Raw genomic sequence first — 130048 nt, forward strand, 5'->3', positions numbered from 1 at the left:
ATTGCTAGCATCCATAGGTGGTTGAGCGTTAAGTTTTGGCATGCGATTTCATTCTCTTCCTTCTAGAAGTTTTCTTATTCTATTTTTTTTTTTTTTTTTTTTTTTTTTTTTTTTTTTTTGTCCCTAAAAATATAAAATAAGATTATAGTATTATGTATACTATGCCATTGAAAAAAATAAAGATGTTTGTGTTATAATCAAAATTGTGAAAAAGGAGGAAAAAAAATTAAGTGAATTATTGAATGTGATCATGAGATGCATTGAAGATTTTAGTTGGAAGGTGTATTGATTTGATGAGTAGTACTATGTAGCAAGTTACATGTGTATGGTGTTTGGGATTTTGTATGCTACTCTCGATCCCTATTCTATAATACAGGAATGGGTCATAGCAATTAAACAGAGGAGTATATATAAATGTAAACTTACAAAAACGGAGGGAGTATAAGAGTAATAATAATAATAATAATAATAATAATAATAACATACTAGCTTAGCTTTATGCTTATAAATAAATAGATAGTTTTCTCCCTCAATATAATGGTCAACTAATAATAAATTATCATATGCGTTCATAATCCTAGTAGGGCTAGTACCATTGACTGGTATTTTGGAGCTTCATCATGTTACATTTGGCTTACACTAATTTCTTTGTTACTCAATAAAAATCTCTCTAAACGATTTTAGAGTCATAGTTAGTTGAGGGTTATGTAGACATGTAATACCCTATCTTATATCTCTCTTCTTCTTTGGAAATTTAGCCGGTTCATATTAATTTATTTTAAAACACTAATTTAATCAGCTATGTACCCATAAAAAATATTAATCTAATCTCAAACTGGGTTACTTATATTATAGATCTATCTCATACTGAAAACTAATTAATACATACTTTTATGTTTACTCGTCTCACACAGTCCTTAGTATATATGATCGATTTCATAATAGTAGTATAAAAACTTAAACTAACTTCCCTAAGAAATGATTATTATTGGTGAATAATGTATGCATACATCTAACATATCCTATAAAAAGGGGGAGCAATAATTTTTATTAGATGTAACATTATCTAAATGCTTTAATTGTGATGTGCAATGTTTGTAGTTAGTTTGTGTCCCTAATGTCATCATTTCAAAATTGGCTTTGGTGTTTTTTGTCAAAGAAATTTGGCTTGGTGTTGAGGTGAAATCTTAATCGATAGATGTCATTTTCTGTATTATTTGTACATATTTGATGATGCTTAGGCTAAGCAATACCCTTACGTATGCCTGCCATTTAAGGAATTTTGGAATGTTTTTTCACATGAAACCTCGTATGCGGCTTCCTTTCTAGACCCCAGTAAGCTACATTGCCTATACAAGTAGTTACACACTTACACTATGGAGTACTCCATAATTATTATCGTCGGCAACTAACTCTTTAATTACAACTAGTTATAAAAACATCAACCGAGTTAGAGCTCCTCAACTACAACTAGTTATAAAAACAGCAACCGAGTTAAAGCTCCTCTTTTACTTTTAAAATATTACAAAGTATATATTTCATAGTTTTTTATCAACCGAACAATTAGATTTTAAAACAGTTATAAGAAAATCCAACAAGGGTTAGAAGGTGCTATGGAAATTTATAATTTTACTCCATAGTTTTTTATAGGCACAAAGTAAGTAAGTAACCTATTACACACTTTTATTCACCCGATTGTTACTATTACTCATTAAAGTTGACTTTTATTGATTTGTTATTGTTTTATTTTAGCAGTATAAAATTACAATTCGTATCATAATTAATAATTTAAATAAATTTTTACTAATCATTTTAAGCAATAGATTGTTACTATTACCAATATAGATTCATAGCAGGGAGATGAAAAAAAAAAAAAACCCAATATAGATTCATAGTTGAGCTCTTTCCACATGGAACTTGCTAATGTAACCCTTTAACAAGAAGTTAACACATAAATAATATTCCAATTTCATTGACTATGAATAGTTTGTCCATTATTTCATTCAATAACTAAACAAGACCATGCTACAAGGTCCCATTAGAAAAAGACACAAATAAATCCAAACTTTATATTATAATTTAATATTATAAATAAATATTAAGAAGATAAATGACATCACCTTGAATGCTATCCTACCTTGACCACGCCGCCGGGGCAACCATTGACCCACGTGCTTAAAAAAATTCACCTTAAAATCCATTCAAAATTTGGTCTCTTGTCAAGTCTCACAAAACATCAACTACACATACCAAAAGCAAAAATAAAAAAGCATCAAACATTAAAAAATTATTTTATATTCCTATAAAATCTATCCAAAATATTGTTAATAATTCTAGGACATCCTCCTTTGCCCATAATTCAGAATGTGTCACACTCACATTATTTTACATCAATAAAATCTAGTAAACCCTTGTTTTGACATTATTATACAGTTATACTAGCATTACCTTACTTTTCCTTATACTATATGGATATGTCATAATATTTTGGTCCACTATTTTAAGGGGTATAAATAAGGTGGGAACGTGAATCAAAATTTTCCAATTGGTGAGTGTTCATAAAACTCTTTTAAGCCTTAAACTTTCAACTTCAAGATGGATAATTCTTTTTTTAATTCATCTTTCTCTACACACCAAACTCAAAACTATTACCACCACCACCACCACCCTCAATCAACTCCGTCGGAGTCGGATTCATCCGGCTCCGTCGGATCATCAGACTCCTTCCCTTGGGACGAGTTTTGGTCTACTTACAATTCCGTTACACTTCCTCAGCTCCCATTTAATATAAACGACTCTGATGAGATCGCCTTATTTAACATGTTATCAGAGCAAGGCACACAGCAGGGGAATCGGGCTGAAACAAATCCCGCTTCCCCTGCTTCAACCAACTCCGCCACGTCATCATTCTCTCAAGGTGACGTGGGGCCCACGGAGGTGGAAAAGAGGTCCTATAGAGGGGTGAGGAGGCGGCCGTGGGGGAAGTATGCGGCGGAGATTAGGGACTCGACACGAAACGGTGTTCGAGTCTGGCTAGGCACGTTTGACAATGCGGAGGCAGCCGCCTTGGCCTATGATCAAGCGGCATTCGCGATGAGGGGGCCGATGGCGGTGCTCAACTTTCCGGTGGAGATAGTTAGAGAATCATTGAAGGAAATGAAAAGAGAGAATGGTGAATTTGATGAGGACAACAAAGATTACTCTACTTCCCCTGTTATTGCATTGAAAAGAAAACACTTGATGAATAGAAAATCAATGGGAAATAATAGTAGGAAAAGAGAAAGAAAAGTGAAGAATCAAACTAATACTTATTCTTCTAATCATGGTTATACAAATATGGTGGTTTTTGAAGATTTAGGAGCTGATTATTTGGAACAATTATTGAGTTGTTCTTAAGTGAAAAAGAACAAAAGCAGTGTTACAGTTTTGGGTGCTCTGTTTCTTGTCCCCTAAAAACAGGGGAAAAAACAGGGGAAAAAACAAGGGAGTTGTAAAAGTATAAATTATTATTAACTTCTCCCACTTTTTCCTTAATTTTTTAAGAGGTTTTCTAAGAAAAAAAAGAATGTGCTTGTTATTAGTTTATCACTTTATCCCCTTGGTTTCTTTTGTAAATATGGAGAATGGAGGTTCATGTAGTAGTAGTTGTTGTATTATCCATAGAACTATTTCTAATTGGTTTTAATAAATCTAAGAATTTTATTTTATTGAAAGGTATAATTAACTATTTACGTATGATTCCTTTGATACAACTGGATTTTTTGTACGAGTAATATTTATAATTGATACGTAATAAACAAAAAAGAATTTAATAACTTTGAGCATGTATTTTGGATTTTGTGGATAAATATGTGCCAATAGCATGTAAGAGTTCTAAAACACATGGTAATTGCTAAAATTGGTTGAAGCATGCATGTTCATTATGTCTCGTGATTTCATGAACACATGTGCCTAAAAGTAAGACCAATGTGTTAATCATAATATTTACTTTATAATAATCACGTGTTTAAGATGTTGTTAGCTGTCTCTAAATAATAGGTCGTGTACAGTGTTTAGTGAGCTAAAGTTATGATTACATGTTATGAATTTGTTAGTCTATACACATGTCTTCAATTGACAAGCAATATTTACTCATACGGCATTTTAATCCATTCCTTCTTCTTCTTCTTATTTGGATTTGTACATTGTTTTCTTTTGCTCCTTGGACATTTACTTTTTACTAACAAAATTTATACATGTAACTCCACTGGAACCACCATCAACACTAGTTAATGAAATGGACCCCTATGTTCCTCATTGTTTGCACCATTTGACCCAAAAAACTCTTACGGCCCATGATGCAAACAAAAGGGAACTGAGTGAGCAGGAAATATAAATTGAAGGGAATATTAAAATTTATATTTTTTAATTGAAAACAACTTTTGTGCCATGATGTACATAAATGGTCTAAATTAATTCTTAGGAATGTTCATGTGATGCAATATTTACAATGAATATATGTGCAATCTCTAAATTCTCAGCTAATTTTTCATAACGCTGTTGAAAAGTAGAAAAGTATTTTAGATAAAATTCTATCACAAAAACTAAAACAAGCATCAAATTTAGGCTCTAAATCTTGAAAAAAAGACTAAGGGCCTGTTCTCTTACGTTGAATTCAGTTCAGTTCAGTTCAGTTCAGCTCAGTTCAGTCCAGTTCAGCTCAGTTCAGCTCAATTCAATTCAATTTAGTTCAGTTCAGCTCCTAATTTCCTAATCTTATAAAATATTTAGTTTAGTTCAGTTCAGCTGAGTTCAGTCAATGAGAACAGACCCTAACGCTTTAATTTGTTGTGTATCTTTCATTTTCAAAAAAGAAAAGGAAAAAAAAAAAAAAAAAAAACCTCAAAGTAAATATGTCAAATCTTTGGGCCAATATTCACAAGACTTTCCGAGTTGGTTCATAATTGTAGGGCCCAATTTTACAATTGTTATGGCCCGGTCAGTTATCCTTGTCCACTCAATTACTTGCATTTGCATAAGAAGTGATCTCACTTATCAAAGAAAAACTTGGACGGTACTCAATTGACCAAAGAAAGACTTATGCATGGTGAGACTAGAGAACGACTAGAGACTGCTGATGCAATTACATAGATATTGAAATTGAAAGATGGTAACGTTTTGCCGATTAATTAAATGCCAACTAGTTTAGTTAGTTATAATTTTGGGTGGTAGACTGGTAGTTAATATATGTGATTGAATTTTATTATTATTATATCTATATCATTCGTATTTATGATTTATTGTTATTAGATGTTATCCTGTAAAGTTTTTTTTTTCTTTTTTTTTTTTTAAAAAAAAATGGGCTTAGGTTAGATCCTATTGCAAGGAATCCTAGACTGATCGAAGTCTTAGAGCTCAAACTCCGTGTGTATCGTAAGCTTTGAAGCAAGACAATGGGAAGGATAATAGTCTAATAGAGCTGCAAACTTGTAAACCATCTTGAATTCAATGCCTAAAATTATACGTCATATCATCTTTCTTTCATTAATTATATATTTATATATATTCTTTTTTTTTTTTGGTGCAAATCATTATATATGTTATGATAATCAATTAATAAGTTCTAATATAACAATGGCTATATATTCAAATATTCAAGCAAATAAAATTGTAACATGATTTTGAAGTCAAAATGTCAAGGAGGATTAAGATTGTACAGACAAATTAACACTGCATGCTTAAAGTGTTCATTCTTCAAACATTGAAGACAAATTTAGTAGAATTTGGCTAGAAAAGTCTACAAAATAAAATAAAATAATGTATTGTGCATAGTAAACGTACAACAAATAATCTCAAAATAATCAATATTCAATTTTATCATACTTTAACTTATTTTTGTACTGGATTATCATACTTTAATTTAACTTATTTTAGCTGTAAACTAAAATTATACGGAGTATAAGGGTCTGTTCACATTTACTTAATTTCAGTTCAGTTCAGTTCAGCTTCAATCAGTTCAGTTCAGTTCAGTTCAGCTCTAATCAGTTCAGTTCAGTTCAGCTCTTAATTTCCCTCTCTCATAAAATATTCATTTCAGCTCAATTCAGTTCAGTTCAGTTCAGCTCCAATCAATTTTGTTCAGTTCAGTTCAGTTCAACTCCAATTAATTTAGTTCAGTTCAGTTCAGCTCACTTCAGTAAATGTGAATAGGTCCTAAAACTTTTTTTTTTTTTTTTTTTGGAACTTAAATTTCTAATTCTATGGCAAAAATTGAATAATACGGAGTGTATTAATTGGGCCATCAAAATGGACCGCACCAAAAAGAAAGCACTATCCTTAGCAAAATCATTAAAATATATGTTGGTCCAACTACAAACATGAAAAATGGTGAAGAATGGCCTTTTGAAGGAGCTTCCTCGAACTCCCACTATCTAATAATTGTTGTTGAAAAGTATAAAATTCCCTCAAAAAAAAAAAAAAAAAAACGTTTAACAAAAGATTAATGTACGCACTATATCAATGGCCAAATACTTATATTAGTGTTTTGAAAGTTCAAAGAAATCATAATGATATGTATATGATTACTTAAAGTATTGATTGGTTAAAAAATAAGAGAAAATTATTTTCTCTTTTATTTTACATTTAGATTGATCTAGGAAGCTCAACTTTTGATTTTGGCCTTTGAGTTTGGGGCTAATGATATACAGTATTGAAATAGTCCACAAAACTTATGGGAGTCACATGGATTCAAATTGATTTTTTCTAAATGGAGAGAGATACATATACGTAGTAATACGAAGACATGAAATAAAGTATGCAATGCAACAATAACGTTCCGATTATTTGTTCAAGGTTAATTACATATTGTATACATACTATCTATAATATGTATTACTCGTAGAACTACATTACTGTAAATACATTAGAAGTTTGTAAGTAGAGCCAAAAATAAAAATGTGTCAACTAAAAAGAACAGAAAAAGCATATACAAAGTATATATATATTATTGTATACTTGCATTAGCTAAGAAGAATGATACTGCAGAAAATAGATTAATTGAGGCGAGACCAATTGGATTTAATGGTACATGAAATGCACACAACTACGGGACACAAGATTTGAAACACTTGTCATATGAAGGTTGAAAGCCTAAAATGTTCGAAAAAATGATTTAAAATAAATTTTGATAAGAGTTTATAAGGTATCAAAGGTCAATTTTTTTTTTGAAACAATTAAAGTAACAATTTTAATTACTAATTACTTGTACTAATAAAAATTTTGGCAAAATTTAGAAAATTAAGTGATATTTTTGCTACTTAACGTGACATGGCATTTATTTTTCTTTTGTTCAGATCCCTTTATAATATTTTAGTGTGACATGTCACGTTGTTAGCCTCTCTTTTACCCTCTCAATCTCCCCCTCACATTATGAACGCAATTAAAGAAATTACAGCAATAACCAAACTGGAAGAGTTTATTCCTTTCAGATGCTCCAGCATTCATTATTTTATCCCTATTTCCTAACTTTGCAACAAACTTCACATTATCTACCAAAACAAACAATCTCTTTTCTGCCACTAAAGACGGTACAAAATCACCATAATAATAAAAGTAATAATTTCACTTACAAACACATCAAGATTTTTGACCGTATTCATCGACCTATATGTATCTATTAGGTCTTATACGTACGTCTGGTCTAATTCTTAAGACAACATATGTGATACACATGAACATAAGACCGTGTACTAAATAATAGACCCTCCAAAATTAAACCTTTTTTATTTTTACTGAATAAAACTTATGACTTTATGAGTACGAATGTACGATATAAACAATATTTCACTTGTTCAATTGATCATAAGATGTGACGAAAAAGTGGAAAAATACATGAGTGAAAAGGAAAGAAAGAGAGACAGCGTAGCATTAGGAAGTAACTTAATTAGGTTGACTAATAAGAACGAGAAAGAAGGGAATATCCTTTAAACTCTAAGTGGAAGATCCCATTTGAAGTTGTTAATTAAGCCCTGAAATTTGGCAACTATTATCTCTTATATAAATATACATCTTTGTGTTGTTCTTTTCTCCCATCTTTTTTCCCCATCACATAAATCAAACAAATTGGTTTTAAACTAAACCCAAAGAAAAACAACACATTATTTTAAGGATCTAACCCCTTCTTTTGTTATTTTTCTTCACTTAATTATTTTTGTCAGACTATTTGGAAACTGTACGTCAGCAACCTTAAACTGACAAATTTAATTCAGGTATGTATGTTTATTTATTAATTTTGTCATTTTTATACTCTAAATGATTTGTAGAATTACTCGTTGATTTATTATTATATTGTATTATACTGAATTGTTTAATATATATGATGATATGTTAATTTTTTTTGTTAAAATATGAGATCTTTGATTTGTCGCTACATGAAATATTGTGATGTGACAAATGAATAATGTGTTTATATAAGTACAAGTATATGAAGTTTCCAATTATTTGGGAGAATGAAGATTGAGATATTTCATTGTGCATTTTAAGGATCAAATAATACTTATTGTTTTTTTTTTTTTAAATAATTGTTTTGATTTGATTCACAAGTGTTTTTTCAAAATTATGATCTGCATGATCAATCTTAATTAGGTATTACTAACGTTGGTTATATGAAGGTGTTTTGAGTTTCGAGCCTTTTAACTGAAGTATTAAACATGCATGTACAATCTCACCTATTGATCATGAAATCACAATAATATTAAAAATTTATACTTCATCCATAATCTCACCTATTGATCATGAAATCAAGATAATAACAATGAATTTTAGTGTCGTACTCGTATAATGTTATGAAAAATCATCACTATCATAAGATAGGTTAGATTTATATTCTATACGTAACAAATCATCAAATTTATGCCTAGCTAACAGAATTTGTTCGTATTTGGCTTATTTTGTTCCATGTGGGAGCACACGAATAAGAAAAGTAGTAGGCCATGTTTTGATATTCTCACGAGTACTTACTTACACTTTATGAAAAATTAAGCTTCTGATACATGAAAAGTATATATCCAACCTTTTCTAGAACACTGATAACAAAACTTTTTATCAATTAATCTATACTCCACTTTTTCAAAGTCATGAATTAACGGTTTTCATGTTACATTTGAGTGTATAGTGTGTATTATGTCGTATGAAATGAATTTAACTATTCGTCTGTGTACAATGTATGTTATGTATTATATATACACATGCGTGTTTGTGTTCTATAACTAAAAATTAATCATTGGATTTTTTTTTTCAGGTGAAAACTTGTTTTAAGTGTCATGGCTAAGGATCAGTTACATGTCCTAAATGCCTTAGACGTAGCCAAGACACAATGGTACCATTTTACGGCGATTGTCATAGCAGGGATGGGCTTCTTTACGGACGCCTACGACTTGTTCTGTATATCCCTAGTGACAAAGCTCCTAGGACGGGTTTATTTTCACGTGCCCGGCTCAGAGAAGCCGGGCACGTTACCTCCTAGATACTCCTCGGCAATCAATGGGGTGGCCTTAGTGGGGACTCTAGCCGGGCAACTCTTCTTTGGCTGGCTCGGTGACAAGCTGGGCCGAAAAAAGGTCTATGGACTAACACTAATGCTCATGTGTCTTTGCTCTGTGGCCTCGGGTCTCTCCTTTGGGAGTAACCCGAATTCTGTGATGGCCACACTTTGCTTCTTTCGGTTTTGGCTTGGGTTTGGGATTGGTGGGGATTACCCCTTGTCCGCCACCATCATGTCCGAGTATGCTAATAAGAAGACTCGTGGGGCGTTCATTGCAGCCGTGTTTGCTATGCAGGGGTTCGGGATCCTTTCTGGTGGTGTGTTCGCAATTTTAATCTCTGCTGCATTCGATGCTAGGTACGTATACTTGTACACATTTACATCAGTCTGCTGATAAACAAAAATTTTCGTAAAAAGATTGCTGATAAACTTGTAAGAAAGTATATTATAGTACATAAGAAAGTATCTAATCAATCTGACTTGAAAATGGTTGTTATATATGTCATAGGTTTCCAGCTCCATCGTATGAAGACGATCCAATTAAGTCCACAATCCCACAAGCAGACTTCGTCTGGAGGATCATACTAATGGTTGGAGCACTACCAGCACTTATGACATACTACTGGCGAATGAAGATGCCTGAGACTGCAAGGTATACCGCGCTGGTTGCAAAGAATACTAAGCAGGCGGCTGCTGATATGGGGAAGGTATTGAATCAGGAGATCGAAGAGGAGCAGCCTCAAGGGGTGGAGAAGTTGGGGACAAAGACCGCTTGGGGTTTGTTCTCCAAGGAATTTGCTCGACGTCATGGTTTGCACTTACTAGGAACTGCTAGTACCTGGTTCTTACTTGACATTGCGTTTTACAGTCAGAATCTTTTTCAGAAGGATATCTTTAGTGCTGTGGGGTGGATCCCTGCTGCTAAATCAATGAACGCGATCCAAGAGGTGTATAAGATTGCTCGAGCTCAGACTTTGATCGCGTTATGTAGTACTGTTCCTGGATACTGGTTCACTGTCTTCCTCATTGATAGGATTGGGCGGTTTGTTATCCAAATTTTGGGGTTTGCTATGATGACAGTGTTCATGTTTGCACTCGCGATTCCTTACGACCATTGGACTCACCCGGAGAACAGGATTGGGTTCGTTGTGATGTATGCCTTAACCTTCTTCTTTGCCAACTTTGGTCCCAATGCTACCACATTTGTGGTCCCTGCAGAGATCTTCCCTGCGCGGCTAAGATCCACTTGTCATGGGATATCAGCTGCCGCTGGGAAGGCAGGTGCCATAGTTGGCGCATTTGGGTTCTTATACTTGGCTCAGAATACTGACCCAAAGAAGACAGACCAAGGCTACCCTCCAGGTATTGGTGTGAAAAACTCGCTCATTGTTCTAGGTGTGATCAACTTACTAGGGCTGTTCTTTACCTTCTTGGTGCCTGAGGCGAAGGGGAAATCTTTAGAAGAAATTTCGCGGGAAAATGAAGATGATCAGGAAGAAGAACCATCCATAGTTTGAGTTTGTTTGGAATTTCTAGTGTAGTTTAAGAACAGTTTTCCAATGTCTGCTGTAGTGTGATCAGTGTTTCTTTCTTATTTCTCAGGTACTAGTTTCTCTAAGACATTAGTTGTGTTGAGTGTGCTACATTGTTGCATAAATTGTGATAAGTGTTTAAGTAGGTTGTGAAGGAATCTATCGTGTTTGGTTTGTTGGAACAGGGGCTGCAAATCATTGCCTTGTTTGTTTTATAACATCAGCCATTGCAACTTACAGATACTGGTTCAATGTGCTGATCTTGAAATAGTGATGAGTTTCGCTATCAGGTTTGCTGTTTTTTTCAGTTCAGAACTTCCAAGGTTTAAATGGCTATTTGTAAAGAAGAGCCAAGGAAATCTCTTACTGCCTTAAAAATTATATTAACAAGAAGAATGAAAAACAAAATCAAGTGATAGAACATTTGTTACCTAGCTGGTTTCAATTAGCAGTGACAAAGGCAGGAGTATCTGATATGCGGCTATGTTCTTGCTAAAAATCAAGTTTATTCATCAGCAATTAATTGCTTATGGGTTAGAAGCATTTCGAGCACCATAGAAAATAAAAATTACTTCACATTTATTACCAATTGTAAACCGAGAAAACAATCTTAACAACCTCATAAGATGATTCAGAGACATTACTACTAGGTTTACTCTGTTATAATGAAGAACTGCAGCAATTCTTGTACTGCTCAAGAAAGAAGCATTTGAAGCTCTAAGTTTGCCAAAAGGGTGGTGTCGAATTGTGGATATAGAACCTAAAGCATCATCAATCACCCTTGATTCGAGACACAAAGAGTTGGCCAGTTTCATACCGAGGATGGAGGGATAAGACTGAAAGCTGTCAGTCCAATACCAGGAAAATCTTACCTGACCAAAACAGTCCTGATGAGATAGTAAAATAAGAAGTCTACCCAAGGCCAACCACCACCTCATAATTAGTCTGATACTCTGATCTGACTCGAGTTGGGTTGAGCTGATGAGGTTGAGCTGATAATCAGCTCTTCCCGCGGTGAAGAGTTATAAACTACGGAGTACTTAAAATTTTGCTACTGTGAATAGTTGATGACCCAATCAATGCATAACAAACTGGATTACTGGAGTAACAACATTTATAACTTCCAAGAGTTAGATCATCAATTGTTTACAAGTCAGTAAACTTGCCCTTGTCTGACAAGCAATACAGGCTAACAACAGTATATATGTCACAACAGCAACAGCCTATAAGCATCAAGGGTCAGACCTTCTGTTTTCGAGTTTTTCCTTCATCAGAAAGAATTATCTCTTTAAAAATATTAAATGATTAATGTGCACGATCTTTGAGCACTTCAAGATCCATCTCCGAAGGGTCAGTAGCCTGAATTTCATAATGTACACCATCAAGCTCATGCTTAAAGTTCTCCTTTGATGTGGCGTACAGCATCTTGGCGCGTATACGAGAGGTTGAAGGAGCCCTACAAATGAGACAAAAAATGTAAATGATCATGCTACAAAATATCTTCTGAAAAGTCAAAATCAGAAGATCTGCACTTCTGCTTCTCGACAATCAATGAATCAATAAAAAGAATAACCTGAACTAATTGTCTGATAGTAGTTGGCTAACTGGTTTGGCAAATAGACAATTTCTAGAAGAAATGGCAATGTATGTCAAAGCTTGAGCATAAAACTTCAAAATCAGTAGATTAGAGGTCATGATTCTGATGAATCTGTTGGGTACAAAAACAGTTTATCCGGGCCAAATCAATCATACGTAATAAATCAACTTAAACAAACTATGCAGTATCTGATAGAATTATAGCTTAACAGTACTTTTCCAGGACAGGTGCATAATTACCCCCTCAACGAACCCCTATCTCAAGGTGGCCTGTGGAAGGTGGCTAGTGAGGAAAAATTGTCAGGGGAAGGGGGAAAGGAGCCTTGAACCCAAGGCGGCTTAAGTTATGAACTGATGGAAGCCAGGGGGTTCAACCACTGATCTCTACACATTTCTTGTTTAAGGCTTAACACTACACTCCAGAAAATTGCTAGCACTAATAAACCAGACATTCACAAATCAATCCAGATCCAGAGTTCATGTGTATACATATAATAGCAGCAACATATATACTTGACATCCGAAGTATGAAATAGAATCAGCATCACCAGGGCAACAATCTTGTATCATCACAATTTGACTGATCAAAAGTCTATATATATTTCGTAAAATTGATTCAAATGATGCAGTTTCAATAATTGAATAATTGGAGGATATATGCAACTTGAAAAAAACCAGGCAAAGAGCTAACCATGCAAAGAAGAAAATCTTGCTCTTTTGGCAATTGTCAGATGTCACAAAATCATAGTCAAAGACTGCATATCGACAGTCATTTTCTGGTAAGGAAGCCAAAAAATCATCATAGCTTTCGGCTGGATTGCCAGTCTTCTCAACTACAACCTCTTTCTTCTTCTCATCAATCTTGAATACAACATAGCGATGATCCTTCTTCCTCTTTAGTTCCAGGAATGCATCTTTGCTATTGTCCGCGATAGACAATCCAGACAGAGAGTTAGACTGTTACAAAACAAAACTATGATCAGACTTTCTCAACCTTAGGTAATTCCATAAGAACAATAGACTAATTGCTATCAAATCCAACAGCAGCGAAACCAAACAATAAGCTAGACTTGATTCCTCAAGAGCATGCTAACCAATTCAGCCGCGGGTGACAATAAACACGTAAACACTGAAAACAATTAATTTAGCAAAACCGCCTTCGAAAATCACCAGTTTGCAACATCAATAATCACCCATAGCTAATCAAGTCAACTTTTTCATAAGCCAGCAGATTTAAAACCTCATGATGAACCCTAAACAAAGCACATACCCCATCAAAATACAAACTTGACAACACAAATTGTAAGAATTCTCATTAAAACTTGAAAGTCCCAATTTCAGCTTTCAAAATCAACTCGAATATCATTGTTCTGTGATGTAAAAGATAGATGACACTTTGAATTATTTTTTTTGAGGCGAAATTGGAGAACACTTTGATATTCTAATCACAAATTAAACTGTGTAATTAACTACCAAAGAAAAACTTGTCAATTTCAATCACTCAAAATTCACAGGAATTAACAAAGATCTCAAATTTCAATCAAAAACAAATAAATTGGTAATCTGGGCGAAAAAATTCAACTGAATGGTAAAAAAAGTCAAACCAAATTCGCTTTTTAATTTTTACACAAATTACTCACATAACAAACATCGATAGCAAAAAAAAAAAAAAAAAAAAAAAATCATCTTTCTGCAAAATTGACAACACAAGAAATTGGAGTACTTGCAAAATGGTCAATGGTTGAAATTGAAGTATTTCAATTAAATTTTGGCATTAAAATAAAAAAAATTACGATGAATCAAAGCCTAAAATTTTTTCGCATAAAATTATCAAAATCATGATTAATCAGACCAAAAATCAAATAAAATTGAGAAATATCAACTCCAAATCATGAGAATAATACTTAATCGGAGGCAAAATCAAAGATTACCCATGAAAGTAAAAGCAAAAAATTGAAGATTTAGCACAAAAAAGTAAATACCCTTTTGAAAGACATGGTTGATGAAGTTGCTTAGATTGAAGAGAAACACCAAAATCGCACGAAAGATCGAATTTTTAGAGAGAAAAATTGATTGAGAGAGAAATGGGTTTATAGGATTGGTGATAAACTGGAGGGAAATTGGTTGTTGAAAGAAAACAAAATAAATTGAGAATTTTATGGTGTCGTGGAGTGACCAAAAATTGACTGAAAAAAGGTTCTTTCTTTTTGTTCTCTTCTTTCTGGTGAAGAATTATTAACAACGAAATGTCTTATTATAGACTTATAGGGTTATCAACTTACCCCATTAACGCTTTAACGGTATCTATAATTACGTAGGTCTTGTTTAATTTACCTTAAGAATAAATTAGACAAGTTACTGTTAAAAATTGGCTCTTTAATGAATACTTCTTCCGTTTTCTTTTACTTGCAACACTTTCTTAAAAAGGAAATGTCACAATATGTGCAACACACTATGAAAGGAAAGTTACTTTAGGGAAAAATTATACTATAACCTTTATTTAAAACACATGGCCAACTAAATTACACTCTTAAGAACCACTCATCCTATTTTAAAGTTTATTACTTCGTATATTATGTAAACCCCACATTTCTTTATTACCGAGCTAAAGGGTGTGTTGCATCTAAAAAAACGGATGAAGTATATAATAGTAAATTAATAAAATAAATTTTGATCTGAAAAATTAATTTTAATTTAAGTACAAACAAAATAAGTTTAGCAAAAATAGCTCAAGTTTAGAAGATATTATATGAAGAGAATATGGTCATAGACATGTAGATTAGGGTTGGCAAAGGGGAGAGGAAAAGAACAATTATATTGCTTGTTTATGTTGAACTCATCTAGGATAATATGATGACTTGACCAATTAATTCACAATGAAAGTTGGTAAGAAGTATTATTCATTTATTCATTATTTTTTTCCATAATAATTTTACAAATAAATCTACTCATCTTATACAAAGGTCACCCCGTTTGAATATTTAATACGATGAAAGAAGTATCACGTATATTTTTAAATTTCATTTGTAAAATAGATAACCACATCAAATAATAAGGGTCTGTTCTCATACGATTATTTTCAGTTCAGTTCATTTCAGCTCAGCTCTAATAAGTTCAGTTCAGATCCTAATTTCCTTCTCTTATAAAATATTCATTTCAATTCAGTTCAGTTCAGCTCAACTCTAATAAGTTCAACTCAGTTCCGTCAATGAGAATAGGCCCTAAGCCTAATTTTCAATCTTCATTGGCGAACTTTTCTAATTTAACTAAATAATGTGGTATATCACATATGCTTACTAATTCTAAAAATTACTATGTACAATCTAATCTTTCTCCAAGTGTATTTTGTTTAACCTACAATAAGAAAATAAAGCTATACAGTCTAATAGACACTCTGTTCTACAGTTGTCGAGGAATTAAAAAAAGTTAAATTCTTAATTTGTGGTCCTCCTTTCTTATAACTAATATCAAATTTTATACGTTTTGTGTTGGAACCACATATATATACACAATACATAACTTGCCAAAAACTCCTAATAAGATAAACTTAACATAAATACAATATTAACAAATATACCAAACCAAACTCTAATATTTTGATAGGATTATGTTAATTACTAGAATATAGGTGTGATTAATCGGGGTAAGGGTAATTCGTAATTGCTGATGTAATTCTTATAAGATGCTGCCAAGCTATATTTGACCTTAGTGGGTGATTGAAATATAAAAATGTTATTATGAAATTTAGGATTGACTTGAAAAAAAATAGGGCGGTGCGTTGGAATAACGCTATAGTATGAGGTATACGAGTAGGTAACATGGGCATAGGACCAGAAAATAATGATCTAGTTTTGCAATTTGCAAATGGATGCTTGCTACCCAACAAATGATTATTGCTCAAGTTCCCCCACCGTCCTTTACCCTTTAATTATAAACTAAATTCTAGATTTTTAATTATTGTTTGTTAAAAGATTTTTTATTTTTTATTTTTAAGTTTTGTAATTCTATTTTACGAAATATTTGTAATTATGTATTTTGTCTTTCTTGATATTCATCAAATATTTAGATTTTTATAAAGAGTAATTATTGCGTGATCTAGAACAATTAAATCGGAATTTTTTTTTCTTATACAAAAAGAATGATGATTTATTATGGTATAAATCGTTATGAGTGAGGTAGTAGTGGTTCTATACAACACCATACTCCATACAAATATACAATTGTATTTTAGCTAATAATGAGTCAATTTGAAGGTGTCACTAATTAAGTGAAGGTAAAGCTATTCCAATTTCATGGTGTGAATCTCAATAGATTAAAAGAAATTTAGCAACTAACATCCTCTTTAATTAATCCTCTAAAGGTTACAAAATAACTCCTTAACTATATTTTGTATCATCAATGTGAGAAGGAAACTCAACTACGCTATCAACACAATTAACATTGTGTCTCTTGGAATAAATTTACATTCTCTCCGTACACATTAGGTCATTAGCTCTCTTGCAACAAAAATCTGACTAATTTTTTCATATGTTTGATGTCAATAACCCATTTACTTTATAAATGTTATGTCAAACTTCATTGTTTATTGAATGACACCAAACAACCACGTTTTAAATACCGTGGCTAAGACGGCCAACATACCACACCCACACACCACGAGTCACGACCATCAAGTTGAGTTGGGTTATAGAGTTGGGCTATAGTCTATAACCCAAGAAATTAGGGGTAATTCAACTCCTTGAAAGGCGTTTCGAAACCGGTATAGAGTGCCCTAGCAAGTTGATATCGATCATAAATTTACATGGTACTACGAAACAAAAAACAACCTTTGAGAAAGCTCTGATCTTCTACCTGTTTTTCAAATTTTCCCCGCTAAAAAGTACCCCTTATGGAATCAGAGGGTAAGATCAAACTCGATGAACCCTATTTCTCTATTCTTTTATTTTCTTAATTTTGCTGTAATTCTAGATTTAAATGGGTGTTCTTGGTTTTTTAGGGCACCGAAATCCTTCAAACCCATCTGCAGTTTTGGCTTCTCTTTTGACTAAAAGAGCTAAGATTCATGAAGAACTCAGAAACATTGAGAAACAGGTGATTTCCCCAAATCCCACATTGTATGATTCATGGGGTTTGTGTTGATTGATTTATTGTTTGTTCATGTTGATTGAATCAGTGAAATTATGGGTTTTTTTTGGGATTTTTTGAGATGATTTTAGTCAAATTGCCAGGATCAATTGTCTGACATGAACTATTCCAATAGGTTTGATTTACATTTTATTGATCAGCAAGTGAATGGGTGTATTTGATTAAGAATTTGTATTTGTTGTATGTTTTGTGCTTTATACTCTTTGCTGTTTGAAGATTCTGTATTGAAAAAAACGTTGTCCCTAGATTCTGCTGTATGTAATTTTGTCTATTCGGGTTATCGAATGACTCGGGTTTTGTTATGATCAATGAGGTAATTCATTGTCATTGAAGGTGCTTTGTGCCTTCAAATTTGTGGGATTGTTGTGTCCACTGTCAAGACTTAATAGTGTATCCTTGGAATTTAAATCCCATCTTTCTATATTGGGTTTATTGGCTATGTAATCGCGGTGTAGGAACCAGGAAGTGCTTTTGTAAGAGCTCTTACATTGTGGAATACTGTAACTGTTTATGCATTTGCCAACTTTGAATTTTTAGTAGATGGCATTGGATTTTATAAAAAGAAAAGGATTTAAATCCTCACCCACCCAAAGTGTGACCTTGCCAACACTTTCAATAGATTAAACCTCAAGAAAATTTTAAACCATGTCATCATAGATTGGAATGCTTAAGTTAAGCTGCTTTGATTGGTATATGATAATATAATCATACCCGAGTAAGTTTCTCATGACATGACAACAATGTGGAAAGGATGTTTTACAAAAGAAAGCAATCTAATATTGTCAACACAACTATTATTTATAACTTTCATGTTGGGACTATAACCTCTTTCTTTTGTTCTCATCATCCATTAAGATTCAAACTGTGACAAGTGTATTGTTGCAAGTGCAGGTCTTTGACATGGAGACGACTTATTTACAAGACCCTAGCCAATGTGGAAATGTATTGAAAGGTTATGATGGGTTCTTATCTACATCAAAGAGCACCACACTGTACATCCCTAAACTCTTTCCCAATATCTTTCATCTTTAGTTCCTTATTTACTTATGTATTCATAAATCTTAATGACTGATGTTATTACAATATGCTTATGCGAATGACAATTTAATTCTGTTGCATATAACAAAAGAGTTAGAAATCTGATCTGTTATCATTAATGATTGAATGATTGCTTTAAGTCAAATTTCTTGACTCTTCAAAGAGTGAAGTTTTAAGAATATTCTGAACTATCAGCATAGGTTTAACCGTTTAAATATGGATATTTTTGTGGCAGTATGTGGGTTTGTCCCAAGCACTTGTAGATGTATATTTCTTATAGTTCCTTTTGCTCTTTATAATTATTCATGTTGAAATCAATATTTAGGTAACTTCACTTAATTTGGTTGTTGATTGAGATCTTCTCACTAATAGTAGGTCTGTATCATTGTATGTAATGTTCTCCTGGTTCTATGTTTAGGCTGAAGAGGTCCAGGAAGTTTCAGCCAGAAGACAGGCTATTTTCTCTATCTTCAATTACCTCACCAGCAGTATGTATATTGCATCTTACATATGGTAGCATGCTCTTTTTCTTTTTGTTTTGAATGTCTCGTGTTGATGAAGTGCTGAGATTAGTATATTAATACAAGTGGGAACAGCAACAATGACTAGAGACCTTGCTATTTCTCATCTGTTTGGCTGGACCTTGATATAAGACATCTTGTGTAGTTGTGTGTGAAATAATTTCCTCCAGGATTCTGATGAAATTCTGAATGGAATCACTAGATCTAGTGCATTAGCCAACCACTTGTGAGATTGACCTAGGTGAATACAAATCCCACTTATTCTCAGTTTCGCTTTGTTTTTAGCATATATTCATTTGGGAACGATGACGGACGTATTGTTAGCATTTAAGAAGTATATTAAAATTCAATAAGTTTTTTGTTTGAGTAGTACAGATTATTGGTTTTTTTAAATGTTAGCATGAGCTAAAAATGATATGGAGTAGGTTTTACCATGTAACTCTGATGGTGATCTTGTGAAGGCATGCAGAAGAATATTATGATTCCAGATTGTCTGTTACATTTGTATATCATAATGTCAGATGGAGTGACTATTTCTCCTTCATGCAGCTTTTGTTCAGGAATTAGATTCGTCTCTCAGACCGATATATAGGATTTTTTAATATATGTTCTATTTTGATGGTCACACTAATCATCTTGTTGTGTTTGTTGGCTGGTTCCACTGTAGGCGGAAGAGCAAGCATATGGAAGAGAAGGTGTGCTTTTCATCTGTCATATGAGCAATTTTCTTCCCATCAGAATTTCTTAAATCATATTCTGATGCTTGCTGCGTATATTGGTAGATGGAAGATTGGAATCTGGTCCAGGTCGATATAGAATTGGTGTGGCCGGAAATGGACAGTAAGTGCTACTTTCATCATAAATAGGAAAAGGTGGTTTGAATTTATGTGGTATATTTTTGGGTTGTACTGCTATTCACAAATTACATCTACTTATTGTGTTTTGTTTGTACAATGTTCGTGTCATCTGTCTTTTAAGTTAGAACTAGTTGATTTACTTTTCATCACAACTTCATGATCTTTACTATACTGCAACTTACATTCATACAGTCAATATCTGCTACATTTTTTTTAATCACACTGAGGTTTATCTGTTCAAATTACAGGGGCAAACCGAAGAAGGGCAGAGGAGCTAGAGAAGGGAAAAGAATCAAACATAACGATCAGGATTTCGATTATGATGATGATGCTGAAATGTAGCAGTTAACTACTAGTCTACTACCAGAAAGATCTACTAGCTGATGTTTTCAGACACTTTCTAGCGTAATGCTATAGCAGATGATATGATAGAGGATCGTATACCATCAAACAAGGACCTATGTGTCACTGATCCATCTGAATACAGCAGCCAATGTATACTGCATTTCTTTTTTTTCCTTTTTCTTTCTGGGGGTTTGGTGCCATTTGTGGAGGGTTGGGGTTGGGGAGTACAGTCTCTGATGTACATGTAAATCAGAGGAATTGAAGTAATTTTCTTGATAATGAAAGTTCAGATTTCTTAGTTTTTGGGCCTGTATAGGGAGCAGTGTGGCCAAACAAACTAAACCAGATTCCCTGTGTTGTTGGCTTGTTGCTCAATAGCAATGGATCATATATACTTTCCTAAATGTATCTAATATCAGCCAAACTTGGATTTATTGATGAATTGACAAACTCCCTTGAAAGTTATTGAAACTTAAGGTTAAGGGTGTTTAAACAACAAATAGAGGGTCCATAAATATTGTTGTATTATATGGGAATCTATGCTATTAAATACATGTAAGATCTAATAGTAGCTCATCTCAAATAATTCATGACTTCGATCTTTAACACTAATCTTTTGAAATTCTTCTAAACTTTTAAAATGTGCATTTCTTTTAAACTTGTACTTTGTTTTAACCTCGAACTATAACAGTAACCTTGTGAAATTCTAATATACCCTTTTGAGTGTGGATTGATATGACTTGTGGTGAATCAATGATTAAAAAATTTATTGTATTTGGCTAATAGTGATTATTTTTTTTCAAATTCAACTAACAACTCACTAATTAATTAATCATGTTATATATGTGAACTTCTATTTCTCTCCTTTTTTCATAATTATCTTCCCATTTGAAATCTTGACACTAATTAAAAGATTCTTCTTAATTACTCTTAATATATAAAACATAATTTAGTCATATTGGCTCTTATTTGATCCGTCTTAATAATTAGTTTATTAATATTCAACTGTTATACAGTATACATTTTTACTATTATGCAATTAAAGATATCTATACTCAAAGAGTATAAAATTTAGCTCTGAACAATGATAATTGTATCTCCTAGCATAATTTATGTATTTTTTAGATTTTATGTATATAAATAGCCAAATAGGGGTAGTGGAGAATTTTCTTAACTTAAAAGGGGCAAATTAGTGACAAAACACATCAAATTGTATACTTCACAATAGTACTTGTAAAATATTTCAATTTTTAGGGCCCGTTCTCTTTAGCTTATTTATTTTAAATTCAGTTCAATTCCTAATTTTCTCCTCTCATTAAATATTCAGTTTTATACTTCAGTTCCTAATTTTCTCCTTTCGTAAAATATTTAGTTTAATTCAGCTCACTTCAGTGTTAGTTAGTAAAATTTCATATGGTTTGGGTTTCTCCAATTAGTTATTAGACCAAATCATCAAATCGGTCCAAATCCAAATTAAAGAGTTCCCCCATAACAATACAGAGTCCACCTCTATCTACTGTACCTTTCTCTCACTTCTCTTTGGAACTTTTAGCTGTTGAAAATGAACTTGCTGGTATGAGTTATGCATTCATCAATGGAAGTTTTCAATTCTATTCAATTCCTCGTTAATTTTAAGCTTTATTTTTATTGTTTAATTCTTAACATTTTGATTATGGGGTTTAGGAAAAATTACCAACAATGCAGAGGAAAGAACCCCAGAAATTGCAGAAGGTTGAAGAAGTGGGCCCTATTTGGTGGGTTGAAACCTCCGAGAACATCTCCCGCCATTTTCAATTCGACCCAGATGGTCGTTTCTCTGTTAGTCTCTCTCTTTTCTTGCTTTTCTAATTCAAAATTTGCACTTTCTAAATTGCTGGTGATAAAAAGTACTATTTTAGAGTCAAATTTCTGCTAATATTGATTCTATGGTTTGATTTATTCATGAAGTATAGTGGGTGTGTTGGAAATTTGAAGAATTTAGTTTTGGGGGATTTAGAATTTTGAAGATATGGGTAATTTAGAATTATGGTTTCTGTTAATTTGAGCTGAAATTTGGGAAATTTGATTCAATTTGTGAAGGTAGGGCTTGGAAAATGTGTAATTTGATTTCAGCCTCTTGATTTTCAGAATTAGGGTTCTTTATTGCTTTGTTTCTTTTGTATTTAATGCTAAGTTGTGATTATATTGGGGTTTTTTAAGGTTAAAATGCTTGAGGATTCAAGACCTGTTGTTAAAAGGGTGACTGAATCCTTTCTCAATACATTCTTTCCCTCTGGATATCCATATAGGTGGGATGAAATTGATTTGGTTTTTAATTTGTTTCACTAAAAAAGGCAAGCATTATTGACTTGAAAATGTGGTTGATGTTTTTGATGGTGCAGTGTGAATGAGGGTTATGGTAGATATACGCAATTTCGAGCTCTACAACATTTTACCAGTGCAGCATTGTCTGTTCTCTCGACTCAGGTCATCTCTTTTTAATCCTTGACAAACATCTCACTGTTTTCTCTGTTAAGCCTATTGTATCCGTAAATGTCAAAATAGGTTGGTTTTCAGTGGAATTGCAATGTGTACAAGGAAAACCTGTTATTGTACTACTATGATTATGGCTTGAAACTGATAGATAGACCATGATATGTTAACTGAACTAAATGGGGCATGTATTTCATCAAATGTGAGGCTCTCTGATTTCCATTAGTTTGTCAAGGAATTTTCATACCTTATTTTGGGATTTGGAAAAAGTTTATATCCCTTGATGTTTGGTTAAAAGTAAATATTTCTTTTTCTATAAGCCTGACTGTTGCAATGAAGTAAACCCTGTCACTCCCCTTAGCTTTTAGATCCCCTTCCTGAGAGAGAACAGAATTTTGGTAGAAATCAAAGCAACTGTCAAAGATTAAAGATAAGATAGAAAATGAGGTTTCTTCTTCTGCAGAAATTTAATGTTTGATAGAAAATAAAACAACAGTAGATTAGGAGAGAAAGATGAACTATGTGTGTATGAGTGAGAGTGAGAGGTGAGACACAGCGAGAGAGAAAAAAGAATGTTTGAAAAAGTAAGCAAGATCATATATCATAGTGGACAAAAAAGTGAACCAAACAATGGTGAATATTAAGAATGGCTTAAAATTCATTCCACTTCTCTTAAAATTTTTAATGTCATTTTAAGCTTTATATGTAAACTGGAATTTTCTGAACCAAACTCACTCTTGCATGTTTTTTGTCTTGAAGCCTATAATTGTAGTGTTTATTTATTTTATTTGGGGTTGACCTTTGCCACATCTATGTATAGTTTATTTGAAAAACCTTATTTCTGGTTGGGAATCGAGGCAATTGTGTTTCAGTGTACTGTAATGTGCTTAATATTAGATGAGCACCCTGATGCATGTTTCTATCATCAAATTCTTACTCTTCTGCAGTCCCTGCTATTTGCTGCAGGATTACGGCCAACACCTGCACAAGCAACTGTAGTTAGCTGGGTGAGCTACTATCTATAGAATCCCTGTTTAATTGTAGAAGCAATTTAATTTCTATTTGTTTTAACTTTGATAATGTAAATTGCCTATAGGTACTGAAAGATGGTATGGAGCACGTTGGGAAGCTAATTTGCAGCAATCTTGGTGCTAGGATGGATTCAGAACCAAAGCGGTGGAGAATATTTGGTTAGCTCACATCCTCACAACAAGTCGCTACATCTTTTAAATGAATTGATATAGTTTTGCACCTTAGTTTAAAGCATATCTGGTACTTTTAATTTTATTATTCTATGCTTTCTGTTTGATGCATATTTTTTTGGCTCCACATCTTTCAGCTGATGTTCTGTATGACTTCGGCACTGGCTTGGAAGTTTTGTCTCCAATATGCCCACATCTTTTTCTTGAAATGGCTGGCCTTGGAAATTTTGCAAAGGTATTTTATTTATTTATTCTATTTCCACGTATGAATGAACTTCAACTATCCGGTATAGTAAAGCTAATTTGAAACAGAATTTGTTTAACGAGCGCATCTCTGGGTATTATCTCTTTTTTCAGTTGTAACTTGTAAGTGTGCTTATATCTTCTATGTAAAAGCATGCAAGCCAGTCGAGTTGTTGAGGTTTTCTTTTTCTTACTGTATTTGTTTGCTGCTGGGGTATATTTTATATAATGTCAAAAGTTCGTTTTGAGCCATTTGGATCTTCTTCTCACATTACATACTAACAGTGAAATTTTATCTCATTTTGCATGATAGGGAATGGCTACTGTTGCTGCTAGAGCCACGAGATTGCCACTATATTCTTCATTTGCTAAAGAAGGAAACCTTAGTGATCTCGTTGCTAAAGGGGAGGCCTTATCGACGCTCTTCAATGTAATTGGAATGGGGGCAGGAATCACTCTAGCATCCACTGTGTGCTCATCCATTCAAGGAAAGGTAAAGTTCACCATGTTTATTGCTTGTTAGATTCTAAAAACTTTTGTAACTCAAAACTCATTCCATTAGATCAAAATATGATACATTTATGACTTGATATATGAAAATCATTTTGTGAGGGTACAAAGAAAAATGTGGGGAGAGAAAAAAAAAAAAAAAGTGTCATTTCAATTTTCAAATTTGCTATCCAAGTATCAGTAAATGGGAAAAAATATTCAAAATATGTGAGAAGTATATCTCTTGGTCACATTTGACTTCAATCCAGCCTTCCCACAGATTAATGATGTGGAATTGTGGAAGTCAGAGGCACCTTGTGCCAAAAATGGTTTTTGTAGGAATTATATGCTCATATTATAAACTATATAGTCTAGCCAAAATTTAGTTGGAACTTTGTGATTGTGTTAATTCTTCATCATGAAATGATATTCTGAATCTCTAGGTAAATAATTGATTTCTAATGTGTGAACCTATAGCATATGATTGTTCATATACAAGTGTGGTTTGGTTACTTAAATTAAAAAAATAAGCTTAATTTTGTACAAGGGAGAAGTCTCTAATTATTAATTATTAACAAAGCCTTCTTTCGTTACATTCACCTGTGATATTCAGTGGTCTTATCATATAAGATTGTTGTACAGGTTATTGCTGCACCCCTTCTTTCAGTTTTGCATGTATTTAGTGTTGTAGAGGAAATGAAAGCTGTTCCTGTCAACACATTAAATCCTCAAAGAACCGCTTTGCTAGTGGCTGATTTCCTAAAGGTTGGTTTTATGCTCATGAAATCTCATCATTCATAAACTTCCAAGTGACATTTAAGTTGGTTTTACGTCATTTGAATTATTTCATTTTTGTTTTCAGATGGGTAAGATATCAACTCCTGCTAACCTCAGATACAAGGAAGACCTAATATTTCCAGGGCGTCTCATAGAAGATGCCGGAAATGTTTTAGTTGGAAGAGCTCTGCACAAGGCTACCAAACCATCAACATTCTTAAAATGGAAAGAAATATTTCCGGAAGAAAAGTTTGTTTTAAGCCAAGGAAACAACTGTACCAACATGGTGCTAGAGCAAAATGCGACTGGAGAAGATGCTATAAGAGGGTGGTTAGTTGCTGCATATGCATCAAATATCGAGCAATCTTATTACGATGGTCTTAGCCCCAGTGTATTACTTGAGGCTTACGAGAAAATGGAGAGTGTGTTCCCCCAATTTCTATCTGAACTGCAGGGTAAAGGATGGCATACAGATCGTTTTCTTGATGGAACTGGGAGCCGTTTTAAATCTCAGTGATCTCCAATAACCCTTTGATAAGGGATAAAATTTGGCTTATTATGTACGAAGTGCTCTCTCATCCCTTTTGATCTTTACATTTTGTTGGAATTATTGGTTAGGGTGCTATTAATACTCGTACAAGAAAATTTGTCAAAATTAAAAATTGCAACATTTACCCTTTTGTTACGTTTAATATTAACAATTTGATTCCTGCTGGATTCGTAAGGTTCCTCGTCTCTAGATTGCTCCAGCTCATTGGTTGGCTGTTCGTGCTCGTCGACGCCATTTTTTTTTCTGGTCTTTTTGATTGTTGTTTTCTTTCCTTTGTTATTTTGTGTTTCTTGTTTTTTTTTCTATTTCTCATTTTGTACTTCTGCTTCGTTGTATGAAATCTTTGTCAAAAAAAAAAAAATATTAACATTTTTCTTACAATTCATACAGCATATAGCCGGTTGTACCAACTGATATGATTAGGTACAATTGATTGTAAAATTTGGTCATTTGTAGTTAAAGTTTGATTCTGAATTTAATATCAAAAGGAGTATGAATATACTACTGTACGTATTAAAACTCACGGGACCCTTACCGTTGAGTTAGTCCGTATTTAAAAATGAGCGGAGACATTGAGACAAACATAGCAGTCACTTGCACTGTACTACTGTATAAACAATTACTAGAAACCTCCTTTTCAAAATTCTATTCAAATAGTACAAAATTTGAGGATAATATCTCACTATTTTCTACAAATTACCGATGAAAAGCTAGTCCTTAAAAAAGAAAAGACTACAAAAAAATGGTGAACTCTTCTCATTCACTGAGTCAACTCGCTCTGTTCTTGGTGCTACTACTGCTTTACTGCTGCTTATCGTCTTCTTCAGTGGCTGCTGCTAGGCCTGGCTTCCTCTTCACTAGACACAGAGGAAGATGCACTCCTCAGTAAGTCCTCTCTCTTTCTGCATTTCAGCATTTTTTTTAACTGAGTCAACTCGGTTTGAATCGTCCGAGTTTGTATGTTGGTTTGAATAATACCTTTGGATGAATTTATTCTGATTTCAAATTCTGGTGTTTGAGTCGGATTCGGTGAGATCATGTTAGATCAAGTCTCTTTCAAATTTAAATCATGTTAAATTAATTTCGGGTTAGGTCGGTTCGGGTCAGGTTAACACCGTTTGCTAGGAGTGTCAATTCGGATGATCGAATCGGGTCTGATATGGTCGGGTCAGGTCGGGTAAATTTTTAAAGTTAAGTCATACTGTACTAAATTGTCATGCCCGATATTTTCGGATCGGGTCGGATGTGCTTTTGATGCCTATCTGCCTGTCTCTGTCTAGTATGTATGGGTACGATAGAAAAATTAGTCAAAGCGTAAAGATTAAAAAGAGACGAAGAGAGTACTACAGTTGACTCGAGTCGACCTTAGTTACCTAGGACAAAATTATCCCGAGTTAACTCGGTAACTCGTTAATGTTGGGGGTGGTGTAGGTACTGGAGCACAAGGAGGGAAGAATGGCCAAAGATGGTCCCACAAAGATCAACGGTGTCAAAGGTGTTTGGATCAAGGGCAATCGAACGGTTCAGATCTGATATGACAATGTTGGAAGCAGCAACACGAAACGACGACGTTGAGAATGCCTTTGCAAGACTATTGAAGGAGTCAAGTGCTGCCTTGTTGAACTCCTATGCTAGATTGGGCTACCCTTACAAGGCTTGGGAGGTTAAATCTCTTCTTTTACAGGGCCTATTCTCTGAGAATGATGCAGCCCAACAGGCCCAATTACTTAAGAAGGCTAATCAAGCTTGTAATTGAAGCTTTACATTTGTCATACTAATTATACTACTTCGCGTAGTTTTGTAATAGTCGTAGTAGACAAGTAGTAGTAGTAGCAGTGGATACTAGATAGTACTCCTTTCGTTTCAAAATTAAAAATGTATGTCTTGTACGCAAGGGCTAAACTTTTTGAATGACACTTTCTAACTTGTAAACTATAGCTTAGTACAAAAATGAATGAAGAGAATGTCATGTTATAAGGTCAGGCTAGGCAATGAGGTAATTTGGGAGCCTAAAAGTATGATGCATATACTAAAATGATGAGACCCTAAAGTTCACATGTTTCTTTATTCACACATTAAAGATAAGGTCATATGGACACTTTCTAAAACTTGACTTTTTTAATAACTAAGGATGAAAGTTGACTATTATTTTATACTACGAATTAGCAACAATTTATGGTCAATTTTATATATTTGGATGAAAAAGGTAGTATAATCAAAATAAAATTTTGAGAAATAATGTAAAGAGGAAACCATCCAATTAGGTGGGTGGAACCATTCAATTTGCCTTTAAACGGTCAATTTACATGCTTACAAGTTACAACTTGCATCAATTTCGTTAATTCAAGCCTACCACTGACGTTTATGACAACATATAATGGTTATATATACTTCCAAAGGACAATATGTGACCCCGAGATGTATCCTCTAGGATCACAAGACTTTTCGACACTAGGCCCCAAAACCTCCAAAATTCCAAAAAAAAGGTGGATAATAGCCTCAATTTTAGAATTTTTTGACCTTTTTTCGCCCGAAAATAAAAATTGATGATATGTTTAACATGGTCCCTAATTCCCTCTAGGATCCCGTTTGGGTGGGTAAAACCAACCAATATGCCTTTAAACAGTCAATTTACTAGTTCGCAACTTGTACCGATTTCGTGAACTCAAGCCTACAACGGACATTATATAATGGTCATATATGGTTCCAAACGACAGTATATGACCCTGAGATGTATCCCCTAAGATCTTAAGACTTTTTTTTTTACCGGGCCCCGTAACCTCCAAAATTCCTCAAAAAGCGTGGATAATAACCTTCAATTTTGGATTTTTTTTTTACCTTTTTTTGCTCGGAAATAAAAATTGCCGAGATGTTTACCATGGTCCCTAATACCCTCTGGGAGCCCGTTTAGGTGGGTAAAACCATCCTATATGCCTTTAAACAATCAATTTACAAATTCACAACTTGCATAGATTTCGTGAACTCAAGCCTACGACGGACAGTTATGACAACATATAATGGTCATATATGGTTGCAAACTACATTATATGACCTTGAGATGTATCCCCTAGGATCTTAAGACTTTTATTCACCGAGCACCTATAACCTCAAAAATTTCTCAAAAACGTGGATAATAGCCTTTAATTTTGGATTTTTTTGACCTTTTTTCGCCCGAAAATAAAAATTGCGGAGATGTTTTTCATGGTCCGTAATACCCTCCGGGAGCCCGTTTGGGTGGGTAAAGCCATCCAATATGTCTTTAAACAGTTAATTTATAATTCGCAACTTGCACCGATTTCGTGAACTTAAGCCTATCACGGACATTTATGACAACATATAATGGTCATATATGGTTCCAAACGGCATTATATGACCCTGAAATGTATCCCCTAGGGTTTCAAGACTTTTTTTCACCGGGCACCATAATCTCCAAAATTCCTCAAAAAGCGTGGATAATAGCCTTCAATTTTGGATTTTTTTGACCTTTTTAAGCCCTGATATAAAAATAGCCGAGACGTTTTTTCCATGGTCCGTAATACCCTCCAAGGGCCCGTTTCGGTGGGTAAAACCATATAATATGCCATTAAACAGTCAATTTACTAGTTCGCAACTTGCACTAATTTCGTGAACTCAAGCCTACCACGAAATTTATGACCACATATAATGGTCATACATGGTTCCAAACGGCATTATAAGACCCTGAGATGTATCCCCTATGATCTTAAAACTTTTTTCTACCGGGCCCCGTAACCTCCAAAATTCCTAAAAAAGCGTGGTTAATAGCCTTCAATTTTGATTTTTTTGACCTTTTTCGCCCTGATATAATAATTGCCAAGATTTTTTTTCCATGGTCCGTAATACCCTGCAGGGGCCCGTTTCGGTGGGTAAAGCCATATAATATAATATGCCTTTAAACAGTCAATTTACCAGTTTGCAACTTGCACTGTTTTCGTGAACTTAAGATTACCACGGACATTAATGACAACATATAATGGTCATATATGGTTCCAAACGGCATTATATGACCTTGAGATGTATCCCCTAGGATCATAAGACTTTTTTCCACCGGGCCCCGTAACCTCCAAAATTCCTCAAAAACGTGGATAATAGCCTTCAATTTTGGATTTTTTCTGACCTTTTTTCGCCCCAAAATAAAAATTGCCGAGATGTTTACCATGGTCCCTAATACCCTCCGGGAGCCCGTTTGGGTAGGTAAAACAATCCAATATGCCTTTAAACGAACAATTTACTAGTTCGCAACTTGTACCGATTTCGTGAACTCAAGCCTACAACGGACATTTATGACAACATTTAATGGACATATATGGTTCCAGACATCATTATATGACCCTGAGATGTATCCCCTATGATCTCAAGACTTTTTTTCACCAGGCCTTGTAACCTCTAAAATTCCTCAAAAAACGTGGATAACAACCTTCAATTTTGGATTTTTTTGACCTTTTTTCGCCCGGAAATAAAAATTGCCGATATGTTTACCATGGTCCCTAATATCTTTTGGGAGCCCGTTTGGGTGGGTAACACCATCTTATATGCCTTTAAATAGTCAATTTACCAGTTCGCAATTTGCATCGATTTCGTGAACTCAAGCCTACCACGGACATTTATGACAACATATTATGGTCTTATATGGTTCCAAACGGCATTATACGACCCTGAGATGTATCCCCTAGGATCTTAATACATTTTTTCACCGGGTCCCGTAACCTCCAAAAATAAAGGCTATTGCCTTTATTTTTGGATTTTTTTGACCTTTTTTCGCCCCAAAATAAAAATTGTCAAGATGTCTATCATGGTCCGTAATACCCTCCGGGATCCCATTTGGGTGGGTATAGTAAAGCCATCTAATATGCCTTTAAACAGTTAATTTACTAGTTTGCAACTTGCACGATTTTGTGAACTCAAGCCTATAACGAACATTTATGACAAGATATAATGGTCATATATGGTTTCAAACGGCATTATATAACCCTGAGATGTATCCCCTAGGATATTAAGACTTTTTTTCACCGGGCCCCGTAACCTCCAAAATTTCTCAAAAAGCGTGGATAATAGCCTTCAATTTTGGATTTTTTTGACTTTTTTTTCGCCCGAAAATAAAAATTGCCGATATGCTTACCATGGTCCCTAATATCCTTCGGGAGCCCGTTTGGGTGGGTAACACAATTCAATATGCCTTAGAACAGTCAATTTACCAGTTCGCAACTTGCATCGATTTCGTGAACTCAAGCTTACCACGGACATTTTTGACAACATATTATGTTCATGTATGGTTCCTAACGACATTATATGACCCTGAGATTTATCCCAAGGCTCTCAAGATTTTTTTTCACCAGGCCCCGTAACCTCCAAAATTTCTCAAAAAGCGTGTATAATAGCCTTCAATTTTGGATTTTTTTGACCCTTTTTCGCCCGAAAATAAAGTTGCCAGGATATCAATTCCATTGCTAATTTAGCGACGTAATTTTCAATTCCGTCTCTAAATTAGAAACGGATTTTTTAATTCCGTCTCTAAATAATTTAGAGACAAATTTTTTTAATTCCGTCTCTAAATTAATTTACAGACGGATTTTTAGTTCCGTCTCGATCTAATTTAAAAATGGATTGAATTCCGTAGGTAGAATTCCGTTTCTATATGGACATTTTTTTGTAGTGTCTTGTGATCCTTGTGGATAAATCTCGGGGTCACATAATATTGTTTGGAAGCATATATGACCATTATATGTTTTCATAAACGTCCGTGGTAAGTTTGAGTTAACGAAATCGGTGCAAGTTGTAAACATGTAAATTGACCGTTTAAAAGCAAATTGGATGGTTACACCCACCTAAACGAATGGTTTCCTTTTGTTTATGTGTGATTTTGGTTATAACAACACTATTTTTTGGTTCGTTGTGTTGGTTATTATGAATCACTAGCACATCTTTGTGTAACCCAATAACCTAAAGTTCACAAGTTTCATTATTCACACATTAAGGATAAGGTCGTATGGACACTTTCTAAAACTTGACTTTTTTTGTCACTAAGGATGAAAGTTGACTATTATTTTATACTACGAAGTAGCAACAATTTATGGTCAATTTTATACATTTGGAGAAGAGGTAGTATACTCAAAATATAATTTTGAGAAATAATGTAAAGAGGAAACCAAAAACCAAAGTTTACATTATTAACTTTGCATTAAAAAAGTGAGAAACCTCATTTTTATTACAAACCATTATTCTAAAGCATGTCATTGCCATTGTACAAGAAGCCTCTTTTCACACAACAAAAAGAAGCTCTCTTTGTCTCTCTACTCTTCCATTATCCTTTCCTCTAAGCACATTGAACCAAAGGTAGTAGTACTACACTAAGAACTAACATGAAAATGCTACCATACATCATCGAGCTCGAAAGTAGCATACATAACCTAGCCATTCTTTGGCTTAAAACCTCCTGCTCCTTCCTCCTCTTGAAGGGAGAAAGAAAGTCTGATGTTCGCGGTTGTGCTTAAGTTGGTGTGCTTCCGAAGGTGAGATTTGGTACGCGTTTGTCAAAACTTGGACTGGCATTGCCCTTAAGACTGAGGTGTATCCTACCATAGGACTCTTCATTGGGCTGCTTGTTGTCTTAAAGGACACGTACTCGAACCCGTTGCTTCCTGCCTTAACTGATACTGTGAAGTATTGTGGGATCACAAACATCTCCCCTTCGTTTACTCTGTCGTCCATCACGCTCTCCCCGTTGTTTCCGACTACCTGGATGTGTGCCTCGCCTCGTGTCACGTATACCACGCTGTGGCTGTTAACTGCCCAGTGTGGGGAGTAGATTGTGTTCTGCATCACATATGTAATAAGTATAGTTAGACCAAAACTCGACCTCTACCCAAAATTACATAACCTTAAGTGTAGGTAGCCCCAGTATTAATTTGTTGATTTATTTACGAAAAATGCATGTCAATCATGTCATGTTATGGATAGGGTTTTTTTGGTTGATTTATTTACAAAATTGCCACCTGATAAACTTTTTTCAGCTAGTTGCATGTAATTAAATTTGAATGTAATTTTAGCAATTAAATAAGCAATTTTACCGGGAACATGTTTCCTTTCTCTACACTCATGTCCAAGTGTCGGAGGATGGGGAGCTTGTGCTCGTTGACGATGTTGAGTCTTCCACCGTGGCGGGAGTAAACGTCGGCCTCCCTACGGTTGTCAAGGTTGTGGCGCAACCTCATGGTGCAAATAGTCTCTTCCAAACCATTAACATCAAGTCCTAAGTACTTCCTTCGCCTTTCATCATCGTAATCCTGCTCGCTTCCGGGGCTGAGGATTCTCATCTCACCTTTGTCCACCCTTACGATAAGGCCTCGGTTTTCGGTCTGCTGCATCTTCCTTACCAAGTCCTCTGACACCTCGAATGCCTCGGACAGTAGCTCAGGGGCGAAGGCCCTAAAGATGTTGTTGAACTGTTGTTGAGTATGTTTGCCTCTTTGCTCGGATGACCTCTCTACTCCGCCTGCCAAGTAGAATGACTATACACAACAACATTTTTTATTAATAATAATAAAAAAAAAATACAAAAAAAAATAGCTATACTCGCACTATAATAAATACTACCTTCGTTATTCGTTAACTATTTAGTATGTGCAACTTTTGAAAAATTAATGTATGTCGCATAAATAATATCAAAAGATTGTACATAATAATTAACAAAAATAGTATTTAATATCTTCTTGTCCCGCCCTCCACCCCTATAAAATAGGGAGGGTCGAACAATTTATATAGTGAATGTGAGAGTAAAGTGACAGAGAGTAATTCTAGTAAAAGTTAATATAGAGTTATAGTAGTGTACCCTGAAGGTTTGGTCAAGTTGGTTGGATGGGTTGTTGAGATCATTGACAATGACGGTAACGACCTCTTCGTTTCCGTCATTGTAACACCAGTGAACAGCACCAGGAGGGATCGCAATGATGTCACCACGTGTGAAGCGATGAACCTTCTGGTGGAGGTCTTTCTGCTGCCCAAATTCTCTTTGTTCATCACCTCGGATCCTTTCTTCTTGTCTTCCTGATGAGTCGTACGTCTCTGGGCATCCAGGGAAGGTCACTCCCAAGATTCCTTCACCTGCATTTCATGATAAACACACGTAAATGTGTTATAAATGTTAAAAGATCAACTCAACCAAAAGATTAAGCTGATAAATACACTCTCTGTCTCGAAAATAATGAAGGTAAAAGTGGAAAATTAAATACCTCGTTCGATGTAGACGAGGCGAGGGAAAGGGTGGAAGTTAGGGAGGGCAAGGGAATTTTGTTGGACAGTGACCCTCATAGCATGAATACCACTACATTGGAATTGCTCCTCAGTCTCATCCCACAACTCAATCAACCCTCCTTCACTCTCAATCCTTTGGTTCGGCTCACTCGAGGTCAACCGGTTAATCCGGCATTGCTGAGCTTGGTAGCTCAGCCTCTTCTGAGAGCGGCCTTGCCCCAAGGCGGAAGACACCATGAGGCAAAGAGAAAGTGCTACAAGTATCTTAGTGCCACCCATAGTTAAAAACACTACTTAGAAATAATTTGAAGAGTAGAGAGGAAATTATATGTTATGTTATAAAAGAGTGAGTGTAAAAGTTGCTTTTATAAGCATGAAAAACGGTTCATTTTTGCCACATAGTATTTGGGTGTGCAGAAATTATGTAGTTGTGTTAGTAAGGTGGTGCATCAACGTGGGTGTTGCATGAAAATATGGGGCCAAAGAGGTGTCAAAAACTCAAAATGCATGGTTATGTTTGTTATCGTACATTTGGCTTAAGGTTTGATTGAAGCTAGCATAAGTTTAACACAACATTCCAAATGAAACATGCAAGGTGCCTTAAGTTTAATGTAGAGTTGTTTTGAAATGTGTTTATTATTATGTTTTTGTCCTAGGTTTGGTAAATGGTAATGAATGAAGTGCCACACGTTAATAGGAAAATTGTACTTTGTTGTTTTATTATTGTAACATGGATTTTGTTATTTGACATAAGAGTTCGACCGTATATAATGATATACTTGAAGGAGCTAGTTTTACTACGTTGTTAAGCAAGGACAATTTAGACTTCACCAATCGATACAGGCAAATTAGATGGTCACCCTATTTACCTGGTCAAATACGATTGAAATTGAATTATATACTTGGTCTCATAATTATCAATTTAGCTGATTATAGACATGTATCCTATTATTCACTTAGGCCACCATGTGCCTCTATGTTGCTGACTAAGGGACATATACATTTACATTTTCAATTAACTATTTTGGTGCTTTCTATTGACCCAAAACACCTCGATAGACCATTTGGGTGGTTGGAACTGTTTACTTTGTCTTAAGCTGACAATATACCCATTTACAACCTATGCCTGCCTTCGTTATTAACTCCAGGCCACCACGAGGTTTTTTTTTTTTCCTCTCCATACAGTGTGGTGGTACGTGCTTCCAGACAATATTTGTAATCTTGAGATATATATGCTACAATCACGAGCCTTTATATGATCAATTAATGGTACGGTCATATATACTATGTGGCCGGAACCATCTCATTCATGCCTTGACCCTATTATAGCCATGTCAAATGTTGCCTTTAGGTGCCTTTTGATGCTTTGGCTTGGCCTTGTGATCGATCCCAGGCCATGGATTGGCCTTGCATTGCCTTGCCTTCCTACCTAAGCCATGCTTTCCAAGAGTTCCTAGAAGACTGATCTTATGGTTGGAACCATCTTACTAACCCTTGAATTTCCACCCCTCATCATCATGTGTTTGCTACCTTGACCATGCATTGCTTCATCTACCAAAACTATTGGCTCACTACTGCATCATATATGATGTCATAAGTTCGTATAAAACTATATCAATATTGTTTATAGCCAGTTGCCCACTATGGCACTTTTGAGTCTCACATTGTTTTTTATTTCAACCATAAGAAGAATATGATGAATTTGGTAAGTGATGCAACTTGCTGCTTCATTTTCAAGCTATTAAAGAATATTTTGATACACAATTTGTGTCCACTTGGAACATTCTAGTAATGTTATTAAAAAAAAATAAAAAAATAAAAAAACTCCCTTTTGAAAATTTTATTCCTAGTTACGTAGACATCAACCTCACATATAGCGTTAGAATTAGGCAATAGTCTCCCGCATTAGCCTACTTAAATTACTTATCCATTTATACTCCTAGGAATGTCTCACTCTTTATCTCTATATCTACAAGCACAAAAACTTAATCTAACATCTCTATCTCTCCTTGTCACGAGCGAGATTACATACATCTGAACCTCTTCAAATTTCGACCTTAAATATTACCTAGTATATTCCATACTAAATTGTCGTCGTTACATAGTTGATCTCTCTCGATCATGTCTTGCTCTAGACTAAAAAGAGGGCGGATTCAACTCCAAGCAATGAGCAAGGTGGTGTGGAAAAAGCTCACAAAGACCACCAAACTATTGCACAAGTTAATCACTAATGGATCAAAGAAGCTTATAGTGATAAATAAGCCTAGGAAGACAAATATCAAAACTCGTCTATATTTGTCTCCTAGGCGTACTGCCCTCAAAAGAAAGAAGTTGTACAAAAAATACAAGTTTCCTCCTGTAGAGTCTCCTATATACATAGATAATCTCTTCAAAACTTCTTATCCTTCCTCTTCATCATCAAAATTAACCATGCAAGTTCGTGACAAGATTGACAACGTTCATGGGAACAGTCATGTTGGTGCTACATCTCTTGGATCGACGACATCAGTGTTGGGGATCGATGCGAGAGCTGAAGAATTCATTGCTAGTTTTCGAGCTGAGTTAAATAAGAGTTTTAGGAACATGTAACTTAGCTTCATGGTGTGTAATTTATTCAATCTGTACTGCTGCTAGTTTAAGTATATGACTGATTATTATAACTATATTCAAATGTCCCAAAGTAATCTCAGCAAGCTCTCGTAGCTCAGTTGGTTAGAGCACCCGTTTAGTAAGCGGGAGGTCTTGAGTTCGACTCTCAACGAGAGCATTATAACTTTTTTGGTCTTATTTTTTTTTTTTTTTTTTTTTTTTTTTAAACTAGAGAAAAGGAAAGCAAAATATGTAGTGATAGAATATAGCAGATTATGAAGTTACAAGCCTTATGATACTTACCCCATAAGAAGAAAATGAACAATATTATTTGCTCATCACACAAAAGAAAAGAGAACATAAGCACATAGCAACCAGCCAACCAACACAGCAGCCAAAGCGAAATTTGTAGGCCAGAGGTAATATGAATTATACTACATGATGTCATGAGATAGTGTACAAACAACAGAGGGAACAATAATACACATAATTTTGCAAATTTTATTGCAACAACAAAAATCTCCCAAATGACATTGACAAGCGACGTCAAATACTTTGTTTAGTATATACAAACAGCGTGAGTACTAGAAAGGAAGCTCTTAATTCTACGGGTACAAATGTCATCTATATTCTATAGGGCTATAAGAGTACAGCCTCACAGGAAATCCTTCATAGGATCATCGTGGTGGATCCTCTTCATTCTGAAAGCTTCCATCTCTTCTGGTGTCACATCATTGTCATATTTAATGTTGTATTTTCGTTTCCGCTCATCTTTCTCTTCCTTCTTCTTTGCATTTTCCTGTGCAAGACATAAAGGACAAGTGAGAACATATACACATTACATTACATCACGAAATCTAGACTCTTGAGAATGCTAAACAAGACTGAGAAAGTCTTTGCCAGTCAAGTGTTCTTATCCTATACGACTATAACAAATCCTCATTGGGTACTTTATAAACCTCCTGTTAAAAAATATTGTACCAAAATGAGATTTAAAAGAAGAACCAACATGAATTCATTATTGCTCTATTAGACAGGAACAATTATTGCTTAGAAGCCCTCCCCAACTATGGGAGTGGATTTTAAGTTTACTCTTTGTATGTAGGCTGATTTAGGTCCTTTCAAAACGAAAAAACTAAAGCATGTTGGGTAGATCAGAGATTGAGACAGGACTCATAAATTCAATGTAATCAAAAGGCACAAAAATTCTGCCAAGGACACAGCTGCATGTGATTTAAGTGTCTAATTCTCTATCATTCCCAAATCCAATTGAGAAAATCATAAAATTTCAGAAATTATCAAAAAAGCACCTTTTTAATAGCTTCAGCAAGTTTCTTCTCATCCAGAACCAAATCTTCAGGCACCTCTGTACCCCAAGTAGCCAGCCTTTTCTCTTCAGTAGACTCCGGTTTTTCTGTTTTCATGGCCAAATACACAAATCAGCATATAATAGAGAAGGATAAGTCAACTAGTGCAACAATATGGCATCATCAATCTTTATGTGAAAAGACATTACTATTTTCATGGCCAGATACTTTACAAGGAACAAATCAGCAAAGAGATAGAGGGAAAGGGGAGATCCAGAGTACTAGACACTTCCTGAGGAACCGATTAAAAAAGATGAAATATGGCCACATATATTAAACCTTCAGAAGTTTCTTTGCGAGCAATGTTAGCTTTCATCAGCTCTCCTGATGCTTCTGCAGCCTCAATCCCTGCAGCACCTGTACAATAGCTGTTTCGAATTGTCTGCTTGCAGCATTTGTAGCCCCATTGGAAATCACTCCACCATGACCCCCAAACAGCTGTGTGATTATTAGCATACACGTCTTCTTCATATTTACTCTTGGGAACTGCCATCTCCTATCAATGGCACAACAAAATTAAGACATGTAATAAGCTAACAGACAACTAAGCGAGTACGATTTAAATTAGCTTCACCCATCAGCAATGTAGAATATAATACCTGCCCCTTGATTATCCGGCCAGCACGATCGTATTCAACTTGTCTATCACTCTGACCAAGTAGAAGTTCCCTCGGAATCTCCTCTTCTGTTGCAGCATTGCCATACTTCTCCATTATAGTATCCTTCACCTGGGTTTTCAACTTCTCTTTATTGACCTTAAAGTTCTTGTAAAGTAACTCAGCCTGGGAAGGAGCTGCTTGCATATGCACATCCTGTCCCTTGTCAAATGCCTCAAAAGCATGTAAATTGAGCTGCTTGAACTCCAAAGCTTGGCCACTGAGGCGATTTTGATTATCACCCTACACAAATATTACAATTATAAAATTAAACCAGTGCAAAGGATATGATTAGAAATGGCTAAACATGAGAGGATTTGACAAGTTTAAACAAAATTCTTTAAAGCACTTACAGCATAAAACTTCTCATTTGGATCAGCATCAGGAAGAGGATCCTCACGCATGGACCGGGTTTTAGGATCATAGTAGGCCGAATCGACATCAAGATTCAATAAATATTTGGCTGTATCTTCTCGGATACGCAAATTTCTAAATCATAGAAAAAAAATCCCAAGTTAGCATCAAGTTATAAGCAACGACTGCAGAAAGCAAGTGTAATTACAGACTACAAAGGTAGGGCTTCTAATTTATCTTCAGGTCAGTGGCTATGCAGACCAACAACATTTCAAGCTAGTGGATGATTATAAGTGAGACCACCTAATTTTGAGCAGTAGAGAAGCCCCTAACAGAGCTATATGAGCACATGCCAAAGGCTAAATGGCAGACAGGTACTACACACTTACATGTCTTGGTGGTTAAAATTTATAAACTTGGAACATTTAATTAGTCACTTTCATATGATTTGCCATTTTAATTACTCTCCATCTGGAAATATTAGCTACATATCCAAATTTAATATGTTTGGGAAAAGTTACATCAATATCTATCCAATATAACTTAACCTGGGTTATGTACTCCTCAACTGAATAAGGAGATCACAAATCTTACCTTACAGTTCCAGTACTTCCTCCACCAGTGGTACGTACACGTTTTTCAACCTTTGCAAAATCCATTTGTTTACTCTCATCAACCTTGGCCTCATCAACCTTCAAAGCATCTTCATCATCTTCTTCATCATCTTCATCTTCATCAGCCTCACCCTCTTCACCAGTTTTATTTTTCTCCTCAAGCTTTTTCAATTGCTGTTCCTTCAGGTATTTTTTTCTTGCTTCCTCCTTTGCCTCATATCTATGAACAACATAGGCATAACTCGCAGGATCAAAACCATTCCATCTGTCACGTTTCCCGTCAAAATCCAGCTCAAACTCCTCTATTATTTCATCAGGTGCAATGTGTTTCCCTGTCCACTTTGCACCAACTCTTCGAGGTCTGTCCATGCAAGACTTTGCATCATGGGTCATGGCACCACAACTGCAGAGAACACGGTAAACTTTAATCGCATGGAAAAAGATTCATATTTTTTCAACGATTAAGACACCAATAGAGGTAGTTACACCAAGGAAAAACTCTTATAAGAAATAAAATAGATACTACATACTCAGCATAAAAGGAACTTATACAGAAAAGTCCTCAGCATAATATGAACTAATCCCAGGTTTTGGAAAACATGTTGGATAGATCTCTAGATGAGTTAGAAATAAAGAAATTCCGCATAGAATGTGCATAGTTTTCTCGAGAAATTCTAACAAATTTACTCTGCCGACTCTGGATTATTTGAGATGGTTACCAAAAATTAAGATTGTATAGAACATTGAAAAATCCATTCAATTCCACACTTCCCACTTAATTGTACTCATTAATTCCAAGTTCCAAACTAACTTCTGATTTTAAAACTTTCGCTTATTTTGTCATCAATGGCAAGTTTCAAAACACACTAGAATAGTAGAAATCCTCAGGTTCAAGTACATATGATTAGTTAAAAAAAAATATATAACAGATAAGCAAACGCGTTCGCACACACACATTTAGAAAATTATGTATTCGCAGGCTCAACTTACTTAGCACAAGAACCCTTCCGAAACTTATTAGCCTGGAAGCCCTTTTCACCTCTGTTATACCACGATTTCGTGTAATTCGGATCCGATTTCCACTTCCTTTGATGCTTCAAACTCTGAAAACCCACCAAAATTATAAAATGTTAGTCCCTGAATCTTCTATACAACACCACCCATTGCAATCAACAAAAGAAACCCTAATTATAAAAGTATCAAAACGTACCGGCTTATTCGAATTGAGATACCAAGGAGCAGAAGACATATACTGCGGAATATGAGGATTAATTTCTTTTCCATCTTCATCAACCTCTGCTGGTGCAAGCCCAGCTTTACGAGCTTCCTCTAACTCTAGCTGCTTCCTATGATCTTCCCTAGACTTAAACGCCACTGCAAAAATTTCCCCAAATTCAATTCACAAACAACTCCAGTTTAATCAATTAAAAATTTCCCCAAATTCAATTCACAGACAACTCCAGTTCAATCAATTAAAAATTTCCCCAAATTTAATTCACAAACAGCTCCAGTTTACTCAATTAAAAATTTCCCCAAATTCAATTCACAAACCCCCAAACAATCACTCAATTTCTCAATAAATCAACATTAACAAATCATATAACCTCAACAATCATTAATTAACGGTTTAAAATAATTTAAATTAGAAAAAAAAAATTAAATCATCGAATCTAACCTAAAGCATGAGAAATCAAACCCTAGAATAAAATTGAATTCGATAATTTTGTCGAAATCATACCTGAAGCAGTCGCCATTGTTGGCTAATTGGATGAAACAATGAATCGTTAAATTTTCCGGCAAAAGTGGAGAATTGAGGAGAGAAAAAGCGAGGAGAAGGTTGAGGTTGCGGTTGTGGTTATGGTTTCCGATCAATGACGCGGCGGCTTTCTCTTTTTATTTTTCTTAACCGACTTTGATTTTCCTTATCTAAAAAAATTTCAATTAGTTGAAATGGGCTTGGGCCTTTAAAGGCTATAATAGAAGTCTTGAAATATGTATGTATTTTAAGAGAAGGGTATATTCTCTTACGTCGAAATTCAGTTCAATTCAGCTCAGTTCAGCTCAATTCAGTTCAATTCAGTTCAGCTCAATTCATTTCAGTTCAGTTCAGTTCAGCTCATAATTTCCTTCTCTTATAAAATATTCATTTCAGTTTAGTTCAGTCAATTCAGCTGAGTTCAGTCAATGAGAATAGGCCCGAACTACAAGTACTACTAGGTGTTTGTTTGGAGGGATAAGAACTAAGAAGAGGAGAATAAGGATAAAAAGAAGGAAATGTGCTACCACCTAAATCAGAGTTTGTTAACAATCACTACCACTTAACGGAATTCGTTAGGATTTTCGTAAAATTTATTTTAAAAGAAAAAAACCCAGCCACCCTACTGCCACCCCCTCCCCTCAACTGCCACCCCTCCCCCTTGTCAGCGACCTCACCCCCCTCCCTTTTCCCCACCCACGAAGTCAACCCCCCCCCCTTTCCCCCACCCACGAAACCAACCCCACCACCCACGAAGCCAATTCCCACCAAAATCAACCCCATGGCCTCCCCGTTACCCCCCATCGGAAGCGACCCCCCTCCCCTTCCCCCACCCAAAAACCGACACCCCCAACCCTAAACCACCACCCTAAAACCACCCTTAACGGGTTTTTAAGTTTCGCTCGTGATAGTTTTGGGGTGGTGGTTTAGGGTCAGCGGTGGCCGAAAAGGGTAGGAGAAGGCCAAGGGATCGATTCCGGTGGAGGGAACGGGGAGGGGGTTTAAATTCGGTGGAGATTGGCTTCGGTGGGTGGGGGAAAGGGAGGTGGGGGTTGGCTTCGTGGTGGGGAAAAGGAAGGGGGGTTAATTAGCTTCATAGGTGGGGGAAAGGGAGGGGGTGGGGTCGCCGGAGCCCAACACCGGCGCCGACCGTAGTTTTGGCCGCTGGCAAGGGGGAGGGGTGGTAGTTGAGGAGAGGGTGGCTGGACGGTGGTTTGGCCCCACTGACGGAAATTGTTACGGTGTAAGGCATGGGTAGTGATTTTTAACAAACTCCCATTTAGGAGGTAGCAAATTTTTTTTAAAAAATAAATAAATAAATAAATAAATAAAACGGTAGCAAAAGTGAATCAAGGCGTTTTTCCCGATAGAAAATGTCAAAAAATTTCCTTATATGAAGGGGATTTAAACATTCTTTTGTTTGTTTAAGGGGGATGGGGATAACTAAGGAGGTGAGAATAAGGATAAAAATGCAAGTTATCCCTCCAAAATAATAACTAAGGGGAGGTGGTATAAGGGATAGGGATAAAATTAATAAGACAAAATACATTTTTACCCTTAATGAAGAAAAAGAGGATGAAAGAGGAGAAATACGAGTAAGGGTACTAAAGTAAATTTCTTGCTTATCCCCGTATAGTTCTCAATTCGTACCAAACAAAGGACAACATCACTTTTATCCTTATCCCACCTATTAATCCTCCATCCTTGTTCTTTTATCCTCCTTATCCCTATCACTCGTGCCAAACTCCCCCTACAACTCTACAAGTACTTTTCTTCAAATGAAATTATATTTATTAACTGAACTAAAATATTTTTGTTGACTTTAATTATTTTTATTAAATTAAATAATTATTTTTTAAAGAAAAATCTAAATTAAAATTAGTTTTACCAAATTTAAATTTATAATTACAAGAAAAATTATCGAGAATAAACGAAGAATGACTTTTAATCGGTAAATGACTTTTTTATTATCGCATAATAAGATAATCTTTTGTGGGGCTATTAAATATAAAGCTGGTTACCCGTTTCCTTCGAAAGACAAAGGTTTTTTCGATCTCATTCGAAAGACGAGATTTTTATAACTCATTCGAAAGATAAGGTTTTATTTGCGCTTAATATGGTCCCTAGTTTTTGTGGATTGATTATGACTCGGATTCGGGTGAAATCAGCACAAGAATTTTCAATCTCATAAAATTATGAAGCTGCGACGGATCCATTCAAAAAGTTGTATAAGACACGAATTGAGAATGTGCCAAATTGTTATATCAATATATTTATATTCTTAGCTTTCCTCGACTAAGGGCCTATTCACATTTACTGAACAGAGCTGAACTGAACTGAATTAATTGGATTTGAAATGAACTGAACTAAACTAAACTGAGCTGAAATGAATATTTAATGAGAGAAGATAATTAGGAGATAAACTGAACTGAATTGATTGGAACTGAATTGAACTGAACTAAAATTAAGCTAAAGTGAACGGGCCCTAATTCTTGTTTTGGTAATTCCAAGTCAATGATTGAAAGTATTAGATGCAAATGAATCCAATCCCAAAGCCAAAATAAGCAAAACCCCCAATTCATCTCCACCCCTAAACCCTAGAAATCAAAATTGTCCAACCCTGAATTGAATATCTAATTAAGTTAATTGCTATAAATTAAAACCTTAAAATGAATTCAACATATCATGAACTAAAAATTAAGTTAAGACATTACTTGAATTAGTGAGTAGTTGCGTTGAATTGCTTGATTTTTCTTCTCACTGATAAATGGATGAGTTTGGCGGGAAAATAAATGAGGGAGGAGAGTTAATTGGGTGAGAAACCGAAGAATTGGGTATCACTAATGCCAAAACTGAATAAAAATGTTTTTGGTTAGTGCTACACAAACGTTTATCCAACATTAACCTAATGTAGCACATATGTATGTTGTACTATACTATCTCCGTTTTTATTTAATTGGCACGTTTTGACTTTAGCACTATTCACACACCTCTCTTTGACCATGTTTTGTGCTTTATACGTAATGAAAAATATAGTCATGGACCTTATTAGATTCGTCACTTTATATACTTTTAAAATATCAACTTTTCATAATTTTTGCTTATCAATAATTAAAGATATTAATGATTTAATAAGTGCATTGACAAACGTGACTAAAGAAACATGTCAACTAAAAAGTAACGGAGGAAGTATTAATTTAATTATTTACTTTTTCGATTATTGTCATGAGTCTCCAATTATATAGATGTTTGCATTACCCAGAATAGCAAGTAGAAACTACCGATGTTTTATATTAAGTGACTATTATCTATTTGGTTCTAGTAATATAGATTGGACCGTTAGACATGGATGTTTGGTTGAGTCATGTTTAGACTTTGCATTTATATGGTTTTATGATATGTCTTGCAAGTTTGCCATAATCTGAGATTTTTGTGTCAAATATTTTATTATAATATAGATTTACTTTATTCTAGCAAAATTTAAAAATGGTCTTTATACTATCAAGACATATCAGTGTGTAAACTTTTGTTGGTACGCACTTATTTTTCATTTGCGTTTAATAGAGTCTCTAATTGTGCGAGATTACGATTGATTATTACTTGGAATAAAGTTATAAAATCAACACATGAATTTTTAATCTCATAAAATTATGTAGCGGTGACGGATCTACTCGAAAAGTAATATAAAACAACGAATCAAGAATGTAACGAAGTGTTATATCTATGAATTTTGATTCTTAACCCTTCTAAGATTAATTCTGGTTTGATATTGTTAAATCTGTTGTCTTTACAGTTAATTGTCAATTGTAAATGTCGTATGACTTTATTTTTTGAAATTTAATGTACTGTGTAAATTCTTTTAAAAACAAATTATTACGTGAAATCATTTATAAAATACTAACAAATTACATGAAACCATTTTGAGTAATTTGTATAAGGATTCTCGTTAAAAAAACGTTACAGTAATTTCAGGTAAGATGCTGGCCACTAAGACTATTTGTACTTCCTCTGGTAATTGGAACAAGAGTGTTCCCAATGAACTACTTGCTACTTTTTTGAAAAAGTGGCCGCGTCATCCCTGGGACTTCTTGGTTGTAGGATGTGGTGTCTACTCCACTGTCTTATGGTATATTATTTTTATTTATTTATTTATTTTTATATATTTTAAATATTTTTGTTTTGTATGTTAAAATATACACTGAAATCTTGCTTGACTTCAGTGACTCTATCATTTCAACCATTTCAAGAAGTTTTGTAAACTTCTCAGCAGCAAGTTCAGAGTTTGTCTGTCTTGTACAACTTCTGGGTTGTAGGTATAGTATGAAATTCTATTTAAATATTTACTGAATTACATTAAGGTTAAATTTTTTGTTAATTTTTTTGTTTTTATAACAGTGTATCTGCTGTGGTGAAGACATCAGCTTTGCTGTATTTGTTTAGGTGTTATAAAATTACGCCCAAACAGGTCAGTAAGAAAAAAAATATAAAATTTTCTTACAAATATATTGATAATAATTTTATAAATGAATTTTTTAATGTGATTTACTGCATTGCATGTCGATTCAAGTCTTTTGACTTGCTGATAATTTTAGGTGTTACTGCCTTTTTTGTTCCATTGCTGACATCACTAGCCATGATGGTTAGTATACCTTGTCATTTTATATCCTATTGTTTAAGTAGCTAGCATGAATAAATTAGTCAGAGTTAACCTATTGTATTTATCTGTTTTTTTCAAAACAAGTCAGTAGCTGACCAGAGAGTTGTCTCTAATTTGAGGTATCTTACTAGTATGTGCCTTATTTAACTGGTCTTATTATGAATTTTGTTGTTAAATAGAATAAAATAATAACAAAAAAAAAAACAAAAACAGCTTTTGGCTCAGCATTGTGCAGACTAATATTAGCTCATTAGTCGAAGAAGTGATCTACAGGGGAATTCTTCTTTCTTCATTGACTTCGTAGTAAGTTTCAAATTCAATAAAATTTTATGTTTTTAGAGTGTATTATACAAATTATCAAGCTTTAAAACACGTTTGTACCTTGAAATAAAATTGTACATCCACGTCAGAGCAAATTGTGTAATGGACTGAGGTAACTCACACTAACAACCGCAAATTATAGAGAAAAGATTGGCTCTTTGATTAACTAAATAATCTGATTTTCGTTGATGTAGGAGGGAAAAATATAAAGGAATTTTGACCTAAACAATTGGGTTTACAGCAAATCATGAAATCTCATCATTTTAAAGTGTCATATTGTTTGTTTAGAAAACAAGTTCTTTGGTAAATGAAGAGTGATGAGCTCTTGTAACTTGGATAATTTTGTTGCTGAAGTAGCTGATTTTGCTTTGTATAATACTTTGACTTTACAATGATGAGATTTCTATCCTTTTTCCCCATGCTGTGTACTATCCTTTTTCAATCTGCAGTCACATCCTAAATTTGTTCTGCTTTTGATATTGAAGTGATTGTACTATTAATTTAGAAATCTAAGTATTAGTTACTTCGCTCTAATAGCCAGTTTGCCGGCTTCTGGATTATCAATGCTGTTTGCTGAAACATAAGTATGTTAAAGTGAGGTGAGGTGAAGGGGTAAGTGTTGAAGGTAAAAAAATTCTTGTAGCTGTAACATACTCAGTGGTTGATTAGCTAACATAGAGGAATAGAAGGGAATTTAGGTAAATTCAGGGAAACAAAGGGGATTTCATTGTTATGTTGGAATTTTATTATGTTCAACTTTTTATTTCATCCTTTCCATGTCGTAGTCTCTATTAGAATATCTCTGATACTTAATACCTATCATTACTTTATATTTCACTTGGGCATTCAATTCCCATGAACCACATATTCTAGAGAAATGAATATGGAGAACTACAAAGTATAGAATTGTGTTAGAAGTCAAACTGGAATGTGTATGTATGTTTTTGCATCATGAAAAGCACTTCTAAACGTCTTTCAACTGTCAATAATCGTATCATGAACCACTCATGTCTAATTTTATTATAGTGTTCCCATGGAACATATTTTGAATCTGCATGTTTTTCACTCGAATTTGTGACTGTATCCAACTTTGTACTTTTGTCAAGGTAACATATATAGGTTTGAAATGTGACAAAGTCACAAAACTATGTTCAATGCAAAGTGTCTAGACTCTAGAGGATGTAATTTGTCATCATGGTATGATATTTGCTATCAGTATACTGTCCTAAATTGCTGGTGATACTGAAACTTTAGGATGGCTCGTTTTCATCAATGATTCTTAAGCTTAATTCTGAACGATCTCTATTGTTCATGTTGTTTTTTCGCTTCTCACTTTGATGGCTAGTAAGTGGTAATACAGTAATACCTACTTTTTTTTGTCTTCTTAATTTGTTCTTGCTGTTGTTTTTTTTGCTCATGTCCTAGACGCGTACACTTTTTCCTCAAATACAAGAGATTTATATGTACACTTTTTCCTCAAGTACAAGAGATTTATATATAATGCATATTGTTTATGTTGTTCTCTTTGTTAGAACTGCTGATAGCTGCTAAATGTTTGCCCTGCGCTTCGTATTTCATGATTTGCTGTGCTAACTTGGGTTTTTTTTTTTACTTGGTAGTCTGAATATTCCTTGGAGTATACTGGTTTCTTCCGGTATTTTTGCTGCCTTTCATTTTGAAGGGAATTTTCTGCAACACCTTTTCTTTGGTAAAGATTGTATATTACTAATTGGAGTTTTTATAATTTTATATTGGATTTTTAACATTTAGACTTATGAATTATATTTTTTTCGTAGGTCTCTGTGTGGGTTCAGCATACTGTCTTAGTCGGAATGTTTGGGTCCCCGTGGCAATACATATTTGCTACAACTCTGTGGGCTTAATTGCACTTAGAGTACACATTCGAATTCGTTTAATTAAATCTATATAATTATTGATAATTTTAAATTTAATATTATATTTTGTTCAATGATTTAATTATAATTATTCGTTTTCTTTTGTAGGTTGTATATATCCTTGGTTGATTGGTTGTGAGGTCTTTTTGCCGCCACCTACGTGAATCAATTTATGTTACACCTTTGGCCATCTTATGTTCGTACTCATTTTATTTGTTGCTTATGTCTTTTGAGTTCTAGTTATTGACTTATTGTATACCAATAACAGAGAGTTATTTACTCTTTCGTTCTTTTCCCAAACTCAACGGGAATAGGGATCTGCATCTAATAAGGTATATACTTGGTTTTTCAATTTGACATTATAGCGTGGAATGTTGTTTCTTAAGGTTTTTTGTGTATTTGTTGAGTAGCTTAACAAACTTATCTAGTTTGTACTCCTTTATTCTGCTTATTAACCTCATGTTTAAAAAAAAACAAAAAAAAAAAAAAAAAAAAAACAGAAAGTTAGTGAAGTAAAATTATGCAATTTTGTATTCAACGCATTTAGCATCCACAAAGTGCAGTACAGAATGATGGCAAAACGTCGTGTTGTGTGCATATTTGGTTTTGTGTCAATATTGTACTTTTCTCTAATCTATCAAAAACTACGTAAAATGTGGGATGATTGCTTATTTTGACTATTATATTAAAATGAGTTTTTGTTTTCCTGATTTTCTGTTAACAACTACGTATTTATGTTGATTTTAATTGTGTTAACATGTCGAGTAAATATTGCCATTAATTTTTGGCCAAAAGTCGCAATTATGAGATTTACATTATTTTCTCACAAACACATGTGAATGTAATCTCACACGGTCACACCTCTCATTATTTAATCAATCAAAAATCCTATAATTTACACATCTATATCTATATATATATCTATTTAAAAAACACAAACCAAAGTTGTCACATGTCCTCCTCCCCCTTAACCTTTCTCTAGAATCATTCTATTTTCTTAGGTTTACAAAAAAACTTTTCCATCTCCCCCACTTTTTCTCAATAGCTCTTTATATTCTATAACTTCCACTAATTCAACAATTGATTTTATTAACCTTCTCCTCTTCTCCTTCCATCTTTCAATTTAATCACATTAGTCATTTAATTCATTAACCCTTTATGTTCTTAAAATTTACTCCTTCCGTCCTTAAATTACATTCCTACTTTCCTCTATTATGTAAGAAATAAATGCTAAAATAGGAATGTAATTTAGTGACGGAGGGAGTAATTCATTAACCCTGTAATATAAATACAAAATTTCCACTATAGAATTTTTTTTCCCATCAGTACCTAAGTTCCTATAAAAAAAAAAAAAAGTTAAAAAAATAGAGACGTATATAATTCTCAAAATAGCGAGGATGATGATTGAAAAGAAAAAAAAGTTGAAGTTACAAAAATAAGAGACTTGAAATAAATCAAGAAAAATAAAGAGTTTTCTGTAACTAAAAACATGTAAAAAGTAATGTGTCAATTATAAAAATTTATCCCAAATAGTTTACCAACTTTAATTTATATGAAAGGCCATCCTCTCTGTCAAAAGACGTATGTCTTCCTTTTTTTTTTTTTTTTTTTTTTTTTTTTTTTTTTTTTGTGCTTGTGAAGTTTATAGATCTATAACTATGATGAATTATATGAGGTCGGTCATTCACTCATACTCATACATACGAAGTAACTAATTTAGATTGTTAGTTTAATAATCTTATGTTAAAGCGAAATACATTTCAATTGTCAATTCAAATTTGGTTTATTTTCATTTCTTAAATTAGTGAAGTCCTAGACCATGAATACAAATTATTTCATTTGATTATTATATTGTCTAAATCCAATTCGTTATCAAAAAATTCATACATCAAGCTAAGTTTGCCTTAGTGGTAAAGATGTTAGTATCACACCTTCTTACATTGTGATTATGATATTAACTCTTCAAGTGAGGATACTTTAACTTTTTTGTAACTCTCAAAATGTCTAGTTTGCGGATTAAGATAATCTGTACAAAAGACAACTCTCCTTACTATAAATAAGTTTAAATAAAATTCCTTTTTTTTTTGGACAAGAAATAGAATTCATCAGACATTTATACTCCGTAATAAAAATGCAAAATAAAATAAATATCATTATTCTTTAATCTGAATTTTCAAATACCGCAGTATATTTTTTCCTCGGAGAAGATTTATTAATGAACCTATAACAATTCCCAATTTTCCTACCCTTTATCATTAACAATAAAGAAAGGAAAAGAAAGGGAAATTTTACAATAATTGGCAGGCTGCTATGCGAGTATGATCAGGGTGGGCATGTCTTGCATGGTGGCCCCTCTATAAAGACGCAAAAGAACAGATTAATTTTGCAATTAAAGACTCAATTGGCTACTTAAATCACAGCTAAATTAATTCATCTTAATAATTAAATCTGCTTTAATCAGGAATCTTATGAACAAAATCCGCCAATTATCGTATAAATAATTGTTTGGCTTTTTAGCTTACATATAATATAATATAATAAGGCCAAATTGTTGATGGCTTCTAATCTTTTATTGCTCGTGATAATTATTTGTTAATGTAGAAAAGAGATTATGCAAATCCAAGTGATTAAGAGCATTCACCTAGACAGCTGAACTTTCTTTCAAACAGTATTGGTTACAAATAACCTCGCTCATTAATTAGTTGTATAATCGACAATTCAAACTAAAATATTTCTGTATGTTGAATTGTAGTTTGTGGGCGCATGTTATAATTATACAACTAGTGTGTGTCCCGGGCGATGCCCCGGAGTGCTATTTTGTACTTTGAACTTTTTTAATTTGATAATTATGTTCATCTGAGTGTGATTCGGGCGTTACCTCGAATATTATGGTTTTTTACCTAATATGTATTTATTTTCTAATCTTGTGAAAAATAAATAAATTAAATAACCTCTAATTTGAAAGGAATATATAATGTTAATTATGTGAAATTTAAAACACTAATAAAAGTTGGTTGAGATGGTAAGTGTAAAACCTTTATTTGTTGGAGGTTGCGGGTTCGAATCTAGATCAAACCTTAATTTATTTATTTTGTTAAATGAACTTAAAATTGAATAATGACGTGGCATTGTGACATGGTTTCATCTACGTTGAAAAGTGCCACGTGGCACCGTTCCTTTAAAAGGAACGCCTTTTAATATATAGTATAGATATAATAGACGGTCTATAGACGCATTATTATAATTATATAATAAAGGATGTATGCTATGTTAGATTAATTGGCGAAGTTTTAAGGTTGTTATTTATAGTAACATGCATTGAGAGATTAAGATCCTTTTGCCTTCATTCCAACGTTTTGGATGATTGATTTGCTTTGAAAGGCTAAGCTTAAAGCATATTGAGTGTCAAAACAATCAATATATAAAGTGTGAAAATCATTTCTCGTAATTAAATAATGTCTTATAACTATACATACATATTATATTGTAGAATTAAAATTAAAATAATTGTGTGTTTAATAATTAATATTGTCGAAATAACTAATTTTGTCGATCTTGCAAATGTTGTACTCTTGTTAAGCTAATTTAAGACCCAACCAAGAATATAATAAGAGCATAAACAAATTTGGACTCTAGTTTTAATAAGGTGTCTCAAATTCTCAATTCTCAAGTCACAAACATACCAAATTGTTATGTCAAATGGACAATTTCCAACCATATTACATGTGAATTATCAAGGGAAAACCCCCCTAAAACTACCAAAAACCAAAATAAAAAAACCCTAACTAGTACCTAATTTTGAACACCTAAGTATCACAACATCTCTGAAAATTCAGGTAAATGATCATCAGGTCTTGTCAACAGATTATACCAAAAAAAATCCATATCATCACTATGAGCAGCGACGGCCTTAGAGTCCGTTAAACACGCTGCTGCTGCTGGCTCCGTCACCGGTGAATTGTTTAGGTAGCATTGCGAGACACTAGGAAGATCTTCCGTCGACATGGCGGTGTCCTCAACGGACAACACTTCCATCCAGAAATCGTCGTTGAATTCAGGAAATTCGCCGATATATCCCTCCTTTTTCACCACATTTTCCTTGTTACAATTGTCATTTTCACTAGTACTAGTACTAGTAGTGATTGTAGACACTTCACTTGTACATGGTTGTGGGGAAATTGGGTCACGTTCACGTATGTTCGAACTTGTAGGCCTTACTTTGTCGCCCTCGATATTATTATTACTATTACTATTACTATTATTATTGCTACTATCGTTGTTGTAGCAATCCTTCTCCAAGGCATGATCCATGCATTTCACGTGCTTTCGTGGCGGGCCCTCGGAGACTCTATCCTTTAATGAGGACTTCGGTCTCCGAGCCCGCTTCTTGGTAGGCCCGGAGGTGGTGTCGACGGTGGTGATCATGGCCGTGGCGGAGTCAATTTCTGGCTTAGGAAGCCTCTTCTTTAAGTGAGTGTGCCATACATTCTTAATCTCATTGTCGGTTCTTCCAGGCAATTTTGCTGCTATTGCGGACCACCTAAAGATTTTGATGATAATCAGAATCATTACAAACTAATTAAATAAAATTAATCCTAACATAACCAAATTAATTTACATTTCAGTGCCTTAATATTATATACTATATGAAATTATAATATTGATCAAGTTGCACCCTCGCAATTTGTTGTGTATTAAAGTACACTTATTGTATAGGGGTCAGAGTAGTCCTTGAATTGTACCAATGAAATTCGTACTGTATGACAAAATCATTGATCCCTACCAATTTTTAATTCAATCGATCAAATCTTGCACATTTGAAAATTATCCCATCCTTTTCAATTTAGTTGTCGTTTGTTTTCAAAATATCAATGCATTATTACCACGACTTTTGAAACGTAAGCACGTAAGCATATTATTATTCGTTAACTTAGACTATTGACTATTGAAACACAAATATACAGTCAATGTCGGTCATCTAGATAGTTCGAATTAAGGTACTGTAGATTATAACGCCGTCTTAATTGTATAACTGTTAAGCAATTAACATCGCAAGTCTAGTAAATTAAAATTTTTGTGCTCCGTAAAGAAATTTCTAATTTACAAAATAAGTATATAGGGGTCAGAGCCTGATCAGGAATCTTGTAAGCAGCCCACATGATTTTACTAATTTAGGTGTAAATTGGTATGCGACAAATTTTTGGGTTTGGCCCACTGCTTCGTGAATCATGAGGAATACTTATAAAATTAATTACGTAACATAAAAAGCTTACAGAATTTTTATTTTTATAATCAATATATTAACTCGTGAATTATGATGCAACCGTGACATACTGACAACAATCTCTTGAATAAATAAGCATACAAGTAACTAATTAATTTAGTTAATTTTACTATAATTTGAGTTGTTTTAGATTAAGTTAAATCAATTGAAACATCAATACATCATTTTAATTTTAATAAAATCTGAAATTGATGAGGTTAAAAATTGAGAAAATTAATTAAGTTTGATTAACATTGTTTTAGTGTTTTTTTTTTAGTGCAAGTCAATTTGTTTCAAGTTTCAACAGTAAAAAGTAGACTTTTATTACATTGACTAAATTACGCATACCTATTTTGACAAGGGTTCAAAAATTTAGACTAAACATAATTTAATCATATCATACTTTTTTTTGAAGAAAATCATACCATACTTTTATTAAGAGAAATGATAGCGAAGTTTACTTTGCATTTCAATTTAATTAAAATTATTTGTTTCTTTGTGTTCTTATTGTTTCGATTTTTTTGTGAGACCAAATAAGATTATTTAGTGATAAAGAGAGTACGATTATTATGGATGATTTTTTTTTATACAGCAATATTTTTAGGAATTCATCAAAATCATGAACTAACCAATTCAGTTTTAATTAAAAAAAGTAGCCTTTAATATGGCAAAAAATAAGCAAGAAAATCATGAAAAGACGTACCTATTTCCAAGCATTTGATGCAAATTGATTATAGTATCTTCTTCCTCTTGAGTAAAATTGCCTCTCTTAATATCAGGCCTCAAGTAATTTGTCCATCTAAGCCTGCAACTCTTCCCACACCTTAACAAACCTACAAGCATCAAACGTCGCGTATTTTTAGTTATACGACAATTACCATCCAAACAGGAAGAACTTTTATAGACAGAAATGAACGAGTAAATGATTAAAATTAAAGATCGAGTTTTAAGTAGAATAATTAAATTACCAGCATGTTTAGGGAGAGCACGCCAATTACTATGACCATGAAGATGAATGTAATTAACCAAGAGTTGATCTTCTTCAGGAGTCCATGGACCTTTCTTCAACCCCATTTTCTCACAACATGGAGCTCTTCCCATTTTCTCTCTCCTCCCCTGTTTTTATTTTTTTTGGTTTCTCTCTCTAAAAAGTGAGTATAAAGATTACAGAGTATTTTCTCTTTCTCTCTCTAAAAAGTGAATGCTCTTGCTAGTTTCCAAATGCTCAAAGAGTTTAGTTTTTGGTCCAATATATACCAATATACCATTGATTGTTTGAAAGTATTGGTTGTTTTTTGTAATTTTATTTTATTGGTAAATGCATATAATGAGGACTATTATATTGACCCACATAGTCTGACTTTGTAAATATAAAATCTATTACTCACTCAATTAAATTAAAAAAATTATTTCGCTTGGTTAGAGTCGATTTTTATATTTAATTTTAGTTGATAAAACACATTTGACCCTATAATTATTTATCTCATTTAGGGTCTGTTAACTTCAGCTTAATTTCAGTTCAGTTTCAATCAGTTCAGTTCAACTCCAATCAGTTTTAGCTAAATCATTAACATTAGCTAAATCATATAAAACAAAAAATTAAGAGCTAAACTGAACTAAACTAAAATTAAGATAAAGTGAACATGCCCATAATACCTACTATTAAATTTGTAAATACTTTTGATATTGTGTGAAAAAGTATCAAGCTAGAATCAATCCATTGTGATTGTCAATGATATATTTCCATATATAAGGATTTTGAAATCATATACTTTGTATCTACAATTAATTTAGGATTTTCTTTTGTTAGTGTGATTTTCAGCCTAATAAGTCAAATTAAGGATTATAAAATTATTTAAAGAGGGTACAAGAATTACAAAATATCTTCTTACATAGTTACACACTTACACTACACTTTCTTCTATGATAAATTGATAAGATGACCATTTTAAAATTATCAATGTCGTAAAAATATTTTAAGTTCAATAAGTATAACTACAACCACGAGAAGAAGTAAATAAGAGCTCAATTATCATTAATGAAGATAATCCAGCTATAATTGATAAGCACCATGAAATTAAAATAATATAATAAAAAAAATAAAGAAAAGAAAAGTAAAAAAATAAAAATAAAGCTTTAAAGAAAAGAAGCAAAAAATAATTAAAGAGAAAAGACCAAAAAGTAAAACATGTAAAATTCATACTTGGTATGTAAAATAATTTCTTAATGAAAAGGCATATTCCGTATTTTCTAGGAAAGATCTCAAAGTGTTTTGTAAATTGTCCTATATTTTTCAATTAACACTACTCACTCTAAAAGTGGGGTTGCATTATTAGTGACGCACGATAAAGCCAAGAATGTAACAGTTCATTTGATTAGAGATTAATCCTTATATTATAGTCAAATAAAACGTGCCACATGCCAAATTACGTAACATTCATTTAAAAAATTAAAAAAATAAAAATTGATTCAAAGTTGGCGAAGAGGACAAATCAAAGAGATTTGTGTAGTTGACAGCCTCCACGAAGGTCACGAGTTATATAAGTTTGTACCTAGTAACTTGAAAGCAAGGATATCATGGCTCATCCCCGACCCCAATTTGGCGGTTTTTATTACTCCGTACTTCATATAAATAAATAATTAAATCATATGTACTCCGGATGAATTTATACGTTGTTTGTCAAGAATATTGTTCGATATAAATTTGTAAAAATACCAATTAATTTAAGTTTCTGATGATTTTAAAGGTAAGATAAATTAAGAAATAAATTAAAGGTTAAAAAACATTGGGTTACGATAGCAATAAGATATTAACTACGGAGCATAGTTTGTGGTTGCACTAGGCTCACATTAAATTAGTAATGTGTGCACATCATGCACTGCAGCATAATCTAGCTATTAAGAAGTTACTTTGTCCGTAGTATTTTAGTAAGGAAAAGGTCCACACATGGATATAGAGGGGAGAGGTAAAGTTTCTATTTCTAAGCATATGAAGCTCAAGCTTGTGATCTAAAAGTCACAAAATGAATTCTCCGCTATATAATTTCCACCAACAAGCTTGGTTGATGAAAAGGGTATTGATTTGAAAGCAAGTCTGTTTGATTACGAGTAATAATTAAAGTATAGCATTTCCCTTAATAACCCAACTATACAATAGGGGTTAAGAGTTCAAACAACATTATATAACCCCGAGATGTATCCCTTAGGGTTTCAAGGTTTTTCACCACCGGGACCCGAAACCTCAAATTTTCCTCAAAAAGCGTGGATTATAGCCTTCAATTTTGTAATTTTTTGACCTTTTTTCGACCGGATATAAAAATTGACGAGATGTTTCCCATGGTCCCTAATATCCTTCGGGAGTCAAATTGGGTCGGTGGAACCATCGATCCAATATTCCCTTAAACAATCATTTTACCCGTTCACAAATTGAAGTAATTTCGTAAACTCAAGCCTACCACGAACGTTTATGACAGCAAATAATGATCATATATGGTTTCAAACGTCATTATATAACCCCGAGATGCATCCCTTAGGGTTTTAAGGTTTTTCGCCACCGGGCCCCGAAACCTCAAATTTTCCTTAAAAAGCGTGGATTATAGCCTTCAATTTTGTAATTTTTTGACTTATTTTCGAGCGGATATAAAAATTGCCGAGATATTTACCATGATCCCTAATATCCTCCGAGAGTCAAATTGGGTCAGTGGAATCATCTAACATGCCCTTAAACAGTCATTTTACCTGTTCACAATTTGTAGTAATTTCTAAACTCAAGCCTACCACGGACGTTTATGACAACATATAATGATCATAAATGGTTTCAAACGTCGTTATATAACCCCGAGATGTATCCCTTAGGGTTTCAAGGCCGGGTTTTCGCCACCGGGCCCTGGCCGAAATCTCAAATTTTCCTCAAAAAGCGAGGATTATAGCCTTCAATTTTGTAATTTTTTGACCTTTTTCGACCAAATATAAAAATTGCCGAGATGTTTACCATGGTCCTTAATATCCCCTGGGAGTCAAATTGGGTCGGTGGAACCATCCAATATACCCTTAAACAGTCGTTTTACCCGTTCACAACTTGAAATAATTTCGTAAACTCAAGCCTACCATGAACGTTTATGACAACATATAATGACCATAAATGGTTTCAAACGTCATTATATAACCCCGAGATGTATCCCTTAGGGTTTCAAGGCTTTTCTCTACCGGGCCATGAAACCTCAAAATTTCCTAAAAAAGCGTGGATTATAGCCTTCAATTTTGTAATTTTTTGGCCTTTTTTCGCCCAGAAATAAAAATTGCCGAGATGTTTACCACGGTCCCTAATATCCTCCGAGAGTCAAATTGGGTCAGTGGAACCGTCCAATATGCCCTTAAACGATCATTTTACCCGTTCACAACTTGAAATGATTTCGTAAAATCAAGCGTGATACGTACGTTTATGACAACATATAGTGATCATATATGGTTTCAAACGACATTATATGACACTGAGATATATTCCCTAGGTCTCAACACTTTTCGCCACCGGACCCCAAAACCTCAAATTGTCCTTTTAAAATGTGGATTATAGCCTTCATTATGTAATTTTTTGACCTTTTTTCGCCTAAAAATAAAAATTGTTGAGATGTTTACCATGGCCCCTAATACCCTCCTAGATTCCAATTAGGTCGGTGGAACCACCTAATATGCCCTTAAACGGCCATTTTACGCGTTCGTAACTTACACTGATTTTGTAAACTCAAGCATACCATGGACGTTTATGACAACATATAATGATCATATATGGTTTTAATCGGCATTATATACTTAAGACAATATATATGTAACAAATGATTTCAAACTAATACATGTATAATTGTTGAAGAATAAACCTCTCAAGTGTCACCACATGTAAGTGTCCCACATTGGTTGAATAAGAGAGAATTAAACACTTTATAAGGCTAATGGGCTACTCCTCCTATTGCCATATGGTTTTGGGATGGAACCTCTTTGGACTTGTGAAGTGGACTCTCTCTCTTGGTTTGCGGGTGTGGCCTAGGCCCGCGTTTATCATGGTATCAGAGCGAGGCCCACGGTATGGGACCTCTAATGGTTTGAGTATATTGCCAGGCCCAAAATTTGGGACCTTTAATGGCATTAAGTATTCTGGGCCAAATAGAATTGGATCAAGTGATCCTCGAGTTAAAGGGACCTTACATGTGAGGGGGAGTGTTGAAGAATAAACCTCTCAAGTGTCACCACATGTAAGTGTCCCACATTGGTTGAATAAGAGAGAATTAAACACTTTATAAGGCTAATGGGCTACTCCTCCTATTGTCATATGGTTTTGGGATGGAACCTCCTTGGACTTGTGAAGTGGACTCTCTCTCTTGGTTTGCGGGTGTGGCCTAGGCCCGCGTTTATCAATAATAAATAATACTCCGACAGAGTACTGCGTATATACTTTAATATAGTCATGGTTTTCAATTATTAATCCATTTCCTTTTTTTTTTTTTACTTCTTTTTCCAATGTATTTTGTTAAGGAAAAGGACTAAAAATATGAATATTATATGTATCCACATATGTGCAATGTACTATGCCGTCTATATATATTGGTTTTGTGTGGAGAAACCAAATAGTTTTCTAGTACTATAAGAAAATACTTTTATTAGTCAATGCATTAAATTAAAGTGACGTACCTTTAAAGTAACCCATCTTTGTGGACTATAAGTTGTTTTAATTATCTTCTACTTTACCACGTAGTACTTAGTACTCTATATTACATTACTTTGAAAGAGGATTATTATTAGTTGTGAGTGACAGTGATAAGTTTGTGAATTAAACACTGGAAAGTATGAACGTATATTATAGACTTTATGGTCAATTAGCTAGTCAAATGAAAGCTGCTTATAATTATTCTTCTGTTTTATGAGCATCATTGTGATGAAAGCATTTTGTAATTTGACATCTTATTGTATAGTAACAAACCATGAAGTTTCACAAGTAAACGTTTATTAGAATTAATCTTGACTTAAAAAGTAAACATATATATAGAGAAATTAAGTTAAGGGGAATTTTCTCAATCACGAAAACTTCCCTGGAAATTTCATCTTGTAGATTTATGAGTTTAATCTACTACCTCCGTGTTATAATTAAAATTAACACTTTGATAGAAATTTTGCATGCTACACATATAAAATTTCCATCCAAAATTTGTAAGTAAGAGATCCAAATCAAATCAACAATAATAACGATGAAAAACACATAAAGCATGAGATTATAGAAAACTAATAATAAGAAGGCAACAACTAGCAATCTAGCTCCATGTAAATTAAACCCTTGGAAGTGCACATACTCCGTAAATTAAACCCTTGGAAGTGCACATACTCCGTAAAATTCTATTTAAAAAAATTAAAATTTCTTAATATGATCTTTTTTTTTTTGTTGTTGTTACACTACTTATTGTTATTGTTATTTTTATTAGTTAAAAGCATAACACTTAGAATAAAAAACGAAGAAAGTAGTGGCTAGTCGTAGTGCTTGGGCCGGAGTGATATAATTTCTCATAATGACAGTGGCGTATCCAGGAATTCCGAACTGTGGGTTCGGAATTTTAAAAAAAAAATGATGATCATATATTAACTAAATATTCAATACATAAGTTCATTTTTTTTTAATTACAAATGGATGGATTTTACAAAAAAAAAAAAAAAAAAAAAAAAAAAAAAAAAAAAAACCTACAAAAGCATTTTTCGAGTTTTCATAGTTTGAAAGCGTGCTAATACATTACTACTTCTATAAATCTATATGTCTATTGCAAAAAATCAATATTACACATAAAAATAAAAAATCTCAAACCCCCAATAAACACAAATTTAACAATGTAAACTTCTTCTAATTATCAATTAAAAGACCAAGTAAAAATTTTAAATTCTAAGTTTCTACAATTCAATTTGTCAACAATTCAAGTATTCAACAATATATCAAAACCAATTAAAAAATAAGTATGTAATTAACTAATTATCACTAATTTTAATAAAATCAACCATTAAATAAAGATTTAAGAATTAAGAGGAGTAGAGGAATAAGAGGTCTCACAAACTCACGAAGAACGGAAGAACTCGAAAAAAAATTACAAAAAAAAATAAAAACATAAAATGAGATTAACCATTAAATAAAGATTTAAGAATTAAGAGGAGTAGAGGAATAAGAGGTCTCACAAACTCACAAAGAACGGAAGAACTCGGAAAAAAATATCAAAAAAAAAAAAAACATAAAATGAGGGCAGCAGGAATCGAACCAAAGACCTAAGGAGGAGGGTTCAATGCTCTAACAATCACTCCCTTACCAATGTGCCAAGCTTTAACATTTGATAATTTAACTCACATAAATTAGTTTTAACCCTTTTTTTCTTTTTTTTTTTAAAAAAAAAAAAAAATTAAAACTTATAATTTTTTTCCGAAAAATCTGTGGGTTCAATGAACCCCCTTGAACCCCCCCTAGATCCGCCCCTGCATAATGATAAACCTAGGCATAGCTCGATTACAATTTGGTAACATTTTCCTAGAGAAGTATATCAATCGATTGTTTAAAGTGAAAAGTCTTAAAAGGTGAAAATGTGAAATGTTTTGACCCTATTTATATATATGCTTAGCTTAACTCCAAAAATATTTATTGTTTATGTTTATTCAATTCGTATGTATGTTACTGGAAAAATGTTAATTGTTTGCGGAGAAGTAAATTAAAAGTCGTTAATAGAAGCGATTTTAGTGTTGTTGGAACTTTGCATTTGATCATTGACAAGTTTATACATAACAGCTCCAATCCTCTCAACAAAACACCTTAGCTTCAAAACAAGGGACCTTCTAAAGGACTACCTTTTATTTTGTGATCCATCCTAATTATTTAAAAAAAACAACCTAAAACTCCTTCACATTACATGATATATAACGTGACCATTATGCCATGCATACTACATTGTTGTTTTTTCCAACTTAAGCAGCCAAATCCCTCCTTTGGCGCCCTTGGTTCTCGGGGCGGAAGAGGGTGGTTTCGGACCGGCTAAACTTGAGGCGGTATGCCTGCTCCCGGGAGATCTGGTAGATGTTTGAGATAACCTCTAAGGGCATGGCACGGATGGCGGATGTTCGGCCAGCTAGGGTTTGGAACAAAGCGTTCTCACATGTCTTGAAGGCGATCCACTCGAATCCTTCCTCACCGGCTTGCTTCACCACTGCGAAGTTCTGTGGGACTACCACTAGTTGTCCTTGTCTTAGCTCGTCGTCGAACACCGAGTTTCCTTGTGCGTTCACGATTTGGATACGTCCTCGTCCTCGTACACCGTAGATTATGCTGTGGGCGTTTAGGTTGTAGTGTGGGGCCATGATCGCGTTCTGCATCAAAAAGAAAATTTAGTAAGAACTAACCCTGCATAGTCCTGACACCTGAATACTATTTTAGGATGTACGAAAAAAAAATTTATTTAATGGTTATATGTAGCCCTGATTGATTAATTACCCTGTAGAGGACACCCTTCTCAGCACTCAAGCGGAGGTGATTGAGGATGGGGAGGTTGAAGCTGTTAAGGGTGGTAAGTCTACCAGCCTCCGGGGAGTAAACATCGGCTTTAGAGGGTTCGTCGATGTTCTCACTAAGACGAGCCGAGCATATGGTCTCTTCCAAGCCGTTAGACCTTCGGCTACGGTGGCGTTGTTCCCTCTCATCTTCATATGATCTGCTGCTTGGGGGCTTGATCACATGAAGACCCTCTTGCACTAAGACTATGTTGCCTCTCTCGTCTTGCTCGGCTTGGAGCTTCTCGGCTATCTCCTCACCAACTCCGAAGGATTGAGCTACGGTCTTGGTGTCTAGCCCACTGAATACGTTGCCGCCGCTGCCGTGTTCACCCCTCTGGGATTCTCCACCTCTGTGCTGGTGGCGACTGTGCTCTTGTTGGGGTTTACCAGCTAGGTAGAATCTCTGCATATATATAAGTCAATGATTAAATTAAATGCACTAGAAGAAATCGTTACATTTGGGCACGTAAATATATATTGTGCAACATTATACTTTCACTTAGCTAAAAAGACTATTGTATATACTAATTATATAAGAAATAATGTATCAATTAAAAAAGACGAATAATAATTATATTGGACTGTATTAATTACCTTGGGGTAATCCTTGTCAAGTTGGTTAATATGGTTAGAGGTGTCAATGAGGATAACAGCAACTAGAGGCTCATTTCCGGTGTTGTAAGCCCAGTGAGCAACTCCGGCCGGCATTGCGAAAATGTGGCCTTGACGGAGGTGCCTAATCTTCTGGTGCTGGTCTTGGAAGCGACCGCCCCTCATTCCTCGCTCCATACCCTCTCTCCATGATTCTTGTGACATTGATTCAAATGTCTCGGGGCATCCCGGGATCATCAACCCGCTTATTCCATTCCCTATAACATAATATACACACGAGTTATTTTTTTTGGTAGGTAAGATGAAAAATCTTATCAAGCCGAAATCCCTCACGTAGTTACAAAGGCAGTCAATTATGAAATATTACCTCAGCTTCTTATTATTATATGTAACAAAAGGATATTATTTATAAGACATAAAATATTATTTTGTTACACGTGATAAGAAACAAAAGTATTAATATGAATAGTATATAACTTTATTAATTGTTACCTTGCTCAATGTAAATGAGCTCAGGGCCACTAGTGAAAGAAGGCAAAAGAAGACCATTAGGCTCAATGGTACGTCTAATAACAGACACACCGGAGCATTGGAACTGCTGGTCCTGGGTGTCCCACACCTCAGTCAACCCACCCTCAGCCTGAATCCGATTAGTCGGTTCGAGGGCGGTAAGCCGGTCGATTTGGCACTCATTGCCTTGCATCTCTCGCATCCTTCCTTGGCCCATGCACCCATTCAACAACACTAGTGCTATTGAACAACTAAGAAGAAACAATGTAGTAGTAGACTTAGCCATTTTTTACTCTTTTTTTTTTTTGCTTGTTTTTTTAGGAGGGAGGATATTGAATTTGTGGCGAATGGAGAATGTATGTGTTGAAGAGGTGAATTTATAGGAAAAATGAGAAAGATGAAAGAGTGACACATAATTTTTGTAATTTGGCCATTCTTCAAAATGCATGGCAATGAGGGCTTACCTTTGTTACACCTAAATTCTGATAATTTTAGCAAGTGGCTGATATATGCATGCCCACAATACTATTATTGTATTTGTATATGGACATGTAACGGGAAGATTGAGACATTAAAAAAAAAAAGTTTTAACTTTTTGTTTCCTTGTAGCTAGCTACTCAAATAATATTATATATTGTATTATTGTTCATGATCAACACCTGTTTTTGATTTTTGTTTTTTCCCAATTTATTTAGATTTATGCAATATAGTTGATGAAAATCTATAATATATGAGAAGGTTATAGTGTGTGTATATATATATGAGAAGGTTATATATATATATATATATATATATATATATATATATATATATATATATATATATATATATATATATATATATATATATATATATATATATATTCACCTGATTTTTGTTGAACTGAAAGATTTTTAATTTACTTGGAGAAAATCTATTATTAATTATTGATCATAATTTGTTTTTAGACTTATTAGTGTTTTGCATTGATTTAATAAAACTTCTTTTCATTGATTAAAAGATTTAGAACCGATCAAATTAAAGAAAAAATTTTACCAAAAACAAACTTATTTTCATTGATTATGGGTTGAATGGAACATGCATGCCCTCAATCAATTAGCTCAATTTATTATAGATAACACTATATAAAAAACTATAATTATAACAAAGTTATAATTTTGTATTTGAAGTTGATGTACCATATACATGAATGAAAGAACTATAGATTGTAATTATAACTTCTTGTACAAAAAACTCGAGTCATGCTATCTTCATTATTTACAAACTAGCCTTATCACGGTCTACAAATCTAACAACATTACATATCTTGCATTACATATTGATAAATATCAAAATTTTATAGTACATCAAAAAATACGTACTCCGTATTATACTGGCCCAGCCATGAAGTACGTGTTGCTTAATCAATCAATAAAATGTTAGTTATATTTGTACTGTTGTACAAGTACACAATCAGTAAAATGTTAGTTTTATTTGTACAAGTACACAGGCAAAGTAGCTTTGCTTTTAAGTCTGATGAAAACCCTTTTCTTGACGTAGGTAGCATTTTTAATAGAAATCGTGATCTTCCCTGGTTCATTTATGTAAAATGAATTTCTTACACAACTTTCAACTTTCTCCTCTGTATGTAACAAGATCTTGTATGAACCTTCATCGTCGGGGATGAATTCGTCTTTGTAACTCACATCCCATCCTACAACTATTACTTCCCATACAACCGTTACATTTACCTGAAAAAGATCAAGGACGACCCATTATGTAATTTAACCAGTACTTAATTAAAAAAAATGTACAAGAATGGTACGTAGAGCACAATATTCTATACGACCTAGTATAATAAAATACAAATCCTAAACTAAAATTAAGAAAAGACGATGTGATGAAAATCAATAACGTATGTATGTGAGAAATTAGCTTGTAGTCAAATATTGATTTATTCTCAAGTACCTAAAGCGATAGTAATTATGGAATCGAGGGAGTACTATATATAATTCGTTAATTTGTACCTCAGAGATTGGAAGTCTGAAAACTGATACTGCACCACCACGGATAACAAACGCTAGGACAGGGTCATCAGATGTGAACTCATCATCATTATCACGTCTAAACCCACCATATTGGAGTGGAATGTTTTGAGGGGGTATATACCTGTTCATATATTAACACACACAATTATATTACATATAAATTCTTATGTTTAATTCCAAATACTAGTAATAAATAAAGTTAACTATATTAGCAGAGTACAGTATTTTAATGTTGGAGATTAATCTATGACATTTTAGGTTCATTCAATATATTCTCCAAACATTAGTCATATATTTTGTGTGTAAATTGGGTTACATGTAAACCCTAAGCCCTATTTGGATAACATGCATAATATATTAATATGTTTGATTGTATACCGCTTTTTGCTTAGATGATTAAATAGTCATATGTGTTATATGATGTTGAGGGTTCGAACCCCCTTATCCTTATGTTTTACCTTTGTAATATTTTTGAACTCTGTATACCGTCTTTTGCATGCACTTTAATGATTTTTTTTTTTTTTTGACAGGTGACTTATTAGACAGTTAGACTTAATGGACAATATCTTTGGGGAGATGATAAGGAATCCCAGCCTCCAAAAGGCCCTTAATATAAGAGAAATGAGATAAATTAATTTTTATCAGCAGGAATATTTTTGTAAAAAATGAAGGTTGATGTATTATAGCCTTACTTCAACAATGTTTCAGTGACTTTGTGAGGCCTTGCAAATATGAACTTTTCTCTGGTTCCAGGAGTACAATATTGTGCAACTACACCATGGTACAAATAGTACCAGAAGGGAGCATTTAATATAATCTGCAAGGGCAAACAAAATAATAAGATTATAAAGACAATTCTAAAAATGAATACAAAATAAACTAACTTTAAACACTTATTCTTTAAAAAAAAAAAAAGATAAAAAAATTCTTTTATTTACATATTGCACTTTTTAACCGTAGTTGTTAACGTGAATTTGGACCATACTGATTTAATTTCACAAGGTCTCCACGACTATTTACATACTGCACTTTTTAAACAGTAGTTCTTTTATATTGTTCCAATTTTATCATGATAATATATACGTACTACAAGTCGGCTTACATGCTTATAAATGAGCTCGGGATAATAACGTTGAAAGACAGAGATAACATCTTTGCTCATAGGGCCAAGCTCCTTCATACGACTCCCAGGACCTGGAATATTTTTCATGTCACTAATCAAAAGAAAAGAGTCCACCCCACCACACTTAAAACTTAATTTTTTGATGCTTTGCTCCATAAACTGAACTCTCCATCTAAGAAAGTCTCTCCTATTTTGTTCTGTCCCAAATGTTTTGGTATACAATTCTTTGTCCTTAAAAGCCCCATAAGAATTAAAACACAAAGGATGCCCTTCATTATCAACACTATCTATAAACACCATTTTGTTAAGCTCCTTTTTATCCCCTAAATTTTCATTAGTAATATCATCAATTCTTTGTTCTGCCCTCCAAATTAAGGTATGCTTAAGGTTTTCTAATGCCTCATTAACCCTATAATTTTGGGCTTTAAGGAATTTCAACAAGATTATATCTGTCCCTTCATGTCCTTTGCTTGGCAATAAGGGCACACCCCAAAGGGTAATGTCCCTAAAGTTTTGTGACATCCCATTTCTTTCTTCTTTAAGGAAGTAGTTCCCATTTAGGGCATCCTCTAATCTCGACTTCAATTCGATTAATGCTTTCTTTGTCTTCATTCTTCTCCAACGCCGTCTGAATAGTTTCCTCCTCCTACTTGGTACCTTCCCCTTTGTTGAGGAATCATAATCGAAATTATTACTATGGTTTATCCCTTTTCCTTCAATAACAAAGTCCTCGTGATCTGATTCTTCTTCACTAAGGCTTGACCCCTCATCATCGTCGTCAAACAATCCTCCCACCTTGGATGGTTGTCTTGCTTCCCCAACAACAGCACCAGTGGCCGGAGTTTCCGTTGGCTGGGTTGCTATGCCTCTGATGAGGTCATGAGATGATATGGTGATCATTGATATTAATGATTTCTTTAAGCTGTTCTTATGATCCCTTAAGCCTAGGTCATTAATCAGAAGCTATAATCAATTCTTAATTTAACCAATGTAACGAATCATTTGAAGGATTTTTAAGGTTCTCAAAAATTGCAACTATATAATGTCAGAAAAATCTTATCTTTTCCAAAGGTGAAAAACATGGATGTCGTGAATCTAGTACTATAACCAAGACGTCTATACTTAAACATGCTTGTTTATTCGCCAAAATTTACTCCCAACTTAACGGATAGAAAGATTTTGATATAAGACAAGGCAATACTATATCTAGGCAATCCTATTTTAAAATTTTAATCCTATTAATAATGACATGGAAGAGGATTTAAGCCTAATACCCCAAAAATCGTTCATTGAAACGTGAAATGTTGCAAGTAATTAATACTCCTAAGAGGCTGAGAATCTGAGATGATTCCATCATCTAAAATTAGGTTCTGGATAGGGAGATTCAGCCCGAGTTCAATTATAACACAAAGCAAATCGCCCTATCTGAACCCATTTGCCAATTGCCACCAAAAACTCCAGCTAAACTTATTCCTATAAACTATGACATTATAAACATTGAGCAACTCTTTAAGCAAGGTTAAGGTTAAAAGAGGAGAAAAACAAAAAACAAACAACCATCTCTGTAGAACCTTAATTCATGAGTCATGACTAAATGAGGAGCACATACCCGTAGCCCAGTAGGCTGCAGGAGGTAAATACAGCGAAACAGAGAGAACATAAACTGTCAGTAACTCTATTAAACGATTTAATTCTGTAAGTGTGGAAGCTTCAATTGATAAAATTTAACAAAATAAAGGTTATAAAGGACAACATAGTGAGAGAGAAGAGACTAAGGAACTGCAATGTAAGTATTTGAACTACATACATGATTTTCTGGGCGGTTAGCAAAAACCAGCCACTTACAAGACCTAGAATGAAAACGGACAGGAAAGGTGAACCATGCTAATGTTATGTACACCAACCTTCAGCAGAGACAAATAGTGAGCATAAAGCATGAAGCTATGTACAGGGCTTCTTGTATTCTCAAGATTCTCGATATTTTGTCAGGTCAAACGTCAAAGTGCTAGAGCAGCTGCAAACAACAGATTAGCCAAAATTAAATACAATTTCTGGGAAACTCAGAAACCAAAATGTACTGTAAGTCTGTAAAAAGGGAGCTCCAACAATCACAAACCATATCAAAGCATAATAATTTTTTAAAAAATTGGAGAAAGAAGGCACTCACCTTCGCTCAGAATCCCTGTAAACCCCAACTAAAGCCTCGGCTTTGTCATAAAAGCTGTCCTTGAGTGATATCACAATACTTTGGAAACCACAGCCCCCATCAGCATCCTGGTCAAGTCGAGCACCTCCACAGGATTTTGACCGGATGAATCCAGCAACCTTGGCAACGTTTAGATTATCTAAAGCAGCATCAACTTCATCTAAAATGAAGAACGGTGATGGCTTGAAGCTGCACAAATATATAATAGGTCAGTACAAAACAGGCTGATTAATAAATTATAAGAAACCATTTATAGAAGGCATTGTTAGACATTTTGATGGCTTGAATATGCACTGCCACAAGTCAAGGGTTGAAAAGGAAATTGATAGCATAAAAAGTTCACTCCTACACCACCAGCCCTCAGAATCAATATTCACTTTTGCCAAAGGAGCACACTGCAGTACTGCACACCTCAGAAGATTATAAATCAATGTCTCCACTATCTCCCCAATTCTCTCCTCAGCCCTCAAGTTAATCTCCCAAAACATAAATTAACTATGAAATCAAATAGATAAAACATGGAAGCATGGAACAGTCCAATGACAAAATGTATCACACCTGTGTATAGAGAAGAGCAACGCCAGAGCAGCAACAGTCTTTTCACCACCAGAGAGTTGTTCCATATCACGGAACCGTTTTGTTGGCGGCATAGCAGTGTACTTAATACCATATAAAAATGGCTCATCCTCATTTTCCAAATTCAGATATGCTGTCCCGCCAAGTGGATGTGTCTGGCTCCTAGTTAGTTGTTTGTATATCTTGTCGATATTACTTGAGATATGGTTAAATGCATCCATGAACTTCTTGTATCTGCACAAGAAAATTAATGGTAATCTAGTCATATTCTTCTGAAGCAAAATCAAAATACGGTATGACATACAGATCTGCAAACACAGGAAAAAATTTGCAAATAAATTGAGACTGTCAGCAACTGCCCAAAGGCCCTAATAAAATGAAGAGATGACTTGCTCGATCACATTACAGAGCTGAAACCACATCTCATTCATCTTGATTTCAAATAAGTTAACACTACTTGTAGGTACCTTAGCTCCCTAACGGCATTAAATCTGTCACTTATTTCTTTATCTTCTTTTCTAGCAGCATCAAACTCCTTACTTACAAGATCTTCCTTTTGTTTTAAAGCCTCATACTGGTCAAGAGCCTTGAGATTAGGAGCTGATCTTTCAATATCTGAAATGAGTGCATCCATCTTGTGTTTGAAATCAGCCTCCTGCTTATCCCGTTCAGATGGCCTCATATCCTTTTGTAATGATCTGTCCAACTCACTAAAATCAAACACTGGACCTTGGCTGGAATCGGTATCCATTGGGTCTGAGACTGTAGGCAGGCTTATTTGCTCTAATTCACACTTCTCCAATATCTCCTGCTTTCTTGATGAGAGATTATCGATTTGTGTTCTCTAGTAAAGATTGAAGGGATTTACGGGGTGTCAGAAAATCTTGTCAGAAAAACCAACTAACAATAGAAGAAAGAAGCTTGAAGACAACTAACCTTAACATTAATTTGACGGTTCAGTTTATCTAAATTTGTCATACCACGGGAGATCTTCTTCACTATTTCCTGCTTTCCACGTTCACATTCGTCTAACTTGGACTTCCACCCTAGCAACAGAACCCAAAAAAAAAAAGGAAAGAAAATACATAAAAGATTCAAACAGTCACAGAGATAAGACATTATAAATTTCAGATGAAGAGCACAGACACACAGTTTGTTAGCCAGCACAGCAAGAATCTAAAATAGCCAAATTTTCCCCCTATTTCGGGACGGAAGAGAGTATTTGAAGCTTCCACTTACAAATTTAATGCAGACTTTAAAGACTCTCTAATTTCAATTTATATATTGGATTTGGAACCAAAGAGGAAGACAAAGAACACCTTGTAATTCATCCTTCATTTGATTGATCTCAGTGGTAATACTCTCCATTTCTAACTTAGATTCAACATCTTTGTCCTGAAGTCTTTTGAGTTCATCTTTCAAAGCACTAAGAGATGACTGAATCTGCATAATTTGCGATTCAAAATCCTGGTTCTGTTCATACTCCATCCTGAAAATTCAAGGAGATTTACAGAAATTGTTAGTCCAATGTTGAACTATAATAGACAAGGAAAAGTTCAAAATTCACTAAAGACTAAACTGGTGGATACACATCATAGCATTAAAGACACAAGATATCAAATGAAGTCATTTGCTTTCAAGGAAAGTCATTCAGAAAGTTACAATGTGGAGTTCAAATACCAATTTCAGTGATTTGCAAGATATGTGAAAAGAAACATCAAAATACACCACATAGAATTTTCCAGAAGATTCATAGATGAAGCAACAACTTGCACATTTGCTTTATCACATATGTAGGCAACAAAAGCTTTAGCTTCAAAGACTGACAGATATCTCAATATTTCAGTCTATAGAACACTCTCTACCAGATTATGCGTATCCTAGTGACCTAAAATATTCACCCTCCGCCTTTTCTGTTCTACTCACTTATTGCAGACTCTTGCTTCTAGAAAAGTTCAAAAAAGGTGACTGGTGGAAAAATGTAGATAGAGTGAGAGAGTGAGAGAAAGGTGTAAATAGAGTGAGAGAGTGAGAGAAAGGTGTAGATAGAGTGAGAGAGTGAGGGATAAGATGTAAATAGATGTTTGCAAATGTTAGATAAGGTAGAAGTGGGTAAGGCCAAAAAAGACCTCAACACTAGTAGACGGTTAAAAAAAAACATGAGCAGATTTGCAAGTTGCCATCATTGTACGCTGCTACACAAAGGACTAGATATGAGTCATATGACATATACTTGACTAGATTTTCCTCTCTGTATCAAATTCCCAGAACTCAAATGCTTTGCCTATCTGAGTTCAAATTACTGTTAGAAAACACTGAATCCACAATTATAGTTCCAGGATATTTAGTGCCTCCTAACTAACCCCCCCCCCCCCCCCCTCCCAACAGGTAATAAAATAATAACCTAAGTCAGAAAATTATGCAATCATATGACAAGATATTTCAAATAAAAGGACTAACTATTACAAAAAAAAAAAAAAAAAAAACATTAAACAAGCCAGCCTATAACTTTACAAATGAAATCTAACAAAGATGAGCAGAATTGCTGAAATACGAAACACCTTTGCCTAAAGGCTTTTATAGTCACTGTGACACTGTCAAGGCTATGTATCAAATGGACAGACATTGGTAGTACGAGTGTGTGACATAAAAAACAAGCAGTATGAATGAAAATGAATAAAGCAAGAAACTTACTGATACTTCAGCTTTGAAATTTGGTTACGCAAGGTAACCTTTTCCTCAAAGGTTTCTGCATCAGCAGTGAGTTGTGTCTCCTCATATGCCCGGATGTCAACACCAACAGCTTCCTTAAAATCTTTGTAGATGTGATCAACGATATCATTTATCCTCGTCTCCAGCTTCTGTATTTCTCCCTTTCTCTTCTTGATAGTAGCATTTAGCTGCAACAGAGCACGTCATGAGATTAGCACAAGCACAGTTTATGCAAAGTCCAAACAATGTTTAGAAATTTGCATACATTTGCATGATCAGGCTCAATCCTGTGGATTTCTTCTTCAATATTCCTCTTTTCATTTGCCAATTTCTTTAGCTTGTCCCGAATACTTTTCTGCAAATAAATATATAATAATTATACTGCATCAAAGGGGGTGTCAAAACTATACGTAAATGATAGCCAAAATGAAACCTTATGCTCAAAAGGAGTTTAGATAATGTCTAAACTTTTGGGAGGGCAGGGCCGTGGGCAGTAACTCCTAAGTCCTAACTAAGTGTGAGAGCTAAGTATCCTAACCATCTAAACAACAAAGGAATTGCTATACTTGATTCAATATGCAATTACCTCTTCTATTTCTGCATACTTCATCTTCTTTTCCAAGCCACTAATCTTTACAGAAACCTCTGTCTCTTTCAGATGCATCTCCCTGGGTGACTCAGTAGCCTCCAGCTCAGATTCATATTGTTCTTTCTTTTTCTTAAGCCCTGAAGAAAGCTGTAAAAACTTAGATCTAGTAAAAGAGAAATTACATCAAAATGAAGCACAGAACACAAACCTTCAATTTTCTTGTCATCCCATTTGTTTGACCTAGCCTCCATTCCGCCAGTAGTACCACCAGTCATAGTACCAGCTTTGGTGAGGAGAATTCCATCAATAGTTACAACTAAGAAAAAAAAAGTATAATCAGACCCAAATTCCCTAATATTGCTTGCATATAGAACTGCAAGAAATGATGGAAAACCAACAAAGAGTACACCTTTATGCCTTTCTCCTGTCCAGCTTAGACGCTTGGCTTCATCAAGATTGTCACAAACTAATGTATTCCCAACAGCAAACAGAACTGCCTTCTCCAAAGCTGGGTCAAACTTGTCATAATTAAGGAAATATATACTCGTTAATCATTCCCAAAAAGAAGAAGAAATCATGAGTTGAACGGTCTGACAAGCGCTAAGGGGGCATATTTAAAATGCCCCCAATGATCAGAAAATACCTAGGCAGCTATGCTTATTATGGTTTAAAAACTTAAAACATATGAACAGAACCAGCACTAGGCCTTAGCAAGATCTAGTCCAAACAGTTCAAAAGAAATATGTTAAGAGCAATCTGACTATCCCATAAAAGACCCGTGACTAAAACCCAAGGGCATCAAAACTGTTTCGAACTTACTCTCATTTCTCGTCAAACAAAAAACCTAGTTTCAAGAGCTCTATGAAATCATTAATCAGTTGAAAACAATGTAACATGTACAATGAATTGCAACACCAAAGAAAAAATGTTAGTATATGTAAAGCTAAATTTGTGAAGGATATTGTATCACATCATAGACCAACTTTGCAGTACCACCTAATGTCCGCAACCTTTCAATGATTGGCTTCACACGGACCGATTGAAGAGGTATGAAAGTCTGAGGAGGGAGCCTTTGCTCTTTCAAGTACTGAAACAATCAACAGAATTTTGCATAAATACCAACGAAATTACCATACCCTCCACCAACTAAATCAAATCTCACTATTAAAAAAAAAAAAATTGAATCATAAGATAGACGGATGGAAAGGCAAAATTACAACTAGACGTCCAGACACACCAGAAAATCAAGTACACATGACAACTCCCTTACAGACGTTACAGTACAAATGAGAATTAATTTGATTCTAAATACTCATAGACATCTCATTATGTCAGTAAGGAATTTGGTGCTATTTTGATTGTAGCCAGAAATGTGAATAAGTGTGGTGAATAAAGCAAAATATTGAGGGGTTAATGGTCTTGAATACATCTTATGTATCTGACTGATCAAAGATAGCCTCTTCTTAGAATGACACCGATAAATGCAACAGCTTAAGTTTGGTAATGACCTCCCTTTAACATATTTTACACCTAGCTGATGATGGTCTATGTCGATATGACTACATTTTTTAATTTTAAGTACCCATCTCAGACTCTTGATGCTTCAAAATGAGTATGATCCATAGACACCTCAATTTCCCCGAAACAATAAAAGGGGAAGAGAAAAATAATAATCTAACAAAAGGGAAAAAAAAAAAAGATTTAGTAATGAGAGAAAAAATATATATATATATATATATAGAACATGAGGGGCAAAGAAGAAAAAGGCTATGTGACATATGGTTATTTGCTCACAAAATAGCCAAAATAAGTATTATATTAACATATATTTTTATTTATAGAGTTGCGGAAAAAACTACTAAAAAGTCAACTTGAAATGTGTGTGTATGCTTTTGAAACGTGAAAAGTAATAAAAAAAATATTTCAGTCAACAATATGTTATAAACTGTGTTCCAACACTCAGAACCTTGGCTACTGAGTGTGTCTAACAGACAGATAAATGTACCCACATATCCAACATTGGTGCTTGTGTCATGTTAGAATAGGTGTATAATAGAAATTTTCAAACATGCATTAATTGAAATTGCAATTACAAACATACTTCATCAAGGGTGAGAATTATTATCATAAGAAATGTAGAAGTGACAAGGGCCCAGGAGCTATAAAACAATATTTAATGTCCACATAATCACGCATATTATTCAGAAAAGGCCTCACATAACCTTTACCTTTATGCACTCCTTTCCAGTATGTTCATCCTGAACTACCACAGCATCCATGAATTTCCCCATTGCAACAGTTACAGCCAAGTTATATTTCTTTTGTGTAGGACGACAAAGCTCCGTCATTCGACCATGTACACCAGAAAAAAGGCGCTTGAGGGTATCTACAGTTTGTGACAATCTTATATCCCTCTCATTTTCATGTCTGTCAGCCTTCAATTCACGCAGCTGATTTTCTACTTCACTTAATAGTGTTTTCAGACGGTCATACTCAGCTCTGCATCAAAAAAAGATAAACATGAAATTGTCAAGCTTATGCAACAAAACGTAGACAGATTAACAATCGAACTCCAACAGCTAAAAGCACAAATAACCCAAAGGATCAACTCTGGATGATACTAAAGCAAAATATGTAATTGAAAATTATGATCTCCAAAAGCATAAGAATTTTTTAGAAATTAAAAGCAATAAGAAAAGATACTTTGATTTTTGACTTTTGTTGCGCATCTCCTCGCGTTCCTTTTTCAAGCGTTTCATCTCTTTCTCATGATCTCTTGATGCCAGTTGATCTCTATTTAGGCGCTCTTTCATTTCCTCCTCTTGTGATTTCAGCTCCTCGTACCGGCTTTTAAGCTGCTGAAGATTCTCATCCAAGTTCTTTTGAGCCTCAATATCTGTCCTTTGTTGCCTATCTAGAACCTCTTTTTCATCTTTCAACTTTACAGTTTTCCTCCCGGCTTCCTCCTTACTGCAACATCATTAAAGCATTACAAAACTGAGTCGAAAAGGTCACAAAATTTATGGTCTCTGAATATAAACAAACTTCCCATCATCCTTTGTAGCAACGATACTACTGGATGCATACCTTAATTAGAGAAACACTAACTCTAGCTAGATATTAAGGGGTGTAAACAGGCTTAAATAGGCGACTTTCAAAGGTTGAGATTCAAATGAATTCAAAATATTTATAAAAGTAAACAGCCAGATTTTCTACATTGTAAACATGCATGAGACTGTTGAGAGTATATAATGAGAACTGCTGAAGACTCATCACCCTTTTTTACTATATTAAAATCAGATTAATAAAACAGATTCACAGTTTAAAAAAAAAAACTCAGACACAAAACAGTTAGTAAGACTTATAAGTGACAAGCTGCCAACTACTTGCTCATCATATCAGATTATAGAAACTTTAGTAAAAAATATTGGGAAGCAGAGAAATGAATTTTCCAAGCTAGCACCATTCTTTAGAATCTTAGGCAATTATCCCCTTGCCTTGTCAACGTAATAACGTCACAAACTCACAAACAACATATACATTCCCCATAGAAGCAATGGCCAACCAAGGACAGATCCATTGAAAGATAGGCAAACGATTGACAGATATCCAGCTATGTGAGACGCAGATTACAACTAAATCATTATCTCACATTCCATCTCATAATATCAAGCCACCATCATCACATCCCGCCCCATCCACGCACAAACAAAGATAGGAGAAAAGGGAGCTCCATTATAGCATGTAAGTCCCAACCCCATTGTATGGAAGTTCAAAGACAGAACCATGATGACTAAGAACAGAGCTCACTGGAAAATCTCTCATCATATTGACCAAAACTTTGGAATCTATAATTCTACCATTGCAACTCTTATTCTATCCCGACACAATTCACCAGATCATAGCCCATGCCCTAATATTAGTCATCTATTACACTACTCAATCAAGTTCAGTAACTAAACATTAGTATAAAATAAAAATAAAAATAAAAAACAACTAAGCACTAGGCTTTCTGCAACCTTGACCCCACCGACGGCCCAAGACAACTGCAATGTTTACTTAGTTTCTCTGACCTGGACAATTTCTTTATCTCAATAATAATACAATAAGGTCAATAACCTTCTGCACAGTTTTTTTTCCCCCATAATCCCAGAGCAAACATATATTATGTCAAGAGACAAAAATGTTTAAACAAACTCAAGCAGGAATACATCCGCAGTACATAATTAACCAAAGGAAAATATGATACAAATAATTAGTAAAGTAAAAAACTTACATCCGGTAGTATTCTTGCAACTCAACTTCTGTTAATTGGATTTTACCCCCAACATCAGGTGCACTTTCCTCCATGTTTTTTAATCTTTGAGTTACAACTGACAAGTCTGCCTGGAGCTTTTCTACTTTTCCAGCATGTTTGTTCTTTTCTTCTCTCTTTTTGTCCAGCTCCTTTTGAGTACTCTTTATTTTTGATTTTATGCGTTTCATTTCCTGCTCCAACTTCAGGAGCTCATGCTGCCCAATTCAAAACAGTAAAAAAAAAAAGGAAAATAGAAAAAGAAAAGAAAAGTTAGCTTCTGTAATCAAAGTATAATTCAACAGAAGAGAAAGTTTTTTAAATGAGAAAACATACATTCCTATCAAGTTTATTGTTCTTCTCTACAATCTTTCTTTCAAGTTTATTTATCTCTTTCTGGTATTTAGCCAGCTCTTTCTCCTTTTCACGCTTTTCCTGCTCAAAATTGTTTTGTTCTTGAACAAGCTCTTGCTGGCTTTCTTTCTCAGCTTCAATTTCTTCACTTATCTTGTTAATATCTTTTTCTATGTTGTAAATCTGCCAGAGAAAGTGTTCCTTCTTCAAGGCTTTCTGCAAAAAGAGAGGGAAGAACCAAAGTGAGAAATTTCTATGAGCTTGATGGAAAAAGAAACATCCATGTAGCCAACCAAAAAATGACCCAACAATCTTCCAATTACTGTTCTCCAGTAAACAATGAAGTCAGTAATTTATTCACAATATCTTGAAGAAAATGATTTTATAATCTCTCCAGCATAGGGATTAGGGAGTGAGAAGTTCAAGGAATTGAACTTAGAGCCATGAATGTGAGTGAAAGTGTACCAAGTCCCACATATCAGAAATTTAAAAACATACAATACACCCTTTCAAAGTTTCAATTTCTAAGAGCTCCAAACAATTAACATGGTACATAAAAGACAAAAGGAGTAATATAAGATCTAAAATATCAAACATAAATTCAAAACAAGCACCAAATAAACCCCAAAACCTGATATATATTACTCACAACACGTGGAAACTATAGTCACAATCACCCACTTCCACAGACTTATGAAATGATTTCAAAATATCATCCTATATAATAGTTAAAGACATCCCTATCCTTTTCTTAACTTAACCATTCATATAAACTGAATTGTGGAAGCTTGAAATCTAATCAAAATTACTACTACCACCATACCCTAATCACTTTAGTCGTTTTAAGAAGCAGAGTTATACAATCATTAACAAAGTTCGAAATTTAAGTTACAAAAATATTAAAAATGGACAGCCGCACAAATGTAAATAGAAATATTGGTCTATTATCTAGGGACGGAAGAATGCTATTTATAGAATAGTGACAATAGTTTCAAATTTCCCAACTTAATATAATGAGAAAATGACTATTATTTCCAGGGAGTGAAGGTACCAATTTTTCTTGTAACCGAAGATGTCTTTCTGCTTCTTCCTTTTGCTCCTTTTTCTGTTTTCTCTCCCCAACTATTGTTTTCTTACGTTGATAAACAAGAGCTGATTTCTCTTCTGCTTTGGCTTTCTGTTCTTCTAACTCCTCATAGTCCTTTTTGTGCTCCTCAGAACCAGAAATCTGCTCAAGAAGTGCTGTCAGTTCCTTGGGATTCTTGGATGCGATAGACTCCACATCTCCCTGCATAACCAACATTTCAGCAATTAAACTTGTATGCAAAGATAGGAAAAAATAATTTAAAAAAAAAAAACACATATACAATACAGCTTTCCCACCTTCATTCATCTGAAAGCAAAATTAAGGATTTTCTTCTGTATGCTATTCAGGGCATAAGGCTTAAGATTGACTGTGACCTCACCGTATCCTTTTTAAAAAAATAAAAACAGTCTCGATAGGCCAAACAACATAAGTGCATTCATCAAAAATTACTTTCCTTAAGTGATTATTTTACTCTCTACCAAAAAAAGGAAAATTACAAACAATCAACATAAAGCTGTGAATAACTTTTGTATACATCCGGTGTACAGTAATTTACTATACATCGGGGGTCACTTTTTATTAAGTTTATGGTCACTTTTACAATTTTTTGGGTAACTTTTATCAGTAAAGTATAAATACTTCGTAACTTTTATTTATATCAGGGTAACTTTTGTTCATTTTAGGGGTAACATTATAACGGATGTTCAATATTTATTGTACATCGGATTTATTTAAAAGTTTGTCTAAAGCTGTTGGTGGGGCTGTCTGTCAATTAATGGAAAACAAAATTCAAAAAAATCTGCCAATCAGTTCAAAACAATAGGGAAAAAAAAGGTAGGAAAAAAGACAATAAGTTTCAAAGAACAGCTGATTTTAACAACTATAAGTATCTACAGCTGCAATATGGAAATATTGAGATCTCTAGCACATATTTCCATATACATTCTTGTCCTACTACAAGCACAAGAGAATTATAGGTCAGGCAACTGTCCCATGATCATATAAACTAACAATATAAGTAAAACCTATCCAATAATTATATAGTAAGCTTCTATGTCAAGTAAAACAGATGAACAGATTTACCATATTTGCATGTTTTTGTTATTAGCTTTAGATGCTCAAAGAATAATGTGACGTTGTCAGCAACTCAACTTATGCAACAAAAGTGTGAAGGACAAATAATCATCCTTTAAACTCAAAAATCAAGAAAACTGTGACATTTACCCCCCTTTCTCTCAACAAGTAGCCACATGACTACAAATTGGACTTGGGATAAATAGGAAACTCCTGGATATAATATCCTCCAAAAACTTCTTTAGAGCCAAGATCTTGTATTCATGCTATTATGAAATTGTATATTCCCACCTTCCACTTTTTCCCTCCCCAAGACTCAACCCCTATAACTTGAGTCACTCCATTCGCAAGAAGTATCACTCACAAAAAAGCCTTTCACTTCCTAGACGGTAAATTGAAGCACCAAATAAATTACCACGAGTTTTTACTACTAGACAAGTCTTAGTCTATTATTTAAATTGTACAATAAACAAACCAAACCTATATGAGTACCTACTAATAATTATTTTAAGCAAATTACCACAGCTCACGTAGCTTCTATTCCCCTTACAGAAGATGCATTACACACTTTGGTTCTTTTACATACCACGATCCATAACGAAACAATTGTTCAAAACTACAATTCAAGTGCAGTTCATCATTCGACCTCCTCGATATATAATCCTTAATCTAATCTAATCCTGAATTATAATGCCGCAACATAAAAGGACAAACACAGGGAGAGTAAGAACCAACCAAAAATCAAAGTCAATTTTTTCTACATTACAATTCATAAAACAATATTAGTAATACTTCCTCCAATCCAAAATATATATGTATCTTTAGCCAATTTCTCTCAATCTGAGTGAATTCACAATAACATCATATGTCATTAACAACATAATTCATACTTTACAATCCAGAAAACACCTAAAATCAACTTCAATTATAGCCAAAAAAATTACAAGAAATAGAAAATTACCTGAAACACAAGGAAATTCCGAGCTTTGACTAGAATTCCAAGTTCCCTCAATCTCTCATTATACTGATCCCAAGTAACAACCCTACCATCAATCCGATACTCACTACCACCGGAACTCGTAATCGTACGAGTAAAATCAATCTCACCGCCAGATGACAGCGCGTAAACCAACTTCACGTAAGCACGACGACCGCGCTGTTCACGCTCGCGGTCGTCGTAGGCGTAGATAAGATCCTTAAGCTGAGCGCCGCGAAGATGACCAGAGCGAACGCCGAGAACGAAGCTAATAGCATCCATGAGATTGGATTTTCCGGCGCCATTAGGGCCAATTATGGCGGTGAAATCGTAGAATGGTCCGATTACTTGATGACCTTTGTAAGATTTGAAGTTTTCGAGCTCTAATCGGTGGATTTTTCCCGGCGATGTTAAGGCCGGCATGATTTCTAGGGTTTTGGAATTGCAGAGGGATTGGAGAGGAGAGAGAAATTGGGGGAAAATGGCGGTTTGATTTTGAAATTAGGGATTTTTTTGGGGGGAATTGAAAGATTTTGGGGAAAATGGCGGGCCAAGGAGAGAGAGTGAGAGAAGAAGGGAAGTGTTTTTCGGTCACGCTCTACTTCTCGTCGTAGTTATGAAAATTGGAGGCTGTTTCATTATTTATCAGGCGCCGTTTTTTTACTTTTTCTTCAAAAAAAAAAAAATATATTACCTCCGGTCCAATTTACTTGCAACAAATGAATATTTTATGTCTCGCAAACAATCTTCCTTTGTTGCGAGTAAATTGGACCGGAGATAATATTCAAAATGACAAATAAACAATATTTAATGATCAATCTTGTAAAATATTGTCATAATTTCCCAAACAGCTTGTTTGGATAGACAGATCTGGTGGAAAAGGAAGAGAAAGGAAAGAGAGATATGCAATTTCCTTTATTTGGATAGTAAATTATGGAGAGAAAGGAAATGGAAGGAAAGGATTTGGGGAGATAATATTTCAATAATTACTTAGGAATAAAATCTTTCCAAAATAGTAAAGATTTTGAAGGAAAATACAATTATACAAAGATTTAAAAGGAAAATAAAATATACGAACCGAATACAGCTTAAACTTTCTCTCTCCTTGAATTAGGGGAAACTAGTAATATCCCCCAATTTCGTAACCCTAATTTCACTATTCTACCACCACCAATTCACAATTGATAATGTAATCGTAATCAATGGCTTCCACATTCGAGTAAGCTCTTTCTCCGTCTCTTTCGCTAGCCTGACTCTCATTCAATTATTGTTCCAAAGTAGAAAATTTGCTAGAGTTTACAAACTGCATTATTTGCCATGATTGAATCGAAGATGAAGGAATCATGCATTGATCAAGGAAGATAATTCAGAAGAACAAGAAAATCAGGGGAGTTTATTTTGATTGTGAATTGAAATTTGATTGTTGAGTATACAGAAGGAATACAATGTTACTAGAGATTGAGTTCCCTCCCATCCCTTTCTTTTCTCCTCTATCAAAACAAGGGAGGTGAATTTGTTCCTCCCTCCCCTTCTCTTCCCTCCCCTCACCCCTTCCCTCCTAAAACTGTGTCCAAACAAGCTGCCAATGATCTTGGAAATGTTGGAACCAACAATATGGAGAACTTGATACTCTTGTTGTATTGTATTATGTTAGATTCAAGTGTTAGCTTAAGAACTAAATCCATAATAAATAAATTAGCATGACATAATGGTAAGTGGCATGTAATGCTATAAGATTTTATAGAGATTAAACTCAAGTCTACCACGGGCATTTATGACAACATATAATGATCACATATGGTTTCAAACAACATTATATAAACCCGGAACGATGTATCCTCTAGTTTCTCAAAACTTTTCAACACCGGGTCCTGAAACCTCCAAAATTGCTCAAATGGATATTGACCTTTAGTTTTGGAATTTTTTGACTTTTTTTAGCCCAGAAATAAAATTGTCGAGATGTTTATAATGGAACCGAACATCCTTCGGGACTCCGTGGGTGGAACCTTCCAATTTTCCTTTAAGCATCCAATTTACTCGTTCACAATTTGCACCGATTTCATAAACTCAAGCCTACCATGGACATTTTATGGCGACATATAATGATCAATTGATCATATATGATCCAAACAACATTATATTACCTCCAGATGTATCCCCTAATATCTAAAAACTTTTTGACACAGGTCCCGAAACCTCAAAAATTGCTCAAAAAGCGTGGATAATAGCCTTAAACTTTGGAAATTTTTGACTTTTTTTTATCTAGAAATAAAAATTTTAAGATGTTTACCATGGAACCTAATACCCTCCGAGAGTCCAATAGGGTGGGTGGAACCATCCAATTTGCCCTTAAACATCCAATTTACCCGTCTACAATTTGCACCGATTTCATAAACTCAAGCCTACCACGATCATTTATGACAACATAAAATGATCATATATGGTTCCAAACGACATTATATGACCTCGGGATGTATCCCCTAGTATCTCAAGACTTTTCAACACCAGGTCCTGAAAGCTCCAAAATTGCTCAAAAAGCGTGAATAATAGCCTTCAATTTTGGAAATATTTTACTTTTTTTTGTCTGAAAATAAAAATTGCCGAGATGTTTACCAAGGAACCTAATACCCTCCAGGAGTCCAATTGGGTGGAACCGTCCAATTTGTCTTTAAGCATCCAATTTACCTGTTTACAATTTGCACCGATTTCATAAACTCAAACCTACCACAGACATTTATGACGACATACAATGATCATATAGGGTTCCAAAGGACATTTTATGACCTCGGGATGTATCACCTAGTATCTCAATACTTTTCGACACCGGGTCCCGAAACCTCCCAAATTGCTCAAAAAGCGTGGATAATAGCCTTCAATTTTGAAAATTTTTGACTTTTTTTGATCCGGAAATAAAAATTACCGAGATGTTTACCATGGAACTTAATACCCTACGGGAGCCCAATTGGGTGGGTGGAACTATACGAATTGCCTTTAAGCATCCAATTTACCCGTTTACAATTTGCATATATTTCATAAACTCAAGCCTACCACGGACATTTATGACGACATTTAATGATCATATAGGGTTCCAAACGACATTTTATGACCTCGGGATGTATCCCCTAGTTACTCAAGACTTTTCGACACCGCTTCCCGAAACCTCCAAAATTGCTCAAAAAGCGTGGATAATAGGCTTCAATTTTGGAAATTTTTGACTTTTATTGGTTCGTAAATAAAAATTGCCGAGATATTTACCATGGAACCTAATACCCTCCGGGAGTCCAATTGGGTGGGTGGAACCATCCAATTTGCCTTTAAACATCCAATTTACCCCGTTTATAATTTGCACCGATTTTATAAACTCAAGCATACCACGGACATTTATGACGACATATAATGATCATATATGGTTCCAAACGACATTATATGACCTCGAGATGTATCCCCTAGTATCTCAAGACTTTTCGACACCGGGTCCCGAAACCTCCAAATTTGCTTAAAAAGCGTGGATAATAGCCCTTCAATTTTTGACTTTTTTTTGTCCGGAAATAAAAATTGCCGAGATGTTTGCCGTGGAACCTAATACTCTCCGGGAGTCCAATTGGGTGGGTGGAACCATCCGAATTGCCTTTAAGTATCCAATTTACTCGTTTACAATTTGCACTGATTTCATAAACTCAAGCCTACCACGGACACTTATGACGACATTTAATGATCACATAGGGTTCCATACGACATTTTATGACTTCGGGATGTATCCCCTTGTATCTCATGACTTTTCGACACCGGGTCCCGAAACCTCCAAAATTGCTCAAAAAGCGTGGATAATAGCCTTTAATTTTGAAAATTTTTGATTTTTTGGTCCGGAAATATAAATTGTCGAGATGTTTACCATGGAAGCTAATACTCTCCGGGAGTCCAATTGGGTGAGTGGAACCATCCGAATTGCCATTAAGCTACCAATTTACCCGTTTATAATTTGCACAGATTTCATAAACGCAAGCCTACCACGGACATTTATGACGACATATAATGATCATATATGGTTCCAAACGACATTCTATGACCTCAGGATGTATCCCCTAGTATCTCATGACTTTTCGACACCGGGTCTCGAAACCTCCGAAATTGCTTAAAAAGCGTGGATAATAGCCCTTCAATTTTGGAAATTTTTTGACTTTTTTTAGTCCGTAAATAAAAATTGCCGATATGTTTTCCATGGAACCTTATACCCTCCGGAAGTCCAATTGAGTGGGTGGAATCATCCTATTTACCTTTAAACTTCCAATTTGTCATAATTTCTATCTAAATGTTTTGAGATTAATTTTGTAATTTCTACTTGTATCAAAATTTTTAGAGAATTGGACAATGTAGAATTTGTCTATTCGCAATATTTACCATAGATAAATATTATACCCGTAAGAAAATAGATACATAGTAAATATAACTATGAACTTATTGGTGTTATGTTAATAAGGGTTTATTTTGTGTATTCGATAGCTTACCATTCAACATGTATAGTTAGGAGGAAGCCCAGTTAGTAACTTTAGTTTCCCTTTCCTTTGAGAAAATAAGAAAGACTAAAAAAAAAACGGAGTACGAAACTTTTGTACTTGTAAAATTGCTAAGATAGAAGTGCAAAACCTATTATCAATCATCTTTGTCATAGGCTCATAATAACGTTAATAATAATGATTACTCGATCTCAGGCGTCAAATTCTGCCAATCATGTAAAATTATATACTAAATACTCCGTAAAAAATTACCAATAATCATTCAGATGTCTCAAAATTTTGCTCCAGGATCAAAATCCATCAAGATAATAACTGTATTAAAGTGCAAAGGGTACAACTAAAGATGATAGTGTATTCCACTACAATGTGACAATTTCTCAGTTAAGATAAAAATCAAGACGACAAATCCAACAAAAACTATGAGCAACAGCAAAATCAAGACGTCGTATACCTCGTTGAATCTTTGTGCAAGTTGCAGAGCATTTCAACCTACTTTTAAAAATCTGCTAGTTTTAACGTTTACAGTTTCTCTACTGGTAAGACTTACATTAAGGCTTAAGCTTTAGACTTCTTTCCCTTCGCTTCTGGGGCGGGTTTGGTCTGGAAAGGCAAGAAGGTCTTTCCATACATGAATGGTCTTAAAACTTCGGGTATTTCGACTCCATCTTCCTTCTGGTAGTTCTCCAGAATGCAGCACAAGGTTCTTTCAGTTGCTGTCAGAGTTGAATTCAACAGATGGACATATTGCTTTGTTTGTTCATTGCTCTGTGACCAAGCAAAAGATATAAAACTTCAAATTCGTGCACTACTAAATCATTAAAATGGCCAATTCTAGATGAAACAATAGGAGTTGCAAATACATGCTAAATTAGGTTAATTAGGTATAGGAGATCCACCAAAATTTAGAAGATGATTCACTAAGTACCTTTTTCTGGCCATATCGAATCTCCAATCTTCTTGACTGGAAGTCTGTACAGTTTGAACATGACACCAACTCTCTATATTGATTAGATGACGGAAACCAAGCTTCCAAATCGAGCTTCTTTGCTGCTGCATCATTCAGGGCACCAGAAACGATAGCCACAATCTGATAAGGAAGTCCCAGCTGCAATGGCAATAGAAACCAACTTTAAAGGCTGAACTAGACTCAGAGCACCGCGGACCAGAATAAAGAAAGGGCAGCAATTGCAAATCAAGCATACTAAAATAAAGAAACACGCCAAAACATGCCAGAGAGTTTATTCATAAACAAAATGAAGGATGCTACGAAATGAGTTTAGTCAGATATCCTAAACAGTTATTGTGATAAATTTAAAGTTGGAAACGACACACGTAGTACACACTACACAGAATACTGCAGACAGGAGATAACAATATACCTGCTGATAAAATTCTTCAGAGTTTTTTAACATTTCCTCGTGCATATCCCATGAATCATTTCCATTCGGGCTAGTGATGCAAAATTGTTCAATTTTTTCAAACTGATGAACTCGGAAAATTCCAAGAGTATCACGCCCATGTGAACCCGCTTCTTTCCGGAAGCACGATGAGTATCCAGCATATCTAACAAGGATAACTCAAATATAAGGACACAATCATTGAATCAAATAATTACAATTGTACAAAAGAACAAAGATTGCACCTTATTGGGAGTTGGGAGGGATGAATCCAATCATCCAAGTGGAAAGCACAAAGCGGCTGCTCGGCAGTGGCTATCAAATATTTGTCATCTCCCTCACCAGTTACCTATTGGAATGAATCAACAACTTAACCTTCAACAATTTACTTACTGAAAAGCCAGACAACTAAGCAAGAATGCATCCATGCTCATCAGAAACCAAAGCAACAGCAACCAGCAACAGCCAGTAAGCATTAGTAATCGGGTTTTATTTTTAATGTAAGATAAACAATATGCTCTTAAGACTAAATCTGATCAGTAACACATAGACATCAAAGGAATATGATGGAAAATGTCTACATAGTTCAACCCAGTACATAATATAATGAGTTTAATGACAGAAAGATCAACAGTGATGACAGCACATAGATGCACCTCATAAGATTCATACACAAACAGTTATCTGCACAGTGAAAATTTTACCTTGTAAAGTTCTTCGTCGAATTGGGCTAATTGAGCACATTTTGCCATGATATCTTTCCGCATGAAGAATGGAGTCATTAACGGTGTGTGTCCCTTTGATGACAGAAAACCGAGACCAAAATTTATCAGAGCTTGATTCAGAAGGACTCCATCACCTTTCAAATAAAAACCTCTAGCACCAGCAACGTTGGAGCCTGTACATATCATATATAGCACAATTAGCCATTAGATAGGAAATGAAACATCTATGCATACTATCTAAGCGACATGCTATGACAGTGGTGTGAAGGACTGGACATTATGGTTGCATAAATATGAGTTGCAGGACACTATCTCACTAAATGCATACTACCTTCACCCAAGAGTAACGAGAGTTGGCCTTAAATCACATTAGAATAGAGTGACAAAATGATCAGCTAAAACAAAGCTAATTCAAATTCCAAGCAATAGAAACTGAATTCATATTCAAAATCATCTGTCAAGCAACCACATAAAGAGAGACATGAAACAATCAATGAATCTGTTCCTATTTTTAGCAGTAGTGAAGAGCATTCAATTTGCAGAAATGAGAAAAAATGAAGTGAGGGATTAAACACATGAGTATCTGCAAAACGAGGTGAGAAATTAAACAAGGAAGAATTAAAAATAACGCTTGAGTTAAAAATACAAAGCTTTCAAAAACAAGAAATACAGCACCTTTCTTCGTATCTACTATCCCAAGAAGCTCAACAAGGTCAACATGATTTTTCAACTTTGGTTCCACTCGCCTTTCACCCCATGTTCGGATCACAGCATTGTTCGCCTACATCATCATACAAACAAGTTTGTGAGCATCAAGTCTGATTGAATTGCATTTTTTTCCTGATTTCTTATGTTTCTTAAGCACTATATCTAACCACCAAAAAATGTAAACGAAGTAATTTCTTATAATTCTTGTGCACTATATCCAATCACCAAGAAATGTAGAAGATACTTTGTTTTTTATCTACATCCATATACATTCATACCTCATCGTTGCTAACTGGGACTGAATCGTGAATCAGATTCCCAATCAATTCCAATTTAGCATACAATGCAGCCTTAACTTCCTGAACTTCAGCATCTTTCTCTGCAGTTGATTTCTTATTCTCGTCTGTGCTTTTGATCATTTCAGATGCATCCTCACCTTTCTGCACAGAATTGCCTTAGTAAGATTCGGAAGACAAAATAACATTCTTAAATACATGCAAATCATGAGTACAATCAGCAACTCACAATTTTCAGGCGTGCCACCTCTTTGTTGATCCTATTGAAGTCCTTGCGCAAGCTCTCTAGCTCAAATTGACCTAACAAACAATCATTTATCAAATTGACCGCTGAGGTAATGAAAATCTATTTGAACCACTGAGTTAATTATTAAACTTCCACGCCATACTGTAATAACTAATGAGTAATGAGTCCTAATGACCAATTAAACAACATTGTGAATTGTGACCAAATCTATCTCCTTTGTCCAGTTGAGCTTTTCGATCAAAATATACTTCAAAACCTGAATACTTACAGACACAACACTAAATTACTGCAAACGAAACACAATATTGTTTCTAATGCAACACTTAACCCTCAAGTCAAAAGTTTAATTCAAATTTATATTTAATGGACTTAAGTGAGAACTTTATACAGTTTATCTTTAACTAACTGTCGATCATTATCACTGATTATATCACTAATACTACAAAAAGGAATCAAATTCTCTTTATTCAAGGATTTAAGCAACTAAATGAAGTGGGTTTCGACCAAAAGTCCCAAACACCTAAACAATGTAGTAGAATTATCTCGTTGGTGATCTTTTGAAGCTACTAACTATTCGTCTATTCATCACAAAAACCTCCATAAAATAATCCTGAAATTCGATCCTCGAAATGAAAAATAAGTTAGCAAATTTAATCATGAAATTAGGTTAATCAATTTATAAATTGTACTAAATTTTCCCAACCAAAATTTTCAATTTCTACATGTAAAACAACTTCAATCCAACATTCCAACATTCTCCCACAATTTTACACACAGAAAAATCAAAACTTTCCTAGAAATTCAAGCTTATTAACCACGCAACTTCATCATCACAAAAATAACAGAGATCCATTACTAAAGCAACCCAAAAACATCAAAATCAAAAACCCAGAAATACAAATTTGAAGAATTCATCCCAATAAACTAGAAAATGAAAAAGAGAAGAGAGAAAGTACGTCGGCGCCATTCTTGGTCGAGGGCGATAATTTCGTCAACAATGGCTACATCTGCGAAACGACGACGTTGAGATTCGCGGATGATTTCAGGATTTCCTCCTTTATCTACTCGAAATAGATTGATGTCCAACATTCTTAATTTCTCAGATTAAACTTCGAGAAAACGATAATGGAGGCGGCTAAAGAGAGAGAAAGTGAGAGGAAGAGCAATTGAGTAAAGAAGGCTTGTTAATGGAGTTAGTAGTACTGGGGTTAAAAGAAAACCCTATCGTTTACCGTGAGAGGAAATGTCAAGGTTTTGACTTTTGAGTAATGTTTATACAATTGACTACGGGCCTGTTCTCATACGTTGAAATTCAGTTTACCTCAGCTCAATTCAATTCAGTTCCTGATTTTCTTCTCGTTTAGTTTAGCTGAGTTCAGTCGATGAGAATAGGCCCTACCTCCGTTCCAAAATAAATGCTTGAGACGTAGAAATTTGATTAATTATACGGAGGCTAAACTATACGAAGCACATTGAGATGTTTCTAAGTTACAAGTAGATCTTTAAATGTGGGTTTGTATCTCGTAAATCATTTTTTTTTTCATTTTGACGGAAAGTCATTCCAAAAGTTATGGTTTAAAGGGACGATATATTATTGTGCTTTATAAATCTCATATCAGCCCCCATATGGCCATACCTTGCAATTGACCGTAATATATCATCCCTGTTTGCAGCCTAGAATAAGGGAGAAGGTATAAAAGAGAAAAGGTTCCTATCGATCATATGAAGGCGCAAAGGAGTGCTGCTCAACTTTAATACCATCGATACAAGTCAATATAAGAGTCATCTCCAAAAGCTAGCTCAAAGGGATGAGATCTCATTGTCCTATATAAGCATTTGATTTTGTTTTAACGAGAAGGAAAACAGTTTATTACAACTTTCAAAACCACTCTTTACCATGAACCTCCTACCCAAAATATAATCCATCATCAAGAATAATACATCATGTGAGTAAAAGGTAGAAATTATCAATCACAAATTCACAACTCAAATCCCCAGCCAAATTTTGATATTCTGTATACACCTTGATGTATTCGCAATCAAAGGTAGAAATTATTATTATTTTATATATATATATACTTTTTGATCCATTTCCCCTCTTATCTAAATAATAAAAACAAGTCCTTATTTTACATTCCCTATCCCAAGCTTCACTTTTACTCAAGCAGTTCAAATCATAAGCATTGTTTTGTGCAATCACAAAGCTCACATAGTGAATTACTTAAAACAGATGTAAATTAGAGTACAGCAGATAAGAAATCAGTGAATCTGGTACTGCTATTATTACTCGAATAAACAGTCCGAGAAACATAGCATGGCCGCCAAGATCATTATATACAGAGGCCTGCAGCATTAGATACTGAAGGATAGAGAAAAATTTCTATCGGCTCTGCGGGAAGATTAATGCATAACTGAAACCTTAAAATAACTGCAACCATGGTCATTTGGAAGAAGATAGACCATAAGCATACACACATCACTCACTGAATGAAAAAGAAAGTGGGAAGGAAGGGAAAAAAAAAAATCCATCCCCTTCATCAAGCCTACTTCTTATCGTTGCTGGATTCTTCGCCCTCATTGAGAAGATCTGCAGCAGCAGGTTTGGCAGTCTCTACTTCAGGGGATTCCTTTGGTTTGTTCACGTCTTTGGCTTCTACCAGTGGAGGGGGCTGGGCTTCTACCAGTGGAGGGGGCTGGGCTTCTACCAATGGAGGGGGCTGGGCATCAACAGAATGAGATTCCTTCGGCTCTTCAGAATTTTGCATGTCAGGATTTCTGGAAACTTGCATTTCCTCAAATTTTGAAATGATTTTCTGGAGTTCATCATTAAGATTCAGAGCCTCAAACAGCAAGCTTTCATCATCATTGGTGCTTTGAACTATCCTCTGAAGAACAGGCTGTGAATCCTTGCACTTCTCTAACATGTTCATTGTCAAGTCATCCTGCAATATCACAAATGAGCTCCACTTTCAATTTTTCAATAAACCAATCAATAGTCAAATACTCAGAACTGTCTGCCAGATTGACACACTTATATTAGTTATATATGTAAACTACTGAGCTGCAAAGATAGAAAACAAAGTGAGGGACACATTAATTTGGAACTGGCTAAAGATAAGAAAGCTCTTTATATACAGCAAATTATCATAACCTATTTGCACCAAACTGAGGCAAACAAACCGATTTGAACTTTCTATTCTAAGATATGTTTCTTGGACTCAATTTCAAGCCTTGTGTCAACTTCTCAACACTCAGACCTGAGTACAGAAGTTTGACTTGTTAGTAAGGGCATTGAGGACCACGTGCGAGATAAAATATCATAAAAGGGACAAACTCTAGCACCTGAGGTATTGAACATGCATGAGATGTACCTGTGTCCAGAACTAGAGGCAAAGTCTAAAATAACATATATCTTAAGTATTAGGCACACCCTTCAAATAAAATTGGTTAAGATACATAAAAGGGGTTAATTCAATTCATCATTTATGGTCACAGAAATAATAATAGACAGCTAAAAATCAGCATAGGTATTAGGTAGACCGCAGACTAATGACAAGTAATACCTCTGTTGTTTTGTTATATATAATTATATAGTCCTTTCTCTACTTCCCACACCCTTTAGAGTGAAGGCCTTGCAAAGCTATTATTGGGATTTAATTATTGGCATCATATGAATATATGGGCGACAAAGCTATACCTAATCATCAATTACCATGTAAAACTGAAGGGCTCGCCTTAGTTGTTTAAAAGTTTGCAAGTCAATACATCACAATAGCACCTAACATCATCCGAGCTAAAGATGCATCCTGTGACAATATGCATATATGTAGAGGTGCAGCAAGCTATAATTACATGCTTTGGAACAGTTAAAAAAAATATGAAAAAACTATCAGTATGTAGGTAAGATACTTTTTTTTGACTGAATTCAGTTATAGATCCACAGAGGTTAACAATCAAACACTTCAAAACTTAAACCTGCAGCTGAGTCCTAATCTATAGAAAAAACATTACCTCAATGACTTTGGGATCTGCTTCAGAGCTCAACAAACTGGAAAGCACTTCAAGGCTATTCTTGGTAATTTCTAGAAACTCCTTCTTTTGTTCTGAGCTGAGATTGCCATAGTTGTAAGGCAGCATAGCATCAGCTGCACCATTTGACTCTGAGCCAGGAATTGGATAGCTTTCAGGTGGTGAGACTTCATGCTCGTCAGAGTATGACTCCAGAGAATACTGCACAGGCGGAAATGATCCGTCTTCCATCTGAGAAGACATGCTCCTCCTTTTCAAGTTCTGTCAATTTGATTTGATGAAGCAACAAAAAGAACCACCACAGATATTAGAACATAATGGCAATTACGACCAATATAAATTTCGAAATAAGCTAACAATGCTACATCTTCTTCACTAGAGATTTGACAAAGAGTTATTTTATTAGTGACTTGACACAGCCAGCATTATTATATTTAACTACCTAAATAGATGTTCCAGTATAGATCCAAGGATAGTTGTATGGCACATTGAAGAGTGACAAATGTGACGATGCTCATGTAAGCTACCAATATGGCATCACAGCAATCAGCACTGTGTGATTTCAATTTCATTGCTGATCCACTCAACTTTACAATCTCCATCCAGACAATATCATCAATTGAAACCTTAATCTATTTCAGACGTCAAAATTTGTAGTATATTACTAGACTTCCAAGATGTTCTTGCATAAATTGGATGATTCAAAGCGTTAAGATGGATTAACTCGTGAACCAAAATAACGCGCCTATAACAATACCGACTCGGAACTACAGTACCAAATTGTCATATTGTTAGATAGCATGAAAATGAATTAGGCAGCTAGGCTACCCAAAAATTAGAAGATGAAAGTTCAAACAATGAAGAAGTTTATCCCAAAACCAATTGGTAATGGGAGGAATAGCTCCTTAAGCTTCCTCGAGCCAATAAGGTGGTTCGTATCCCTCCTTATCTCCAATGTCCGAAGACTAACATGTGCACAACATGTAATTTCAACAAGAATCAAATAAATTTACGCAAAACTAAGGAAGTTAATCTAACAATATAATTTAAGTTACAAATCCGCCAAAAATCAAAATAATGCAGGCAAAATATGATTAAATGAACAAATCATCGCCTATATTTACGCATTTCACTCGAATGTTCACCGTATATCAAACATGAATAAACAAATTAATCAAAAAAACAAAAAAAAAAAGGAAAAAATTGTTCAAATCACCTCATAAGTTTGGCGAAAAACAGGCAAATAGCTCAACTCTTCAGTCTCACCCCAAGCCCTAATCAACTCCATTGCTCTAACTTGACATTCTCGATCAGCTTGAGGATTCTCAATCAGCTTAAACACCATATCTTCCACAACTTTCTCCGACGCAATCTCCGAGAAAACCTTCTCACAGTTCATCGCACAAGCTTCTAGAAGCTCCAACGCCAACCTCAACCCCTTAGCATCACCATTTCCGCCATTGCTGATCTTCTTCTTAATCGCCTTCACAATTTCAGCGCCGCTCAATTCTTCGGCATTGATTTGCGAGCAAATTCGCAGATTAAGGCCCCAATCAGGGGATTCGAGCGTCGGAGAAGTGGATTGATCGACGATTCGTGATTCTGGAGTTGGAGTTTGAAGAAGGTCCTTCATTTCCTTCACTTTTAGGGAAATCGTTCTTCCCATTTGAGTTCCTCCAGCTTTCAGACGTTCTCCAATGGAGGCTAGCGTTGATTTGTCCATTGATTTTAGGGTTTGTTGTGGAGGTTTTAGGGTTTGAAATTGGGGATTTTGATTGATGGTGTTATTTAAATTTGAAAAGGTTGTGGATGATTTAAATGGGGGAATGTTTAGATTTTGTTCGTGTCAAATGAGAAAGTTAAACGTGGAAGGTGATAATCAATTGGTCCTATGATCCTATTTGGTAGTAGTATAATTTAGCTATCCATATACCATAGACGACAAAAACTACTCGTATTTTCTTACATGTGATAATTTACAACTATAATCTCGTACCTATATTTTTTATTTTTAAGACCGACAATCATTGATAATGTTTGCGGTGTTTACTAATGAATCATGAACTAAAACAATTAGCAAATTAAACTTTAAAAGCACTAACCCGTACTCAAATACATAAATTTTTTGCTACTCCGTATCATAGAAACTTTTCATCGACTATGACACGTGCGAAAAAATATTTTTCATATCGAGCCAAACTAAATGAAAAAATAATTTTTTTAACAATGTGTATGAAAATTGCTAAGTAAAATTATCGTTATATGTTTGCTTGTACTTCATACACCATATGATCTTTTGTTCAAACAAATGATCAAAATTAGAATCCATGCACCTTATAGGGATCTTACAAACATGAACCATTGTAATAGTATTCTTTCAATGTGCCCATATTTCATAGGATGGGATGCGAATTAGGCTATATATCACATCTTTTATTAAGCCCTTGTTTCTCTTTGTCAATCTCCTTTCCATGTATAGGAAGAGTGTTACCATCTAGGCATATGAGTCCATGTGTTCTAAAATTTAAACTAATTGAATGTAGGTAGCATAGGCTATTGCCCACTATAAGAGAGCATGTCGAATTACGAGAATAACAAGAGGTACACCATGATCAAGTTAAGTCGATTACAATTAACTTAGTCTTGTTCATATATAGCATGTTATCAACATTCAACAAAAACACCTCGATTGAAGGCAATCGCATCATAAGTTGTTAAGCAAAAGCATTATTTGACCTGTTTAGTCAACTAAGTGAATTACTTTTTTTTTTTTTTTTTTTTTATTTTTTAAAGTGAAATACTTGATATCCTATTATTTGTACTGTTGTACATGATACCAAATCGATGACTATTCATTTATTCAAATTAGCCAATCTTTAAACTAAATTTATTTAATAAAATGGACTCATTAAACACCTTAATAATTAAAATAAAATCCGAATATAAAAAAGCCGTATACACACATAATTATATCGAAACTCCACAAATCATCTTTGGAAAAGGATTTTTATTTCCATTCTTGTCTTTATTACAAGCCAAAAAGAAAAAAATGAAGATGGAAATAGAGCCACGCAATTCCATAACAGATTTTTACATTACGGCCCAACAAACCGCCAAATACGTGAACTCAAAACAACAACCGCCTCATCGTTTTTATTTTCCCTTATTTTATTTTATTTTAATTTTATTACCAAAAAATCTCTTTCTATTAATTTCCATTTTCTTTCATTAAAAAAGTAATTTGTTTGGTGCGAAAATATTATTCTTTCCACAACAACTTACTCAAACTCTCTCTCCCAGTCTTCAACGTCTTCTTCTCCTTCACCATTATCTCCTTTCTCTCTCCTCCGGTACTTCTCTTTCTCTCTCTAGTTCTTCATTTTTCAAGAATTGATTCAATTGATTTTCTTGAATTAATTCGATTGAATTCCTAATTTTGCAGGTCTTAAGGAGGAGATTTTGATGAGATAGTGTTGAATTTCGAGTAATTTTGGTGGAAATTAGTGAAAATTAATAAGGTGATTTTGTATTGGAGGTTTAACAATGGCGGCTTCAGCTTCTGCTGTTCTTGGCGGCGTTTCAAAACTTCAAATTCGTAGTAATTTTGGGGATGATTTTAATAGTAGTTCGAAAAATGTTGTTTCTGTTGGAATTTCTAGGTCTTCTTCTTCAATTAACCCTAGTTGTTCTCGGTTGAGCCTTCGTCGTCCCGCTCTTCGCCTTTCTAAGTGCAGGTATACCTGTTTTTAGATTTCTTGAAGTATTATCGTTCATTTTACTACTATTAGGTTGTTGCACTTGCATTTTTGAATACTTATGCAAATTGAACTATGAGTATAATCTTGTGTTATGTGACATTTACTGAAATGAATTGTTGTCGTCGGAAAATCAATGCGTCGTTACCTGTTAGTTTTGATATGAAAGCAGTAATGCTACGGGGTATGTACTTCTTGTAAAGAAACCTGTAAATTCTTGTGTATGCGTGGATAAATTCGAAGATATAACTTATATACTCGTAGTAACGAGGTTTGAAGGCAGTAAAATGTGCAGTGTAATTTATTTCGGTTTGGAGAACTCAGTATCAATTTCGGTTTGGAGAACTCAGTATCAATCAAATGTATAAGTGTATATACAGACTATACACAGCTGAAGAGTGAAGTTAGGGCACTGTGATTCAGAATCTGTTGTTCCTTTTTTCTATTGCATATCTATGATCTGTAAATTAGAGTTGGAATAGAATAATATTGATCTCTAAGCAAGTGAAGCTCCAAATTCCACCGATTAGATATAATATAAAACCAGGTAACAAAGTGGATGACAATCAAAGGTTCTTGTTGCTGGCTTAAACCCAAGATGTAGTAATGTAATATACGAGGCTTGTGAGTTGAGAGTAAGACAACAATTTTGTATTAGAAACAACTTTTGCAAGAGTTGAGCAAACATGAGTGCTTGTTGTGACAATTTTTATTTTCAGATGGGCTAGGTGAATAATCCATGTCAATGTCAAATAATGCCCTCTCTTCTTTTTCTAAATCTGCTTCTATCTCTCCTTGTCTCTTTCTCCTTCCTTTTTTTATTTTTTGTGTGAGCTGGGGATTTGGGGGGGGGGGGGGGGGTGGTGTTTAAATTTCTTACATAGCTTTCTTATTCTGATGTTATTAATTGTTTCATTTTGAATATTGTGAACTCTTGACATTATAACATGCTGGAGTCCTTTGCACTGTGTAAGTTACTAAGGCTGTGTATTAGTTCATTATTTCTGACATTATACCTCTTTCTTTACTATCATATGGATGTAAGGTGGTCCAATGATGGTCGAACTGTTGTATCTAGATCAGTTAAGATGAGTAATAATATGTTGAGGCAGAAAGGTTTCATCCTTATGGAGCCGAGGCCTTTGGCAACTTCAACCAGAGATCAAGTGTACCTATGCTGCAACCACACCCGTCGCAGAAGGGGGTCATTTGTGAAGAGCTTTAGTTCAAGGTTTTCAACAGACGAATCAACGTTTCCATTGTCAAAGAATGTGCCTGACGTTGCATGTGTAAGTAAGCTTCTTTTAACTACTTTTTTTTGATTAGTTGCTTGGGAAGCCTGTCATCTAAAGCAATACTTGAGGCTGTTGAGTATATTTAATACATATTGCATATATGTGGAGTTGTGGTGGTATGTAATACGCACTATTTTGGTGCTGCACTTGTTTGGAACTGGTTATTAATATAATCACTGAATAAATTACTCGAGGGGATTTCAAATTGTTAATCAGAAATTTGCACAAGGACTGTGGTTTCTGTATGAATTTTTTCATACCAATAGATGCTATGTTGTAAATGCTGGAACTTCAGCTTGGATTTTAGGTTCAATCGGAAACTTGCACAAAGATTGTGCTTTCCGTAATTATGAACAGATTTTATTTTGCAACCTTGGATTTTGGGTCCCGTTGAGTGCTCATTGCAAGACATCAACTCCAACTAACCATAACTCACACTAGTGGGATTCCATGTTTGACTTCATATGCTTTAATGATTTTTATTTTTTATTATTCAAATATTAAATACGCAAAACAAAAGATACCTGTATCCATGGACCATAAACTATCATCTCATTTTGAGGTCTTAAAATGTTGTCAGAAAATGCTATTTGAATGGACCATAAACCAAATCCAATTCCATCTTGGCTTGTACGAACTTCAGGTTTCTTGGCTTCTCATCTGAATTTACTGTCTTTCTCCCTCCGAAAGTTTTCCTGTTTTTGACCAAGTGTATAGAGTTTCCTCTTGAAAGCACTACTTATGCTGTGGTAGCAGAATTTTATTGATTGCTGACCTGAATAATTTCTAGTTGAATCTTTAGCTGCATCAATTTTATCATGGTTATAATTATTTGGCAAGTTTCTTTTGTTGATTTCAACTTGTGTTAAATCGTATGTCACCGAACGCTTGTCCAACTACAAGATTTACAAGGGATCCAATCCTCAAGTTTGATTTGAGAAATAAGCTCTATTTGCTGGCTTAATACTGTGCCATGGAGGCAATTCCTGAAATGTGGCTTAATTTAAGGATATAGTAACCAATGTGTGAAACTGTTCCTCATCGCATGTAAAATTTGTGTGTTTTTAGTTGAAGCAACATCATGTTCGATGCTCAGCTGTTGGTCCAGATGAACCACACGCAGTTAGCACAAATTGTTCAGAGGGAACACTGGAGAAACCAGGTTTGGAATTTCTGGATCCTGAAGTAAGAAGAGCGGAGGTAGAGGAAGCTTTGAATTCTGAACTTCCATCTCACCCCAAGCTATACCGAGGACAATTGAAAAATGGACTTCGCTACATAATTTTGCCCAATAAAGTTCCACCAAACAGGTACCTGTCACCTATATCATAGATTTCCCTTCCCCAATTTATGTTTTTAGAATGCATGTCTTGCTATGGGTTCTGGATAATCTTCAAAGTTACAATTTTGGATTGTTTTTAAATAGATGGTGTGGTTGCTATTGTATTCTAAGTGATTCGAATGGGGATTTGGAAGAGGTGGCTAAGGCCTTCACATAGAGTGGAGACCACATTTAAGTGCTTGATTTGAAGATGTTTTGACTTTAAACTATCGTGTTCACCAATGAACACTCTGCGTGCGTTTATAAACCTTTGCTTTGCTCAATTATGGTAGGAGGTGGCATAGCAATAGGCAGCTTACGACTTAAAATTTAAAAAGGCTCCCTTATTGTTCCTTTTTCTGTTTTTTGGGCAAGTTGCTTCCATAACAGTGATTACGGAAGCTGTTATTCTTTGTGTGGCCTGAACAAACCTGATATGGGTTGTAGATGGAGTCCTGTCAATATTACAATTTGCAAGTCATCTATTTCCACATACTCCGTCTTTTTCCCTTTAATGGTGGTTGTTCTAAGTTTGATGCTGGTGTAATGGGTTCCATCTTTTAGACCAAGAACACACCAGTGTTCAATGTAGAATCATGACAACACAATAAGCCTTAGCCCTGTTCTACTTTATAAACCTGCAGTTCTAATGTTATCATCCTGATTACAGGTTTGAAGCACATATGGAAGTTCATGTTGGGTCTATTGATGAGGAGGATGACGAGCAGGGGATTGCGCATATGATAGAACATGTTGCATTTCTTGGAAGTAAGAAGCGTGAGAAGTTGCTTGGTACTGGAGCAAGGTCTAATGCTTACACAGACTTCCATCACACAGTCTTTCATATACATTCTCCAACTCATGCAAAGGTTTGTTGCTTTGGTCTCAGACATTGTTGTTTGATTGTGGCGTGATAAAATGTATGGGTTTTTCAGCTCTTGATCTGGTTGATAACACAAATTTTATGCACTTTGATGTCCCTGTAGAGGTACTTTTGTTTGACTGCATGTAATAACACAAATTTTATGCACTTTGGTGATTTCCCTGTAGAGGTATTCTTGTTTGACTGCATGTAATTAGAGAAGCCGTCCAATTACGTGAGGAAATAAGCAAAGCTGTCGAATTACATGTGTAAAATAGAGGTGTCAAATTACATGCGGAAATTTATGTTCATTTTGGAGTATTGCCAAGTTTTCAATCCTTATGCACGATTTCACATAGCTTCATTGATACTTTCTGTAAATGTTGAAAGATAGCAAAATAAGTAACACCATCATTTTACATCTGCTGAAATTTGCTGATTAGTTTCCTTCTATCCCTTTTCCTTTTACTGGCCTAGCTTCTGACTTTGGGTGTGGTTTAGATCTAACACACTTAGTTTTTTTTGCCTATATTATTAGGCGTAGCTGAATTTTTATGGAGCTCTGCTGTAATTTTGGCGGCAAACTTTTGTTGGTGTGTGTCAAGAATAATTACATGTCTATACAGTTAGCCTTATTAAGTGCCTCCAACTTGGAGTGTGTGTGACAAAAATCACATTGCATTAACCTAGTGACTATTCTAATTGATTGGTTAAGAGCATATTCAGTTAGACTGGCGCTTCCATGGGCACGCTGGGTTACGCTACCTTATCAAATTGCTAAATTATCAAACACTTACCACATATGCTATATGCTCACTGCTATTGGCCAAATCTGGCCCCTCTTACATTGATATGCACATATGTACACACACTAACTATATGTTTGTGGTATTTGTTAGGACTCTGATGGCGACTTACTCCCTTTTGTACTTGATGCTTTAAACGAGGTAAATTATTGGCATTATGGCACAATTTGCCTACATTTATAATATTTTATATCCCTTCAAGTTTTCTTATTGATAGATTAAGTAAGGTATGATGTCTTTCATGCAGATAGCTTTCCACCCTAAATTTCTTGCATCAAGGGTTGAAAAGGAAAGGCGTGCAATATTGTCTGAACTCCAGATGATGAATACTATAGAATATCGTGTTGATTGCCAGGTGTGTTAAGGGTGGTGTCTTATGTTTAGATGCTTTCTGTTTGTATGTGCTGGTAGTTCTTTTTTTGTTTTGTTTTTTTAAATTCTTGAGTGTAATTTCATTTCATTTTATCCAGCTTCTACAACATTTGCATTCCGAGAACAAATTGAGCGAAAGGTTTCCTATAGGTTTAGAGGAGCAGATCAAGAAGTGGGATGTTGATAAAATTAAAAAATTCCATGAGCGCTGGTATTTTCCAGCAAATGCTACTTTGTATATTGTTGGGGATATCGACAACATCTCGAAAACAATTTACCAAATTGAGGTGAGAGGGTAACATCTCTTGTGTTTTTGTTTTTCTTTCAGACTATGGGTTTCATGTCGCTCTGTGATTAAAATGTAGGCTGTATTTAGCCAGACTGGCTTGGAGAATGAGACAGAGGCTTCCCCACCTCCAACACCTAACGCATTTGGTGCGATGGCTAGTTTCCTAGTGCCTAAGCTCTCAGTTGGCCTTGGAGGAGCTTCTCAAGATAAGCCATCAAGTTCTGATCAGCCAATAATTACTAAAAAGGAAAGACATGCAGTACGTCCGCCTGTCCAGCACAATTGGTCTCTACCTGGAAGCGGTGGCGTATCTGATCCTCCTCAGATATTTCAACACGAGTTACTTCAGAATTTTTCATTTAATATGTTTTGCAAGGTATTGAAAACATATTGTCTGCCAGTTAATGTTTTAAAACTAACGTGAATTGCCTGTGTGCTTCTTTTTGTGTACCTTGCCTTTATGGTTCTTTTTCTGTTCCTTTTATATCATATAATATCCTTCAGCAGTCTGATAACTAATGCCTCGGCATTAAACTCAAACTGTTCCACCCAGTTGGTAATTTTTAACAGCACATGTGTTTGAACGAAAGACTTAGTACCTATCTCCATAGCCTCTGGAGTCTCATGGCATAAAGGTCAGCTCAACCAGCAATTATTTCATATCTTGTTCAAATCTCTAGAGAGTGAAGAGTGGGATGGAAATTTTAATATGTTAGAATAATATATTAGTATGAACATATATTCATTAGACCTTGTTAATGGGCTAGGTAAACCAATGGGTGTAGGTTAATTGGACAGGCCTTCAATGGAAAAGGGTTTTAGTTGTCAGGGTCAATAGCCCAATACTTTTGTATAAGATAACAGTTATGTTATATACTTTTTTAAAATTTACCTTTATAGTTTCATATTCACTACTTCACTAGTACTTTTATCTGTCTCACTACTCAATTTCCTTGCTTGTTAATTTCCCCGCCCATTATTAACATGCGAACTGCTCTAATGTAACACATTTTGGCTCGTTACAAGCTGACCTGTTGTTGACTTGCACTGACACTGATCCAACTCTACTTGCCCAATACCAAGGTCTATTCTACATCACCTAAAAGTTGGCAAATGTGATTGTATTTTGCTATGAATTTGTTGAGGTGGTCTTTACGTAATTACGGAGAATAGACAAACTTTATATTTTCTATAAGCTGCATTTTTGCGCTTCAGTAGTCTTTTTCGAATGAAAAGTGGAAAGCTTATTTGAATGAAAAACTTTTGTTAGCTTCTAATACCTATTTCCAGGCTTCCTATTTTTTCTCACTTACACTCTATTGTTATGTTGCAGGTTCCCGTGAATAAAGTTCAGACGTATGGCGATTTACGAAATGTACTGATGAAGAGGATCGTTCTTTCTGCCTTGCATTTTAGGATTAACACTCGATACAAGGTGCATTAATCTAAATATTCAGCTGTTTCACTGTTTGATGTTTCACTTTTATTAATCAATTCCTGTCGTTTTAATGTTGTCATTTGCTGAGATTTTTTTATATATATATACTTTTTTTTTTTTTAAAATATATATATTTGAAAATTTTGTGCTATTATGACTGTGCTACAAAAAGATGCGTGTGAGGCTGTGAGCTCTTTAATCTTTATGGTACCAATTTAGTGCATTTGCAGTGCTCTTTGACTTCGTCATTACCGCATAGGGTGCCACATTAAACTCCTAGGCAGAGCAAATGAGCAATGCGTCTTTGATCAAGTTTCTAGTGCTTCAAAGTTTATGGAATGTATTTTTTACTTAAAATGAAATCAACTTTCTGCTTATGCGTTTTGTACTATACTAATCTTGAGTTATGACATTTTTTTTTGTTTTGCTTTGTTTTTCTGACTGTATCTAGTCAATGTCCTTTCAGATTATCTATATTCTTGGCTAATGTTTGTACATTAGTTTAGCCTTTGGAAAGGTCGCTTTTGCCTTTTCATTACTTTGTTTCTCCTCTCATATTATCATTGGCAATGTACAGAGTTCGAATCCCCCTTTCACCGCGATTGAATTGGACCACAGTGATTCTGGAAGAGAAGGTTGCACTGTAACTACTCTTACAGTTACTGCAGAACCTAAAAATTGGCAAAATGCAATCAAAGTTGCAGTTCAGGAGGTTTGAGTTCTATTATTTAATTTTGACTGTGCATATTCTTCAAAAAATTTCAAGTTGTGGATCAGTAGTATTTTCATTATGGTTGCAGGTCCGAAGGCTTAAGGAATTTGGTGTGACTAAGGGTGAATTAGTTCGCTATAGGGATGCTTTGTTGAAAGATAGTGAACATTTGGCTGCAATGATTGATAATGTGCCATCTGTGGACAATCTGGATTTTATTATGGAAAGTGATGCATTAGGACACAAAGTGATGGACCAGCTACAAGGTCATGAGTGTTTGGTTGGTGTTGCTGGAACAGTTACCCTTGAAGAGGTATCCTTATGTTTTATCTCCTAATTTGCTAATCCCCATTCAAATTACAAACTGAATTGTGCAAATTAATACGTGACACACTTTAATAGCAGTTTAACTAAATTAAGCAATGTCTTTTATACCCAATTTGTTTCTGATCTGCTGGTCCATTATGTTTATTTCCATGCACTTGTCAATATTGATACATGCGGAATGTAGTTGAGTTATATTGAGTTGGATAACTTTACAAACGATGAACTTTGCTAGAAATCTCACAGGGTTGTGAGTTGGCCATCTTGGGAATGAATAACAAATAATGAATAGCAAATGGAATTTTGGTTTACTGGATTTCAAGTGTGCTTATGGGATTAAGGCTTTGATTGATTGGATTTCAAATTGTGGGGTAGTTGGAACCTATAAGGGTAGGTGTTGAAGAATGGTGCAGAGCCTCCTTTGTTTATTATTTTTTTGGTCTATTCTGCAAGCATGTTTAAAAGAAGTGTTTAGAAGAAGGTATGGTATTCCATATCTATATCTCAACAATAATTGCGGGATGGTTGGAGTAAGATTGTAAGATAATGCCAGTTCCATGAGTTGTTAATTTTTTTGCTTTGTTTAATATGGAGATGGTCCAGTTACAGAACATTGAGGCTTTATCCTATCCTTTGATATTTCCAAGATTTTGTAATAAAATTTAAGACCTCCACAGACTAATTCATGATGTTTTAGGTCAATTCAATTGGTGCTGAAGTGCTGGAATTTATTGCTGATTTTGGCAAACCAACTGCCCCTGCTCCTGCAGCAATTGTAGCTTGTGTTCCTACAAAAGTGCATATTGATGGAGTTGGTGAAACTGAATTTAAGATATCACCAAGTGAAGTATCTGAAGCTATAAAATCAGGATTGAAGGAACCCATTGAGGCAGAACCAGAGGTGCAATCCTTAAAACCATATTCTCATGTTGTTTGTAACTCAACATGTGATGTCTATAAATTAAATTGCTTTCTTGATTCAATTGTTGTTTCTGTATTTTTTTTTTCCAGCTTGAGGTGCCAAAAGATCTTATAACTTCTTCACAGTTGCAAGAATTAAAATTGCTACGCAACCCATCATTCGCACCATTGGACGCAGCAAATGGCACTAAATTATATGACAGAGAGACAGGAATCACTCAGCGCCGTCTTTTAAACGGTATTCCTGTGAATTACAAGGTATAACTTTGCTATGTCATGATTCATTTTGAGCATGATTCTGCCAAGCACGGACTGTTGTATAGCATTTGTGTAATCTCCAAAACACTACAAGCATCTTGATATAATGGGCCTTTTAGGTATACAGCTTTTGTAGGTCATTTGGATGTGTACATCAGTACATGAGATCTAGACTCCATATTACATAGGTTTTGTTAATGTTGCCTTTACGTTGGCCTGGACATTCCCAAATTACTCAATTTGGGAGATGCAAGTAGTTCTGAACTTCTGTCTGTTTGTAAGGTTACCCTGTCCTCTTGATGCACTTTACTTGTGTAAATTCGATCAAATATAATTTCTTATAGAAAAATATATTGCCTTGTAGAAATCAGGTTTCTTTGTATGACAGTTTTTTTCCATAGCATCTCGTAGACACTATATAGTGAACTGTGCTCCTTTTTCAAATTCTTGAAGCTCCGAAGAATTGGCTTACCTTCTTGAGAATAGGGAAACTTCTGGTTGCCTAGTGTCTTCTCATTCTAAAGTACAGCTTATAAGGATTTCTTATCACCTGCTTGAAATGTTAGGAAACTAATATATATAGAAATGAGAAAGAAGTATAAGAATGGAAGAATAAAATTAAATAGAATAATAGTTGCATTCTCTAAGGGAACTCATAATTTCAGGTTGTTTGGTGAGAGAGCAGTTTGCATGCTTTAATTTCTTTTCTCATCTTCGCATTACCCTGCTTTCGCTCTTTATGATTGATAGCCTTTTGCTTTTGCTGATGTTGTTTTTACTTTCTCACTTACATGTGCTTGAATTTAATGTTATTGCAGATCTCAAGACATGAAAGCCAGAGTGGTGTCATGCGGCTCATAGTTGGTGGTGGACGGGCCATGGAAAGCTCAGATGAAAAGGGGTCTGTTGTTGTTGGTGTTCGGACTCTCAGTGAGGGTGGCCGTGTTGGCAACTTCTCTAGAGAGCAGGTAGTGTCCATCTAATATCTTTGGTTCAGTTTAATCCTTGTAAGACATTGATATTTCTGGGTATTGCAGGTTCGTTGTGGTTTTATGTTGCTTATACTTTGCTAGTAAACTTGCTGTCTAATATTCCTCTTAAATCTGAATAAGTAGGGGATATGTATTGTAGGCTTTTAGCAAGACCGAAAAATATGCACTTTTAGCCCCACTTCTTTTACAAGAACTTCAAAATTTTCATTTAACCTTTGAAATCAAGCTATTGACTGTATCAATCAAGCATTTTAGGGGGATTTTTAGGCCATATTAACTCGTCCCAGTAACATTGCTTAATCAATAAGAATGTTATCTAATGTTTATGATTTTGTGGCAGGTAGAGCTCTTCTGTGTGAATCATCTGATAAATTGCTCTCTGGAATCTACTGAGGAGTTTATATGCATGGAATTCCGTTTTACATTGAGAGACAACGGAATGCGTGCTGCCTTCCAGTTGCTACACATGGTTCTTGAGGTACTTATTATAGTTCTTGCTCTTCCAATCAATTGGCTTGATCCTATGTAGTTTATTGCCTGGAATAAAGCTTTGTTTTCCGGGAGCATTTAACTTGCTTTGAATATGAATGATTTAGTTCATCTAGTCTTGATTGATTGGGAAATGCTGTGTTTTTCTAGAATCATTCAGGCCTTGTTGTGAGCTGGATGATACTGGTATGGCGGTGGTTGTGCTGTAGGTGGATTTTCCTTTAATTGTCTATTCGCTGGCCTGATTCAACCAGTCTTGCTTTCATGACTAGTTATCTCCTAGCCATTTGGTTGTCAAAAGCATAGGATGAATTATTGGTAGCAACCAGTTCTATTGAAAATAGTAGCATTTGACCAATATATAGAATGAGGAATAGCTCTTCATTTTAAATTATTAACTGAAGTGTAAAATTCAAGGTATTGTACTTTGTATGTCATGTTGTTTATTCTTCTAAGTAACCTGCCTTAGTAAAATTCTAATATTTAACTAGGTTCCTAAGTAACCTGCCTTAGTAAGATGGAATGTGGCTAGGAATCAGACAGGGCTGGATGAAGGCTATATTCTGTTGCCTATAGATCCAGCTCTTAGCAGTTAAAGCCAGAAGAGAAGGCCTAGTATCCAGTAGATAAACTTTGTTACTAGAAATCTGCCTGTTAACTCAGTCATTAGGCTGCTATACTGCTTCTGATTTTTATAATGCCATTCATTTTTCTGTCACTGTTAATAACATTGTTGACATGCAGCATAGCGTCTGGCTGGATGATGCGTTTGATAGAGCAAGACAGTTATACATGTCTTATTATCGGTCAATTCCTAAAAGTTTGGAGCGTTCGACAGCACATAAACTTATGATAGCAATGTTGAATGGAGATGAACGGTTTGTTGAGCCTACACCAGAATCATTGCAGAATTTAACATTACAGTCAGTGAAAGAGGCTGTAATGAATCAGTTTGTTGGTGATAATATGGAGGTAATCTCTTTCTTGGCATAAAATCTGAGTATAAAGTGTCTGAAACATTCTTAAAAGTGTGCCCTTCTCCCTCAAATTATCAGGTCAGTATTGTTGGAGACTTCTCAGAAGAAGAGATTGAATCTTGTATTCTTGATTACCTTGGTACGGTTAAAGCAACTCGTGAATTTGAGAAGAAGATTTGTGATGCTATAATTTTTCGTCCACCATCCGATATGCAATTTCAGCAGGTTAGATAAAATCTGTCAATTTTGATAAACTTGTACCCCAGATTTAAGACTGTAGTGCTGCAATCAAAGTTTTTTTTTTGTTTGTTTCGAAGTTTGGTGTAGTCGTACATGCATTGTCCTTAACAATAGATTGTCTTGGTCACTGAACTGAATTTCTATCATATTTGCAGGTTTACATAAAAGACACAGATGAAAGAGCTTGTGCCTATATTGCTGGTCCCGCACCAAATAGATGGGGCATCACAGTTGATAATGTTGATCTTTTTGAAAACCTGGGTAAGTCCTTTTTTGTTGGTCTTTGTGCTTAAGTGTTGACTTTTTTTCCTGTCATTCACTTGGTTGGAATCTACAATGGCAAGAACTCTATTACAATTCTTACAAAGATGATTAATGGGTGCTCCAATTAGATCTATACTGCTCCTAATAGCTTTTACCTGTAGTCTATCCTGAAACACTGTTGAATCTTTGATTTCTGTAACCAGCACTGCTTTACCTTTTTATGATTCACAACCTGTCAACTACTCTCTTCGTCTCTGATTAGTTTTGATACTTATCATGACATAAGTATCAAAACTTCTCTCTTTGATCTGTGATTTCTGTAACCCCCTCTGTTTTACCTTTTCATGATTCATAACCTGTCAATCACTCTCTTCATCTCTGATTAGTTTTGTTACTATCATGGCTTATTGTTTTATGTGATTATTTGTTTGATTATCAATTGTAATGTTATTGAATAATTTGATGTGAAAGGACATAGTAGGGGTAATATGTTATCAAATAATAGATATCGTAGGAGTTATTGGGGTGTGACTATCATTTTGTCCTGATGTGTTCATGTTTCTTGGTTATCTATCATTTTTGTCCTTTTGATAAATATCTATATTACTTACTCATAGAGGTTTTTTTATTTATTTTTTATTTTTTTATCATCCTTGACCTGCTTCTAGGCGAGCTATCAAAATCTGAGACATTGCCATCTGACAACTCCAATGATGTAAGGGAGCTGCAGAGCAAAATTCGGAGCCATCCACTCTTCTTTGGCATAACAATGGGGCTGCTAGCAGAGATTATAAATTCCAGGTAACTTTCTGGATAGGATCTTCAATCTTTGTTCATAAGATAGCATGTTCGTCTTTCTGGCTAAAGTTAAAATTAGCTGTTGCAGATGATCTCACCACTTGCAATGGTGGTTAGTAATTGTGATTGCTTTGGCTCATATGCTTTGTCCGTAATAATTCTTCTGAAAGTGGGGCTAATTGATGTTTCTCAGCCTCTTGCCAGAAGACACTTATTTGCTGTAGCTATTGCTATAAATAAAGTTTGGTTTTGTAAAATCTGCTGAGAGGTAGATGCTTTAATTTTTTTTTTATCCAAATTGCAGCCACCTCCGCCTTAGGAACAGGGGGATGGGATTATGTTATTTTTATATTTTATATTAATATCAGTATGGCTATGCTACGCTGCAGACCCTCCATACCTTGCACTGGGGTGCACACCACATTAGGACAAGGCCGATTTCTGGCTCCCTGATTTCCTTCTCACTCTTCTGGTGTTATGTTATTAATGTATTTATTGTGGAGGGTGGGGAGGGGGGGGGGGGGGGAGAGGGGTTTATGTAGTTTTGAGTGCACAACTCTAATTTGCATCACCATCATTTTGAGTGTTTGGTTACCTTTTACAGGCTTTTCACAACAGTAAGGGATTCTCTGGGTTTGACATACGACGTGTCTTTCGAATTGAATTTATTTGATAGGCTAAATTTCGGGTGGTATGTGATCTCTGTGACATCAACTCCTGGAAAGGTGTGAACTTAATTCAGATAATGCATCCCTTTTCATAGAGGCTTTTTTTGGACTTCTTTAATAAAACTTATTTTCAGGTACATAAAGCTGTTGACGCTTGCAAGAATGTGCTCAGGGGGTTGCATAGCAACGGAATAGCTCCAAGGGAGCTGGACAGGGTTTGTATTTTTGCAAACTTGATGTGAACTTGAATCTTTTTTTTTGGAAGTTTCTTCTCATTTGGTTGGGGTTGTATCAAAGAAAGCAGGCAGAGATGTACAACGAATAATTAGTGAGGGAAAGGAATGGTCACTAAAGTATATTCAATTATTTTATCTCATGTGTGAGTCTTGTGGTGGTGTTTCAATTTGTAAACCATATAGCTAGGAAAATTAACTTTATTCTTTCACTTCAGTTTATAATAATTACACTGGGATCATTTTACATTTTGTTGCAAGCCATAATTCTCATTAATATTGTTTCATTAATTCCATTGAATAACTCTCAGATGATGTTTCCACCACCACTAACATTTGCCATTGATTACTTCTGATTATAGATGTATAAAGCTAGATTCTGTTTTATGTATCAAATTAGTGGCTAATAACTAATGAATAATCAAATACATGAAATAATTGGAAATAGGTGTTCGGCTGTATTCTCATAGAAGGGGTAAAAGAATGTTGTCTTTTTGTCCCATTATTCCCTTTCATATGCTTATGTGCGCCTGTGGGTCGTGACTGTTTCGCTGATGTGTCTTTGTTCGTATTGGATTGCTGCCGTTGGCCTTTGTTATAAATGTCTACTTAACTTGATTTACAGGCAAAGAGGACCTTATTGATGAAACATGAAGCTGAGATCAAATCAAATGCGTACTGGCTTGGGTTGTTGGCTCATTTGCAAGCATCTTCTGTCCCAAGGAAGGTATAATGCCTATATTTACCATTCTGCATCCCTCCACTTCAGTCTATAAAGTAATTTGTTTTTGTTTTTTTTTTTTTATATCGACTGGTCCCTTGAAAATCTGATGTAACTTGATCTCTTCTGTTTTCCTCCCATCTGATATACATTCAGGGCTTATCATGCATTAAAGATCTGACCTCCCTCTACGAGGCTGCCACTATAGAGGATGTATATGTTGCCTATGAGCAATTGAAGGTGGATGAGAATTCCTTGTATTCATGTATTGGTATTGCTGGAGCACAGGCTGGAGAAGAAATTTCAGGTGGATAATACTTGATTTTTATTTTTAATGTTATGATCTACCTTCTTGGTGAGTGGAAAAAAGGGGGGGGGGGGGGTGGTATATTATTCAGGAATGTTAATAATCTGTCAATTGGTTGGAAACTGTTGACATCCATGCTATTACAGGCTGTCAATGCAAACATAGAAATTAATGTTGTCATTGATCTATGTAAATATGCTATATCTCTTATTATAAGGATTGGTTTGGTGTAGTTTTGATGACTCATTAGGAATTTTTTTGGATACATAGATGCAGCAGCTTCATTAAATGATGAAGAGTCGGTTGGAGGGCTTCCAGGAGGTTTGCCTATCGGGGGGCGTGGGCTATCAACGATGACACGGCCAACTACATGAAGCCAGTCAATTAGTTGATTTGAATTATAAAAGGTGTGTTGGCCTTACTTTGGTATAGGTACTTTTCCGGCCTTCTTATCAATAATTTGCAACTGGTTTACATACCTTTATGATTTTCTCCACACCTTTATGGTATTGGCAGTAGTCTAAGCTATATATTCAGATTACCTATCTCCCTGTTGTGAATTTGCTACTTGACTGTTTTCCAGTCTTTTATTCATTAACTTGTGGCTTTCTGCTATGTGGTTGTGGCCTTGTGGATCATTTAAAACAAAATACCTTTAATTGTTTTTCTCTTTAGCTTTTTGCCCCTAGAGAATTTCTAAGAGGATCTCTACTTGATACTCGCATTGAACTGTAGATTATGTCAATTTTTTATTTTCGTGGCTGAATGACATGCTTGATGCGCTGGGAAGTGTTATGGTGGCAGAGCTGAGCCTTAATTTTGAGTTTTTACGATATATCCATATATTCTTAGTATGTTTTTGTTCACTTGGGGGGTGTCAATGTGTTTTATACTCTTGAGGGAAAAATAGCACGGAAAAACACTGGTATTTCATATCTAACCATTTATATTATGTTGATACGTGCATAGCCAAACTATTATGTTGATATGTGCATAGCCAAACTATTATGTTGATACGTGCATAGCTCTAATACCTCTTGACATGGTATGCCAGGTTAAATGGCGTTCTATCAAGTGGATAATTGCGTATCCAGTGGTTACTGTCAAAGGATTGGTGGCTCACTCAAAATTAACTTCAATGAGAACCATTTGAAGGAGACAGCATTCATGGTGCCAAGTGCAATTGAACCAATATTGTTGGACTGTGGCTCCGATTTAACTTTCCTCGAACTCTCCAATAAAAATATACAAGAATATGAAGGAATTAGATTGTTTAGTTGATCATACAGTAGGCTTTTTATTAGGTTACTATAGTCAACACTACAACCACTTGTAATGTTTGTGATTTTTTGTATTCGTTGTCCCCTGATTAATTTTTGTTAGTAAAGTTTCCAAGAATTGGGCCAAAGAATAATCATAATAGAAACATTATCATGTAATGATTTTTTCTTGTGTATATTCAACATAATTTTTCCTCGACTAGTTGCCCTTTGTCATTTATAGGAAATTGTTTTTACCTTTCATGGCAGGTGTGGCCGTGTGGTAATGCATTTGTTCCATTATCCGGCGCATGGTCTTAGAAAGTTTTGCAATTTTCTAATGGAGTCACAACTCCACCATATACAATGTTTATTTTACCTAGAGATGTTAATTCGGGTATTCAAGTCGGGTTTGGGTTGGGTTAAATCAGGATCAGGTTATGTCGGGTCAATCTAGCTTCAGATTAGGTTAGGTCGGGCAATTTCAATTCAAGTTATAACAATTCGTTCACCTTTTCGGATATAGGTCGGTTTCAATTAGAGCTAAAATCAAATCGGGTTCGATTTCAGGTTTGGGTTGTGTTGAATCGGGTATAAGGGACCATGGTAAACATCTTGACAATTTTTAGATCCGGGCGAAAAAAAGTCAAAAAATTACAAAATTGTAGGCTATAATCCACGCTTTTTGAGGAAATTTTGAGGTTTCGGGGCCCAGTGGCAAAAAGCCTTGAGACCCTAAAGGACACATCTCGGGGTCATATAATTCCGTTTGAAACCACATATGATCATTATATATTGTCATAAACGTCCGTGGTAGGCTTGATTTTACGAAATCACTTCAAGTTGTGAACGGATAAAAATGACCGATTAACGGCATATTGGATGGTTCCACCGACCCAATCGAGACTTAGAGGGTATTAGAGACCATGGTAAACATTTCGGCAATTTTTATTTCCGGGCGAAAAAATGTCAAAAAATTACAAATTAGAAGGCTATAATACACGTTTTTTAAGAAATTTTGAGGTTTCGAGGCCGGTGGCGAAAAGTGTTGAGACCCTAAGGGATATATCTCGGTGTCATGTAATGCCGTTTGAAACCATATATGATCATTTTATGTTGACATAAACATTCGTGGTAGGCTTGAGTTTACGAAATCACTACAAGTTGTGAACGGGTAAAATGACCGTTTAAGGGCATATTGGATGGTTCCACCGACCCAATTGGACTCCCGGAGAATATAAGGAACCATGGTAAACATCTCGGCAATATTTATTTCCGGGCGAAAAAAGGTAAAAAAAATTACAAAATTGAAGGCTATAATTCACACTTTTTTAGGAATTTTGATGTTTCAGGGCCCGGTGGCGAAAAGCCTTGAAACTCTAAGTGATACATCTCGGGGTCATATTATGCTATTTGAAACCATAAATGATCATTATATATTGTCATAAACGTCCGTGGTAGGCTTGAGTTTACCAAATCACTTCAAGTTGTGAACGGGTAAAATGACCGTTTAAGGGCATATTTGATGGTGCCACCGACCCAATTGTACTCCCGGAGGATAATGGGGACCATGGTAAACATCTCGGAAATTTTTATTTCCGGGCGAGAAAGGTCAAAAAAATTACAAAATCGAAGGCTATAATACACGTTTTTTGAGGAAATTTTGAGGTTTCGGGGCCCAGTGGCGAAAAGCCTTGAGACCCTAAGGGATAAATCTCGGGGTCATATAATTCCGTTTGAAACCACTTATAATCATTATATGTTGTCATAAACGTCCGTGGTAGGCTTGAGTTTACCAAATCACTTCAAGTAATGAACGGATAAAATGACCGTTTAAGGGCATATTGGATGGTTCCACCGTCCCAATTGTACTAACTTCTTCAAACCTTCTTCCTTCGTTTTCTTTGCTACTCCCGGTGGATATTAGAGATTATGGAAAACATCTCGCTAATTTTTATTTCCGGGCGAAAATGGGTCAAAAAATTACAAAATCGAAGGCTATAATCCACGCTTTTTGAGGAAATTTTGAGGTTTTTGGGCCCGGTGGCGAAAAGCTTTGAGACCCTAAGGGATACATCTCGGGGTCATATAATGCCGTTTGAAACCATATATGATCATTATATGCTGTCTGTAACGCCCGTGGTAGGCTTGATTTTACGAAAGTACTTCAAGTTGTGAACGGGTAAAATGACCGTTTAAAGGCATATTGGATGGTTCCACCGACCCAATTGGACTCTTGGAGGGTATTAGGGACTATGGTAAACAACTCGCCAATTTTTATTACCAGGCAAAAAAAAGGTTAAAAAATTACAAAATTAAAGGCTATAATCCACGCTTTTTGGGGAAATTTTGAGGTTTCGGGGCTGGTGGCGAAAAGTGGCGGAATAGGGAGGATATCGACATCAGGTCTTGTGGTTGTCCAAGGATATGTGAAAATGACTACTACGTATATTACATGGAATGTTATGTCTTCTCGGTTGTTCAATACGCCCCACTACCACAAGACTAGATATTTACCCTGTTTTTCGGCAAGGCTTTGTCTTTCAACTATGGAGTTTTGTTTAAGATCAAATAAGGACTCAGTTGCAGAGTGTGATTTGTGATTGTGCTTCTTCAACTCCTTTACAGCTGTAGCCTATGAAGTAGAGAAGTTACACTTCAATAATTCAACTCATGCAACTTCTATACCATCTCTGCATTCTCCAAATAAGCTTTGAGGGCAAATTATGAACCAATTATTACAAGTAAAAACCTTAAAAATATAAGGACTTTCATAAAATTTTCTGTTTATTTTGTAGTTGCCAAAGTGTGTTGGAACTTTTCAAGGAGTGATTCCGTACTAACAAAATTTACACCTTCGAAACAAAACTAATTTTGCCTTCTTGAAGAATAGCTAAAACACATCTAATACGAAATTATACAAAGCCGATCACTTCTGTAAGTACACTTCTCTTTATCTGAAAAGTAGCCAGGAAAAATGGATAACACATTACATTGGTCAAAAATTCTGTAATCAGAATAAAAAAAAACAGGGGTAGATAGAATAAATGGTAATATACGAGTATAGCACCCAGATCAATTAACAAAATGCAATTACCCATTTTGGCTTGCAAGATTTGTCTTACTGAACAAATTACTCTCTCCTTTCTGAGGGAGAGCATTTCAAAGCTACATATATGGTCAAAGCAGATCCCTTGTGAAGCGGAAGAGTTGTCTTACTGAACAAATTACTTCTTCCTACTTTCTGAGGGAGAGCAGTTCAAAGCTACGGATATGGTCATCACGGATCCCTCGTGAAGCAGAAGCTCGTGTTCGTGAAGTTGGCCTAGACTCTATTCCCTGGTGAAGCCTCTGTACATTTGAGGAATGGCGGTGGGACCCGTTAGAAGCAAGTCGACCTGCACGATTCTCCCCAAGGTCACTAGAGGAGGTTGGTCTATTGCTTGTGACAGCAGTGGCTCTTCGAGTAGTGCTGCTAACTCGGGAAATGTTTATCTTCTCAGAATCTCTTTGCTAAGATTTGTAACATCAATGTTAGAATATTAAAGAAACAATGATTTTGCAGCATGAAGGAAGATGTTCATGCACAAAACTAACTGAAATCTTCAATGTGGCCAAGTCTGTTATAGTTAGATGTTACTAAAAAAACAAAACCTGTAACAGGACTTGTGATATCTACAGAAATGGAGCAGGGTGGATATAATAGGAAGGTTGCATGAACAAGAAAGGCCAGCATAATTTTCAAGTAATTAACGAGTAAAAAAGTTTGAATCAAGAATAACAGTGCCATATTGCCAGCAATTAGTATTGAATATAAACCATTGATCACAAGTAAAAGAGTACTAGTAATTTACCATGTCTCGGGATGTAGCTACATCTTGTGAGCTTCTTTGCTTGGACTGATCACCAGAACCAATAGTATTTCGGCGGGAAATGGCTTCTACTGCACCACTAAGTCTATCACGAAGCTCGCGACCCACTAAACGACATAATATGAGTTGAGTATCAGCAATAAAGGAGGATAGTTACTATAATTAATAATTCAGTCATAAAAAATAAAGGGGTATAATTACTAAGATTAATAATTCAGTCAAGTTTTGTTTAAAAAAAAAAAAAAATCAGTCAACATTCTTTGGGTGTGACATCTATTGAGATTGTCATCTTTCCCCATCTAATTTTTTGATTTCTTGTCATTCATTATATATATTTTCATTAACTTCATACATTCTTGACAATGACTTGGCTGAGGATAAAGGACAGAAATTTTATTTTTTTTTCCCTTAAAATATGTCTGTAAAAAGTTGACATACTATATGCTAGAAAATCATGTTGCCTCCATAAGAAAGTGACAGAAGAGAGCACAAACCTGAGGGCCTTTCTGGCCTTTCCACAGATGGTCCTGCATTTAAAGCTGGCTTAGGACCAGGATACTGGAAAACACAAACAGTTAGGTACAAACCTAAAAAAAAAAGGCAGAGAACAATTGCCCAAAAAAAACATTAAAAGAACTGACCCGTGTTCTAGAGCTGCCACCAATTTGGGGATACTTCATTATAGTCCAGTCAAATACATAATCGAACTGATAACCTAGGGAAAGGTCACGATTAATGTCTCATTCATACTCATGTGTTGCTTGTAAGATATAATTCTCACACAAATGATAGACTAAATAGCGGAGAGCGAATAAGCACTCCAGATGAATAAATGTAATCAAATCTAAAAAATAAACTTTCATAAGATACAAATAATTTTTTTTTGAACACATTTACCTTCTCGAATAAATAGGTCCCTGAAAAGCCTCTTTAAGTACGCATAATCAGGCTTATCTTCAAAGCGTAACGATCTGCAGTAGTGGAAATATGATACAAATTCTGAAGGATATGATTTGCAGAGCACCTGTTGAATACATGTCCCAGTTAGGTGTGCTTAATTATCTCCAGTTTCAGAATAATAGCAATGCAAAGTGTGAAATTGATGGAGATATATTTAATGAATGACAAGCAATCCAGATATAAAATGAAGAGAAGTGACAATCATAACAGATTTCACACCCGACAGACATCAGGTTTAGAAAATACTTGAAGGTATAAGGGAGAAAATTCCAAAATCAAGGGCTCTTAGAGAAGAAAAGATTCTTCTTAATAATTAAAGAAAAGGAAAATGAGGTTAAGAAAACCCACAGTACCTCTATGGGAGTCATCATCTTCTTTTCACTGATTTTATCATATTTCTGCTTTTTAGTGTTCGCTTTTAGCCCTTGCCACGGAAGACTGACACAGATAAAACACAAGGACAACTTTGAATATAAGAAAGAAAAAAGGGTTTAAAATAGATTAACACAAAAAGACAGTTGTTATGCATTCAACCTTCCTCTAAGGAAATACATTAGAACATAACCAAGAGATTCAAGATCATCCCGTCTACTTTGCTCTGCAAAACAATTGGATGAAATCAAAATCCATGAAAACTGACAAAGTGAGCGACTACTTGTTGAAATGGAATAACAAGTATACATCAGCCACTAACCAATTCCAAGATGAGTATTCACACTTGCATAACGTGCAGTACCAGTCAGGCTTTTGTTCTCCCTGAAAGATCGTGATCACAGGGAAGCGATAATGAGAACAAAGAACAAAATCAAAGGGATGCCCAAAACCCTCAACAGATGTCAATTTACATTGACAGGACCAATACAGAAATAACATAATCAAATTCAATCAGATAACATATATGAAATAAAAAGGAAAGACCATTCTATTACCTGTATGGTATGTGCTTATGAGTTTGTAGATCCCTGTACTTCTTAGCTAACCCGTAATCAATAATGTAAACCTACATAAAATTGAACATAGCAGCATATCATCTTCATGTTCTAATTAACAGACATGTCACAAGCAAGTTGTCAACCTAGCGGCTAATACTCCTGAAGTCCTGATAAGGCCATCTCAAACAACAGAAAGCTTATTCAAAAGATCAGCTAGATCTCTAATCCGCTATTCTTATATTCTAGCACAAAAAATTCTCTTGCTCATTCCACAAAAAAAAGATGTGTGAGATGTCAGTGATCATCCATTAACTTAAGCTGAGAAGCAAGTCAGTTGCAGCTGAGTAAAAAACCTTTTTCTACAAAATTATTTTTTAAGAGCCTCATATTATTAACTTCATAAATAACCCAAAAGTGTTCTCTCCTTATTTATTTACTTATTTATTTTTCAGTTAGAGGAAAATGTGTGTACGTGATAATATACCCAAACATCTGCATTTCATAAAATCTCCCACATAACAGTCACACAACTTTAGCAGGCACCACAAACAGCACCAACGTGAGACTTAAAAGGTATATCCTCATTTAAAATCCATTTCTAATTTCTAATTCACTCAACTTGCACCCCGAATGTCTATTTTGAACTTGATCTTTTCCTCATTGTGTAAGTTAGCAGCCCAATGGTAGTAAAATATTTGACACAGTCACATACACACACACACACACACCAATTATAACATTGGAATAGTGTAATGTACCTGATTCGCTTTGCGACCAAGTCCCATTAGGAAATTATCAGGTTTTATGTCACGGTGAAGGAAACCTCTTGAATGCATGTACTCAACTCTGTTGATCTGAAAGCAAAATAAAGACATGAAGCATCATCACCAGCTTAGGATAACAATGTGCCACAAGATCATGAAGATACTTACTAACTGGTCGGCAAGCATTAGTACTGATTTCAATGACAACTTCCGATTGCAGTAGTTAAATAGGTCCTCCAGACTTGGTCCCAGAAGATCAATCACCATTACATTATGTTCACCTTCAACTCCAAACCATTTGAGATGGGGCACTCCAGCTGCAACAACATTAAAAACAACGTGTTTACAAAAGATTCTTACAGTTGTAAATTTATAAGCTTGCATGCAAGAGCACTTATAGTGCATCCCTATGCAAATATTCAGAAAAAGTAACTGAGGCAACAGCATATCGGAGATAAGGGATATACTTCACAAGCCTCAGGGCATCAGGATAAAGACATTAATTGGTCATATCCAAAAGTGTAGGAAAATAGGCATAAGGTTAAGATATTTGATTAATGCAGAAGAGTTAAGTTGCCTGGGAGTTTAAGCTACAAAACAAATTTTGCATTGACTTCATAGCATTCACATTAGACGTTTAATGAGATATGTCACACGTAGCCTGCTCCAACAAATTGAGCTTGAATAGATAAGCAGATGAATGGTGTTCACCTTTAACATTTACACAGAGCATTGAGGACAACAAATACTAGAGTAGAGAAACAAATTATATGGTCTGAATTCTAATCCTATTTCAAAAGGTGATAAACCTCAATCTTTGGCTATATAATATGGTTAACATACAACTTTATAAGTCCTATTCTCCAAAGGAGACCACATCCAAATCAATAAACTAAACACACACACAGAGGGAGCTGCTCAAATCCCAGTTATCCAACTCCATTATAGATAATAAGTAAAATACTTACTTCCTCCTTGAAGCAGCATATATAACTTTGATTCATAATGTAGTTGAGGATGCTTGGTCTTCACAGATTCCTGTAACATCAGTATTAAGAATAAATATGAGCCAATATATACAGGTTCAGACACCACTTAGGGCAACATACAGGTAGTGGTAAAACCAACAAAAACTTAGCAAGCAAGCTTCTTACAAGAACACACATACACTACACTTCGATGACAAAACATCTCGACTGATCAACATTCTTTTGTCTAATTCTCAATTAGATACAAAGAAACCAAAAACACCATAAAAAACAATTTCTCTGTCAATTCAACTATCAAAAATACATGCTTTTGAACATCCTACAATCAAAACAACATCATCCAGCACTTAACAAACAAGTAATGAATTTTGTATATGCAAGTCAACTACTCTAAATTAAATCGTAAGATAGCGAAAAACCGGAGAAATCATACCATCTTAACAGCCACCTCCTCACCAGTTTGGATATTGACCCCTGGATCAATCAAACCAACACATCAAATTTTGGTCAAACACCAAATTTATGAAACAAACTATTCAAAAAGTATTAAAGCAATCAAATTTTACCTAAATACAGCTCCCCAAATGATCCACTCCCAATTTTTCTTCCCATCTTGAACTTCCCACCAATAATCTGATCCATCTTTAATCCCCCTTTTTTCCTCTATTTTTTTTTCAATCTACTGAACCCCAAAAAAAATCAACAAAATTTAATTTGTTGAGGAGTCAGATATATCCCCAACTCAGCCAAAAGTCAAAATTTCCAGATCTTAAATTCCAGAAATTATGGTAAAAGAAGCTCCAAATAAAGAAACAATTTTTGCCCAAAAAAAATCATCAATCAAATTTGCACAACTTGCTGTACACGAAACTAATCAACTAACCATATACATTAACACCAATTCTATTGAAAATTCGTCGAATAAAATCAAAAGGAGAAAATTAGGTTGAACATCAAGATTGGTAAAAACCCTAAATCTTCCAACAACCCCACAAAAAAGGTCCGAAATCGTGGAACCCTAATGAGAAAAAAGCAATTGATTATACGTTCATGCAGCAATTGGAAACCCTATCTATAATCATTGCAAAATAAATTATCGCATTTCTGCGTATTTTGAGAGAAAAGGATAGAGAGAGAAAGAAGAGAGAGAAAGGCAGACAAGACAGAGGGAGACAGAAAGAGAATGGTGTTAGAAAATTAACGGAAATTATGTCTACTGACGCATTACTACATCAATTTTGGATTTACAATTTTTTTTTTTACAACTATGAAGAAAGGGCACGTTTGTTATCGTTTTTTACTCAAGTCCGTAAAAACTCCCTCCGTTTTTTTTATATGCATCACTTTGACAATTACACTATTTATATATCATGGTTGACTTAATTTTTTCACCTCTAAAAAATGAATAAATGTTGTTATATTATATTTCATTAGATTCGTCATAATGTCTAGTTTAATAATACGGAGTATAATTTTGTTACAATTTAGACTAATACACAATTAAAGATATTTATGGTCAAAGTAGCGTCTCGGCAAATGTGCCGGTCAAACTGATGCATATAAAAAAAATTAAAAAAAAAAAACAAAGGGAGTATATTTTAGGGTAATGTTATATGCAGTCATAACTATTTACTCGTATACTTTCTTTTTTAGTATTAAGTTGGAAATTATCGAAAATTCACGAATAAATCAATGTAATAAATGTTTATTTATTATCAATTCTTTTCATTTTTACTTCTTATATGCCGCTCTTTATCTTTTTCCTTTTTTTATAAGAACTACTCTCTCCATTTCTTTATTAATGTCCACTTTCTATCATTTATTACTCACATAATAGAGAGAAAGTGGACATTAACAAAGAGACGGATGGAGTATTAATTATGTGTTTTTTTTTGAGAAAATACAAGTTTCTCAACATGAGAAACTTTGTATGTTTCTCATAAGGGCATTTTGGTCTTTTGATAAAAAATACCCACTGCTCTTAACTTCTCTCTCCTCGACAATGAACTTTGAGCAGTTTTCAACAACGAAAATCGCATAATTCTACAATAATGGAGGGAACACTTTCAAGCAATGACAATAACCTACCATTTGGGGTTAAACATGCCCTTAATTTATATATTTTTCTTAGGGTTTTTCGTTAAATTTCGCCAGATATGGCGGTGTTAAGGTTGGGGTTTGTTATAGTATTGGTGGTGTTGGGATGGTGTTGGTTATGGTGATGATGAAATTCTTCTGCCATTATTGATGATTCAAAAGGTTGAAAAAAGAATTATGAAAACGAAGGGAGAAGAAAGAGGATGAGTCAGCAAGAAAAATAATAAAATATTGTGAAGTTTGCCATTATTTACAATATTTGCCATTGAGAAATTGGGGCAAGCTCGTTTTTTTTAAAAAAATATGGAGTATTATTATACGACATCTTATTTAGTTGATGGTATGACATACTCAAATAGGCTTAGAGACAAGGTATAAATGAGGTTATTAACTATGAATAAGATTATAAGATAGGTTATTGTCCTCGCTAAATTAGTGACACTAATAAAACTAATAATATTTTAATATGAGCCAAAGAGGTGACTAACCCAAAAAAGATAATTTTTTTTTCATGCTTCATGCACATGTATATGTGAAATAAGTTTATATATATATATATATATATATATATATATATATATATATATATATATATTATTTTATATATAGACTATCAGTAATAATTGGATGAGGTTACTAATTATGTAGTACAAATTCTTAAATGGACCTGGTTCACACTAATTTATTGTGAACCACTAACATTAGAGAAACTATGGTTGTTTTATTAATAAAAAAAAAGTCACTATAATAAAATAAAGGTCACTATGTTGAAAATAAAAGTCATTTTGGTAATATATAGGCTACAAGAGGTTAATTTTTTTAATGAAATATTTTATAAGGTCAATATTAATAATAAAGGGCACTATGTTAAAATTAGGGTCATAACTACTTCAAGCTCACAATAGTATTAAACGTTATACAACTTTTAATAAAGGTTACTATGTTAAAAATAAGGTTACTATGTTAAAAATAAAGGTCACTATGTTCAATATAATGTCAGTTGCATGTGTATAAACCTCGGGTCCACAAAAATTTTATAATAATATGTGAATATGAACACTTACAAAAATCATAATATTTAAAGATTCTCAATTTCAACATTAACATGTTTAGTATTAGGATATCTAATTCTATATTCATTAGACAATGCAACCAACTTTATATATATATATAGTACTCTATAATACTAAAAACTACTAGCGTGGTAGTGAATATTATAGTTCATCCACTAATTTTTAAGGTTTTATGCCAATTGACAATAACTTAAGACAGTATGCATCAAAGATAATGTGGAAGATATATTCATTGTCTAATATGATAAGCTAATTGTTTCACAATTGAGTTATCATTTAAAAAATCCAACACAAGTGTTTGGTAAGTAGAACTCATAGATTTTAGAAAGTTTATATACCAAACAATTAAATTAATAATCTATTGCAAGAAAAAATTAATCAATCAATAATCAATTATCATCAATAATAATAATAATAATAATAATAATAATAATACTGGCAAATATGTATTTCACAAAGGTTATCGTTTCTGTGGAATCTGCTTATTTTTTAACTCCTCGACAATCAGCATTATGGAAATCACAGCAGGGTGATCACACCTCTACTTGGCTTCGGGCGCTCCCTATTTCGGGGTTGGGTCAAACGATGAACGCCAAGACTTATCGTTGTGTGCTGTGCTACCGGTTGGGTGCTCCATTGTTCTCTATCACGACGCTGTGCTATGCTTGTTCAAAGGTTTTTGCTGAAGATATTTTCGGTGATCACGCAGTGTCTTGTGCTGGTATTGTGGGCATTAAACATCGGCATAATGTTGTTTGGGATACCCTTGTTGATGTTTGCTATCGATCAGGGATTTCAGCTAGAAAGGAAGTGGACATTGGGTTATCTGGAGGGAGCGATCACTACTAGAAAACAGCTAAATAACGACGAAAATTTTCCGTCGGAAACACCCTGTTTTCCGTCGGAAAACGCGTTTCCGACGGAATTCCGTCGGAACTAGTTGTCGGAAAATTGTTCGTAGGAAAATGGGCTTTTTCCGACGGAATTTCCGTCGGAAACACTATTCCGACGGAATTCAGTCTGCCGGAAAATTTTCCAGGCCCGAGAAAGTCCGTCGCAAGTTTCTGACGGACTGAGTTCTGTCGGTATGTTGCGACGGAATTTCTGTCGGAAAATTATTTTAAAAAAACAAAACAAAACGCCTCGCACCACCCCACCACCAGCCACAGCACCAGCAACCACCCTGCACCACCAGACGGCCAGACCCCACTGCACACCCTTTTCCCACCTTCAAACATCACCACCAACACCCACAGCAACCATTTTCCCACCTTCAAACACCACCACCGACACCACCGACACCCACACCAGCCACCAATCCACCTTCAAACACCACCACCGACACCCACCCTAGCCCCTTCCCACCTTCAAACACCACCACTCCAAAAATAAACCCTAAAAACACAAAATTTAGCAAAAAAAAACCGAAAATAACCCATAATCGAAAATCAACCCAAAAATACGAAAATTGAGACAATAAAATCGAAAAACACCACACAAATAAATCAAAACCAATAGATCTACAAATTTAGCACGAATTTCATAAAGAAAATTTAAAAAAAAACGATAATTAAACCACAAAAATTAAAGGAAATATATAATTATACAATCATCTAATAAAATTTATAAATTAAAATTACAATTACATAGAAAATTAACTAGATCTATGCGCATGTGGTAGTCCTTTTGGTCGCCGTTGTTGTTGTGGTCGGCTGGTCACCGGTGTTGTTGTAGTCGTCGTTGTATGTTGTGACGGTGGTTATGGTGTTGTTGTTGATGATGGTAGGGGGTGAAAGAGGAGTTGCGACGGTGATTATGGTGTTGTTGTTATTGATGGTGGTAGGGGTGAAAGAGGAAAGGAGGGATGAGGAGAGAGAAAGAGAGGAAAGAGAAGACGAGAGAAGGGGAGGACGGAGGGGATGACAGAGAGAAAGAGAAGAAAGGAAAGGAGGAAGGTTGAGGAGAGAGAAAGAAGAGGAAACAGAAGTAAGGGGAAATAAGGGGGCGGAAAGGAGTTGTGTGTTTAGGGTTAGAATTAAATATATATTTTGCATTTCCTTTTTTTTTTTTTATAAATTACATGTTCCGACGGAATATTTATTTCCGTCGGAAATGATCTTTTCCGTCGGAATGTCCAATTATTCCGACGGATTTATTTTCTGTCGGAAATTTCCGACGGATTTCCGACGAAATTTTTTAATTCGTCGAAATTGTCCGACGGAAATTAAATCCGTCGGAAATATCGAGTTTTCCGACGGATTTTCAGGTCTGTCGGAACTGGTCCGTCGTTATTTGACCTGATTCTTGTAGTGGATGGGGCTCTTAGACCTGTAGATGTGTTACTTTATTCATGGGATCGCGGTCGCGATGTCTGTGTTGACTTGACAGGGTCTTCTCCATTGACACAGTCTGGGCTTTCTGAATTTGTTCCTGGACGGGTAGTGATTGATGCAGCCAATCGGAAGCGGGCCAAGTACGAATTCAGTTGTCGAGCAATTGGATATGGCTTCCTTTCTTTCTCTTTCTCCTCTCTTGGGGAGTTAGAAAAGGACGTTGTTGCACTGCTGAAGCGATTCCAAAAGTTCTCGAAGATTCAAGACATTGGGGCACGTGCTGCAGCTCATATCTTTACTAGGGTAGGCTTTGCTATAGCTAGAGAAGTGGGGGCCCAGATTGTATCTCGGCTTCCCATTAACTTATTGTAGGTTGTATGACTTTTGTTTTTGAGATATAATAGTAACAATTATAATAAAACAAACAAATAAATAATAATAATAATAATAATAATAATAATAATAATAATAATAATAATAATAATAATAATAATTATTATTATTATTATAATAATAATAATAATAATAATAATAATAATAATAATAATAATAATAATGGGGATTAGAGAAAGAGGTTGTTGAATTGCTGAAGCGGGTTCAAAAATTCTCGACGACGCAAGACATTGGGGCACGTGCTGCTGCTCATATATTTACTAGGATTGGATTTGCTATTGTTAGAGGAGTGGTGGCCCAGATTGTATCTCGGCTACCCACTAACTTTTTATAGGTTATTTGACTTTGTCTGTTTTTTTAGATATAATAATAATAATAATAATAATAATAATAATAATAATAATAATAATAATAATAATAGTCTGGGATTTCTGCTTGAAAGGAGGTTAACGTTGGGTTGTCTGGTGGGAACGACGGGGCTTTACGACCAGCAGATGTGTTGTTTTATTCCTGGGATAGAGGCCTTGATGTATGTGTTGACTTGACGGGGTCTTCATCTTTGACTCAATAGGGGTTATCTGACTTCGTTCCTGGTCGTGTTGTGTCGGCGGCGGCTCAGTGGAAACGGGACAAGAATGGGGCGCGTTATTGGCTATGGTTTTCTTACTTTTTCCTTTTCTTCGTAGGGGGAATTAGAGAAGGTTTCTATTGCGTAGCTGAAGCGGATTCAGGCGTTCGCTAAAACTCAAGATATTGGTGCTCGTGCAGCTGCCACATCTTCAGCAGGATCGGGTTCGCTATAGCTAGAGGGGTAGGGGCCCAGATTGTATCTCGGCTCCCTACCAATTTCATGTAAATTGATTGACAATTGATTGACTTTGTGGGTTTTTTTTTGCAATTTTTATAATAATAATAATAACACACCAGTAATGACACGTGTCATTGTTGTTGACGTTACTTTTAGCATTCAATTAATATGAATATAACATATGAAAGTCGAATATTTAATATCAATCTCTTTGTTTTCGGTAGGTTTATGGCACTTGCCTTTGGGAAAGGCGAGTGTGATAGACCGGCTATTTGTTTCCTATTCATTTGAAGAATAATTATTGAAAATTACCGTGTATGGCATGAGACCTAATAACCTAGTTGTAAATATATAACTCTCTTAACAATTAAATAATCTAAAACAAATAAGATTGGTAAATTTTTTTGTCTATGACAAGATTGGTAAATAAATGACCGTTGAGTGACTTGTTGTAGCATCATTTTTACAAGAACAATTCCATTCCTTTTTTGACAAAGAACAATTCCATTCCATTTCATATCTTTTCATTTTCTTTTATGGTAATTGACTTTCCGAGTCACATCATTTTAATCTATAGAATATCTACAAGAACATTCAAACTTTAGTAAAAATATGAATAAAATAGCTAGGTATCAAACGAATCCAATACTAAATTAATGGGAGTAGGTGGTCCTTTAACTCCAAATTTAGACCTGTTCCAACATGATTGATGGGTCTCAAAATAAACCTAATGATTGGCACTGCAATTAAATTTCTTGCACCCCTTCAAAAAAAAAAAAAAAAAAACTTGCATTTTATTTATTTATTTTTGGTTTCATTAATTCATACCGTATTCTTTAAAGTCCCATCTTTAATACTTGGATTGACAAAAAGCAATTAAGCATTGGATGTTGAATTTCTGCTCAAGATGTTTGGTCTTCCAAGATATTTATAAGATATATCTTGGATCTTACAGACTATGGGTGTGTTTGGATACAGAAATGGGAAAGAAAAAGAAGGGGAGGGAGGTACAGGGGAGGGAAGAAATATGAGTTTTCCTTCCAAATCTTTTCATTGTTGGAGAGATCAAATTCTTACAATTTAATCCTTTCATTTCTCTCCCCTCCAATTCCCTTAATTCTACATTTGTTATCCAAATAAAAGATAGTCTATCCCTCAATTTCCCTTCTCTTCCCTTCCTTTCCCTCCATTTCCATCAATCCAAACAAAGTGTATATCATGTGTCATATATTATGATATAACATATGTGTACAATTTCTATTAAGATCATACTTAAATTTGGAGTAGTAAAAGTCAAACTTGAAAAAACATAAGTAATTAGAGGTGGTGTTGTTGGTATTTACAAGTGAAATAAGGTAATTGTAGGAAAAGAGGGACACAGGAATTATTACCCTCATATTAGTCATATGAGGGTAATAGTTACCTACCATACCCACCATACCTTACCCTCTTGATGTGTGACTATTACCCCAAATAGGGATGACAATGGGTAGGGTCGGTAGGTTCAAGTAATACCCAGACTTGTAAAATTTTTCTCATACCTATACCCTACCCGGACCCTTAGGGTTAAAAATTTTTAGACCCTTACCCGGACCCTATGGGTTCGGCAGGGTCCAAACAGGGTCTCCTAATTTTTATAATTGTCTTTTTTAGTGTACGATTGCATATTTTCATATAGCACACAAATATATATATATATATATATATATATATATAGCGTTATAATTAATTTGACATGTACTTCGTTTTACATTTTTACTTTTACAAGTATTATTATTATTATTATTATTATTTTTATATAATAAATTGGACGGGTCATGGTAGGGTCTGAATTTGACGGGTTTGTGGGCAGGGGCTGGGTATGTATATATTGTACCCGGACTCTTACCTTACCCAAACCCATACCCTACCCGGGCCCATAAGGTCTAAAATTAAACCCATACCCGTATTTCAAGGTAGGGTTCGACGGGGTCTGGGCAAGGTCCTGAATCCATTGTCATCCTTATCCTAAATGAGCCTTTTTTTTCACCTTATATTACACAATCACTGTATAATTTTCCTTACAATTACACTATCAGTCTATCACTAAATATTTTTTCTTACACACACACCATCATAATCTCCTCCTTCCCTATATTCACTGTCATTTTACTCAGAGATGTCAAAACCGAACCGATCGAAAAAAAAATCATCGATTTTGAACTTTAATCGATCCGATTTGAACTAAGAAATTTACGACCCAAATTCGATCTGTAATCAACCCGAATTTAATACGAATCTGGATTTAACCCGATCTCAACTTAACCCGACATTGATTTGACTCGACTTGAATTCAATCCGAACCCGATATGAATTCAAACTGAACCGATTTGATCCGACTTGAACTCAACCCAATCTGAAATGACCTGACAAATAACTGATTTAATTTGATCCGTTTTAACCCGAACTGATATTAACCTGACCCGATTTTAACTCGTTCCGATTTTAACCCAGTCATAATTTTAAACCTAATCTAAATTTTTTTTTTCAATTTCTTATACCTACTATATATTTACAAATTTACTAATTATTGATAAGTTAGAAAGGGACATTATTTTACTATATATTTAACAATTGAAGTGTAATAACTTAAAAAGGGGACATTCTTTTATGTATATCACCATATGTGACTATCATCGATCAATTTATCAGTCTATCACTATTTCATAATTATTTGTTTCACTTATATACAACCCATCGATAATTATTCAAATTGAATTTGGCTCCAAGATAAATATTACACAAGAGTTGATTGAATGAGAAAACTAATTCTTCGAATTTCATAATATTTAACCACGCAATATGAGAAATGACACATGAATTACTTGATATCAACTCAATAATAAGGTAAATATTCAATAATTACTCTAGTTTAAAAATGACTTTACTTGGATATTCAATAATAACCATCTTATCGCGTAGTAAATAATGAGTTATGTGGTTGATATTTCTACATCCGTCCGATCAAAATTTGAATTTTCTAACAAAATGGTCAAACTTTATATTAGTATTATAATAAAACTGAAATGATTTAAAACTTATTATATGATGCGAATTGAAAGTTTTATAAAATAATAGTATTTTTAGATAGTACATAGTATATTTTCTTTATTTATATTATTAAATTACTAGAATAGATAAGATAAAACTATGTATTTTTTTTTTTAAAAAAACAACAATAGTATATTTAGACAGATTATATTTTGATATTTTATATTATTAAATTATTAGAATAGAGAAGATAACACTATGTATTGTTTTTGAATATTTCTATAAAGAACAAATGAATAAGATCATAAGATTAATTCAAATAAATTTTTTATTAGTGATTCAATGAACATGAAACAAATTATATTAAATAATTTATGTATTAAAAAATTACGTAATATATATATATATATATATATATATATATATATATATATATATATATATATATATATATATATATATATATAAAATAAAAAATGATAATTACAATCATTTTATTATACAAAAATATAAAATTAAACTTTATGTTATTCATAATCAAATACATAAATGAAGGAATTTAAATTATAATTACCTATTGGTAATCAAAACACAGTGTTTTGCACTACATGCAGTGCCATCGAAACCCCAAGGTTTCGGGTGACACAGGACACACGAATTGTTCCAGAATGATTTATAAAATTAAAATATAATATAAAACTTGAATTAATAACATACAAAACTACAAAAGAAATAATACTATAAAAATCTATCAAAATGAAAAAGGAACAACAGTAACTGTACTACGTAGGATGAAAAAGGAACAGCAGTAACAGTATACTTCAAGGAATGGTAAGACTACAAATAAAAACCAT

The 130048-nt window shown here is 34.7% G+C and overlaps 15 protein-coding genes, 1 non-coding gene and 1 pseudogene across 17 annotated transcripts; 7 read left to right on the plus strand and 10 right to left on the minus strand.

The window, feature by feature from the left end:
• Nucleotides 1-2557: 2557 nt before the first annotated feature.
• Nucleotides 2558-3707, plus strand: LOC145598566 (ethylene-response factor C3 pseudogene; annotated as a pseudogene).
• A 4355-nt stretch (nt 3708-8062) lies between these two features.
• On the plus strand, nt 8063-11269 carry LOC145597586 (putative inorganic phosphate transporter 1-7). The gene is made up of 3 exons (XM_081653785.1): nt 8063-8246; nt 9278-9877; nt 10029-11269. Exons 2-3 carry the CDS (start codon nt 9300-9302, stop codon nt 11035-11037), a joined length of 1587 nt encoding a protein of 528 aa, XP_081509911.1. The 5' UTR covers nt 8063-8246; nt 9278-9299; the 3' UTR covers nt 11038-11269.
• An 879-nt stretch (nt 11270-12148) lies between these two features.
• Nucleotides 12149-14857, minus strand: LOC145598035 (actin-depolymerizing factor-like). Its single transcript, XM_081654324.1, has 3 exons — nt 14631-14857; nt 13340-13605; nt 12149-12508 (listed from the first exon to the last, which is right to left on the minus strand). The coding sequence occupies exons 1-3, from the start codon at nt 14643-14645 to the stop codon at nt 12358-12360; spliced, it is 432 nt and encodes a 143-aa protein (XP_081510450.1). The 5' UTR covers nt 14646-14857; the 3' UTR covers nt 12149-12357.
• Nucleotides 14858-17377: 2520 nt separating this feature from the next.
• LOC145599321 (uncharacterized) lies at nt 17378-20746 on the plus strand. Its single transcript, XM_081655719.1, has 7 exons — nt 17378-17549; nt 17645-17739; nt 18685-18785; nt 19250-19319; nt 20020-20047; nt 20135-20192; nt 20458-20746. The coding sequence occupies exons 1-7, from the start codon at nt 17537-17539 to the stop codon at nt 20549-20551; spliced, it is 459 nt and encodes a 152-aa protein (XP_081511845.1). The 5' UTR covers nt 17378-17536; the 3' UTR covers nt 20552-20746.
• Nucleotides 20747-22043: 1297 nt separating this feature from the next.
• On the plus strand, nt 22044-26705 carry LOC145598688 (protein root UVB sensitive 2, chloroplastic-like). Its single transcript, XM_081655067.1, has 10 exons — nt 22044-22127; nt 22238-22372; nt 22754-22842; nt 22936-23020; nt 23974-24033; nt 24123-24216; nt 24366-24463; nt 24785-24964; nt 25603-25725; nt 25823-26705. Exons 1-10 carry the CDS (start codon nt 22116-22118, stop codon nt 26252-26254), a joined length of 1308 nt encoding a protein of 435 aa, XP_081511193.1. The 5' UTR covers nt 22044-22115; the 3' UTR covers nt 26255-26705.
• Nucleotides 26706-26917: 212 nt separating this feature from the next.
• Nucleotides 26918-28219, plus strand: LOC145599274 (uncharacterized). The gene is made up of 2 exons (XM_081655673.1): nt 26918-27172; nt 27719-28219. Exons 1-2 carry the CDS (start codon nt 27030-27032, stop codon nt 28041-28043), a joined length of 468 nt encoding a protein of 155 aa, XP_081511799.1. The 5' UTR covers nt 26918-27029; the 3' UTR covers nt 28044-28219.
• Nucleotides 28220-32728: 4509 nt separating this feature from the next.
• LOC145596544 (11S globulin seed storage protein 2-like) lies at nt 32729-34834 on the minus strand. The gene is made up of 4 exons (XM_081652722.1): nt 34534-34834; nt 34134-34405; nt 33373-33813; nt 32729-33118 (listed from the first exon to the last, which is right to left on the minus strand). The coding sequence occupies exons 1-4, from the start codon at nt 34832-34834 to the stop codon at nt 32729-32731; spliced, it is 1404 nt and encodes a 467-aa protein (XP_081508848.1).
• Nucleotides 34835-37248: 2414 nt separating this feature from the next.
• Nucleotides 37249-37322, plus strand: TRNAT-AGU (transfer RNA threonine (anticodon AGU)). The gene has a single exon. It is a non-coding gene; the product is annotated as a tRNA-Thr (tRNA).
• A 303-nt stretch (nt 37323-37625) lies between these two features.
• Nucleotides 37626-42065, minus strand: LOC145598044 (pre-mRNA-splicing factor SLU7-A-like). The gene is made up of 9 exons (XM_081654332.1): nt 41874-42065; nt 41346-41509; nt 41126-41238; nt 40116-40538; nt 39521-39656; nt 39111-39410; nt 38791-39007; nt 38455-38558; nt 37626-37943 (listed from the first exon to the last, which is right to left on the minus strand). The coding sequence occupies exons 1-9, from the start codon at nt 41887-41889 to the stop codon at nt 37800-37802; spliced, it is 1617 nt and encodes a 538-aa protein (XP_081510458.1). The 5' UTR covers nt 41890-42065; the 3' UTR covers nt 37626-37799.
• A 10338-nt stretch (nt 42066-52403) lies between these two features.
• Nucleotides 52404-55154, minus strand: LOC145598485 (uncharacterized). The gene is made up of 3 exons (XM_081654845.1): nt 54996-55154; nt 54731-54860; nt 52404-53304 (listed from the first exon to the last, which is right to left on the minus strand). The coding sequence occupies exons 1-3, from the start codon at nt 55126-55128 to the stop codon at nt 52578-52580; spliced, it is 990 nt and encodes a 329-aa protein (XP_081510971.1). The 5' UTR covers nt 55129-55154; the 3' UTR covers nt 52404-52577.
• Nucleotides 55155-61790: 6636 nt separating this feature from the next.
• LOC145598624 (11S globulin seed storage protein Ana o 2.0101-like) lies at nt 61791-64090 on the minus strand. The gene is made up of 4 exons (XM_081655000.1): nt 63691-64090; nt 63181-63455; nt 62528-62989; nt 61791-62403 (listed from the first exon to the last, which is right to left on the minus strand). Exons 1-4 carry the CDS (start codon nt 63992-63994, stop codon nt 62005-62007), a joined length of 1440 nt encoding a protein of 479 aa, XP_081511126.1. The 5' UTR covers nt 63995-64090; the 3' UTR covers nt 61791-62004.
• Nucleotides 64091-65177: 1087 nt separating this feature from the next.
• LOC145597257 (patellin-6-like) lies at nt 65178-67758 on the minus strand. Its single transcript, XM_081653400.1, has 4 exons — nt 66838-67758; nt 66428-66552; nt 65715-65856; nt 65178-65438 (listed from the first exon to the last, which is right to left on the minus strand). Exons 1-4 carry the CDS (start codon nt 67756-67758, stop codon nt 65178-65180), a joined length of 1449 nt encoding a protein of 482 aa, XP_081509526.1.
• A 755-nt stretch (nt 67759-68513) lies between these two features.
• On the minus strand, nt 68514-81321 carry LOC145598050 (structural maintenance of chromosomes protein 1-like). The gene is made up of 18 exons (XM_081654339.1): nt 80712-81321; nt 78641-78877; nt 77572-77805; nt 77218-77453; nt 75645-75911; nt 75170-75440; nt 73904-74028; nt 73351-73460; nt 73150-73257; nt 72939-73078; nt 72618-72707; nt 72335-72540; nt 70960-71129; nt 70577-70686; nt 70108-70484; nt 69623-69874; nt 69026-69253; nt 68514-68872 (listed from the first exon to the last, which is right to left on the minus strand). The coding sequence occupies exons 1-18, from the start codon at nt 81147-81149 to the stop codon at nt 68824-68826; spliced, it is 3648 nt and encodes a 1215-aa protein (XP_081510465.1). The 5' UTR covers nt 81150-81321; the 3' UTR covers nt 68514-68823.
• A 4160-nt stretch (nt 81322-85481) lies between these two features.
• LOC145597762 (serine--tRNA ligase-like) lies at nt 85482-89800 on the minus strand. The gene is made up of 9 exons (XM_081654007.1): nt 89570-89800; nt 88596-88666; nt 88349-88510; nt 88038-88143; nt 87342-87535; nt 86883-86986; nt 86620-86803; nt 86166-86345; nt 85482-86005 (listed from the first exon to the last, which is right to left on the minus strand). The coding sequence occupies exons 1-9, from the start codon at nt 89700-89702 to the stop codon at nt 85796-85798; spliced, it is 1344 nt and encodes a 447-aa protein (XP_081510133.1). The 5' UTR covers nt 89703-89800; the 3' UTR covers nt 85482-85795.
• Nucleotides 89801-90796: 996 nt separating this feature from the next.
• Nucleotides 90797-94457, minus strand: LOC145598103 (TOM1-like protein 2). The gene is made up of 3 exons (XM_081654409.1): nt 93859-94457; nt 92625-92903; nt 90797-91555 (listed from the first exon to the last, which is right to left on the minus strand). The coding sequence occupies exons 1-3, from the start codon at nt 94363-94365 to the stop codon at nt 91157-91159; spliced, it is 1185 nt and encodes a 394-aa protein (XP_081510535.1). The 5' UTR covers nt 94366-94457; the 3' UTR covers nt 90797-91156.
• A 1393-nt stretch (nt 94458-95850) lies between these two features.
• Nucleotides 95851-112166, plus strand: LOC145598056 (stromal processing peptidase, chloroplastic-like). 2 transcript variants are annotated; one of them, XR_014103474.1, is made up of 26 exons: nt 95851-95992; nt 96085-96376; nt 97443-97686; nt 98761-99002; nt 99684-99882; nt 100775-100822; nt 100929-101036; nt 101152-101340; nt 101419-101718; nt 102676-102777; nt 103358-103492; nt 103581-103805; nt 104514-104717; nt 104828-104995; nt 105814-105963; nt 106328-106465; nt 107221-107448; nt 107532-107678; nt 107849-107954; nt 108626-108758; nt 109360-109480; nt 109558-109638; nt 110282-110383; nt 110534-110684; nt 110955-111116; nt 111739-112166. XR_014103474.1 is itself a non-coding variant. In XM_081654348.1 (26 exons), the coding sequence occupies exons 2-25, from the start codon at nt 96186-96188 to the stop codon at nt 111056-111058; spliced, it is 3816 nt and encodes a 1271-aa protein (XP_081510474.1). In that variant the 5' UTR covers nt 95851-95992; nt 96085-96185; the 3' UTR covers nt 111059-111091; nt 111739-112166. The 2 variants fall into 2 exon arrangements, 1 of the variants encoding a protein (XP_081510474.1); XM_081654348.1 differs by having other exon boundaries at nt 110955-111091.
• Nucleotides 112167-114960: 2794 nt separating this feature from the next.
• LOC145598058 (casein kinase 1-like protein 10) lies at nt 114961-120639 on the minus strand. The gene is made up of 14 exons (XM_081654351.1): nt 120027-120639; nt 119894-119934; nt 119440-119509; nt 118640-118788; nt 118466-118561; nt 117705-117775; nt 117470-117531; nt 117310-117373; nt 117129-117213; nt 116713-116839; nt 116457-116530; nt 116310-116373; nt 115798-115922; nt 114961-115456 (listed from the first exon to the last, which is right to left on the minus strand). The coding sequence occupies exons 1-14, from the start codon at nt 120100-120102 to the stop codon at nt 115181-115183; spliced, it is 1380 nt and encodes a 459-aa protein (XP_081510477.1). The 5' UTR covers nt 120103-120639; the 3' UTR covers nt 114961-115180.
• Between the last annotated feature and the right edge of the window lie 9409 nt (nt 120640-130048).

The sequence above is a fragment of the Chenopodium album genome, chromosome 20 (genome assembly GCF_948465745.1).
Source record: "Chenopodium album chromosome 20, dcCheAlbu1.1, whole genome shotgun sequence".
NCBI classification, from domain to species: Eukaryota; Viridiplantae; Streptophyta; class Magnoliopsida; order Caryophyllales; family Amaranthaceae; genus Chenopodium; species Chenopodium album.

Coding starts and splice junctions, on each gene's coding strand:
- LOC145597586 (XM_081653785.1), top strand. CDS start 9,300: ATGGCTAAGGATCAGTTACATGTCCTAAATGCCTTAGACGTAGCCAAG. Junction 9,878..10,028: donor TCTGCTGCATTCGATGCTAG/GTACGTATACTT, acceptor TATATGTCATAG/GTTTCCAGCTCCATCGTATG.
- LOC145598035 (XM_081654324.1), bottom strand. Junction 12,509..13,339: donor AAGATTTTCTTCTTTGCATG/GTTAGCTCTTTG, acceptor TCTCATTTGTAG/GGCTCCTTCAACCTCTCGTA.
- LOC145599321 (XM_081655719.1), top strand. Junction 18,786..19,249: donor ACATCAAAGAGCACCACACT/GTACATCCCTAA, acceptor TTCTATGTTTAG/GCTGAAGAGGTCCAGGAAGT. Junction 20,048..20,134: donor GCAAGCATATGGAAGAGAAG/GTGTGCTTTTCA, acceptor GTATATTGGTAG/ATGGAAGATTGGAATCTGGT.
- LOC145598688 (XM_081655067.1), top strand. Junction 22,843..22,935: donor CCCTCTGGATATCCATATAG/GTGGGATGAAAT, acceptor TTGATGGTGCAG/TGTGAATGAGGGTTATGGTA. Junction 24,464..24,784: donor GCCTTGGAAATTTTGCAAAG/GTATTTTATTTA, acceptor TTTGCATGATAG/GGAATGGCTACTGTTGCTGC.
- LOC145599274 (XM_081655673.1), top strand. CDS start 27,030: ATGGTGAACTCTTCTCATTCACTGAGTCAACTCGCTCTGTTCTTGGTG. Junction 27,173..27,718: donor AGAGGAAGATGCACTCCTCA/GTAAGTCCTCTC, acceptor GGGGTGGTGTAG/GTACTGGAGCACAAGGAGGG.
- LOC145596544 (XM_081652722.1), bottom strand. CDS start 34,834: ATGGGTGGCACTAAGATACTTGTAGCACTTTCTCTTTGCCTCATGGTG. Junction 34,406..34,533: donor CCTCGTCTACATCGAACGAG/GTATTTAATTTT, acceptor CATGAAATGCAG/GTGAAGGAATCTTGGGAGTG. Junction 33,119..33,372: donor AGAAAGGAAACATGTTCCCG/GTAAAATTGCTT, acceptor TATGTGATGCAG/AACACAATCTACTCCCCACA.
- LOC145598044 (XM_081654332.1), bottom strand. Junction 39,657..40,115: donor GGAAGTACTGGAACTGTAAG/GTAAGATTTGTG, acceptor TCTATGATTTAG/AAATTTGCGTATCCGAGAAG. Junction 37,944..38,454: donor TTGCTGAAGCTATTAAAAAG/GTGCTTTTTTGA, acceptor TGTCTTGCACAG/GAAAATGCAAAGAAGAAGGA.
- LOC145598485 (XM_081654845.1), bottom strand. CDS start 55,128: ATGGGAAGAGCTCCATGTTGTGAGAAAATGGGGTTGAAGAAAGGTCCA. Junction 54,861..54,995: donor TGCTCTCCCTAAACATGCTG/GTAATTTAATTA, acceptor TGATGCTTGTAG/GTTTGTTAAGGTGTGGGAAG. Junction 53,305..54,730: donor CATCAAATGCTTGGAAATAG/GTACGTCTTTTC, acceptor CAAAATCTTTAG/GTGGTCCGCAATAGCAGCAA.
- LOC145598624 (XM_081655000.1), bottom strand. CDS start 63,994: ATGGCTAAGTCTACTACTACATTGTTTCTTCTTAGTTGTTCAATAGCA. Junction 62,990..63,180: donor TTGACAAGGATTACCCCAAG/GTAATTAATACA, acceptor ATATATATGCAG/AGATTCTACCTAGCTGGTAA. Junction 62,404..62,527: donor AGAAGGGTGTCCTCTACAGG/GTAATTAATCAA, acceptor TTTTTGATGCAG/AACGCGATCATGGCCCCACA.
- LOC145597257 (XM_081653400.1), bottom strand. CDS start 67,758: ATGATCACCATATCATCTCATGACCTCATCAGAGGCATAGCAACCCAG. Junction 66,553..66,837: donor CCGAGCTCATTTATAAGCAT/GTAAGCCGACTT, acceptor TTGCCCTTGCAG/ATTATATTAAATGCTCCCTT. Junction 65,439..65,714: donor TCAGACTTCCAATCTCTGAG/GTACAAATTAAC, acceptor GATCTTTTTCAG/GTAAATGTAACGGTTGTATG.
- LOC145598050 (XM_081654339.1), bottom strand. CDS start 81,149: ATGCCGGCCTTAACATCGCCGGGAAAAATCCACCGATTAGAGCTCGAA. Junction 75,441..75,644: donor AACAAAAGTCAAAAATCAAA/GTATCTTTTCTT, acceptor TTTTTGATGCAG/AGCTGAGTATGACCGTCTGA. Junction 73,461..73,903: donor TTGGTCTATGATGTGATACA/ATATCCTTCACA, acceptor TAATTATGACAA/GTTTGACCCAGCTTTGGAGA.
- LOC145597762 (XM_081654007.1), bottom strand. CDS start 89,702: ATGTTGGACATCAATCTATTTCGAGTAGATAAAGGAGGAAATCCTGAA. Junction 88,144..88,348: donor TCCCAGTTAGCAACGATGAG/GTATGAATGTAT, acceptor ATGATGATGTAG/GCGAACAATGCTGTGATCCG. Junction 86,346..86,619: donor CTGAAGAATTTTATCAGCAG/GTATATTGTTAT, acceptor TTGCCATTGCAG/CTGGGACTTCCTTATCAGAT.
- LOC145598103 (XM_081654409.1), bottom strand. CDS start 94,365: ATGGACAAATCAACGCTAGCCTCCATTGGAGAACGTCTGAAAGCTGGA. Junction 92,904..93,858: donor TTTTTCGCCAAACTTATGAG/GTGATTTGAACA, acceptor TCAAATTGACAG/AACTTGAAAAGGAGGAGCAT. Junction 91,556..92,624: donor CAGATCCCAAAGTCATTGAG/GTAATGTTTTTT, acceptor GTGATATTGCAG/GATGACTTGACAATGAACAT.
- LOC145598056 (XM_081654348.1), top strand. CDS start 96,186: ATGGCGGCTTCAGCTTCTGCTGTTCTTGGCGGCGTTTCAAAACTTCAA. Junction 104,996..105,813: donor GTATTCCTGTGAATTACAAG/GTATAACTTTGC, acceptor ATGTTATTGCAG/ATCTCAAGACATGAAAGCCA. Junction 110,685..110,954: donor GGCTGGAGAAGAAATTTCAG/GTGGATAATACT, acceptor TTGGATACATAG/ATGCAGCAGCTTCATTAAAT.
- LOC145598058 (XM_081654351.1), bottom strand. CDS start 120,102: ATGGATCAGATTATTGGTGGGAAGTTCAAGATGGGAAGAAAAATTGGG. Junction 118,789..119,439: donor TATGCTGCTTCAAGGAGGAA/GTAAGTATTTTA, acceptor ATGTTGTTGCAG/CTGGAGTGCCCCATCTCAAA. Junction 116,531..116,712: donor GGACCTATTTATTCGAGAAG/GTAAATGTGTTC, acceptor ACCTTTCCCTAG/GTTATCAGTTCGATTATGTA.